Source organism: Pecten maximus, chromosome 13 (assembly GCF_902652985.1).
Source record: "Pecten maximus chromosome 13, xPecMax1.1, whole genome shotgun sequence".
NCBI classification, from domain to species: domain Eukaryota; kingdom Metazoa; phylum Mollusca; class Bivalvia; order Pectinida; family Pectinidae; genus Pecten; species Pecten maximus.
In genome coordinates, this window is record NC_047027.1 from 29,236,040 (window position 1) to 29,362,895 (window position 126,856).

The 126,856-nt window shown below is 39.3% G+C and overlaps 3 protein-coding genes across 3 annotated transcripts; all 3 read right to left on the reverse strand.

The window, feature by feature from the left end:
- Window positions 1–11,609: 11,609 nt before the first annotated feature.
- LOC117340632 (twitchin-like) lies at window positions 11,610–21,343 on the reverse strand. The gene is made up of 12 exons (XM_033902396.1): window positions 21,322–21,343; window positions 19,824–20,105; window positions 18,686–19,012; window positions 17,719–18,021; window positions 16,786–16,890; window positions 16,619–16,640; window positions 14,174–14,229; window positions 13,959–13,986; window positions 13,777–13,853; window positions 12,949–12,985; window positions 12,718–12,785; window positions 11,610–12,397 (listed from the first exon to the last, which is right to left on the reverse strand). Exons 1-12 carry the CDS (start codon window positions 21,341–21,343, stop codon window positions 12,345–12,347), a joined length of 1,380 nt encoding a protein of 459 aa, XP_033758287.1. The 3' UTR covers window positions 11,610–12,344.
- A 36,199-nt stretch (window positions 21,344–57,542) lies between these two features.
- On the reverse strand, window positions 57,543–90,992 carry LOC117340633 (hemicentin-2-like). Its single transcript, XM_033902397.1, has 15 exons — window positions 90,827–90,992; window positions 81,463–81,825; window positions 76,135–76,395; window positions 75,494–75,757; window positions 74,774–75,037; window positions 74,005–74,268; window positions 73,083–73,409; window positions 71,995–72,294; window positions 71,582–71,686; window positions 71,409–71,430; window positions 70,205–70,260; window positions 69,766–69,842; window positions 69,038–69,074; window positions 68,842–68,909; window positions 57,543–57,711 (listed from the first exon to the last, which is right to left on the reverse strand). Exons 1-15 carry the CDS (start codon window positions 90,990–90,992, stop codon window positions 57,559–57,561), a joined length of 2,727 nt encoding a protein of 908 aa, XP_033758288.1. The 3' UTR covers window positions 57,543–57,558.
- A 2,771-nt stretch (window positions 90,993–93,763) lies between these two features.
- Window positions 93,764–96,453, reverse strand: LOC117340834. Its single transcript, XM_033902615.1, has 6 exons — window positions 95,918–96,453; window positions 95,703–95,730; window positions 95,526–95,602; window positions 94,800–94,836; window positions 94,632–94,699; window positions 93,764–94,310 (listed from the first exon to the last, which is right to left on the reverse strand). The coding sequence occupies exons 1-6, from the start codon at window positions 95,936–95,938 to the stop codon at window positions 94,188–94,190; spliced, it is 354 nt and encodes a 117-aa protein (XP_033758506.1). The 5' UTR covers window positions 95,939–96,453; the 3' UTR covers window positions 93,764–94,187.
- Window positions 96,454–126,856: the final 30,403 nt, after the last annotated feature.

The window sequence follows — 126,856 nt, forward strand, 5'->3', positions numbered from 1 at the left end:
CCTTTTTAAAAAAAAAATGAATCTAAAACTAACCTTGAATTACTGAGCTGTATTCGGGAAGAAAGCTGATTCCATATGTGATTGTGAAAGCAAATACATAATCCAGTACAGCAGTCCGATTGAAATGTGTGTGTTGGGCCCACGTGTGTTTGCAGAACAAAGAACCGGAAGTTAAAATTACCGCGCAAACATCAATACTTTTTTCTTCTCTCTGTCTATTTCTTTTCCCGAAAAAAATCGCAACGGTTTCAACAAAAACATGATAAGTTCATGCAGTTAAAAGAAAAATTAAGTCGTTTAAAAAATGTTATTGAAATGAATGTGAATGTTTGTATTGCCCCCTGGCGGATATATATTGCAACATCAAGTGAGTTAACACCGATTGTTATCGTAACCTCGTAAGTTCGAGTTTGATCACATTTATTGGTATAAAAGGAGGTCTAACAGCAAAATAGGACCAGGAAAGGATCAATGATCGATATATGTTATTAGGGCACATTATAGGCGACGTAGGTTGCTTTTTAAACTAATTTAAACAGATTCATTATTGACAAATAAAATTTCGAGCCAATTAGATAATTAAATTTATCATGAAATTTTATGTTTTTCGTCGGTATGTCTTTGGCATTTGTGTAAACTTGCAACCCGTTTAAAATTAACAACAAATAAACAAAGTTTGCATTAAAACCTTGTGACAACGTTGTTACAACGTCAAAAGCTAACGTTGTACTAACGTTTGACATGAAACGTTCTCACAACGTTGTAGGAAAGTCCCGGACGTTGTGACCTGAATAGGACGTTTTCCGGACGTTCTCCGAACGTTTTGTGTCCACTGGGTAGTTATCTTAGTTATAAGTTTATCAAGAGTCATGATTAGGTTAGGTTCTGATGACGTATAATTGTACGGTACCCTGGATATAAACAAAAAACATTCAATTTGAACTAAGCATACATTACCGTCATATGGATGTTTATTAATGATTAATAGTATTACTGTACCAATCTTGGGGACCCATAAATGTTATCGTCAGTTGAGGCCACGTCTCGTCCAAGTAGACGAAATAGTCAATCGATATTGTAAAACCCAATATTGATTAAACAAAAGCCAATCGCTCTCCTGGAAATGTGGCTATATATGCAGTTGGACGTTACACTTATATGGGAAAGAAACGTAACATCATCTACGTGATTCTGATTACAACATGTATGAAGACATCAATCAATGTAAACAATGTTTTGAAACTCGTAATATATATATATTCATAGATTTTCATGTACGGGCTCATGTGAATTTCGTCTGTGAAAAAAAACTGGTAGGTGATTATAATAGAAACGACAAACAAGCGAATTCAACCCACATTTAGGTGAACTCGATGTTATCTACATGTAGCTAATAGCTGCACGTGCACATCTGGTAAGCGTGAGGCAAGTTGCAAACAAAAATACAAGGCCGTGTTTGTACCACGCGATCGAGGACCTCAATATATTTGAAAAAAGAGGAAGACATTATATAATTGTATAAACGATATGTTTTGAAAAAGCTTACCTTATGACACGTAGCCTGGTGTCATTTTATCGGATTTATTATTTAAAACTCTCACAAAAAGACGTAAGCCATAGTAAATATACATTATAATAAATCGGACTGATTACATACGATATCTTCTGAAGTATATGCATAAAAGAAATTATATATATTTGTTCAGTACGAGATCAAACTGTTTCTCCGTCAATAAATGACAACTTGGCTACAAGTAGCTTCAATTCATCCTGGCTGCTTAATTGTGACATTCACATGTACTTGCGTTTTATCTTTGAAATAGCAGGGGAAAGAAACACTCGTTTAATGTTAAGGACAACACCGTCTGTAGTGAATATACTCACAAAGATGATTATAGTATAAAAACCTAAATGAACTGTTAAGATATGTTATGGTAGTGCTGTACAGTGTGTTAGACCAGTTAGTTGTTGTACATTATATTTCGAACAGCTACATAATCATGGTGTTTTTATATATTTATTTTCTGAATACTTGCCACAACTAGTTTTGTTAATTGACAATTGTCTTTATTTTGAAAATGACAAAGCTTCCACACTCGAGATATTATCGTGCTAATTACACTCGTTTTAATTTGCTAACCGCAACAATGCGTGTCTATAAAACATGAAACAGAGACATAGATATATATATATTTAAAGTAGCATGTAACATACCAGCATGTCCCTAGAGGAATATAAATGTGTTCCAGAATTATATCCTTAGTACGGGTTCTTTCACCAATGACGTAGCCCGAGAGGAAATAACCCTTACCAGGGATATAATTCTGGATAACTACCATGCTTCAGCTCAATAATCCGTGAAAACATCGCCGAATTCCTCGCTCTGAACGCCATTTTTCAAACGGCTCCCTCAGCCTGCCCAGATTCTTCATTTACATACGGGGTTGAAAGGTTATGCGATTATATAATCGTCAGTCGTATGGTGAACTTTTGGGGGTCATCTCCGCATGCGTTATTTTACATCTGCATGTACAGGAGGTCGTTTGCGAGATCACGGACTAATAAGGTAGCATATTTTAATACCAGTGATGAGATCGTCCTTTTCTTTTCTTTAACTGCATCATTTCGTTAGTTCTTGAACTTCGTTTTGAAATCGAAAGATTTCATGTAACGGTGCTCAGTAACTTGTTCAAGACAGGACCACGAATTAGCAGTATCAGTTGAAATTTTTCTAACTTGAAATTTGGATGGGGTAATAGCTGATAGTTGTTTGATATTTTGTTTTTAATTGAACTTGCCATCTATTTAGGGTTATCTTCAATTAAAAAAAATGGACCACTACATGACTAGTTTAAAATATATAGACCACACACAATACATGTATCGGTAAGAATAAGAGGTTGTTCTGGGTGTTCTGGCATTAGCCCTTAATACTATAAAATTATGGCGTAGACACAAAATAACTATACTACTACCCCTCAAGTATTCCGTTTTCTTTCTCTTTCTTTTTCTTATTCTTTAAGCACTTCAGCCAGTGTGAACATCATTATTAGAGTAGCGTTGGATGTTTACACACTCAATTAATCAGATAATTCACCAATAACTTAAATATTATATATGCGATTTAAAGTGGAATTACATAGATAACCAGTATTACGAAGAATACTTTACAGTGCGTTAAACCCTTTGACATTGTTACCCCCCCCCCCCCCCCCCCCCCCCCATACCCCCAACTCCACCCCCTAAAGTAAGGGTATCTCAAAAAACGAATTCCCGTATCAATCAGCGAAATGATAGTATGAAATCATTAGAAAAATATTTCTCATATACTTGTTTTTATAAAACACTAGAATGCTGGATTTTGCATTTACCTGCTAAAATGTTTTAGGGGGATTACCCCCCCCCCCCCCCCCCCCCCCCCCCCCCCCACACACACACACACACACACACACACACACACACACACATCCCTTCACTCCCCCTATAATTTCGCACGCACCCTAATTGAAAATCCTGTGTCCGCCCCTGATTGTTGACACTAAGCGGCCAAATGTTATCAAGTTTATTTATTAAAATCGAAATCAAATAAGTAAGTAATACTGTTTCGAAAATTTGAATAAAAAGGGGCTAAAATAAAATGAAATTCCTCATTATCTCGATTATCATACAGTGATAGATCAATAGGTAAGTCCCGAGTCTTGCATGTAATTTTGATTGAACTCGAAGAATTTCTGGCAAACATTAAATCTAACATTGTGGGAAATGAAAATAAATTAAAGATATATCATCGATCACAACGTACAAATCGTTTTGCAGGTCTGAAGTATGATCCTCGTATTTGACGACGACATGCTATTTGTAAAATGTGAAGAAAGAAATGAACAGGTCTGAAGTAAGTAATGTTGGTACACATGTATACGTTCCAGTAACCTGATGGCAGTCTTATTCGTGATTCACTTTTCTGTTCGTCTAGATTTCAGTAAACTGACAAAAGTAAATCTATAAATAAGCATTTTGTTCTACCTTTGTAACAAAAGTATGCGAATCCATTTCCCATTTTTTTTTTTTTTCAATTTTCAAGTATAAAATGTCTAGGCCTACTACGTGAATGTGATTGCAGAATAGGCATTCTTGACTTCGTTTGCTTGTCATATACGTGGCATGGTACAAAATGAATAATAATTTATCATTATAAATCATCATTCATTGACGAAAATTTTTAAATAATCGTAAATTAGACGAAACACTTCAGTGATCCGAAGCATTTTCCGGACAAAATGCACCCGGCGACTGACGATTATATAATCGCATAACCTTTCAACCCCGTATGTAAATGAAGAATCCGGACAGGCTGAGGGAACCGTTTGAAAAATGGCGTTCAGAGCGAGAAATTCGACGATGTTTTCACGGATTGTTGTGTTTTGGATGTAACAATTCGTATTGAGTGACACGGTAGGTTAAAGATGAATGTTTCCTGATGACGATAGTATATAGTATGCACTGTGTCAGTTCGAATAAATGTGGTTTTTTAGTCGATTGAAGTGAGATGGGGTGCCGTTTCGCTTGTTGCGGAGTTACCAACCTTGAGCTTAACAGATTACACATACCACTGTCAAATAAAAAAAAAATAATGAAAATCACATTTTCTATGCAAGCGCATGTGCTAGCTAAAGGTCCTTTGCCATTGTTTGGTTCCAAATGTTCATATCTGGTCAAATTAAAAGACTTTCTTCTTTACTTCGATCTTTCAACAATACCATAAGGACATTGATTTATTTTGGGTTTGAATAATACATAAAATGAATACGTTAGTGTCACGCACGAATGATATCCAGCATTTTCTATATTAACATGAAGCTGAGCCACACTTTGGTATGTACCATACACTTATCAAACCAAGTTTAATTATAAATTACATGAATAAAGTAAGAAAAATGCATATGTCATTGTTTTAACAATGTATCCTGCGATAATAAATATCAGATCGAAGCTTAAACACGTGTCACTTTGTTGTAAGTTTAAAAACTCGTTCCGTTCGTGTGTTAGTTGGAGAAGCATTGTAAGCTTGATGGTGTATTTATTCTTACTTTTGCTATTTGTTACAGAGTATGTTTGTTAAAACAGTTGAGTAACTCGAGCCGAACCACGTACTGTTGTTTATCAAGCAAGTTACCTACAGTGCTATTACATAGCATCTTCCTATTTCCATTACTCTGTCAAGGTATAAATACTGGATATGGAGTATCTGTAGGATAAATAGCATACATGGTAGAGAGGTAATACTATAGTAGATACGTACCTGACGATGATGTGACTGTCAGAAGTAATAAGATGAACCAGATGAGCTTTATATCACTGTGAGATACAAATGAATGTTGATTTTGTAGGTACATACTTGACGTACATCTGTATACGTACATGTTGTATGTAAACTTCCTGGTCGGTACGGTCCTATATAAAGCTATAAATAGTAATACCCCGTGTCGTAAAATATACCGTCAATCACTTGGTTATAATTACAGCAATCATCAGTATAGACTTGCGCTACTAGGTATACAAACTGTCGACAGAAATGTTCCGTGATTGTAAGTTAAATGTTATTTAAGTTCCTAGTAACAATCGATTGCAGGTTAGAGATTCACCATAGCGATGACTGCATTGTTCTCGAGGTTGAGTTTACATTGCCCTGTAATAGTGATTCCTATGCATTGCCTTGTTATCACACTTATCCCACTGACCCATCTAATAATGACGGAATTGTAAGATAATCTCGATGTGTATTGTTGATATCATTTTCTATACAAAAGATCCGGCTTGACCTAGATATCCAATTAATATACATGGATACCCGTATATCACTTTTTTTAAGTTTCAATTTGACCTGAGATATACCATCAGGTGTCATGACCTATACAATAAAGTATTTCTTTTTAAATAATAGTAATTATTGATATAGATATAAAATAACACGACGTTAATTAGAAAACCGATAAGCATGGCGAGATCAATTATATACAACATTGACATGTGAATCTCGTCAAACGCTAACTGCTAACCTGTGGTTAAAACAGACAGCACAATACCGCTATATGTTTACATTTAAAATAAACTCATTTCATTCAATGCAATTACCTTATTGGACAGCTTTACGTAACTTAGACAGCTTTACGTAACTTATTGGACAGCTTTACGTTACTTAGACAGCTTTACGTAACTTAGACAGTTTTACGTAAACTATTTGACAGCTTTACGTAACTTATTGGACAGCTTTACGTAACTTATTGGACAGCTTTACGTAACTTATTGGACAGCTTTACGTAACTTATTGGTCACCTTTACGTTAATTATTGGACACCTTTACGTAACTTATTGGACAGCTTTACGTAACTTATTGGACGGTTTAACGTAACTTATTGGACAGCTTAACGTAACTTATTGGACAGCTTTACGTAACTTATTGGTCACCTTTACGTTAATTATTGGACACCTTTACGTAACTTATTGGACAGCTTTACGTAACTTATTGGACGGTTTAACGTAACTTATTGGACAACTTTACGTAACTTATTTGACAGCTTAACGTAACTTATTGGTCACCTTTACGTTAATTATTGGACAGCTTTATGTACATTATTCGGCAGGTCCACGTAACTTATTGGACAGCTTTACGTAACTTAGACAGCTTTACGTAACTTATTGGACAGTTTTACGTAACTTATTTGACAGTTTAAAGTAACTTATTGGACGGTTTAACGTAACTTATTGGACAGCTTTACGTAACTTATTGGACAGCTTTATGTACATTATTCGGCAGGTCCACGTAACTTATTGGACAGCTCCACGTAAAATATTTGACAGCTTTAAGTAACTTATTGGACAGCTTTACGTAACTTATTGGACAGCTTTACGTAACTTATTGGTCACCTTTACGTTAATTATTGGACACCTTTACGTAACTTATTGGACAGCTTTACGTAACTTATTGGACGGTTTAACGTAACTTATTGGACAGCTTAACGTAACTTATTATACAGCTTTACGTAACTTATTGGTCACCTTTACGTTAATTATTGGACACCTTTACGTAACTTATTGGACGGTTTAACGTAACTTATTGGACAGCTTAACGTAACTTATTATACAACTTTACGTAACTTATTTGACAGCTTAACGTAACTTATTGGTCACCTTTACGTTAATTATTGGACAGCTTTATGTACATTATTCGGCAGGTCCACGTAACTTATTGGACAGCTTTACGTAACTTAGACAGCTTTACGTAACTTATTGGACAGTTTTACGTAACTTATTTGACAGTTTAAAGTAACTTATTGGACAGCTTTACGTAACTTATTGGACACCGTTACGTTACTTATTTGACAGTTTTACGTAACTTATTGGACAGATTTACGTAAAGTATTGGACCTCTTTACGTCACTTATTGGACAGTTTTACTTAACTTAGACAGTTTTACGTAAATTATTGGACACCTTTACTTAACTTATTGGACAGCTCCACGTTACTTATTTGACAGCTTTACGTAACTTATTGGACGGTTAACGTAACTTATTGGACACCTTTACGTAACTTATTGGACGGTTAACGTAACTTATTGGACACCTTTACGGACCTTATTGAACAGCTTTACGTAACTTATTGGATAACTATACGTAACTTAGAAAGCTTTACGTAACTTATTGGACAGCTTTACGTAACTTATTTGACAGCTTTACGTAACTTATTGGACAGCTTTACGTTACTTTTTGGACAACTTTACGTCACTTATTGGACCGTTTTATTAACTTATTGGACATATTTACGTCAAATATTGGACAATTTTACGTATATTATTGGACACCTTTACGTAACTTATTGGACAGTTTTACGTTACTTATTGGACAACTTTACGTCACTTATTGGACCGTTTTATTAACTTATTGGACAGATTTACGTAAAGTATTGGACAGCTCCGCGTAACTTATTTGACAGCTTTACGTCACTTATTGGAGAGTTTTACCTCACTTATTGGACAACTTGATGTAAATTATTTGAAAGCTTCATGTGACTTATTGGACAGCTTTACGTCAATTATTGGACAGTAATACTTAAATTATTTGACACCTTTACGTAACTTATTGGACAGCTCCACGTAACTTATTTGACAGCTTTACGTAACATATTGGACAGCTTTTCGTAACATATTGGACAGCTTTACGTAACTTATTGGACAGCTCCACGTAACTTATTGGACACCTTTACTTAACTTATTGGACAGCTCCACGTTACTTATTTGACAGCTTTACGTAACTTATTGGACGGTTAACGTAACTTATTGGACACCTTTACGTAACTTATTGGACGGTTTAACGTAACTTAATGGACACCTTTACGGACCTTATTGAACAGCTTTACGTTACTTATTGGACAGTTTATGTAACTTATTGGACATCTTTACGTAACTTTTTGGACAGTTTTACGTTACTTATTGGACAGCATAATATAACTTATTGGACAGCTTTACGTAACTAATTGACAGTTTAACGTAACTTATTGAACGGTTTTAAGTAACTTATTGACAGCTTATGTAACCTATTGGCAGCTTTACGTTACTTATTGGACATCTTTACGTTACTTATTGACAGCTTTACGTAACATATTGACAGTTTTACGTTACTTATTGGACAGCTTCACGTAACTGATCGGACAGCTTTACGTAACTTATTGACAGCTTTACGGAACTTATTGGACAGTTTAAGTAACTTATTGACAGCTTATGTAAGTCATTGATACTTTCACGTAACTTATTAGACAGCTTTACGGAACTTATTGGACAGTTTTAGGATACTTATTGGACAGCTGTACGTAACTTATTGGCCAGTTTACGTAACTTATTGGACAGTTTAAGTAACTTATTGGACAGCTTTACGTTACTTATTGGAGAGTTTACGTAACTTATTGGACAGCTTTGCGTCACTTATCTGACAGCATTACGTAACTTATTGGACGGCTTAATATTATCTATTAGACAGCTTTACGTTACTTATTGGACAGTTGACGTAACTTATTGGACAGCTTTACGTTACTTATTAGGCAGATTTACATCACCTATTGGACAGCTTTACCTAACCTATTGGACAGTTTACGTAACTCATTGGACAGCTGAATATAACTTATTAGACACTGTACGTAACTTATTAGGCAGCTTTACTTCACTCATTGGACAGCTTTACCTAACCTATTGGACAGTTTACGTAACTTATTGGACAGCTTAATAGAACTTATTGGACAGCTTTACGTTACTTATTGAATTGTTTTAAGTAACTTATTGACAGCTTATGCAACCTATTGACAGCTTTATGCTACTTATTGACAGCTTTACGTAACGTATTGACAGTTTTACGTAACATATTGGACAGCTTCACGTAACTGATTGGACAGCTTTACGTAACTTATTGACAGCTTTACGTAACTTATTGGACAGCGTTACGTAACTTATTGAACAGTTAACGTAACTTATTGACAGCTTATGTAAGTTATTGATACCTTAACGTAACTTATTAGACAGCTGTACGTTACTTATTGAACAGCTTTACGGAACTTATTGGACAGTTTTACGATACTTATTTGACAGCTTTACGTAGCTTATTGGACAGTTTACGTAACTTATTGGACAGTTTACGTAACTTATTGGACAGCTTTACGTTACTTATTGGACTGTTTACGTAACTTATTGGACAGCTTTACGTCACTTATCTGACAGCATTACGTAACTTATTGGACAGCTTAATATTATCTATTAGACAGTTTACGTAACTTATTGGTCAGTTTACGTAACTTTTTGGACAGCTTTACGTTACTTATTAGGCAGCTTTACATCACTTATTGGACAGCTTTACCTAATCTATTGGACAGTTTACGTAACTTATTGGACAGCTGAATATATAACTTATTAGACACTTCACGTAACTTATTGGACAGCTTGACGTCACTTTTCTGACAGCGTTACGTCACTTAATGGGCAGCTGTATTATATAAGTGTCATATGCTAATATACTCCGGATGAACATTTACTAGATACGGTGTACGTAAAAAAACATAAGAGGCTATGTTTTGTCTGAAAGCGTCTAGTTTATTTTCAAACGCGTGATTCAACGTTTCAAACTATATTGCATCACAAAGATGACCCAGGGGTGATCCTTCATGTTGTTGCATACGTGTGCGTACAGATGCAGCCTAGAGGTGGGCCATAATGTTGGACTTAATTGAACAATTTGTGGTATACAATGTACAAACATATGACAATCACCAACGTATGATGGCATTTAATGTGTCTGGAAATAAGTAAATGTATCTGGTAAATACATTCACTGCATCAAAATGCTTATCGTCATGCTTGTCGATGTCGGCTTACCTGATATGTGTTATGTTTATTTTCATTTATTTATTTATTTATTTATTTTGCGATAATCACATTTACATCACCATTTTTACCGATGATGCTTGTTATCTTTAAAAAGATACTCCAGATCAAGAGTTATTTACTCGGGTATTTTGTTTTCCTGGGTCTTTGTCATTTATTACTGAGACACCTAGAATGGTCACTGTAGGAGTTTGATGAATGCATTTGTCCATTATCTTAGAGGTTAATTGATAACTGAAGTTATCGTTAAGTCAACACTTTCTCTACATTGATGTGTTTGGTAGGTTTCTACTGAATAAAACCAGTGTACAGCATGGCAGACGTGTATTATTCTAGTCGTTCCACACAACACGTCATACATGATGTCCATTTGGAAATAGTGGCTACATTAATAGAAAGTATCAAAGGAGGAACGTGAAGACCACGAAGAAGCACTCGTCGTTATAGACCTTGGAAAGAAAATGGAATCATCCCCCCCCCCCCCCCCCCCCCAAAAAAAAAAATAAAAAAAAAAATAGGATAAAATAAGAAAAACAAAAACAAAAAAACTCTACCGCAAATCACATCAGTACTGCATATATTTATGTAGGTAACGACCTCCGTCTAATCTTTTTTGATGTGTTACTTCTTTGTTTCTCAGAATTTTGCTTAACGATTTCTAAAGATTGGACTAATACGACCTGTAGCGTGGGAAAGATTGTGTTTGGAATAACTTTGTGGCTCTTCATCCCATCAGCCTACTTGTAAAAGTCAATGGTACTATCGGTTTTGTTACTGTAGCAAAAAGCAGATGATTTGATCGAATGTTTCCCCTTGTTATCTAGAAATGTGGTTTGTTATTGTACCGATTAACAAAGTGTATTGAACACAACGATGATGAGTTGATATTGGAGATTACCGAAATCATAAATTGAGGTCACTTGTTTGAATTTGCTGAATGTATGCATTTTAAATGTCTTCCAAACTGCCAACTGACTACTGACGATTTTCGTCAAATTTTTAATTTAACACCAAACTTGGAATGTTCTGATTTGAGACTTTATTGAAAAGTATTCAACGTCAATTAAACAAAGCAGTAATAAAACTTAAAATAAAACATAACAAATACGAATGTAAAAATCTCCTATGGTGACTTTAATGAAAAAGTACTACAATAATAACTATATTTTATTTTTGATAAGTTAACAATGAAATGCACTTACCACATTTCTCTATGTACTATTGGTGCTAAAAGCTGTATGTTTGTCTTGAAATGTGTTTTTCAATTTGATGGCTTTTCTACTACGAATTTTCTACCGTTGTTTTTTAATGCCATTCTTCAAATGTTTACAATGTCACTATTGCACTTGATAAACCCGTTTCTTTTAGAATGCCAGCTTTTCATACTTTAGTTATACAGTCTTGGAATAGGCACAAGTTCAGAAAAGAAGGGAACTTTAGCTTGATACGGAAAATCAGTAAAACCAAGTTGAATGGTTATCTAACAGTAGTGAATCTTTAACTGGCCGCAAAATGTAACAACTTGTCGAATGTAAAACATCAAATAGTTATTGAGGTATTCCCGATATAGTTTCCTGTTAATGGAAAGACACCGGATACATTGACGGGGTGACTGGGTAAGTACCACCTTCCCACAGCGCGGTTTTGTTCTATGATATACAGTTGACAAGTCAGCGGCTACAAAGGTATAACGTTTTTGTAACAAAACAACATTCATATCCCTTTCTTTTATACTTGTTATGATCTTTATCTGTCGACGTACTTATTTTGCCTGATTAGAAGCTGGCAATAGTTATTCTATTCAAATCCAGGACATTTCATACTCTGTCCTTAGCAGATTACAAATATTTGTGTTTAATTTACATACAATTCAGTATGCCATACGACATGTTGTATATCTTCTGTACACGTTTTCTCGTCCGTATCAGTATTTCCTGTTTCCGCCGATGACGGTATTGACATATGTTCCTTTATCGCCTGTAAAACAGAAATCACAAATAACCTCAAAGAAAAGCAAGAACATTAAAAACAATCAAAATGGTGATAATGCAACGTGATCAATTTGTCATTCAATTATGTGGTTCCATAAAATTCATTTTGTGATTATTAAATACTCAATAAACTCAAAAATAATGTGTGAATCCTATTTAATGAAGATAACACTGAAACAAAATTTGAAACCTAGTCAGTATCTGAAAAAAAAATTCTTCATTTACTAAATATTTTACAGTAAAACATATATGTATTATATTTCTTTACATTTCTGGTATTAAGCTACAATGTGTACTGCCACTTACCGGATGCTGAACTGTGAAGTTCATCATAGACGTTCGGATCGGAGCGTCCCTCCAAAGACTGGTACTGTCTGTTATTACAAATAGATAATAGACAAATTGATATAATTTCGAGTATGATAACATCAATATCAATATAATTTTAAGAGTAAAGAAAGTGTATTACAAACCAAAAAGGGAAACAAATTATACTTCTTAAATATCTGCAGAGAAAAACTGATAAGCATCACCTACCTGCCCTCTCCATCACCGACTGTATCGTTTTGGTAAACTGTAAGTATAAAGAATAATGTGGAAACATTAATTCACTTAAGTAAAACAGTGAAGTACATTGATGCTAATTTGTAATGTTTCCGAAGCAAGATAATAATATTAACGTTCAGGTAAATGCACATTTTGGTTATTAATATACTGCATGAGTATTCATGAATAATTACATCAAGGTACTTAAGCTCAATCCCTTATTATTACGCCCGTTCATTTCAAAACAACAAAGCATTATCATTTTGTTGATTTGCATTATGTTGGATATTTTCAACGTTAATACTTCGACAAAAATCAATATCAAGACAACAATACTATGAACACTTCATTAGATTCATAGAGAAAAATACAGTAGATTCTGTCTACATCGAACTCTGTCCAATCTGGATAGTAGTCAAACAAAATCCTACTACATCTTTAGTAGATTAACTACTTTGTCTACTCTGTAATTAGGCCTATTTTAAATTCGAGTTCGTTCTTTACACTAAAATATCTACTCTCTTTAAACCATGGTCAATTTCGTTCTGGTCCAGTGGGCAACGATGACTTTGTAAGCCGCCAGCTAGTGTTTATACAGTGATAAACAGGTGAATTATCAATTGATCCTGGACCGTTATTTTCAAGGCAAACAACGGCAGCCAAACACTTAAACTATTGACGAATACAAAAAATTGTCTTTTAAACTATAACATATTACAATGTACGTAACTGTCAAATATAATCACAAACTGCTTAGATATGAAAGCAGCGAGACTTCCTCGTTACGAATGTAAACATTTATATGCAAAACTGTCTTACTGTGCTGAATCCCTCCAAGTTCAGAATATACGGACGGCTTAGCAATGTCATTTGGATCAAGTTGTTGATATGGAGATCTGTGTAAAAAATATAAACATGAATTATGACGGTCACGTGATTTTTTTTTTTTTTTTTTACAAATGTAGCATTATTCAATATTTTTTTTCTGAATGCAGTCTTACCTTTCATTATTTCTATCAGGGTTTCCGTCTGTAAATAAGATAAAAGTATTAAGCTCGTTTGAAAATGCAAAGGTATTTATCAAAGCAGAATCTTTGTTTTATGCCCGTTAAGTTTTAAAATTGATAGAAAAAAATAAATAAAAACATCAAAACAATATACACCTTTTAGGTAACGTATTTTCTATGGTAACGGTGCGTACAATAGCTGATAATACCTCTTTCTGAAAGTTGAACATTCTGCAATTCCGTCTGCTTTGGAAGTTGACAATTTCTGAAACATACGAAATTTTGCCATGATCAAGAGAAAGCGTTTGTTTCAAAGCTACATCGTTTCAATAATGCTGCTGCTTTAATTACTTTACATAAATGCTAACCAGATAAGCATATTTACGTTTTTGATCCTATGACGCTTGGTGTTTCTGTCAAGGTAATCCTACATTTTAAACCGACATATACGCATTTACAAACAAAAATCATCTGTCATCACAATTAAAAGGTATGCTGACGTATCAAAATAATAATAAGTATACCTACATGTATCAACAAATCATTTACATACTTATGACATAATATACTGAAACGAAAAAGAAACGCAACATGGAAAATTGTGATTAATTTTGTATTAAATATACATATCTGTATAAAAATCGCGGAAATAAACATGCACCCTGCCTAACACCCATACCAATCTTCAAAATCACCCAAGTGTGACTAGAGACCTATGCACTTCCGGCGCGGTAAAAACATCAAAAACCGTGCCTGTACAAACATATGCGTTCTTTTTTCATTCAAACCAGTATCAATTCATCACTAACATTGAGCCACATCATCGCCAATACTTTTGCAAACAATAATTCCTTTTACAATTATGCCACGGTTATCAAAGGTTGATAGAGGACGTGCTATAGCGATGCTTCTGGCAGGGAACACGCAACTTCACGTCGCTCGACAATTCAGAGTTCACAAATCGACTATTAGTCGATTAGTTTCACGTCTTAACGCAACAGGAAGAGTCGATGACCAGCCGAGATCAGGACGTCCACGCGTAACGTCGCGACGTCAAGACCGGGTTCTTAGGTTGGCACACCTGCGTAACAGGAGATTAACGGCCGCTGAAACGGCAAGGAATACGATTGGTAATCATAACCGTCGAATTCATCCCCAAACAGTGATCAACAGACTGCGTGAGGCTAATTTGCGTGCAAGGCGACAGTACGTTGGTTTACCACTAACACCGCAACGTCGAGCACGTCGTATGCAATGGGCAACGGCACATATGCCCAGACGTTTTCCTATGAGACGTTGGAGGTCTATGCTCTTCACCGATGAATCTCGATTCACGTTATTTCGAGCAGATGGCCGTCAACGTGTGTACCGGCGTCGAGGCGAACGTTTTGCTGACGCCTGTGTTTTGGAACACGACCGATTTGGGGGTGGATCAGTTATGGTTTGGGCGGGAATCTCCCATGGTTTGAAGACGCCTTTGGTGATAGTCAATGGGAATTTAACGGCCGTACGCTATCGGGATGAGATCCTTAGGCCCCATGTTGTGCCGTTTGTTAGGCAGCATCATCTAACCTTTCAGCAAGATAACGCGAGACCACACGTTGCAAGAGTCTGTAGAGACTTTCTTGCGACACAGAACATTGTTCCTATAGATTGGCCTCCATATAGCCCCGACCTGTCCCCAATCGAGCATTTGTGGGATGAATTAGACAGAAGAATTCGAAATCGCCGTAACCCCCCAAATACCCTCCCTCAGTTAGCAAATGCACTCGTCCAAGAATGGAATAACATTCCAATACGGAAAGTCAATGCCCTGATGAACTCAATGCAACAAAGAATTAGAGATGTGATAACTGTTCGAGGAGGACACACACGATATTAGGGCACGGTTTCAAAACTGCTGCCATTTCAACTTGGATTCACGTAGGGTACTACCAATCATGACCTTCTAGCAAAGTGACCTGTTCTTAAAAATCTCTAAACATTTAAAGGATGTTACATCAATATTCAATATTAACTATTACATATGAAATTTAAACATAATGCTCACAAGTATTATTTTATTAAACCTACAATTTGAAGTTGCGTTTCTTTTTCGTTTCAGTATATCATACCTAGAGCAAATGTGCATACCTATAGCACATTTACATACATGCAAGAAATGTTCATGCCTACTGCACATTTTAAGAACATACAACACATTTACCGACCTACAGGACATTTGCAAAGCTACATCACATTTACATACCTACAGCACATTTGCATACTTAGAACACATTTACATACATACCCCACATTTACTTACAAAACAAATGTACATACCTACATTGCATTTGCGAACATAAACCACATTTGCATAACTACAGCAAATTTACATACCAACAGCACATTTACATACATATAGCACATTTATTTAGCTAAAACACGTGTACATACCAACAGCACATTTATATACAGAGCATTTACTTACCTACAATATATTCACTTACCTACACCACAGTTACATACCTACATCACATTAACTTATCTACAACATCTTACTAACAGAACATTTACTTACGTACACCACATTTACTTACATACAGCACATGCAGTAGCGTCAGCATTTCCAATTACGTGCAGCACAATTTCTTATTTAAAGTACATATACTTACCTACAGCACAGTTGTCGGTTTCCTGCAAAACAACATTCAACACCTTATTTTTGTATTATGAAAATCATTTATAATTACTTTTGGTGTGACGATCTTCTCACACTACATTTCTAAGATATGTTAAAAACGTGATAACGACATTGTTTGTTCTCAGTATATGTACTTACGTCTGACAAAAATCACGACACCAGCTGTCAACAGCAGTATAAGAACACCAGTGACTGGCAACACAACTGCTGCTACATTTGTACTTTCGGCTAGAGATGGACGTGCTGAATAAGAAAGCAAGTTTTATTTGTTATCAACAAACATTACATTTTTTAAGAGTTTTTTTTTTTACTGAAACATTTCTTAAAATTTCATTTTATCCTAAAGTTTATGGTCACTGCAAGTTATTTGACACATGTAACCAAGTTTTGGGTTGTCGCATGCTTCCATTTCTTAAAATTAAAGTGCTAGTATGATCATGGTATATATGACAACTGAAGCCGAAATAATCAACCATTTGTACTGAAGAAGTCGTCTAATGTCAAATCTATCTGTTTTATTAGCATTTACCTCTCTATATAACTCTACTACGGCCATATACACACTTATCTCTGCATATGTGTGGAGTAGAACTATAGGAAGTATGTTATCTTATTGTTTTATGTGTGGGGACATGCATAAAAGGAAGATTCAGTCTATTAATGGATTTCCATTGACACATATACAAATAAGAAACTCATTTACGTATAAATCTGGAGCATAATACGAGATCTGTTTATCCCTTTTAACATTTTTTTTTTATTTTTCAATTTAATTTATTAATCTGTTGTTTCAACTTTCATATTTCATATATGTTTGATTTGTTCTTAGACTGGTTCTTTACTTAAGTAATACGTTGGATCATCATTTAGATTTAATGAAATATCAGAAAAATGAACTATACACTGTGATCTGTTCTTTTAGCCGACTTTAATGAGAAATCATTTTATCAGAGAACAATTATTCTCAAAACTATAAGTGTATAAGCACTGACGATCGACAAATCAAAGTCAAAATGACTGGGATAACCTACAATCCACTACGTTATAATGGTTTATTGAAAAATCGATCACCTTTTGTTGTACAGTTAACTTCCTGGATCAAAGATGAGTTCCCAAATTCATTAACAGCATATACAGTGAAGAAATGCTTTGTGTCAGCTGCCAGACCTGTAACTGTTGTAGTAACACTTTGGCCACGTCCTGGGTCAGACTGGCTAATATTTCTGTCGATTGTTATGCTGTTCTGCGTATCTGTCCGTATACCAACTATAAATGTTTGACTAGACCCGCCATTGAAGCCGGATGTCCAACTCAGCGTGGCTCGATCTTCAAAAGGGCACATAGCTAAACCCCCATACGGAGAGTCTGGTTTTCCTACAGAAGAAATTTGAAAATAGAGACAAAGTGACCTTAACTGTCAGCGAGGAATGCATATATACTAACTTTTTGCCAAACATTGTTGTTTTTAATAATATAATCCCAATGTTATACACAAAACAACTGACTAATCTAATATTTAGCATGCGAATATCAGACATGAGAGTCAGGGTAACACAAGGAAAATACACCTAAACTGACACTTTTTGACCCCGTACCAAACCGTTAGAATATACATCCAAAATGTTTTTGGTTTTCAACTGATAATGATATTGACCACATATACCAGAAAGAATATGTTTTTGTTTTCTAAATATGCATGAACTAGTAAACTTCAACCGCTGTCTGTCAGTTTGAGCCGTTATGGCCCCGCCCACGATGACTAATTCTAGTCAAATACTTTGCAATGAAAATCTTTATAAAAAGTAAAAAGGGTGTCGTAATACTGTAATTGTTTTCCAATAGAATCCTCGCTTCGTTTGATTAATTTGTAATGCAGTTAGCTTTTCCGTGTCGTCTGTGGAAATGGTGAAGCAATCGCGTCATGTTGTCTAGATTGTTAGAGGTGCAACATTTAGGAAACAGCGCGGTAAAAGGAGAGTTCGGCGCAATCTTTAACTATTCTACAATAAATCCCAACAATAATATTATATGTATTCACCTTTCGCTGCAGCAGTAAAACTGAGTGTATCACTGCCCTGACTGTTCGTCGCCGTTACATTGTAGACACCAAACCACGACGCTTGTATATTCTTTCGTGTCCCGACTGATACGGCTGACAGATTTGTCACTGTGAACATATCTTGAATATCAAAATTGTCTCTGCCATTGGCAAGATTTGTAACACCTGTGCCTGGTGATGTGTCGAAAGACCAAGAAAACGTTGGTTGTGGGTTCGAGAGGAATATGGCATTCATCACTAAAGTCTCAGTCCTTGCTAATCCAAAATCGTTATTAAGTTTAACTCTTGGGTCCTGACGTGGTTTACCTATAATATACACGGTAAATGAAAAACATATAGATAGAAAACAAAACATTTTAATAAATTCATGAACATTTTATGAATAAAAACCTGCCTGTAGCCATACTGCATACGAAACATGATCCTTAATTAATCTCAATAAATGTTAAAATCAAACAGCTTGAATTCACCATGGACATCTGGTTAACCTTAACATATGATTTGGACACTTTTAACTGTACTGAAGATTAAACATTATGAAGCCTCATCGACCTGTTCTATAGCCTATAAAGAGAAAATTCGATTTCAAAAATAATCATGCGATACATGCAAAAACGATCTACATCACAGTCACTGAACATGTGAATTTTGAAATTGGCACCATTTCCTTTAAGTAATAATCAAATGTAGAATACTTTGTAGCTTTGCAATTACTACACTAAAGGCGTACGGATATTCTTGTAACACCTTGAACTCAAGCTTGATCTACAATTACTGCCTTGTCTTATCCAACACATCGTCGGTACCCATTCGATCTGTCCTCACTAGCTCCAGTCAATCCGTAGGGATACTTACACACGAAATAACTTTGAAAGTATATGTAATATATTGTCCAGACCATCCTCTTAACATTTTTTGTTAGAAAGATGTGACGCTGAAAGACAAACTTAACATATACAATGCGTACTGGCTCATCAATCGCCATGTACAGCTTCAACAAAGTCTTCTAACACGTAAGTGGGACGGACAATATTACTGAACATTGTAAATGTTATATACGTAACTTGTTAGTGATTGGTTCTGTTGTGATTTACATATTTGCTTTATATAAACTTACACAGAACGTTGATGTGTATATCCCTGGTGACCGCTGTGGTAGAGACACTGTTTCTGACAGAACAGGTGTAGAGTCCGGTGTCCAGACAGTCAGCGTTAGTCAGGGTGTAGGTACTCTCCAGGACGTCTGGGGTGGTCAGTAGAACTGTGTTGTTGGCTTTATAGAACCACTGTATTGTGGACGAAGGGAAACTCTCCACCGAACACACCAGCGACTTGGGTCCATTTTCAGTCACGTCAGAATCACCGTCAGTGTAATCAAGACTGAAAATTCGTGGTGGAACTGAAATACAGACACATCCTATAATCAAATCATTTTGATATGAATGGAATTAAAAACATCTCATATTTATAAGTAAAAAATACTTTCTGATTCAAAAAAAGATCTGCACAAAGTTGTATATCTCGCTACTACAATGTATGAACGCAGTTATGTGAGATATACATTAAAAAAATCATACCAAATAATACAAAACGTAAGTGTTAAAGTAGATATATAGACATGATGCCGGTAAATCAGGTATGACTTCTTATACAAAACAAGTACAACGCAAAATAGGAAGCAACTAATCACATGTCTTCTATTATTTTACGTCTGTTCCTCATATACAGTAAGCACGCATGTCCTAAAATTCAGATTAAAAAAAGTTGCCTAGCCAGGAAAAGTATACATGATGATTATTTCATTTGTTATGCCTTTTTCAAAATCAATATTAAGGTCTGTGTAGTGAGCAACAGTTTACTAAAATACATTACTCTGTTCTCTAATAAAACAAACAGAATATACCTACACTTTACGATAACATTAGTTATTATAGTCGACTTTCCGACAACATTCCCAGTTACTTACACTTTACGATAACACTAGTTATTATAGTTGACTCCCCGACTACATTCCCAGTTACTTACACTTTACGATAACATTAGTTATTATAGTTGACTCCCCGACTACATTCCTAGTTACTTACACTTTACGATAACACTAGTTATTATAGTTGACTCCCCGACAACATTCCCAGTTACTTACACTTTACGATAACATTAGTTATTATAGTTGACTCCCCGACTACATTCCTAGTTACTTACACTTTACGATAACACTAGTTATTATAGTTGACTCCCCGACAACATTCCCAGTTACTTACACTTTACGATAACACTAGTTATTATAGTTGACTCCCCGACAACATTCCCAGTTACTTACACTTTACGATAACACTAGTTATTATAGTTGACTCCCCGACAACATTCCCAGTTACTTACACTTTACGATAACACTAGTTATTATAGTCGACTCCCCGACAACATTCCTAGTTACTTACACTTTACGATAACATTAGTTATTATAGTCGACTTTCCGACAACATTCCCAGTTACTACCACTATACAGTAACACTGATTATTATAGTCGACTCCCAGACAACATTCCCAGTTACTAACACTGTACAGTAACACTGGTTATTATAGTCGACTCCCCGACAACATTCCTAGTTACTTACACTGTGCAGTAACACTGGTCATTATAATCGACTCCCAGACAACATTCCTAGCAGTACACCTGTACGTCCCGTGTTCTGATCTGTCCAGTTGTCCCAGTGACAACACAGGTGAGACAGTAAAGTTGGTGTTGTCCGGTCGTGTCCAGACAAAGGTACAGCCAGGTCTACAGTCCGCTGTACAGGTGATGTCCGGTAACGTGTCCCCCTCTGTCCTGGTGTAGGTAGTGTCTGGCGGTGATAGAGCTATAGAGGAACCGGGGCCGTCTTAAAGTTTAAATGCACATTTTATGCTTTGAAAATGTACTATATGAACATTATGTATTTTCTTTGTGAATGACTTATAAATGGGAGAAATTGAACTTCATTTTTACGAGCGCATGTACAGTGGAACCTCTATAGACCGAACATACATAGGACGAGGATATTTAGCCAGTTCACAGAGGGTTCTGTTAGGAGAAGGGGATCGACATTACCGGTCGAGTTGATATGATCAGTCGGACGATGTTTTGTTAGATTGTACCCGATTACAAACCGGCACTAGGCCTACTGTACGTACGTTGACAATTTGGTTTGTCTCAAGAATATGAATATCATGAAAGTAAATCAATGCATAAGCTGCAGATTATATCAGATATCACAATTACTATAATTGAAGTTTTATTTAATACATTTAAGTTACTGCACTTTATGATCGACATATATACTTTTAAATCCGGACGAAGCTTCGTTATGCGGTGGAGCTCCATACGGGATATTAAATTATTTTACAAAAAATGGAAATCGAATGATAAGACAGTGTATGGAGATGTGCTGTATGGAGATGTGCTGTATGGAGATTTGCTGATTCAACACTAATTACAACTGATCAGTTGATACCGGTCGAATTCCCGACATCGGTATTGTCTTAAAAAATAAACATCCAACACTCGCATCATTTAAGTGTGTATATTTATGCCAGAAAACCCCTGTATATATATATATATATAATCCTGTTAATCCATTTAGGAAAAAAAGCACATGGAACCCTCCACCCAGTAAAGTCCCAGCACTCGAGGCATTCATAGATGCTGTAAAACAGGAGATATCCGATCACACCACCATGACTCACACCCAAAGAGACAACCTAGGGATGGGTGAGCGCAAGGCACTTCAGGCTCTGAAACGCAACACTGACATTGTCATCAAACCAGCCGATAAAGGCTCTGCAGTAGTTGTCATGAACAGAGAGGACTACATCCAGGATGCCAATCGCCAATTGTCGAATGAGACTTTCTACCGTAAAGTCTATAAGGATCTAACGGTGGAGCATGCTAATAAGGTCAATGCCGCCATCAGCAGGATACAACTTAAAGGAGATATTGACAAGGATACAGCTGAATTCTTGCGCTGCGATTCCCCACGAGCAGGGAATTTCTATCTCCTTCCAAAAATCCACAAGGTTGGTAACCCCGGTCGACCCATCATCAATTCGATTGGCCACCCCACAGAAAAAATCTCAAAGTTCATCGACTTCCACTTGAGATCTCATGTCGAGAGCTTGCCTTCTTACTTGAAAGACACCACGGACTACCTTAAAAAGACGCCATGTAGTAATCTACCTGATGACACACTCCCTGGTCACCATGTGTGTGGTTTCCCTCTACACCAACATCCCACATGAGGACGGAATCATAGCCTGCCGTTCTGCTTGGGACACTCGGGGGAATAAGCACCCTTCAACAGATAGTTTAGAGGAACTTCTGAAGTTAGTACTCACGCTGAACAACTTTACATTCAACGGAGAGCACTATCTTCAAGTTAGTGGTACGGCAATGGGCACCAAAATGGCACCATCTTACGCGAATGTGTTTATGGGCCATCTCGAGACAAGGCTACTAATAGCGGCCCCAACGAAACCACTCAGCTGGTTTAGATTCATTGACGACATCGAGATCAAGTGGACATCCGGTAGAGAGTCCCTCGAGGAATTCGTTCGTTTCGCGAATTAAGTTTACTGCCGACATCTCCGACGAGAAAAATACTTTTTTGGACACCTGTTCCACACTCGTCAACGGAGAAATACACACGGATTTATACAGTAAACCCACGGACACTCACCAGTACCTTCGCCCGTCCAGTTGTCACCCACCCCACACTACAAGGAGCATTCCATACTCCCAGATTTTGAGAATCAGGCGTATCGTCTCCGACGACGATGACTTCAGACGTCGTTGTGTAGAGCTTAGATCCCATCTTCTCAATAGAGGATATGGCGCAGCCCTAATAGATCGTGAAATTGATAGGGTGAAAGACTTGGACAGGGCGAGTACATTGGAATACAAAGACAGGCCGAAAACTGGAAGAGTACCTTGTGTGGTAACCTTTCATCCGGGCATGCCCGCATTGTCAACAATCTTCCAGAAACACTGGCACATCGTGTTGTCGTCCAGCAAACTCCAGGGTATTTTCCCGGAACCCCCCATACTAGCTTAACGCAGACCAAAAAACATCAAAGATTTGGTAGTCAGTGGTAATCTACCTTCACCATCTAATGCTTCAGCCAATGGCTGTTTCGAGACGTGTAGCAGTAAGAGGTGTAAACTATGTCCGTACACTCACAACACCAATTCATTCAATTGTGAGACTAATGGACAGAAATACCGCATCCTTCAGTCAGTCTCCTGCACATCGGCCAATGTAATATACCTTATTACGTGTGCCAAGTGTAGCATGCAGTATGTAGGGGAGACCAAAACACCACTGAATCTGAGGATAAATAACCACCGTTGTTCTATCAAACAGAAACGCCAGGACTTGCCAGTAGCGAGACATTTCAACATGCCGAGCCACACATGGCACGACATGCAGGTTGTCCCCATTGACCACTGCAGGGGTTGGAATGACCAGCAACGCCTGAATAGGGAACGACATTGGATCAACCAACTACAAACCGGCTACCCACTTGGCATGAATGAGAGATAATCCTCCACATGTTACGTAGTTGAGGGACTCTCACAATAGAAACTCCTCACTATATGTCAAAACTGCAGATTTATTCGCCTCTATCATTCACTTGGAGTTAAAATGACGGAATAAATATCTATTCTCGCCACACACAACAAATATTGTGTACAGATTCATAGCATATAGGAGCACATGTGTTATCAAAGGACCTTACAACGGACGGGGAAACCCCCATCTGGGGAATTCCCGCCTTTGTTCCACCTGTAGTCCTACGCCATCCTATTTTTAGTATGTTCTTCAAACCTTATTCCTATAATCTCTATTCTCGCTTATAGGAAGTACCCAATCCATATTTTAATTGATCAGACCAACCCCTACAGGCCCCACAGACACACCTTCCTTAGGGACTTGGTTTACATAAAAACAGCAGCTGATTGGCTGAATAAGTTGGGCGAGTACATGTTGTCGGTTTGTGACGAGTCGTCCTGACATTCGGTTTTCGTCACGATAATAGGATCTTTCGACCACCTTTTTGTTTGGTTTCTAATGTCTAAATTTTACCTTTCTACACAATTACATCTATATGTTTTGAATACTTGTTCCATTTCATTTAAACGAACTAATTTTAATATGGGATTGGCCACCCGATATTGTCACTGCAACCCGCTGTTGGGGCCGAGTTTTGCGGGACGAAATGTACATATCGAGGGAGGGGAAAAAACAATAACAAAAACATTCATGACATAACACGCGCTGCCATCACATCGAATCGACCCGCGATGCTTTTCTGTTAAACCTTTAAGTTATATTATTTATCTATTTACTTATTTATTTGTTCATTCATTCATTTACTTTTAGCATCTGTACACCACCAAAGATGTTTCCTTATTAATCATAATAGGCCCTCGGCGAATTTAGTATCGGCCGAGGGGGATCATTTTTACAACATTATGATACTTTTTGTTGTTTATACCTACTATATTTGTGTAACTCTTCCATGTTCTATGTCTATATGTGATCGTATGTAATTTACCTGTGTCTTGATAAAGGGGCGGATTGCCTCGAAAATTTGACAATTTACTTGTCTGTACTGTCGTTATTACTACTTGACATATATATATATATATATATATATATATATATTGGGAGATAAGTTTTAATATTTTGTGCCTTATCCATTGTTAAAGACAAATTACGGTCAATACGTTTATATCAGACATTTTATGTTGTATTTTTTTGGGGCAATTGGGTTTCCTAGCTAGGTAAGTTGATGTTCTTTTTTTCAATATTCTTTGGAATAATTCTATAGCGAAACGTCTGAGTCTCCTAATTTTGAATAAAGGTAAGTAATAACGGTGAAATAAGGCATCTTTCTTCGCTTCTGTCATCACTTAATTTGAGTGACCTTCCCTGCATTGTTTTCACTAGTTATACTCTTTCAAAAATGATTTGAAGGTCTTTTAAGTGAATGATAGTTGACTAAAACACACAATGGCTCAAACAATATATATGTTTAGATTCTATTATAATCTAATAAAACAAGCAAAATATACCTACACTGTACAGTAACACTGGTTATTATAGTCGACTCCCCGACAACATTCCTAGCAGTACACCTGTACTTCCCGTGTTCTGATCTGTCCAGTTGTCCCAGTGACAACACAGGTGAGACAGTAAAGTTGGTGTTGTCCGGTCGTGTCCAGATAAAAGTACAGCCAGGTCTACAGTCCGCTGTACAGGTGATGTCTGGTAACGTGTCCCCCTCTGTCCTGATGTAGGTAGTGTCGGACGGGGACAGAGCTATGGAGGTACCGGGGCCGTCTACAAATTTGAGGTATAACAGATGTGATAAGCATTTTTCACATCGACTGTTGACAAGGTGTTGATATATAACCATGACGTATAACTGTACGTACCGTCGCTACAAAATCGTACGGATGGAGGACGATACCTTCTAATGATCCTGGCCAATTCTATAAGACACCATATCAAGTATTCATCAGACGCATACTTATTACTTGATAAGCAAATAAGCACTACCGAAACTAAAACTCTCGGATAAATTCATATTTTCGTAAACTAGGATTCCCGGTTATCAAATCACAGATATATTATGAAAAATTGTTAAAGAATATCAAACGTTTAAACTAAGCTGAACTGAGCAATATATATAGTCCTCCATGTCGTGTTGAAACATGTAATCATAATCATTGAGGTAGTCTGAACTTGTTTCCATTTGACTAACGAGGTAGACGATCAGCTACATATGTTAACCCAACAATTCAGATATTTTTTTGTAACCGTTAGGTATTTGTTTTTTGTCCAAACTTTCTTTCATCTCTACAAACTTCTGGTTTTATCAATTCTTGACCATCCAAAACCGGACCATGCCAGTGATAAAATTCATATTAATATTAAAAAAAAAATAAACACTGATTTTTAAGTTGGTTCTGAATATTTTCATTTATCCTAATAATATACAAAACTAAATAAAATACTGTTAAAAAAGAATATTTTGAATTGATACACAGCTAATAGTGTGATTGCATCTGTTAACAGTCATATTACACCTACCTCCCACGTTGAGAGTATAATCATCACTGTCCAGTTGTTGGTTCACCGTTAGGTAGGTTAAGGTTGGTACGTCTACAGAACCACACAGATCCATGGTCTCCCGTCTGTGGCTGTATGATCCACCGGAACACTGTACCAAGGCCTCCAGACGTTACACAGGAACAGACATCCGGTGTACAGGGGACGGCGGGGCTGACTTTGGTGTTGTAACATTGGTCACCACCTACTTGTATAGCACCCACTGGAGTAGTGACGACAGGACGGCGGTAAAACTGGACAATATTGGCCTCCTCTGGTTCATCACACGTCAGTGTAAACTCAGTCCCGGGGACAGCGTACTCAGACGACCCGGTCAGGGTTACAGCATCTGAATATGAAATTGGATGATACGTTTAATGTGAATGTACCGCTGCTTCATTTAAGGAAATGGCTAAGTATTGAACTGTTACCAAATGGGAGTTTACAGTCGACATGAATACATGTCGGGTGACAGATATATAGAATGTCGCAGGGTAACAAAAATCATTAATCTGTCACCCAAATTATATCGACTGTTTAATAACAACAGTTCAATGCGTATGTATACATTCATTAAGATTTTTTTATTATTTATTTACTGTAGCTTTAGACGTTTTTAAATATGCCGCTTACCCTGTCAATGACGTCATCAAGTTCAAATATCGGAACAGACGAAATTTCAAGAAGAAAACATATAGACCCTCATATCATTATCAATAGCATGATTTACGTTATTTACTGTAGAATATCAGCTCTTAAATTCTAAATAAAAGTCGTCCTGATAGAAGTTGAAAATGATTCTAAGGATATTTCGTTCGAAACAGATTCCAGTCTAACCGGTCATATCAGTGTCGCTAATTTATCAGTCGATGATTTGATTCACAGGGGCTCGATTTTAGAGTAAGGTAGGCATTTGACATAACAAAAATCAAATCAAATCAAATCTAGTAGGCCTATACATATACAACCGGAAACAATGTTCATAATCCCGATTTTTCACTAATTTATATAAATTCTTGACTGTTATGTTGTGTCTAGCATTTCTGAAAATTCGAAAACAAGCCCCTGTGAGTGTGACGACATTGACAGTTTGATAATTTCGTATAGATAAAAAAAATAGCGCTTATAACCAGTGTCGAACTCATTTTTTTCATTATAAAATCTAACTTCCATAACTTGTGCATTCGAAAGTAACTGGCGGTCATCATTTTAACCTGCAACACCTGGAGCTGTAGTATTGTAGTGTACAGTCTCATGAATACAATTTGGTTTACTAACGACATATCGACAAATGTATAACAGAATGTAAATATTATACAATAAACTATGATCCGGTCTAGTCTTATTGGTCTGATGTGGTCTGGTCAAACTTTTCATACTAAATATAAACGCAGGTAATGTTCTCTCACCAACACATTGAGCCATAGGTATCTAAAAGTTGTAATGCTGTTATGAGTAGCTATTGCCTTATGGTCTTAAGACGGTGGTTGTCCTCTTTCGGTCCTAAGACAGTTGCCCGCGCCTTACAGTTATAGGGCGGTGGCTCTCGACTTACGGTTCTGGGGCGGTGGCTCTTGCCTTACGATTATAGGGCGGTGGCTCTTGCCTTACGGTTAAAGAGCAATGGCTCTCGCCTTACGGTTATAGGGCGGTGGCTCTCGCCTTACGATCCTAGGGCGGCGCCTCTCGCCTTACGATTATAGGGCGGTGGCTCTCGCCTTGCTATTATAGGGCAGTGGTTATCTCCTTATAGTTATAGGGCGGTGGCTCTCGCCTTACGGTTAAAGGGCGGTGGCTCTCGCCTTACATATATAGGGCAGTGTCTCTCGCCTTATAGTTATAGGGCAGTGGCTCTCGCCTTACGATTATAGGGCGGTGGCTCTCGCCTAACGATCCTTGGGCAGTGGCTCTCGCCTTACGATTATAGGGCGGTGGCTCTCGCCTTACAGTTATAGGGCGGTGGCTCTAGCCTAACGGTTATAGGGCAGTGGCTCTCGCCTAACGATCCTAGGGCGGTGGCTCTCGCCTTACGGTTATAGGGCGGTGGCTCTCGCATTGCAGATATAGGGCAGTGGCTCTCGCCTTATAGTTATAGGGCGGTGGCTCTCGCCTTACGATTATAGGGCGGGTGGCTCTCGCCTTACGATTATAGGCGGTGGCTCTCGCCTTACAGTTATAGGGCGGTGGCTCTAGCCTAACAGTTATAGGACAGTGGCTCTCGCCTTACGGTCCTAGGGCGGTGACTCTCGCCTTACGGTTATACGGCGGTGACTCTCGCCTTACAGTTATAGAGCAGTGGCTCTCGCCTTACAATTATAGGGCTGTGGTTCTCTCCTTATAGTTCTAGGGCAGTGGCTCTCGCCTTATAGTTATAGGGCGGTGGCTCTCGCCTTACGATTATACGGCGGTGGCTCTCGCTTAACGATCCTTGGGCGGTGGCTCTCGCCTTACGTTATAGGGCGGTGGCTCTCGCCTTACAGTTATAGGGCGGTGGCTCTCGCCTTACAGTTATAGGTCAGTGGCCTTCGCCTTATAGTTATAGGGCGGTGGCTCTCGCCTTACGATTATAGGGCGGTAGCTCTTGCCTTACGATTATAGAGCGGTGACTCTCGCCTAACGGTTATAGGGCAGCGGCTCTCGCCTAACGATTATAGGGCGGTGGTTCTCGCCTTACGGTTAAAGAGCAATGGCTCTCGCCTTACAGTTATAGGGCGGTGGCTCTCGCCTTACCATTATAGGGCGGTGGCTCTCGCTTTACAGTTATAGGGCGGTGGCTCTCGCCTTACGGTTATAGGGCAATGGCTCTCGCCTAACGATCCTAGGGCGGCGCCTCTCGCCTTACGATTATAGGGCGGTGGCTCTCGCCTTACAGTTATAGGGCAGTGGCTGGCGCCTAACGATCCAAGGGCGGTGGCTCTCGCCTTACGATTATAGGGCGGTGGCTCTCGCCTTACAGTTATAGGTCAGTGGCCCTCGCCTTATAGTTATAGGGCGGTAGCTCTTGCCTTACGATTATAGAGTGGTGACTCTCGCCTAACGGTTATAGGGCAGCGGCTCTCGCCTAACGATTATAGTCCGGTGGCTTTCGCCTTACGGTTAAATGCAATGGCTCTCGCCTTACAGTAATAGGGCGGTGGCTCTCGCCTTTCGATTATAGGGCGATGGCTCTCGCTTTACAGTTATAGGGCGGTGGCTCTCGCCTTACGGTTATAGGACAGTGGCTCTCGCCTAACGATCCTAGGGCGGCGCCTCTCGCCTTACGATTATAGGGCGGTGGATCTCGCCTTACAGTTATAGGGCAGTGGCTCTAGCCTAACGGTTATAGGGCAGTGGCTCTCGCCTTACGATTATAGGGCTGTGGTTCTCTCCTTATAGTTATAGGGCAGTGGCTCTCGCCTTACGATTATATGGCGGTGGCTTTCGCCTTACAGTTATAGGGCGGTGGCTCTCGCCTTACAGTTATAGCGCAGTGGCCCTCGCCTTATAGTTATAGGGCGGTGGCTCTCGCCTAACGGTTAAAGAGCAATGGCTGTCGCCTTACGATTATAGGGCGGTGGCTCTCACCTTACAGTTATAGGGCGGTGGCTCTCGCCTTACAATTATATGGCGGTGGCTCTCGCCTTACGGTTAAAGAGCAATGGCTGTCGCCGTACGAATATAGGGCGGTGGCTCTCGCCTTACAGTTATAGGGCGGTGGCTCTCACCTTACAGTTATAGGGCGGTGGCTCTCGCCTTACAATTATATGGCGGTGGCTCTCGCCTTACATTTATAGGGCGGTGGCTCTCGCCTTACAGTTATAGGGTGATGGCTGTCACCTAACGGTTATAGGTCAGTGGCTCTCGCCTAACGATCCTAGGGCGGTGGCTCTCGCCTTACGGTTATAGGGCGGTGGCTCTCGCCTTACTGTTATAGAACAGTGGCTCTCGCCTAACGAACCTAGGGCGGCGCCTCTCGCCTTACTGTTATAGGGCGGTGGCTCTCGCCTAACGATTATAGGGCGGTGGCTCTCGCCTTACGGTTAAAGAGCAATGGCTCTCGCCTTACGGTTATAGGGCGGTGGCTCTCGCCTAACGATCCTTGGGCGGTGGCTCTCGCCTTACGATTATATGGCGGTGGCTTTCGCCTTACAGTTATAGGGCAGTGGCTCTCGCCTTACAGTTATAGGGCAGTGGTCCTCGCCTTATAGTTATAGGGCGGTGGCTCTTGCCTTACGGTTAAAGAGCAATGGCTTTCGCCTGACGATTATAGGGCGGTGACTTTCGCCTGACAGTTATAGGGCGGTGGCTATCACCTTACAGTTATAGGGCGGTGGCTATCACCTTACAGTTATAGGGCGGTGGCTCTCGCCTTACAGTTATAGGGCGATGGCTGTCGCCTAACGGTTATAGGGCAGTGGCTCTCGCCTAACGATCCTAGGGCGGTGGCTCTCGCCTTACGGTTAACAGGGCGGTGGCTCTCGCCTTACGGTTATAGAGCAGTGGCTCTCGCCTTACAATTATAGGGCAGTGGTTCTCTCCTTATAGTTATTGGGCAATGGCTCTCGCCTTATAGTTATAGGGCGGTGGCTCTCGCCTTACGATTATAGGGCGGTGGCTCTCGCCTAACGATCCTTGGGCGGTGGCTCTCGCCTTACGATTGTAGGGCGGTTGCTCTCGCCTTACAGTTATAGGGCGGTGGCTCTCGCCTTACAGTTATAGGGCGGTGGCTCTCGCCTTACAGTTATAGGGCAGTGGCCCTCGCCTTATAGTAATAGGGCGGTGGCTCTCGCCTTACGATTATAGGGCGGTAGCTCTCGCCTTACGATTATAGAGCGGTGACTCTCGCCTAACGGTTATAGGGCAGCGGCTCTCGCCTAACGATCCTTGGGCGGTGGCTCTCGCCTTACGATTATAGGGCGGTGGCTCTCGCCTTACAGTTATAGGGCGGTGGCTCTCGCCTTACAGTTATAGGGCGGTGGCTCTCGCCTTACAGTTATAGGGCGGTGGCTCTCGCCTTACAGTTATAGGGCGGTGGCTCTCGCCTTACGATTATAGGACGGTGGTTCTCGCCTAACGATTATAGGGCGGTAGCTCTCGCCTTACGATTATAGAGCGGTGACTCTCGCCTAACGGTAATAGGGCGGTGGCTCTCGCCTAACGATTATAGGGCGGTGGCTCTCGTCTTAAGGTTAAAGAGCAATGGCTCTCGCCTTACGATTATAGAGCGGTGACTCTCGCCTTACGATTATAGGGCGGTGACTCTCACCTTACGATTATAGAGCGGTGGCTCTCGTCTTACGGTTATAGAGCGGTGGCTCTCACCTTACGATTATAGAGCGGTGACTCTCACCTTACGATTATAGGGCGGTGGCTCTCGCCTTACGGTTAAAGAGCAATGGCTCTCGCCTTACGGTTAAAGAGCAATGGCTCTCGCCTTACAGTTATAGGGCGGTGGCTCTCACCTTACAGTTATAGGGCGGTGGATCTCTCGCCCTACAATTATATGGCGGTGGCTCTTGCCTTACGATTATAGGGCGGTGGCTATCGCCTTACAGTTATAGGGCGGTGGCTCTCGCCTTACATTTATAGGGCGGTGGCTCTCGCCTTACAGTTATAGGGTGATGGCTGTCACCTAACGGTTATAGGTCAGTGGCTCTCGCCTAACGATCCTAGGGCGGTGGCTCTCGCCTTACGGTTATAGGGCGGTGGCTCTCGCCTTACGGTTAAAGAGCAATGGCTGTCGCCTTACGATTATAGGGCGGTGGCTCTCGCCTTACAGTTATAGGGCGGTGGCTCTCACCTTACAGTTATAGGGCGGTGGCTCTCGCCTTACAGTTATAGGGCGGTGGCTCTCGCCTTACAGTTATAGGGCGATGGCTGTCGCCTAACGGTTATAGGGCAGTGGCTCTCGCCTAACGATCCTAGGGCGGTGGCTCTCGCCTTACGATTATAGAGCGGTGACTCTCGCCTAACGGTTATAGGGCGGTGGCTCTCGCCTAACGATTATAGGGCGGTGGCTCCCGCCTTACGGTTAAAGAGCAATGGCTGTCGCCTTACGATTATAGGGCGTTGGCTCTCACCTTACAGTTATAGAGCAGTGGCTCTCGCCTTACAATTATAGGGCTGTGCTTCTGTCCTTACAGTTATAGGGCAGTGGCTCTCGCCTTATAGTTATAGGGCGGTGGCTCTCGCGTTACGATTATAGGACGGTGGTTCTCGCCTAACGATCCTTGGGCGGTGGCTCTCGCCTTACGAGTATATGGCGGTGGTTTTCGCCTTACAGTTATATGGGCGGTGGCTCTCGCCTTACAGTTATAGGGCGGTGGCTCTCGCCTTACAGTTATAGGGCGGTGGCTCTCGCCTTACAGTTATAGGGCGGTGGCTCTCGCCTTACAGTTATAGGGCGGTGGCTCTCGCCTTACGATTATGAACGGTGGTTCTCGCCTAACGATTATAGGGCGGTAGCTCTCGCCTTACGATTATAGAGCGGTGACTCTCGCCTAACGGTAATAGGGCGATGGCTCTCGCCTAACGATTATAGGGCGGTGGCTCTCGTCTTAAGGTTAAAGAGCAATGGCTCTCGCCTTACGATTATAGAGCGGTGACTCTCGCCTTACGATTATAGGGCGGTGACTCTCACCTTACGATTATAGAGCGGTGGCTCTCGTCTTACGGTTATAGAGCGGTGGCTCTCACCTTACGATTATAGAGCGGTGACTCTCACCTTACGATTATAGGGCGGTGGCTCTCGCCTTACGGTTAAAGAGCAATGGCTCTCGCCTTACGGTTAAAGAGCAATGGCTCTCACCTTACAGTTATAGGGCGGTGGCTCTCACCTTACAGTTATAGGGCGGTGGATCTCTCGCCCTACAATTATATGGCGGTGGCTCTCGCCTTACGATTATAGGGCGGTGGCTATCGCCTTACAGTTATAGGGCGGTGGCTCTCGCCTTACATTTATAGGGCGGTGGCTCTCGCCTTACAGTTATAGGGTGATGGCTGTCACCTAACGGTTATAGGTCAGTGGCTCTCGCCTAACGATCCTAGGGCGGTGGCTCTCGCCTTACGGTTATAGGGCGGTGGCTCTCGCCTTACGGTTAAAGAGCAATGGCTCTCGCCTTACGATTATAGGGCGGTGGCTCTCGCCTTACAGTTATAGGGCGGTGGCTCTCACCTTACAGTTATAGGGCGGTGGCTCTCGCCTTACAGTTATAGGGCGGTGGCTCTCGCCTTACAGTTATAGGGCGATGGCTGTCGCCTAACGGTTATAGGGCAGTGGCTCTCGCCTAACGATCCTAGGGCGGTGGCTCTCGCCTTACGATTATAGAGCGGTGGCTCTCGCCTAACGGTTATAGGGCGGTGGCTCTCGCCTAACGATTATAGGGCGGTGGCTCTCGCCTTACGGTTAAAGAGCAATGGCTCTCGCCTTACGATTATAGGGCGTTGGCTCTCACCTTACAGTTATAGAGCAGTGGCTCTCGCCTTACAATTATAGGGCTGTGCTTCTGTCCTTACAGTTATAGGGCAGTGGCTCTCGCCTTATAGTTATAGGGCGGTGGCTCTCGCGTTACAATTATAGGACGGTGGTTCTCGCCTAACGATCCTTGGGCGGTGGCTCTCGCCTTACGAGTATATGGCGGTGGTTTTGGCCTTACAGTTATATGGGCGGTGGCTCTCGCCTTACAGTTATAGGGCAGTGGGCATCGCCTCATAGTTATAGGGCGGTGGCTCTCGCCATACGATTATAGAGCGGAGACTCTCGCCTAACGGTTTATAGGGCGGTGGCTCTCGCCTTACGGTTAAAGAGCAATGGCTCTCGCCTTACAGTTATAGGGCGATGGCTGTCGCCTAACGGTTATAGGGCAGTGGTTCTCTCCTGATAGTTATAGGGCAATGGCTCTCGCCTTATAGTTATAGGGCGGTGGCTCTCGCCTTACGATTATAGGGCGGTGGCTCTCGCCTTACGATTATAGGGCGGTGGCTCTCGCCTTACAGTTATAGGGCGGTGGCTCTCGCCTTACAGTTATAGGGCGGTAGCTCTCGCCTTACGATTATAGGACGGTGGTTCTCGCCTTACGATTATAGGGCGGTAGCTCTCGCCTTACGATTATAGAGCGGTGACTCTCGCCTAACGGTTATAGGGCGGTGGCTCTCGCCTAACGATTATAGAGCGGTGACTCTCGCTTAACGGTTAAAGAGCAATGGCTGTCGCCTTACGATTATAGGGCGGTGGCTCTCGCCTTATAGTTATAGGGCGGTGGCTCTCACCTCACAGTTATAGGGCGGTGGCTCTCGCCTTACAATTATATGGCGGTGGCTCTGCCTTACGGTTATAGGGCGGTGGCTTTTGTCTTACGAATATAGGGCGGTGGCTCTCGCCTTACAGTTATAGGGCGGTGGCTCTCGCCTTACAGTTATAGGGCGGTGGCTCTCGCCTTACAGTTATAGGGCAGTGGCTCTCGCCTTACGATCCTTGGGCGGTGGCTCTCGCCTTACGATTATAGGGCAGTAGTACTCTCCTTATAGTTATAGGGCGGTGGCTCTCGCCTTACGATTATAGGTCGGTGACTCTCGCTTTACAGTTATAGGGCGGTGGCTCTCGCCTTAGGGTTATAGGACAGTGGCTCTCGCCTAACGATCCTAGGGCGGCGCCTATCGCCTTACGATTATAGGGCGGTGGATCTCGCCTTACAGTTATAGGGCGATGGCTCTAGCCTAACGGTTATAGGGCTGTGGCTCTCGCCTTACGGTTATAGGGCGGTGGCTCTCGCCTTACAATTATATGGCGGTGGCTCTCGCCTTACAGTGGTTTTTGCCTTACGATTATAAGGTTGTGGTTCTCGCCTTACGATTATATAGCGGTGGCTCTTGCCTTGCGGTTCTATGGCGTTGGCTCTCGCCTCGATTAAAGGGCGGTGACTGTCGCTTTACGGTTCTAGGGCGGTGGCTCTCGCCTTACGATTATAGGGCGGTGGCTCTCGCCTTACGGTTCTAGGGCGGTGGCTCTCGCCTTACAATTATAGTGTGGTGGCTCTCGCCTTACGTTTATAGGGCGGTGGCTCTCGTCTTACGGTCCTATGGCGATGGCTCTCGTCTTACGATTCTAGGACGGTGACTCTCGCCTTACGGTCCTAGGGCATGGCTCTCGTCTTACGGTCTTACGGCGGTGGCTCCCACCTTACGGTTATAGGGTGGTGGCTCTCGCCTAACGATTCTAGGGCGATGGATTTCGTCCTATGGTCCTTGGGCGGACGCTCTCGTCTTACGGTTCAAGGGTTGTGGCTTTCGCCTTATTGTACTATGGCGTTGATTTTGCCTTATGATTCTAGGGCGTCGGATCTCGCCTTATGATTATAGAGCGGTGGCTCTCGCCTTACGATTATAGGGTAGTGGCTCTCGCCTTACGGTTGTAGGGCGGTGGCTCTCGTCTTACGGTCATGTGGCGGTGGCTCTCGCCTTACGATTGTAGGGTTGTGGCTCTCGCCCAACGATTCTAGGGCGGTGGCTCTCGTTTTACGGTCATGTGGCGGTGGCTCTCGTCCTACGGTTCTAGGGCGGTGGCTATCGTCTTACGATTATTGGGCGGTGGCTCTCGCCTTGCGGTTCTAGGGTGGTGGCACTCGCCTCGATTATAGAGCGGTAGCTCTCGCCTTACGATTATAGGGCGGTGACTCTAGCCTTTCGGTTGTAGGGCGGTGGCTCTCGCCTTACAATTATAGTGTGGTGGCTCTCGCCTTACGTTTATAGGGCGGTTGCTCTCGCCCTACGGTTCTAGGGCGGTGGCTCTCTCCTTACGGTTTTAGGGCAGTGGCTCTCGTCCTACGGTTCTAGGGTGGTGGCTCTCGCCTTACAATTATAGGACAGCGATTCTTGCCCTACGATTATAGGGCGGTGGCTCTCGCCTTACGATTATAGGGCGGTGGCTCTCCTGTTACGGCCTTGTGGGGGTGGTTCTTACCTTACGGTTCTAGGGCGTTGGCTGTCGTCTTACGGTTCTAGGGCAGTGGCTCTCGCCTTACTGTTATATGGCGGTGGCTCCCAACTTATTGTTCCAGGGCGAGGGCTCACCTTACGATTATAAGGTGGTGGTTCTCGCCTTACGATTATAGAGCGGTGGCTCTCTCCTTGCGGTTCTAGGACGGTGGCTCTCGCCTTACGATTATAGGACGGTGACTCTTGCCCTACGATTATAGGGCGGTGGCTCTCGCTTTACGATTATAGGGCGGTGGCTCTCCTATTACGGTCTTGTGGCGGTGGCTCTTACCTTACGGTTTTAGGGCGTTGGCTGTCGTTCTACGGTTATAGGGCGGTGGTTCTCGCCTGACGATTATAGGGCGGCGACTCTTGCCCTACGATTATAGGGCGGTGGCTCCCCTGTTACGGTGTTGCGGAGGTGGCTCTTACCTTACGGTTCTAGGGCAGTGGCTCTCGCCTTACTGTTATATGGCGGTGGCTCCCAACTTATTGTTCCAGGGCGAGGGCTCACCTTACGATTATAGAGCGGTGGCTCTCTCCTTGCGGTTCTAGGACGGTGGCTCTCGCCCTACAGTTCTAGGGCGGTGGCTCTCGCCTTACGATTATAGGACGGCGACTCTTGCCCTACGATTATAGGGCGGTGGATCTCGCTTGACGATTATAGGGCGGTGGCTCTCGTTATACGGTCATGTGGCGGTGGCTCTGGCCATACGGTTCTAGGGCGGTGGCTCTCATCTTACGGTTTTGAGGGCGGTGGCTCTCGCCTTACGGTTATAGGGTGGTGGCTCCCACCTCACGGGTCTAGGGCGGGGGCTCTCAGCAAACGATTATAGGGCGGTTGCTCTCCTGTTACGGCCTTGTGGAGGTGGCTCTTACCTTACGGTTCTAGGGCGTTGGCTGTCGTCCTACGGTTCTAGGGCAGTGGCTCTCGCCTTACGGTTATAGGTCGGTGGCTCCAACCTTACGGTTCTAGGGCGAGGGTTCACCTTACGATTATAAGGTGGTGGTTCTCGCCTTACGATTATATAGAGGTGACTCTCGCCTTGCGGTTCTAGGGCGGTGGCTATCGCCTCGATTATAGGGCGGTGACTGTCGCCTTACGGTTCTAGGGCGGTGGCTCTCGCCTTACGATTATAGGGCGGTGACTGTCGCCTTACGGTTCTAGGGCGGTGGCTCTCGCCTTACGATTATAGGGCGGTGGCTCTCGCCTTACGGTTCTAGGGCGGTGGCTCTCGCCTTACAATTATAGTGTGGTGGCTCTCGCCTTACGTTTATAGGGCGGTGGCTCTCGTCTTACGGTCCTATGGCGATGGCTCTCGTCTTACGATTCTAGGACGGTGACTCTCGGCTTACGGTTCTAGGGAGATGGCTCTCGCCTTACGGTCCTAGGGCATGGCTCTCGTCTTACCGTCTTACGGCGGTGGCTCCAACCTTACGCCTTACGCTCTCGCCTTACGATTATAGGGTAGTGGCTCTCGTCTTACGGTCATGTGGCGGTGGCTGTCGCCTTATGATTATAGGTATGTGGCTCTCGCCTTACGATTGTAGGGTTGTGGCTCTCGCCCAACGATTCTAGGGCGGTGGCTCTCGTTTTACGGTCATGTGGCGGTGGCTCTCGTCTTACGGTTCTAGGGCGGTGGCCATCGTCTTACGATTATAGGGCGGTGGCTCTCGCCTTGCGGTTCTAGGGTGGTGGCACTCGCCTCGATTATAGAGCGGTAGCTCTCGCCTTACGATTATAGGGCGGTGACTCTAGCCTTTCGGTTGTAGGGCGGTGGCTCTCGCCTTACAATTATAGTGTGGTGGCTCTCGCCTTACGTTTATAGGGCGGTTGCTCTCGCCCTACGGTTCTATGGCGTTAGCTGTCGTCCTACGATTATAGGGAGGTGACTCTTGCCTTACGATTATAGCGCGATTGTTCTCGCCTTACGGTTCTAGGGCGGTGGCTCTCTCCTTACGGTTCTAGGGCAGTGGCTCTCGTCCTACGGTTATAGGGCGGTGGCTCTCGCCTTACGATTATAGGACAGCGATTCTTGCCCTACGATTATAGGGCGGTGGCTCTCGCTTTACGATTATAGGGCGGTGGCTCTCCTGTTACGGCCTTGTGGGGGTGGTTCTTACCTTACGGTTCTAGGGCGTTGGCTGTCGTCCTACGGTTATAGGGCGGTGGTTCTCGCCTTACGATTATAGGGCGGCGACTCTTGCCCTACGATTATAGGGCGGTGGCTCTCCTGTTACGGTCTTGCGGTGGTGGCTCTTACCTTACGGTTCTAGGGCGTTGGCTGTCGTCCTACGGTTCTATGGCAGTGGCTCTCGCCTTACTGTTATATGGCGGTGGCTCCCAACTTACGGTTCCAGGGCGAGGGCTGACCTGACGATTATAAGGTGGTGGTTCTCGCCTTACGATTATAGAGCGGTGGCTCTCTCCTTGCGGTTCTAGGACGGTGGCTCTCGCCTTACGATTATAGGACGGTGACTCTTGCCCTATGATTATAGGGCGGTGGCTCTCGCTTTACGATTATAGAGCGGTTGCTCTCGTTATACGTTCATGTGGCGGTGGCTCTGGCCATACGGTTCTAGGGCGGTGGCTCTCATCTTACGGTTTTAGGGCGGTGTCTCTCGCCTAACGGTTATAGGGTGGTGGCTCCCACCTTACGGGTCTAGGGTGGGGGCTCTCACCAAACTATTATAAAGCGGTTGCTCTCCTGTTACGGTCTTGTGGGGGTGGTTCTTACCTTACGGTTCTAGGGCGTTGGCTGTCGTCCTACGGTTCTAGGGCAGTGACACTCGCCTTACTGTTATATGGCGGTGGCTCTTGCCTTGCAGTTCTAGGGCGGTGGCTCTCGCCTCGATTATAGGGCGGTGACTGTCGCCTTACGGTTCTAGGGCGGTGGCTCTCGCCTTACGATTATAGGGCGGTGGCTCTCGCCTTACGGTTCTAGGGCGGTGGCTCTCGCCTTACAATTATAGTGTGGTGGCTCTCGCCTTACGTTTATAGGGCGGTGGCTCTCGTCTTACGGTCCTATGGCGATGGCTCTCGTCTTACGATTCTAGGACGGTGACTCTCGCCTTACGATTCTAGGACGGTGACTCTCGCCTTACGGTCCTAGGGCATGGCTCTCGTCTTACCGTCTTACGGCGGTGGCTCCCACCTTACGGTTCTAGGGCGGTGGCCCTCACCCTAACGATTATAGGGCGATGGCTTTCGTCCTATGGTCCTTGGGCGGAAGCTCTCGTCTTACGGTTCAAGGGTGGTGGCTTTCGCCTTATTGTACTATGGCGTTGATTTTGCCTTACGATTCTAGGGCGTTGGATCTCGCCTTATGATTATAGAGCGGTGGCTCTCGCCTTACGATTATAGGGAAGTGGCTCTCGTCTTACGGTCATGTGGCGGTGGTTCTCGCCTGATGATTATAGGGCTGTGGCTCTCGCCTTACGATTGTAGGGTTGTGGCTCTCGCCCAACGATTCTAGGGCGGTAGCTCTCGTTTTACGGTCATTTGGCGGTGGCTCTCGTCCTACGGTTCTAGGGCGGTGGCTATCGTCTTACGATTATAGGGCGGTGGCTCTCGCCTTGCGGTTCTAGGGTGGTGGCACTCGCCTCGATTATAGAGCGGTAGCTCTCGCCTAACGATTATAGGGCGGTGACTCTAGCCTTTCGGTCTAGGGCGATGGCTCTCGCCTTACAATTATAGTGTGGTGGCTCTCGAATTACGTTTATAGGGCGGTGGCTCTCGCCATACGGTTCTAGGGTGGTGGCTCTTGTCTTACGGTCATGTGGCGGTAGCCCTCGCCTTACGATTTATAAGGCGGTGGCTCTCGCCCTACGGTTCTAGGGCGTTAGCTGTCGTCCTACGATATAGGGAGGTGACTCCTTGCCTTACGCATTATAGCGCGGTTGTTCTCGCCTTACGGTTCTCAGGGCGGTTGGCTCTCTCCTTACGGTTCAGAAGGCAGTGGGCTCTCGTCACTACGGGCTAGGGCGGTGGCTCTCGCCTTACGATTATAGGACAGCGATTCTTGCCCTACGATTATAGGGCGGTGGCTCTCGCTTGACGATTATAGGGCGGTGGCTCTCCTATTACGGTATTGTGGCGGTGGCTCTTACCTTACGGTTCTAGGGCGTTGGCTGTCGTCTTACGGTTCTATGGCAGTGGCTCTCGCCTTACCTGTTATATGGCGGTGGCTCCAACTTACGGTTCCAGGGCGAGGGCTCACCTAACGATTATAGGTGGTGGGTCTCGCCTTACGATTATAGAGCGGTGGCTCTCTCCTTGCGGTTCTAGGACGGTGGCTCTCGCCTTACGATTATAGGACGGTGACTCTTGCCCTACGATTATAGGGCGGTGGCTCTCGCTTTACGATTATAGGGCGGTGGCTCTCCTATTACGGTCTTGTGGCGGTGGCTCTGACCTTACTGTTTTAGGGCGTTGGCTGTCGTTCTACGGTTATAGGGCGGTGGTTCTCGCCTGAAGATTATAGGGCGGCGACTCTTGCCCTACGATTATTGGGCGGTGGCTCCCCTGTTACAGTCTTGCGGAGGTGGCTCTTACCTTACGGTTCTAGGGCGTTGGCTGTCGTCTTACGGTTCTAGGGCAGTGGCTCTCGCCTTACTGTTATATGGCGGTGGCTCCCAACTTATTGTTCCAGGGCGAGGGCTCACCTTACGATTATAAGGTGGTGGTTCTCGCCTTACGATTATAGAGCGGTGGCTCTCTCCTTGCGGTTCTAGGACGGTGGCTCTCGCCCTACAGTTCTAGGGCGGTGGCTCTCGCCTTACGATTATAGGACGGCGACTCTTGCCCTACGATTATAGGGCGGTGGCTCTCGCTTTACGATTATAGGGCGGTGGCTCTCGTTATACGGTCATGTGGCGGTGGCTCTCACCAAACGATTATAGGGCGGTTGCTCTCCTGTTACGGCCTTGTGGAGGTGGCTCTTACCTTACGGTTCTAGGGCGTTGGCTGTCGTCCTACGGTTCTAGGGCAGTGGCTCTCGCCTTACTGTTATAGGTCGGTGGCTCCAACCTTACGGTTCTAGGGCGAGGGTTCACCTTACGATTATAAGGTGGTGGTTCTCGCCTTACGATTATATAGAGGTGGCTCTCGCCTTGCGGTTCAAGGGCGGTGGCATTCGCCTCGATTATAGGGCGGTGACTGTCGCCTTACGGTTCTAGGGCGGTGGCTCTCGCCTTACGATTATAGGGCGGTGGCTCTCGCCTTACGGTTCTAGGGCGGTGGCTCTCGCCTTACAATTATAGTGTGGTGGCTCTCGCCTCACGTTTATAGGGCGGTGGCTCTCGTCTTACGGTCCTATGGCGATGGCTCTTGTCTTACGATTCTAGGACGGTGACTCTCGGCTTACGGTTCTAGGGAGATGGCTCCAACCTTACGGTTCTAGGGCGGTGGCTCTCACCCTAACGACTCTAGGGCGATGGCTTTCGTCCTATGGTCCTTGGGCGGACGCTCTCGTCTTACGGTTCAAGGGTGGTGGCTTTCGCCTTATTGTACTATGGCGTTGATTTTGCCTTATGATTCTAGGGCGTTGGATCTCGCCTTATGATTATAGAGCGGTGGCTCTCGCCTTACGATTATAGGGTAGTGGCTCTCGCCTCATGGTTATAGGGCGGTGGCTCTCGCCTTACGGTCATGTGGCGGTGGCTCTCGCCTTATGATTATAGGGATGTGGCTCTCGCCTTACGATTGTAGGGTTGTGGCTCTCGCCCAACGATTCTAGGGCGGTGGTTCTCGTTTTACGGTCATTTGGCGGTGGCTCTCGTCCTACGGTTCTAGGACGGTGGCTCTCGCCTTACAATTATAGTGTGGTGGCTCTCGCCTTGCGTTTATAGGGCGGTGGCTCTCGCCTTACAATTATAGTGTGGTGGCTCTCGCCTTACGTTTATAGGGCGATGGCACTCGCCATACGGCTCTAGGGTGGTGGCACTCGCCTCGATTATAGAGCGGTGGCTCTCGCCTTACGATTATAGGGCGGTGACTCTCGCCTTTCGGTTCTAGGGCGGTGGCTCTCGCCTTACAATTATAGTGTGGTGGCTCTCGCCTTACGTTTATAGGGCGATGGCTCTCGCCATACGGTTCTAGGGTGGTGGCTCTTGTCTTACGGTCATGTGGCGGTAGCCCTCGCCTTACGATTATAAGGCGGTGGCTCTCGCCTTACGATCATAGTTCGGTGGCTCTCGCCTGACGATTATAGGGCGGTGGCTCTCGTTATACGGTCATGTGGCGGTGGCTCTGGCCATACTGTTCTAGGGCGGTGGCTCTCATCTTACGGTTCTAGGGCTGGGGCTCTCACCTAACGATTATAAGGCGTTGGATCGCGTCTTACGATTATAGGGTGGTGGCTCTCGTCTTACGGTCATAGGGTGGTGGCTCTCCTCTTACGGTCTTTGGGCGGTGGCTCTCGTCGTACGATTCTAGGACGGTGGCTCTCGCCTTACGGTCCTATGGTGATGGCTCTCGCCTTAGGGTTCTAGGGCGGTGGCTCCCACCTTACGGTTATAGGGCGGGGGCTCTCACCTAACGATTATAAGGCGTTGGCTCGCGTCTTACGATTATAGGGTGGTGGCTCTCGTCTTACGGTCATAGGGTGGTGGCTCTCGCCTTACGATTATAGGGCGGTGGCTCTCGCCTTACGGTTCTAGGGCGGTGGCTCTCGCCTTACAATTATAGTGTGGTGGCTCTCGCCTTACGTTTATAGGGCGGTGGCTCTCGTCTTACGGTCCTATGGCGATGGCTCTCGTCTTACGATTCTAGGACGGTGACTCTCGTCTTACGACTCTAGGGAGAGGGCTCTCGCCTTACGGTTCTAGGGCATGGCTCTCGTCTTACGGTCTTACGGCGGTGGCTCCCACCTTACGGTTCTAGGGCGGTGGCTCTCACCCTAACGATTATAGGGCGATGGCTTTCGTCCTATGGTCCTTGGGCGGACGCTCTCGTCTTACGGTTCAAGGTTGGTGGCTTTCGCCTTATTGTACTATGGCGTTGATTTTGCCTTATGATTCTAGGGCGTTGGATCTCGCCTCATGATTATAGAGCGGTGGCTCTCGCCTTACGATTATAGGGTAGTGGCTCTCGCCTTACGGTTATAGGGCGGTGGCTCTCGCCTTACGGTCATGTGGCGGTGGCTCTCGCCTTATGATTATAGGTCTGTGGCTCTCGCCTTACGATTGTAGGGTTGTGGCTCTCGCCCAACGATTCTAGGGCGGTGGCTCTCGTTTTACGGTCATTTGGCGGTGGCTCTCGTCCTACGGTTCTAGGGTGGTGGCTCTCGCCTTACAATTATAGTGTGGTGGGTTTCGCCTTGCGTTTATAGGGCGGTGGCTCTCGCCATACAGTTCTAGGGTGGTGGCACTCGCCTCGATTATAGAGCGGTGGCTCTCGCCTTACAATTATAGTGTGGTGGCTCTCGCCTTACGTTTATAGGGCGGTGGCTCTCGCCATACGGTTCTAGGGTGGTGGCTCTTGTCTTACGGTCATGTGGCGGTAGCTCTCGCCTTACGATTATAGGGCGGTGACTCTCGCCTTTCGGTTCTAGGGCGGTGGCTCTCGCCTTACAATTATAGTGTGGTGGCTCTCGCCTTACGTTTATAGGGCGGTGGCTCTCGCCATACGGTTCTAGGGTGGTGGCTCTTGTCTTACGGTCATGTGGCGGTAGCTCTCGCCTTACGATTATAGGGCGGTGACTTTAGCCTTTCGGTCTAGGGCGGTGGCTCTCGCCTTACAATTATAGTGTGGTGGCTCTCGAATTACGTTTATAGGGCGGTGGCTTTCGCCATACGGTTCTAGGGTGGTGGCTCTTGTCTTACGGTCATGTGGCGATAGCCCTCGCCTTACGATTATAAGGCGGTGGCTCTCGCTTTACGATAATAGGGCGGTTGCTCTCGCCCTACGGTTCTAGGGCGTTAGCTGTCGTCCTACGATTATAGGAAGGTGACTCTTGCCTTACGATTATAGCGCGGTTGTTCTCGTCTTACGGTTCTAGGGCGGTGGCTCTCGCCTTACGATTATAGGACAGCGATTCTTGCCCTACGATTATAGGGCGGTGGCTCTCCTATTACGGTATTGTGGCGATGGCTCTTACCATACGGTTCTAGGGCGTTGGCTGTCGTCCTACGGTTATAGGGCGGTGGTTCTCGCCTTACGATTATAGGGCGGCGACTCTTGCCCTACGATTATAGGGCGGTGGCTCTTACCTTACGGTTCTAGGGCGTTGGCTGTCGTCCTACGGTTCTATGGCAGTGGCTCTCGCCTTACTGTTATATGGCGGTGGCTCCCAACTTACGGTTCCAGGGCGAGGGCTCACCTAACGATTATAAGGTGGTGGTTCTCGCCTTACGATTATAGAGCGGTGGCTCTCTCCTTGCGGTTCTAGGACGGTGGCTCTCGCCTTACGATTATAGGACGGTGACTCTTGCCCTACGATTATAGGGCGGTGGCTCTCGCTTTACGATTATAGGGCGGTGGCTCTCCTATTACGGTCTTGTGGCGGTGGCTCTTACCTTACGGTTCTAGGGCGTTGGCTGTCGTTCTACGGTTATAGGGCGGTGGTTCTCGCCTTACGATTATAGGGCGGCGACTCTTGCCCTACGATTATAGGGCGGTGGCTCCCCTGTTACGGTCTTGCGGAGGTGACTCTTACCTTACGGTTCTAGGGCGTTGGCTGTCGTCCTACGGTTCTAGGGCAGTGGCTCTCGCCTTACTGTTATATGGCGGTGGCTCCCAACTTATTTTTCCAGGGCGAGGGCTCACCTTACGATTATAAGGTGGTGGTTCTCGCCTTACGATTATAGAGCGGTGGCTCTCTCCTTGCGGTTCTAGGACGGTGGCTCTCGCCCTACGGTTCTAGGGCGGTGGCTCTCGCCTTACGATTATAGGACGGCGACTCTTGCCCTACGATTATAGGGCGGTGGCTCTCGCTTTACGATTATAGGGCGGTGGCTCTCGTTATACGGTCATGTGGCGGTGGCTCTGGCCATACGGTTCTAGGGCGGTGGCTCTCATCTTACGGTTTTAGGGCGGTGGCTCTCGCCTTACGGTTATAGGGTGGTGGCTCCCACCTTACGATTATAGGGCGGGGACTCTTACCAAACGATTATAGGGCGGTTGCTCTCCTGTTACGGCCTTGTGTAGGTGGCTCTTACCTTACGGTTCTAGGGCGTTGGCTGTCGTCCTACGGTTCTAGGGCAGTGGCTCTCGCCTTACGGTTATAAGGTGGTGGTTATCGCCTTACGATTATATAGAGGTGGCTCTCGCCTTGCGGTTCTAGGGCGGTGGCTCTCGCCTCGATTATAGGGCGGTGACTGTCGCCTTAGGGTTCTAGGGTGGTGGCTCTCGCCTCGATTATAGGGCGGTGGCTCTCGCCTTACGGTTCTAGGCCGGTGGCTCTCGCCTTACAATTATAGTGTGGTGGCTCTCGCCTTACGTTTATAGGGCGGTGGCTCTCGTCTTACGGTCCTATGGTAATGGCTCTCGTCTTACGATTCTATGACGGTGACTCTCGTCTTACGGTTTTAGGGAGATGGCTCTCGCCTTACGGTCCTAGGGCATGGCTCTCGTCTTACGGTCTTACGGCGGTGGCTCCAACCTTACGGTTCTAGGGCGGTGGCTCTCACGCTAACGATTCTAGGGCGATGGCTTTCGTCCTATGGCCCTTGGGCGGACGCTCTCGTCTTACGGTTCAAGGGTGGTGGCTTTCGCCTTATTGTACTATGGCGTTGATTTTGCCTTATGATTCTAGGGCGTTGGATCTCGCCTTATGATTTTAGAGCGATGGCTCTCGCCTTACGATTATAGGGTAATGGCTCTCGCCTTACGGTTATAGGGCGGTGGCTCTCGCCTTACGGTCATGTGGCGGTGGCTCTCGCCTTATGATTATAGGGCTGTGGCTCTCGCCTTACGATTGTAGGGTTGTGGCTCTCACCCAACGATTCTAGGGCGGTGGCTCTCGTTTTACGGTCATTTGGCGGTGGCTCTCGTCCTACGGTTCTAGGGCGGTGGCTCTCGCCTTACAATTATAGTGTGGTGGCTCTCCCCTTGCGTTTATAGGGCGGTGGCTCTCGCCATACGGTTCTAGGGTGGTGGCACTCGTCTCGATTATAGAGCGGTGGCTCTCGCCTTACGATTATAGGGCGGTGACTCTCGCCTTTCGGTTCTAGGGCGGTGGCTCTCGCCTTACAATTAAAGTGTGGTGGCTCTCGCCTTACGTTTATAGGGCGGTGGCTCTCGCCATACGGTTCGAGGGTGGTGGCTCTTGTCTTACGGTCATGTGGCGGTAGCTCTCGCCTTACGATTATAGGGCGGTGGCTCTCGCCTTACGATTATAGTTCGGTGGCTCTCGCCTGACGATTATAGGGCGGTGGCTCTCGTTATACGGTCATGTGGCGGTGGCTCTGGCCATACGGTTCTAGGGCGGTGGCTCTCATCTTACGGTTCTAGGGCTGGGGCTCTCACCTAACGATTATAAGGCGTTGGATCGCGTCTTACGATTATAGGGTGGTGGCTCTCGTCTTACGGTCATAGGGTGGTGGCTCTCCTCTTACGGTCTTTGGGCGGTGGCTCTCGTCGTACGATTCTAGGACGGTGGCTCTCGCCTTACGGTCCTATGGTGATGGCTCTCGCCTTAAGGTTCTAGGGCGGTGGCTCCCACCTTACGGTTATAGGGCGGGGGCTCTCACCTAACGATTATAAGGCGTTGGCTCGCGTCTTACGATTATAGGGTGGTGGCTCTCGTCTTACGGTTATAGGGTGGTGGTATCGCCTTACGGTTCTTGGGTGGTGGCTCTCCTCCTACGGTCCTATGGCGGTGACTCTCGTCTTACGATTCTAGGACGGTGACTCTCGCCTTACGGTTCTAGGGACATGGCTCTCGTCTAACGGTCCTAGGATGATGGCTCTCGCCTTACGGTTCTGAGGCGTTGGCTCTCGTCTTACGGTCCAGGGCGGTGGCTCCCACCTTACGGTTCTAGGGCGGTGGCTCTCACCTTACGATTATAGGATGGTGGCTTTCGTCCTATGGCACTTGGACGGTAGCTCTCGTCTTACGGTTCAAGGATGGTGGTTTTCGCCTTATGGTACTATGGCGTTGCTTTCGCCTTACGATTCTAGGGCGTTGGATCTCGCCTTACGATTATAGAGCGGTGTCTCTCGCCTTACGATTATAGGGCGGTGGCTCTCGTCTCGATTATAGGGCGGTGGCTCTCGTCTTACGGTCATTTGGCTTTGGATCTCGCCTTACGATTATAGAGCGGTGGCTCTCGCATTACGGTCATGTGGCGGTGGCTCTCGCCTTATGATTATAGGGCGGTGGCTCTCGCATTACGATTGTAGGGCGGTGGCTCTCGCCCAACGATTGTATGGCGGTGGCTCTCGTCTTACGGTCATTTGGCTTTGGCTCTCGACTTACGATTATAAGGCGGTGGCTCTCCCCTTACGATTATAGGGCGGTGGCTCTCGCCTTACGATTCTATGGCGGTGGCTCTCGTACTGCGGTTCTAAGGCGGTAGCTCTAGCCTTACGGTTATAGGGCGGTTGCTCCCACCTTATGGTTCTACGGCGGTGGCTCTCGTCTTACGGTCATAGGGCGGTGGCTATCGCCTTAAGTTTCTTGGGTGGTGGCTCTCCTCTTACGGTCTTTGGGCGTTGGCTCTGGCCTTAATGTTCTAGTGCGGTGGCTCTCGTCCTACGGCTCTAGGGTGGTGGTTCTCTCCTTACGGTCCTGTGGCGGTGGCTCTCGTCTTACGGTCCTAAGGCGGTGGCTCTCGCCCTACGGTCCTATGACGCTGGCTCTTGTCTTACGATTCTAGGGCGGTGACTGTCGCCTTACGGTTCTAGGGAGATGGCTCTCGCCTTATGTCCCAAGGTTGGTGGCTCTCGCCTTACGATTATAGGGTGGTGGCTCTCGCCTTACGGACCTTGGGCGGTGGCTCTCGTCTTACGGTCATGTGGCGCTGGCTCTCGCCTTATGATTATAGGGCTGTGGCTCTCGCCTTACGATTGTAGGGCGGTGGCTCTCGCCCAACGATTCTAGGGCGGTGGCTCTCGTTTTACGGTCATGTGGCGGTGGCTCTGGCCATACGGTTATAGGTTGTTAGCTCTCGTCCTACGGTTCTAGGGCGGTGATTCCTGCCTAACGGATCTAGGGTGGTGGCTCTCACCTTACGATTAGAGGGCGGTGTCTCTCGCCATAAGGTTATATGGCGGTGGCTCCCGCTTAACGATTCTAGGGCGGTTGCTCTCGTCTTACGGTCATGTGGCGGTGGCTCTGGTCATACGGTCCTAGGGCGTGGCTCTCACCTTACGATTATAGGGAGGTGGCTCTCGCTTTACGATAATAGGGCGTTGGCTGTCGTCCTACGATTATATGGAGGTGACTCTTGCCTAACGTTCTAGGGTGGTGGCTCTCGCCTTACGATTATAGGGGGGCGACTCTCGCCCTACGATTATAGGGCGATGGCTCTTCCCTAACGGTTATAGGGCGTTGGCTGTCGTCCTACGGTTATAGGGTGGTGGCTCTCGACTTACTGTTATAGGGCGGTGGCTCCAACCTTACGGTTCTAGGGCGAGGGCTCACCTTACGATTATAAGGTGGTGGTTCTCGCCTAACGGTTCTATGGCGGTGGCTCTCGCCTTACAATTATAGGGTGGTGACTCTCACCTTACGTTTATAGGCGGTGGCTCTCGTGTGACGGTCATGTGGCGGTGGCTCTCGCCTTACGATTATAAGGCGGTGGCTATTGCCTTACGATTATAGGGCGGTGGCTCTCGTTATACGGTCATTTGGCGGTGGCTCTGGCCATACGGTTCTATGGTGGTGGCTCCCACCTTTCGGTTCTAGGGCGGGGGCTCTAACCAAACGATTATAAGGCGGTGGCTTTCCTGTTACGGTCTTGTGTAGGTGGCTCTCGCCTTAATGTTCTAGGGCGGTGGCTCTCGTCCTACGGCTCTAGGGTGATGACTCTCATCTTACGGTCCTAGGGCGGTGGCTCTCGACTTTCGGTTCTAGGGCGGTAGCAATCGCCTTATGGTCCTAGAGAGTAGTTATCGCCTCATGGTGCTATGGCGTGCCTATTGCCTTACGATTCTAAGGCGGTGGTTCTCGCATTACGGTCCTGTGGCGGTGGCTCTCGTCTCACGGTCCTAGGGCGGTGGCTCTCGTCCTACGGTCCTATGGCGGTGGCTCTCGTCTTACGATTCTTGGACGTGGACTGTCGCCTTACGGTTCTAGGGAGATGGCTCTCGCCTTACGGTCCAAGGGTGATGGCTCTCACCTTACGGTTTTAGGGCGATGGCTTTCGTCCTACGGTCCTTGGGCGGTAGCTCTCGTCTTACGGTTCAAGGGTGGTGGCTCTTGTCTTACGGTTCTAGGGCATTTGCTCTCGTCTTACGGTCCTAGAGCGGTGGCTCCCACCTTACGGTTCTAGGGCGGGGGCTCTTACCTTACGATTATAGGGCGTTGGCTTTCGTCCTACGGTCCTTGGGCGGCAGCTCTCGTCTTACGGTCATGTGGCGGTGGCTCTGGCCATACGGTTCTAGGGCGGTAGCTCTCGCCTTACGGTTATAGGGCGGTGGCTTTCGTCTTACGGTCATAGGGTGGTGGCTATCGCCTTACGGTTCTTGGGCGGTGACTCCCGCTTTACGGTTCTAGGGCGGTGGCTCTCACTTTACGATTATAGGGCGATTGCTCTCGTCTTACGGTTCATAGGTGATGGCTCTGGTCTTGCGGTTCTAGGGTGGTGGCTCTCGTCTTACGGTCTTTGGGCAGTGGCTCTCGCCTTAATGTTCTAGGGCGGTGGCTCTCGTCCTACGGCTCTAGGGTGGTGACTCTCATCTTACGGTCCTAGGGCGGTTGCTCTCGACTTTCGGTTCTAGGGCGTTGGCAATCGCCTTATGGTCCTAGGGAATAGCTCTCGCCTTATGGTCCTATGGCGTGGCTTTTCCCTTACGATTCTAGGGCGGTGGTTCTCGCCTTACGGTGCTGTGGCCATGGCTCTCGTCTCACGGTCCTAGGACGGTGGCTCTCGTCTTACGATTCTAGGGCGGTGACTCTCGCCTTACGGTCCTATGGCGGCAGCTCTCGTCTTACGATTCTAGGGCGGTGACTCTCGCCTTACGGTCCTAGGGTGATGGCTCTCGTCTTACGGTCCTAGGGCGGTGGCTCTCGCCTTACGGTCCTAGGGTGATGGCTCTCGTCTTACGGTCCTAGGGCGGTGACTCTCGCCTTACGGTCCTAGGGTGATGGCTCTCGTCCTACGGTCCTATGGCGGTGGCTCTCGTCTTACGATTCTAGGGCGGTGGCTCTCGCCTGACGGTTCTAGGGCGGTGGCTCTCGTCTTACGGTCTATATAAACAGTCGGTGTAGTATGGTTGGCTCGCCAGAATACTTTGTACGCAGTAATTGGTTACCTGCTATTTGTGATGTCACCATTGATAGTAACATTAGTAAAATGCAAAAAAAAAAAAATTTGCAATCCGAATGTAATTGATGAAATCAGATTGATCCGCATATTTAAACAGGATTATTAGACATTGTACTGCTATTTCTTGCCCAGTTGCTATTTTATTTGGTTGTGGTCGGAATTCGATAAAATCAGAGAGACATGCGTATGAACAACAGGTTCATAATTGTCCGCTCGTAGACGCACTTAACACATAATTATATATCTCATAAACAATTTATCTCATAAACAATTTATCTCCATGATTACTCGAGCTTCAGCATACCCATCTTTTTTCAAACTTTCCTATAATTTTTAACTAATATATTACAATGTAATTGTTTATAACCATTAGTTATGCATGGCTTATGGTTTGATATGAGTTATACAATTATAAACTTTGGAGTGCTAAAGTCATGAAACATTCATTATCATATTATTAGTCTTAGATTTCTATGAAATATCAAATATGAGTACAATTCAAATGGACAGTAAAACATAAAACACATTTCTGAAATGGCAAATATGTGTAAACATTCGTGTCAAAACGAGAAACATAACTTTGCCTTACCTAAATAAAGACTTCATATAATGTTGAGGCTTCAGTGGTTCTTTGAGAAGTCTTAGATACAGTTAATACATTGATTCCATGAATTTACAACTGTACTGTCGGTGGCGGTCAGTTAATCGATATGTTTGTTTGTTTGCTTGCTGAGTTTATCGTTCCATGAATAGTCAGTCTCTCCTTGTAGTAGTTGATGACTACCTCATTAAAAAAAACACGGAAGGCCAATCGTATGCCATCATGCGCCGTTAGGGTAAAGTGCCTTCCCGAGGGACACGACTACGACAGCACACGTCGGTCCGTTTCTCAACTTATCGATAGCTTAATGGTAACATTACAAATATCCTATGTATGGTGGCATTCTTAACGTCAGTCGTTGCATACGCGACCAGCAATGTCTGCCTGAATTTAAACTAATATTCCGGTTTACTTCGAAATGTTTCATATACATATTGATTTTAATATATCACGATTAACATTTAACTTTAAAGTCATGAAAATGCTATATTTTGATAATTTCAGGGTTCATTAATAAATGACATATATTTGCAACAACAATCCAACAACATATATGTTTTCTTATACATGTACCATAATAGAGGTTTAAATATCATTCTCCAAGTTATGTACTTTGTTTTTAGCTCTTGTATTCATGCTAACATATGGGCTGTAAGGCTTTTGGAATAACATTCGAACAGTCCACTAGGTGACTCGCACACACTCTATGCTGCGAGCTCGGTTATCTAGTCATTGTTGAGTCAGTTATATAAGTGTGTGTTATCTGAGAAATGTGATGATAGTGTTTGCTGTTCTGTAATCGTAGTTAGAAAGCGACACATTTCAACTCATTTCCGTGCCCACAATATGTAATGGAGCTAATTTATTGAGATTTGTGAGGGTTTCACGTGACGTAAAATGTTAATATCCTCAGCATCACAAAACATATCATAACCTGACATAAATGAGTTGTTTAATTCATACAAAAATATATAGCACCCATTTATATGAGTAATATATACAACTACACCACGCAGCGGTTCGTTCTGTTAGGATTCGTAACAATCACAAGGTGTTATCTTTGAAAAAAAAAATTAGTGAAAAAACTACATATCTATTATCGTATAAATACATGTATATACCAACCGAACATATAATTTCATTGAAATGGATTTGATGGAGGGAGGGATGGACGAATGACGGGCAAACGGCCGACTGGACGGACCGACCGACAGACAGACAAAGGGACACACATGTAGCTTTGGTACTGTATATCTATAATACAGGCGCTAGGTAAACAGCCAATTGACAATGATTGCATTGCATTATCTTTTGCATAGTGAAAGAGCAAATGAAAATATTATGATACATTTGAGGATCACGTCACCATCTATATATCTAAACTGTATTAAGGGTATCGTAACCACACCAACAAACAGTCTAATGACGTCACTCGGCTCGATTTAAAAAGACTCGCTCAATTTATAATGTGGCAGTTACTTGTTTTGATATCATGACAGGGTTGACCCGAGCAAGGGTACATTGTATACTTACCTGACGGTGATGAGAGTAAGGGTACATTCTATACGTACCTAACGATGATGAGACTGCCAATAGTAGTAAGATGACCCAGTGGATTTTTATGTCACTTTTGGATACAGATACGTGTTGATTCTGTATGTACATTTTGGACGTATATCTGTATACGTACATGTTGTATATAAACTTCCTGGTCGGTATACTACTAAATACAACTATAAATAGAATACCCCGTGTCGTAGTGTAGGTCTGCTGTCAATAAAAAAAAAATAAATAAATCACATAATATCCCGAAAATACCAGTAGCCGGAACTATTACCCGTTGTAAGATGAATTTTGATAAAATCTTACTTGTTTTGTTACGTTGAACAAAGGCCTGTTTACAAGGAATGTCACGTCGACAATATATTTCCATCCTTCATATCTGTGGTTAGACTAAACGTTTATCATGCTTCCTTTTTACAACATATTTGAATAACCTCATTCGGTAATCAACATATATAAAGTAACAATTCACTCCATGTAGCGAAAATACATGACTGTTGATTAAAGATTTTTTTTGTTTTTTTTTAATATACCCATTTCTTAATGAGGTGCTATTTATGAGAACTTAAGCGTTAATGAGTTTCCTTCATTGATCAAGGTGGTATAACACGTTGTAATCATCTATGAAGAACAATTCTAAAGCTATGATTAATCAGTGGTTTCATAATTCTTTATCTAATGGGCTGCATTCTCTAAAAGATGCTACACCTCCGGCAGAGTGTAATAAATTATTAGTATTTTGACAATAAATGACATTTATTCCATATATATATATGCCTATTTAAGACATACAAATAAAAAGATAATTATGTAACGCCAAAAATTATTGGAATGAAGCCAACAAGATTCGAACTTTTGAACATTATAAACTTCTTTGCATACACTTGACCTTGATCGCAGTGGATTCTGGGAAGAGATTTACATACGAAAGAAAAGAAATATGGTGGACTTATTTATCAGCGGGGAAAACTATATATATTGTTTGTTGCTAAACTTAACTACAACTTTTAATTGCGAGGTTTTAATGAAACTAGAAAATAAAATCTAAATAAACATTTCAATAGTATTCGTTGCGAAAAATCACGATTCTGTGCCTGTTGTCGCCAACGAACCGAGACGCTTTCTTAGCTAGTGTCATTCCCGCATGAGTTCCGATTCCATTGTCGTTTATAATGTCAATGGTCTGTGCAGTCTCCGATTGAAATCCTTCCCTTTCTTCGATCTTTTTTTCATAATCTAATTTATGCTTCCTTCTTTTTGAAGATGTTAAGCTAACACATGTTGCCTTCCTCGCTTCGACATGTGGTTCCAACTTTCTGTTTTCAGCGCATGCGCAATCAGATTTCATTCAATATGGAGGCGGAGCGAAATGGAATTTCTTCGGGACGCAATTAATTATTTATTTATTATAGATTTAAAAGTTAAATAAGAAGATGAAACTTTCCGAGGGTGGTAGTAATGGCAAGTGTGTACATTGTTACTTTTATTCCAGAAGAAAAATATATGCGAGTCTATTTGTGTTTTAAATTGATAAAACATACTATCTGTCGAAGGTCTAGCACTTCTAGCGTTTATATTCAAAATGAAAGGTTGTAATGATTGTGAATTATTATGGAGATTATTCCAGATCAAAGTCACGGTGGAATGTTGGCGCGATGAATAGAGATGTGATTCAAATATCACAACATTTGTTATTTGTTAAGAATTAAGATTCAAATCTGACATACATATGAAATGAATTACTCTTAAATTTCCATTTCCTCTATTCATCATCGAAACTTTCTAGACAAAATAATTTCCCTACGAAAGGTTTTCATGACAGCAGAAAACAGCGAAGAGAACAGAACAGATATAGAACAGAAAGAAGGAAATAACAGAAAACAAAAGTTTTAAAAGGTTCTGGCATAAGAAACGAAAAAAATGTCGAGTAAAAAGTATACCACAACACTGTACAGCGTTTTAAGCAAACTGAAACTGCCGGGAGTAAATATTTAAACTAGTACATTCGCAAACAAATAAACGGATTGCCGGGGTGATTTATCCTAAAAAAGAAGCTTGATACCGCTAGAGTAATACAAGGAAGTAACAGCTTGAATGACGGGCATTTATTTACATTTGTATTTCAAGATATACATGTATACATATATATAGAATGTCCCATGGTACAATCCATATCATATGCCATATCAGTTTGGGGACCCAATATCAAACACAAGGCTTCGTCATTTTTAATAAAACACCAAATGTTGGTGATAAAAATTTAATATGTATACCAAATAAATTTACAGCAACTAATGTAAACTGATTTTCTGTTTATTTTGCACGTTATTTGTTCACACAGATGTTTTGTTAAACAGAAAAAAAGTAATATTCAATTACTCCAGTCTTCAAAAAAAAAAGAAAAAAAAGAATTAACAACAATTATAGTTGATATCTGACTCATTATATAAATGGATATTAACCAAATTTGACTGTTTTCATATAAAAAATGCTAACCATGAACTGTTCCCCGGTCACATGATTTACCGTGAATGCTACCGATGAACTGTTGCCCGATCACGCGCTGCCCAATCGAACGCGCCTTATTACAACGTACAGATGACAGTGACTACACTACTTGTCGTCGACAGGATTGTAAACATCGGTCGACTGTAAACATGACTTCTAGGTTTGAAGACATAAACGATGACGAGCTTATAAATCTCATAGAGAACAGAGACTCAGCTAATACCAGGAATATCATCAAGGGTTCTGTGAGTTATTAAATTTTGGATTTCAGACTTTTATTTTTTAATCTATTCACCTCAGTGGTCAGATAACAAAACAGTTGTTTAATGCCTCATCAATCAACACAATCAACGCAGTTTTCACTCGGTGTTGGTACTGACCAGGTGAACTGTTTTCATTCGGCCTTCGGCCTAGGAGAAACAGTTTACATGGTCAGTACCAACACCTCGTGAAATCTGTTTTGACTGTTGACTGATGCAGCTGTAAACTGTTCCCTCGCATATTACGTCGTTTCATTATCATTTGATGCTTTCTTCAAATAACGTTGAATACAATTTTGATAAAACATAAATAAGACGGACAATCATAATAACTATATTTTCTTTAATAGAAAAAAGTTCAACAAATGAAAACCAACAGCTAATGCGACTAACTGGTCTCTATGGCTGCATTCTCATCCCACCGGTCGGATATGGTGATATGCATTTTCATCCCACCGGTCGGATATGGTGATATGCATTTTCATCCCATCGGTCGGATATGGTGATATGCATTTTCATCCCACCGGTCGGATATAGTGATATACATTTTCATCCCAACGGTCGGATATGGTGATATTCATTTTCATCCCAGTGGTCGGATATGGTGATATGCATTTTCATCCCATCGGTCGGATATGGTGATATGCATTTATATTACCTTGTTCGGAATTAGTTTAATAAAAACTCATTAAAAACAAAATAAAACAAAACAGAAAAACAATGAAATTAGAAATATAAGATTTTGCATATACAAAATTCAAATAATGTTATATTATAGGAATAAATGTAGTATTGTGCTTAAAAAACGAGATACGTAGGAAAATGTACTGGTTTAACATATGTCCATGTAGTTAAATGAATGCTGCATAGTTTGTATTTTAACCCGAGATACATAACTTAGGCATCGCTAACTAATTGTATTTTGTATCACACAAAACAGTTAAGGCGGCCAATAAGTATGTCAAGAATGCTAACAGGAAACATCAATTCACTTGCACACACATGTTCGAAACAGCAATTGCATGATTATGCTTTAAGATCAGCTCAAAACACTTTAGCAGGATTTTAATTATGCAGAAAAACACATTCTAAATCAACTAGATATTTCAAAACAGGCTTAAATGGAGTTGACAGCGGTTAACTGGCTAACTTTCGAAAACATACCGATGGTGCTTTAATCGTTAGGAGAGATAACCGATGAATTTATAATTAATTCAGTTAATAAGTTCTGTGTTAACATTTTACTGTGTGAGGATAAATCGATATGGTAGCTCGTGTCACGTTTATGATACAGATTGGTGATTTATATATTTACTCTATATGGATTGATGCTATGCATGCGTTTATGCATTTGGAAACGACAATGAAAGTAAAACAGTCAAGGTTTCATTTCACAAATATAACAACTGGACAATGTCTCCCTTGATCTCCTGTCTCCAACCAGACCTTGATGAGACATCGCCTCACTGAGTTCCATGATGTTGTATAAACACTAATCTCTACAAGCGATGGTAGTATTGATATATGTCCCTCTGTTACCTGACAAAGAAAGAACTGAATATGAGTGACGCTTTACTGAATATATATGAGCATGCAAAGATAGATGTGCTTAAGATAGTAAGAAAGCATAACCTATATAAATATATATAGTATACAGATATGTATAGCACATAAAACAGAAATTATATATTAGCAGTACGGTCCTGCATTATCGATGATAATTTGTAAATACTGATTATTTTATTGATCGATTTCATCGTTGTTCAATAAGCATGGCATTATTCTTTTATACAGTTAAACAGAGGGATTTAAAAGAAAGGTTTCTTAGCATTCTCGTAAGCTTTCCTAAACGAATGAAAGCACACCTACCAGACGTTGAAGTATGACGTTCTTCATAAACGTTTGGATTCGAACGGCCCTCCAACGACTTGTACTTTCTGTTATTAGAAGGAAGCAGTTGTTAATTTGAAGTTACATGGTTTATCCGCAACATCAATGTTTTAAAAAATGATACAATATTTCTTACAAATCACATCGAATCACAAGCGTTGATAATCTACCTACCCACCATCTCCTTGATTGTCAGGATCAATTTGGTTAACTGAAAATACAAATTTAAAAAAATCAAAAATTAATTTAGTGAGCAATCATGAAGCAGTTACATTGTAGTACATTTAAATGCAAAATGTATAGATATATACAAATACAAACAAAATAGTACAAATTATCTTCGCATATGCTACCCGATTACATGTTGATAACGTAAAAGCGTTGTCATAAAAGTTCCTAAAAACGCTACACTAAGGTAAAAAATTAAATAATGGGATTGTTAACCGGACAAAATATACGAAACCCCTAGTAGCAGCTATACAATATGAGAACTATGATAACGGCGTAGCAACCTCAGAAAATAATCTTGAGGATTAGATTTTATAAATTTTAGAACTATGATTACATTGAACAAATCTGAAAACGGGACGCTACCGAATTTGAGTCTTAAAGAGCAGCTAAACTCAAATTTGGTTGCCTCCCGCCGTCAGAATTTCCTGAGATTGCTACGCTGTTATCATAATTCTTATATTCATAATATAAAGACTCAAGCTAAGTCGCCCGATGTCATCGGCAATATTCCTGACATCACATAGCTGAACTCCGAGACTTAAATTTTGTCCTCTTCCTATTGTCAGCTTTATCGGAGGTTGCTACTTTATATCATTTTGGGACGAAACGTCTGTTAAGATTCAACATTTTCAATCACGGGAAACATTTCTTTTTGACTTAGCGTTCAATCATAGAACATTGATTCTGTACATGTCATTCTAACATCTGCCTTCGGCCCACGAAAGCTTCAGGTTTTTATTTTTTTTAACTGCCATATAGATTACTCTTGCTGTATCTTATTGTATTTCTAGTACTGTTCATATATCGTGTGATTGTGTTTGTTTTCATTGTGTCTTCATCAAGGGGCGAATTACCTCGAAAATTTGCCACACCGTTGGAATTACCATAAATATACCCATATATATATGATATGCATTAAACACCGACTGCGTGTGATTCTTAATCTATATGACACTATGCCTTACCATGATGATGTCCTCCGATTTCAGAGTACACGGACGGCTTGGCAACCTCATTGGTATCAAGTTGTTGATATGGAGATCTGTATTACATATAGATAAAAACAAATGTATAAAATACAGTTGTTAGCGTGATACACTTATTCGAAAGATACACAAATACGTATATTTAAAGCTGATATGGTCTAAGGATGTGGGTTTACCTTTCATTTCCGCTTTGAGGTCTGCCACCTGTAAGAAAAATTGGTAATAAACACTTAACTCTAAAATACATTTTCGATTAGTAAGAACCGAACAGAAGAAACCGTTTGGTTTTTGCTTAGTTGTGCAATATATACTAAAACATTAGGACTCAAAGAATCATTAACTGTTACAAATAATTGATAGAAACATTGTGCTAAATGTAAATATATGATGGAATGGAGAATTGGCCACCCTATACGTGAGTACAAGTGGTCAATTACCGTGTGTGGATTTGGGCCCTCGCGACTTTATATACATATAGGCCATGTTTACTTGTTGATGACTGGAACGTTTTTACAATATCATGGCCTCGTGTCGCGTTAGTGACTCGCGCGCGATCATGCTTACCATTACGCGGAAGATTGATTCCTAGCATGAACTCTGTACTTTTACTTGTGTCCTACAGTTTACCTTTTCAAATGTACTTGTGTACATTACATTAAGTGCCCAGAATGTTCGGTCATTTGATTTTTACATATAATATATATGTATTATACTATATGTATGTACTATGTATATGTTGAAATGTATTTTGTAAATTAAACATTGTTGAATGTGTTATCAGCCTTTGATCTGATTGGTTTACACGTGTGTGTACTCTATGTAGTGTCTCTAAGTTAGTACGTAAATTTACCCTTTCACTAACTGGCAGTTTCCGGCCATAACAATGCATACAACAAAACATCGATACAATCTTAGATCGGTGAAGTTGACAATGTTTAAAAGCTAACCAACAATCAAATACACGTCCGGAAAAATCGGAATTCGAGTCTATTCCTTTTCCTTAGGAAATACTCGAGTTTTGCCGATTCCACACACTTTTGCTTTTTTTTTTTGTTTTTTGTTTGTTTTTGTAGACTTTGTCTTCGTTTTTGCAGTTCCACGCTTGCGGCGTTCCTCCATTTCGTATGGACTGTAAAACCCGCAGTTGCATTGTCGGACTAATTTCAGAGAAACTTGGTCCGGGAGCCACAATTAATATTTTGGGGAATTCCCCGTGTAATTTTACAAATACATATTTTCTTTCAGTTTCTGATTCACGATAATCTGCTTGGTATGTATCAAGTCCAAAAACTGTAAAAAGCTCAAAATGTAAACATTGATATGTGTATGTTTCTTCGTGAGTATGTGGCTTTAACATCAGTCGTTACATACGCGACCGACACGGTCTCCCTTAATGCAAACTAATAATTTCGAGATGTTTCATATACATATTGATTCTAATATATCACGATTTACATTTAACGTCAAGGTCATGAAAATGTTCTATTTTGATAATTTAAATCAATGAAATGTATTTGCAACAACAATCCAACAAAATAGATTTACATGTTTCGTTATCTTATACCATAATAGAGGTTTAAATATCAAAGTATTTATTTTGTTTTCCGCTTTTGTATTCATGTTAACATATAGGCTGTAAGGCTTTTGGAATATCATTCGAATAGTCCACTAGGTGACCCGCACACACTCTATGCTACGAGCTCGGCTATCTAGCCACTGTTCCTGAAGTTGGTTCCGAGTTCCGAGTTCCGTTTAAGTAAAACGGAACTGGGAACCAGTTCCGAGTTCCGTTTAAGAAAAACTGAAATACTATGAATTAGCTTTATTGATTAAGGTCCCAGTTCCGAGTTCCGTTTAAGAAAAACTAAAATACTTTGAATTAGCTTTATTGATTAAGGTCCCAGTTCCGAGTTCTGTTTAAGAAAAACTGAAATACTATGAATTAGCTTTATTTATTAAGGTCCCAGTTCCGAGTTCTGTTTAAGAAAAACTGAAATACTATGTATTTGCTTTATTGATTAAGGTCCCAGTTCCGAGTTCCGTTTAAGAAAAACGGAACTGGGAACCAGTTCCGAGTTCCGTTTAAGAAAAACTGAAATACTATGAATTAGCTTTATTGATTAAGGTCCCAGTTCCGAGTTCCGTTTAATAAAAACTGAAATACTATGAATTGGCTTTATTGATTAAGGTCCCAGTTTCGAGTTCCGTTTAAGAAAAACGGAACTGGGAACCAGTTCCGAGTTCCGTTTTACCAGTTCCGAGTTCCGTTTAAGAAAAACGGAACTCGGAACCAGTTCCGTTTAAGTTAAACTGAAATACTATGAATTAGCTTTATTGATTAAGGTCCCAGTTCCGAGTTCCGTTTAAGAAAAACTGATATACTATGTATTAGCTTTATTGATGAAGGTCCCAGTTCCGAGTTCCGTTTAACCAGTTCCGAGTTCCGTTTAAGAAAAATGGAACTAGGAACCAGTTCCAGTTCCGTTTAAGAAAAACTGAAATACTATGAATTAGCTTTATTGATTAAGGTCCCAGTTCCGAGTCCCGTTTAAGAAAAACTGAAATACGATGAACTAGCTTTATTGATTAAGGTCCCAGTTCCGAGTTCCGTTTAAGAAAAACTGAAATACTATGAATTAGCTTTATTGATTAAGGTCCCAGTTCCGAGTTCCGTTGAAGAAAAACTGATATACTATGTATTAGCTTTATTGATGAAGGTCCCAGTTCCGAGTTCCGTTTAACCAGTTCCGAGTTCCGTTTAAGAAAAATGGAACTAGGAACCAGTTCTGAGTTCCGTTTAAGTAAAACGGAACTGGGAACCAGTTCGAGTTCCGTTTAAGAAAAACTGAAATACTATGAATTAGCTTTATTGATTAAGGTCCCAGTTCCGAGTTCCGTTTAAGAAAAACTGAAATACGATGAATTAGCTTTATTGATTAAGGTCCCAGTTCCGAGTTCCGTTTAAGAAAAACGGAACTGGGAACCAGTTCCGAGTTCCGTTTAACCAGTTCCGAGTTCCGTTTAAGTAAAAACGGAACTCGTAACCAGTTCCGAGTTCCGTTTAACAAGTTCCGAGTTCCGTTTAAGGTAATGTTGGTATTTATAAGCTTTACGGGTTTTGGTCCCAGTTCCGAGTTCCGTTAAAGAAAAACGGTACTAGGAACCAGCTCCTAGTTCCGTTTAAGAAAAATGTTGCATGCGTTGTAACTTCTAGGAAAAAGGATAACAACACGACTGGTGTTGTAAAATTACGAGACATTGTTGTGTTGTAACTTCCAAGAGAGAATGTTACAACGCAGTTTTCGCTCATGGTACCTTTTTTTTTTTTTTTTTTACACTTTCCTAAATTACAAGTAGCTTGTTAAAGCAGCTTTCTAGATATCGCGAAATATAGGTCCATGGAGGGAGATATGAATTTTTATTTTTAGTTAATGTATCTATATGTGTGAAGTTAAAGTACACAAACAAAGCAATAACTGCAAAGTATATTTCATACACCAGTTTGTTTTTCAATATGGCTTCTACTCTTGAGGTGAAATGTCTATATGACGACTGGGAAAAAATCTTTAATTGGTATTACTGAAGTTTTATTCAACACAAATAAAAAAAATACAATTTTATTGAATAATATCGAACAGTTCTTTCATTGGTACCTGAAAAAAATAAAAATACGCGGGGTAGCAGGAAACTTCTAATGAGCTGTTGCCAAATGCCTTCCTTGTTATTCGCTGTCAATGATTAGACTAAATGATTAGATTAAATCTACAATTTATGATATCACTTATTCGAATATATGGTATCATTAAATGATTTAATGATATCATGAATTCTAATTTATGATATCATTTAATGAATAAATTATATCAACAATTCGTATTGATATCACTTTATTCCTTGAATTAATGATATCAGTAGTGGAATTATTCATATCAATAAATCGAATAAATGATAACCATTAATTATGTCTCCCCCGTAAGTTTCGGAGAGACATATTGCTTTGTTCCCGCGAGGAGGGGATGCTTGGGATTGCATTTGAGTTTTGTAAGTCAGAGCTCACATGATCTGCTACTGAAAATATTAAATTTATTCATACGTTTGTTTCCGTGCGATAACTTGTATTCTTGTTAACAAATCGTCTCCATTTTTTTTTTCTTTTTTTTTTTTTTGTATTTATTTTATTTTTCAAGTTTTTCAGCATAGTAAAATACAAAAAGATAAGCCTTATACGTTTATCTTAAACGGAACTCGGAACTGGGACCAAAACCCGTAAAGCTTATACATAGTTGTCCCGTTTTTCTTAAACGGAACTTGGAACTGGTTAAACGGAACTCGGAACTACTTAAACGGAACTTGGAACGGGTTAAACGGAACTCGGAACTACTTAAACGGAACTCGGAACTGGTTAAACGGAACTCGGAACTGTTCCGAGTTCCGTTTTACTTAAACGGAACTCGGAACTGGGACAAAGTCCCATAAAGTTTATGCATAGTAGTTCGTTTGTCTTTAACGGAACTCGGAACTGGGACCAAAACCCGTAATTCTTCTACATACCTACATTACCTTAAACTGGTTAAACGGAACTCGGAACTACTTAAACGGAACTCGGAACTGGTTAAACGGAACTCGGAACTGTTCCGAGTTCCGTTTTACTTAAACGGAACTCGGAACTGGGACCAAGTCCCGTAAAGTTTATGCATAGTAGTTCGTTTGTCTTAAACGGAACTCGGAACTGGGACCAAAACCCGTAATTCTTCTACATACCTACATTACCTTAAACTGGTTAAACGGAACTCGGAACTACTTAAACGGAACTCGGAACTGGTTAAACGGAACTCGGAACTGGGACCAAGTCCCGTAAAGTTTATGCATAGTAGTTCGTTTGTCTTAAACGGAACTCGGAACTGGGACCAAAACCCGTAATTCTTCTACATACCTACATTACCTTCATCGTATTTCAGTTTTTCTTAAAAAAGATTTTTTTTTAATTTATTCATTTCTTAATAAGGTTCTTTTTATGAGAACTTAAGCGTGAACGAGTTTCCCTCAATGATCAAGGTGTACAACACGTTGTAATCATCTATGAAGAACAATTCTAAAGCTATGATTAATCAATGGTTTCATAATTCTTTATCGTATGGGCTTCATTCTCTCAAAGATGCTACACCTCCGACAGAATGTAATAAATTGTTAGTATTTTGACAATAAATGACATTTATTCCATATATATATGCCTATTTAAGACATAAAAATAAAAAGTAATTATATAACGTCAAAATTTATCGGAATGAAGCCAAAAAGATTCGAACTTTTGAACATTATAAACTTTTTTGCATACACTTGACCTTGATCGCAGCGGATTCTGGGAAGAGATTTACATACAAAAGAAAACAAATATGGTGGACTTATTTATCAGCGGGGAAAACTATATATTTTGCATGTTGCTTAACTTAACTACAACGTTTAATTGCTAGGTTTTAATGAAACTAGAAAATAAAAACTAAATAAACTTTTCAATATTATCCGTTGCGAAAAATCACGATTCTGTGCCTGTTGTCGCCAACGATCCGAAACGCTTTCTTAGCTTAACCCCTTCGGCCCCATTTCGCTGGATTCATACAGGTGTGATTTATTAAGAAGCTTAAGCTGGTGAACTATAAATAGTGAATATGCAGTCACTACATATCACAAAAGAAATCCTAACCATTGATTAAATCGCATCATATGCTTAGAGTTTTCAGTAAAGATGAGAACAGACCGAACGTTACACTACGTATGTGAGTACGTTACACACTTGCCTCTCCAATAAACACTCAACTGTGTCATTTCCGCATGAGTTCCGATTCCATTGTCGTGTATAATGTCAATAGTCTGTGCAGTCTCCGATTGAAACCTTCCCTTTCTTCGATCTCTTTTCATAATCTAATTTATGCTTCCTTCTTTCTGGAGATTTTAGGCTAACACATGTTGCCTTCCTCGCTTCGCCATGTGGTTCCTACTTTCTGTTTTCAGCGCATGCGCAATCAGATAATTTCATTCAATATGGAGGCGGAGCGAAATGGAATTTCTTCGGGACGCAATTAATTATTTATCTAGTTTAGATTTTAAAGGTAAATAAGAAGATGGAACTTATCAAGGGTGGTAATAATGTCAAGTGTGCAACGTTTATTACTGAAGAAAAATACATGCGAGTCTATTTGTGTTTTAAATTGATAATAATACCCTCTGTCGAAGGTCTAGTACCTTTAACGTTTAATACAAAATGAAAGGTTGTAATGATTGTGAATTATTATGGTGATTATTCCAGATCAAAGTCACGGTGGAATGTTGGCTCGATGAATAGAGATGTGATTCAAATATCACAACATATGTTATGTGTTAGGAATTAAGATTCAAATTTGACATACATATCAAATGAATTACTCTTAAATTTCCATTTCCTCTATTCATTATCGAAACTTTCTAGACAAAATAATTTCCCTACGAAAAGTTATCATGACAGCAGAAAACAGCGAAGAGAACATAACAGATATAGAATAGAAAGAAGGAAATAACAGAAAAGAAAAGTTTTAAAAGGTTTTGGGATAAGAAAAGAAAATAATTCGAGTAAAAAGTATACCACAACACTGTACAGCGGTTTAATCAATGAGAAACTGCCGGGAGTGAACATTTAAACTGGTACATTCGCAAACAAATAAACGGATTGCCGGGGTGATTTATACTAAAAAAGAAGCGTGATACCGCTGGAATAGTACAAGGAAGTAACAGCTTGAATGACGGCCATTTATTTACATTTCTATTTCAAGATATATTTGTACATGTATATATATATATAGAATGTCACATGGTAGAATCCATATCACATGCCCTATCAGTTTGGGGACCCAATATCAAACACAAGGCTTCGTCACACAAAAGGCTTCATTACACAAAAGGCTTCATTACACAAAAGGTTTCAACCATGTTTTACCAACATGATGTTTCACCACATATCATTGTATTTATCATAAACATTTTAGACACTCAATGTTTGATTCAAAATTTTAATAAAACAACAACACCAAATGTTGGTGATAAAAATTTAATATGTTTACCAAATAAATTTACTGCAACTAATGTCAACTACTTTTCTGTTTATTTTGCACGTTATTTGTTCACACAGATATTTTGTTAAACAGAAAAAAGGAATATTCCATTACTTCAGTCTTAAAAAAATTAACAACAGCTATAACTGTTCCCTCTCATATTACGTCGTTTCATTATCATTTGATGCTTTCTTCAAATAACGTTGAATACAATTTAGATTAAACAGAAAAAAGACGGACAATCATAATAACTATATTTATTTCAATAGAAAAAAGTTCAACAAATAAAAACCAACAGCTACTGCGACTAACCGGTCTGTATGGCTACATACGTATCGGTTACTCTTCCTTTTAGATTGATAACTTTCAATCACTATGAGAATAACTGCATATCACACGTAAGATGTTTTTCCTTTTGTTGCTTGGATGTTCATGATTTAATACTGATGAATTCAATACACATTCAACCTCTGACATTCTTACCGGCGATAACAAAGGAAGTGGTCGTCTGCTGAGATGTGAATCGGAACACCTCGGACGATTTCTTCATGTTCATCTAATCGAACACCCAGAAGAAGATTTGATATGCATTTCCATCGCAGTGGTCGGATATGGTGATATGTATTTATATCGCAGTGGTCGGATATGGTGATATGCATTTCCATCGCAGTGTTGGATATGGTGATATGTATTTCTATCGCAGTAGTCGGATATGGTGATATGTATTTCTATCGCAGTGGTCGGATATGGTGATATGCATTTCCATCCCAGTGGTCGGATATGGTGATATGCATTTCCATCCCAGTGGTCGGATATGGTGATATGCATTTCCATCCCAGTGGTCGGATATGGTGATATGCATTTCCATCGCAGTGGTCGGATATGGTGATATGCATTTCCATCCCAGTGGTCGGATATGGTGATATGCATTTCCATCTCAGTGGTCGGATATGGTGATATGCATTTCTATCGCAGTGGTCGGATATGGTGATATGCATTTCCATCGCAGTGGTCGGATATGGTGATATGCATTTCCATCCCAGTGGTCGGATATGGTGATATGTATTTCCATCGCAGTGGTCGGATATGGTGATATGCATTTCCATCGCAGTGGTCGGATATGGTGATATGTATTTCTATCGCAGTGGTCGGATATGGTGATATGTATTTATATCGCAGTGGTCGGATATGGTGATATGCATTTCTATCGCAGTGGTCGGATATGGTGATATTTATTTTCCCACGGAACTTTTCGTCTCGAAGTTATAATACCTTGTTCTGAATTAGTTTTATAAAATCTCATTTAAAAAGAAAATACAACAAAACAAAAACCAATGAAATAAGAAAATATAAGAGTTTGAATATACAAAATTCAAATAATGTTAAATTATAGGAATAAATGTAGTGTTGTGCTTAAAAAATGAGATACGTAGGGAAATTTACTGGTTTATAATATGTCCATGTAGTTTAATGAATGCTGCGTAGGTTGTACTTTTTACCCGAGATACATCACTCAGGCATCGCTAACTAATTGTATTTTGTATCACACAGAACAATTAAGGCGGCCAATAAGTATGTCATGAATGCTATCAGGAAATATCAATTCACTTGCACACAAATGTTCGAAACAGCAATGGCATTATTATGCTTTAAGATCAGCTCAAAACACTTTAGCCGAATTTTAATTATGCAGAAAAACACATTCTAAATCAACCAGATATTTCAAAACAGGATAAAATAGAGTAAACAGTGGTTAACTGGTGCTTTAATTGTTTAGAGAGATAACCGATGGATTTACAATTAATTCAGTTAATGAGTTCTGTGTTAACATTTTACTATGCGAGGAGAAATTCATAGGGTGTCTCGTGTCACGTTTATGATACTGATTGGTGATTGATATATTTACTCTATATGTATTGATGCTAGGTATGTGTTTATGCATTTGAAAACGACAATGAAAGTAAAGCAGTCAAGGTTTCATTTCACAAAAATAGCAACTGGACAATGTCTTCCTTGATCTCCTGTCTCCAAGCAGACATTGATGAAACATCACTTCCTTGAGTTTCATGATGTTGTATAAACACTAATCTCTACAAGCGATGGTAGTATTGATGTATGTCCCTCTGTTACCTGACAAAAAATGAACTCAGTATGAGTGACGCTTTACTAAATATATATGAGCATGGAAAAATAGATCTGCTTAAGATAGTAAGAAAGCATAACCTATCTATATATCACAAAATACATATCATCATATATATATATAGTATACAGATATGTATAGCACAAACAAATTATATATTAGCAGTACGGTCCTGCATTATCGATGATAATTTGTAAATACAGATAATTTTATTGATCGATTTCATCGTTGTTCAATTAGTATGGCATTATTCTTTTATACAGTTAAAGAGGGGCATTTAAAAGAAAGGTTTCCTATCCTTCTCGGAATCTTCCTAAAAAGAAATCAAATCACGTACCAGACGTTGCAGTATGAAGTTCTTCATAAACGTTTGGATTCGAACGTCCCTCCAACGACTCGTACTTTCTGTTATTACAAGGACATAGTTGTTAATTTATGGTTACATAGTTTATCCGCAACATCAATGTTTAAAAAGAATGATATAAGATATCGTACAAATCACAGTGAATCAAAAGCATTGATAATCTACCTACCCACCATCTCCTTCATTGTCAGGAACAATTGGGTTAACTGAAAGTACAAATAAAAAATCCGTTAATTCGTTTAATGAATAAAAATGAAGCGGTTAGTACATTTAAACGCAAAATTTATAGATATATGAAAATACACACAAAATAGTACAAATCCTCTTCGTATATGCTACCTTATTACATGTTGGTATATATATAACGTAAAAGAATGACCATAGAAAAAAAACACTACAATGGGGTGAAATCAGAATAATGGGACTGTTTACCGGACAAAAAAAAACCTTGGTAGCAGCTATACAATATGATTACAGAGTTGCAACCTCTGAAATATCTGACGAGGGAAGGCGACCAAATTTGAATCTTGATAAGCAGCTCAACTATAATTTGGGACGAAACGTCTCTTAAGATTCTGCATCTACATAGTGGTTAATCATAGAACATAGGTTCTCTACATGTCATTCTAGCATTTGCCTTCCGCTCACGAAAAGGTTATCTTTTTTCCACTACTATATATATTACTTTTGTTGTATCTTATTGTATTTGTAGTACTGTTGATATAGCATGTGATTGTGTTCGTGTTCTTTATGTCTTGGTGAAGAGGCGGATCGAACATTCCGAAAAGTATTAGAATTACTTTTTTGTTTCATATATATATATATATATATATATATATAATATGCATTAAAAACCGAATGCGTGTGATTCTTAATCGATGTTACACTATGTCTTACCATGATGGTGTCCTCCGATTTCAGAATACACGGACGCCTTGGCAACCTCATTGGTATCAAGTTCCTGATATGGAGATCTGGATTGTATATAAATAGAAAAAAAATATAGAATACAGTTGTCACCGCGATACACTCATTCGAAATATATACAAATAATTTAGTTGAAAGTTGTAGTCTTACCTTTCATTTCCGCTTTGGGATCTGCCTCCTGTAAGAAAATTTGGTAATATACGTTTAACACAAAAATAACTCTCCGCTTAAAATTAAAAAAAAAATAAATAGCGTAGAGAAAAAAAAACCGTTTGGCAACATCTGCTTAACAATTAAGACTAACAAATATTAACTGTTACAAACAATGAACAGAAGCGTTTTGTTAAAATGCGAATATATGATGATATTATAAACATACTACATAATGTATTCATTATCAGAATAATACCTCGATCTGAAAGTTGTACATCCTGGTATTCCTTCTGTTTTGGAAGCTGACGTGTTCTGCAACAAAAAGGGAGACAAAACAATGTGTATCTTATCTCATCAGGCACTCGCCTGACTGTTTTTTGAAGCATGATGTTATGCATAAGGAAGCAGTTAGGAAAACATATAACCGACGACCAGCCTGATTATTTAAGAAATAATTAACAATGATTTGTGTATTGTTGCAGGATATACAACGAGGACGAGGATATTTTGCAATTAAATTAATAACGAAGGCCGCAGGCCTGATTTATTAATCAAAATTACAAAATATCCGAGTCAAAGTTGATTATTTCTATTCTACCATGTACTGTTTAGTTCTGAGATCGACCTCTTTCTAATAGAAAAACAAAGAAAAGCAAAGAAACCCCGAGAAAACCTTGTAATTGATTGCTTGGGTATTGCATTATTTGTTTGTGAACTAAACATTTATTTACAGGCACTACAGTACTACGATCAAGAGCATCTATCATATGGCATTGATTTTGAAAAAATAAAAAAAGGATAAAAAGAAAAAAAAATTAAAAAAAGTTGGGCCTCCGTAGGATTTGAACTCGCGTCGTTTATAAAAAAAATTAAAGAAGACTAACCCATTAGCCCATTCGGCTATAGTTATCTTATCTTAAATATGTGAATATTAGATATATAAAATGGTAACAGCCGTGACTCATAAGCGTGTATTATTGGCACGAGCGTGTATTATTGGCACGAGCGTGTATTATTAGAAAATAGCAAACGTGGTAGAATATATATTTTTTAATGTTAATGTTTCCTTCATGAATCAAAGTAAGCAGACTTGTATATAGGTAGGTGAATTGGAAGATGAGGTCCCGAATAAACATGCTGATCTCTAAAATTCGATAACGAACTAATTTGTACAGATGATTGAGGAGTTGATGGGGAAACGGTATTACTATTTATGCATTTGATGGATTAAAAAGAAGTGATATGACCAATGAGTGGTTATCCCATTTTACTTCTGTTTCGTCAGCACTGAAAACGTAATATGTACGGTTAAAAGGGATGCTCTAAATATTTGGGCAAAAATTGTTCATGGGGGGTATTATTTCTTTTTATAATTATGTGATAAGATGGGGAAAAAAATCAAACATCAAAATTGAAATACAGAATACTCGTCTAAATCTATATCAATTGCATCTGCTTACCTATGACATAGTCTTCCATTTCCTGAAAAATAATATATTCAGTAAACTGTTTCATACATCTTAATATTCCATTATTTTAACGACTGTTTTGTAACTATTGTATTACATTAGTTCTGTGTAGATAAGTTACAGGTAGTTGAAACGACGATGCAGTTCACTTCATGAATACTTACGTCTGAAATAAATCTCGATTCCAACTGTGAACAATAGCGTGAGTACGCTAGTGACCGTCAGTACAACTCCAGTGACATACATACTGTCAGTTCCACTAGAACATGCTGTATCAAACAAAAGATTATATTTTCTTTCGATCAACATGCATTCACTCCTCTTTCAGGTTATCTCAAGAACAACTCAGGACGATACGCGCACGAAGTTTTCGTCCCCGTTAAAAACACTTAGAAGCTAAGAAATGAAATTATCGAAATATACTTTGTTCAGTCAGTGATCTATTTGATATAATATACAAAAACGTACTAAGAAAACTGTGACCGTTTACAATATGTGATATAGTTACACATTTGTTTTAGTGTTTAGAACGTACTATAAAATGGAGAATCTGCTGTGGTATCTGCCAAATACTTACGCTCATGAACAGTACAGCCGACAGCATCTGCCGATGTTGTGTTTCCGTACTTATTGTACGCTACAACCTTAAAGAAATAAACATGGCCTCCATCCAGATTGTCTATATTTTGACTATACACGTCACTTCCGTCTGTGTGTTTTGTAATCGACACTGGATAAACCTCTTGTGAGAGAAGAAACCTATCTGTGCTGAAAATAACATGGTAATACTGAGAGTCGCCTCCGTCGCTCCACGATACCTCAGCAGAACTGGCCTTAGTACAGCCAATTAACAGACTGTTTGGGATTCCTGGGTTCACTGTAATATCGAACAGAATGAAGAGGTGATATACATGTTACCATATTACCCATGTCATTTGCATTAAGTTACATGAATATGAAATGAATATTATCTGTATAAAATTGTTTACGCCATACATTATTCTATTAAGATGATGTCGAATCATCTAACGTAATAACTTCAAATCAGGAAAAAATATACTTTTGAATCCCGTATCTAAACTATAGCATACTAACAAGAACATACTGCGTTATGAGACATCAACACATGTCGTATTTAAAAAATAGATTTTGAAGAACTTGTTACATATCATGCGATATCTCTCCTTAAACACATCGTTTTCCTGCAGACTTTTGCTTTCCAAATTAGGAAACGACGTTACAAATACATTCCGCTAAAACATTGTACAAAAGATAAACAAAATAATTCATTTTACTGTATAAAATGCTTAATGTCAATAGAAGGCGGGTAAACGCTCCGAGATAAGCATACTTAAAACATGTTCTTAACATTATGTAAACAGGTTAAACAGACTAAACTACCGTATAATACCGGTTTGTAATTTTGAGATTTGCTTTGCGTTTTTCGTCAACTATCGAAAAGATCAATAAAATAAGTGAACATAACAAGTCACGATATGAACCTTCGAAGCATTATATTATAGAACTGTTATTCAGATAGAAGTCATTAACATATTCAGCTATTGATATCGATTTCACTTGATATTTCCCTGACTTTTCATTAATATTGAGAAACCGGATATGTTTTCCGTAGAACTTTATAGCCGTTAGGAGTAAAATACTTACGTTTTTCACGAACTGTGAAGCTAAGCATGGCACTGCCTTGGTTGTTTGTTGCTGTGACGTTATATAATCCAAACCAGCTCTCCTGTATACTGGTCCGAGTCAAAACTGAAATAGCAGTTAAATTCCTCCCCTCAAACGTATTTTGTATAATAACGCCATCCGTTCCGTTTCTAAGATCAGTTGCATCAAAAGATTTGTAGGGTTGGAAGGTCCAGATGAAAGATGGCGCCGGGTTGGAGATGAATGTAGAAGACAAAATAATGGTGTCTGACTGGGATATATAAAACGTCTGGTTTTGGTCGAGCATTTGATACGGATGTGGTTCATCTAAAAAGAAAATAATGTATGATTGGTCAAATATGGTAACTGCATCAACTAATGGAATGTACCGATAAAGTAATACCTGAATCATGAAATAACACACAGGGTAACTTTTTGCGAAGTTTTCATAGTATTGTAACCTCAATAAACATACCAATGCTCACATTTGTATTAAGCGATAGCACTCATGTGTTATCTACATTATTTGGTATTAGATCCAAATTTTTATGATAATATTGAAAACGAAATGTGACGAGTTTCGTTTTAAATGTTCGAAAATGTCTTAAATGACTGATAACACCTTAACCGTTTTCTTGAATTTACTGTTTTAATCACAAGTTCTACACGTCGAATAACAAAATGAAAATTGAAGACAGAACATGATATTAAATGGTATTTGTTTGATCAGCATTCAACTTGACTAATGATACCATTCATGATATTTAGTGTTTCGTCTGTCATCTAAATTGAAAAAAAAGAGATGATACGAAACCACTACTGGTAGTTGCTACTATATAACTATATAAAGGTTTCAATAACTAAGGGCCAAGCTCCCCTTATTTTACTAATCGGATATTTCAACTACAGTCTGAAAACTAACATTTCACAATAACATTGATCACTTTAGTCGACTCCCCGCCAACATTCCTAGCAGTACATCTGTATGTCCCGTGTTCTGATCTGTCCAGTTGTCCCAGTGACAACACAGGTGAGACAGTAAAGTTGGTGTTATCCGGTCGTGTCCAGACAAAGGTACAGCCAGGTCTACAGTCCGCTGTACAGGTGATGTCCGGTAACGTGTCACCCTTTATCCTCGTATACTTGGTCTCCTGTGGTGATAAAATTAGCGAAGAACCAGGACCATCTGTATAGATACATAGTTTTAGCATTGATATTTTCTTAAAAAATGTTTTTTGCAGTTATTTGTTTATCGTTTGCTCGATTTTATTTATTACCTATAACAATTTGACAAACGTGATATCACTTTGGTATGGTCAACTTATTATTTTCAATTGCTGCAATAAAACAAATACATGCTTTCTTCTGCAATTTAAATGAAGTGGTAGCATGGTACATATGTATACATTCACATACACTACTATATGTAGAGATACCGTGATAAATGCTCGGATTTAGAATGCGATAGTAGTATTGGCATGATATGTATTTGATGATTCATTGAAGTGAAACTGTTATCATTTTGAATTAAATCAATTTTATCGAACTGCTGTATTCTACATTTGTTGTCAATTCACATGTTTCCGTCATAATACTTGAAATCACATGTTTATAATAGACAGATGATACTCATCATACATCATATTCATGTGAAACTAATCATGTTCAATATAATAGGACATTTTACTTACATTGTAATGTAACAATGATTGTTGAAATGGACTCCCCGACAGCATTCCTAGCAGTACACCTGTACGTCCCGTGTTCTGATCTGTCCAGTTGTCCCAGTGACAACACAGGTGAGACAGTAAAGTTGGTGTTGTCCGGTCGTGTCCAGACAAAGGTACAGCCAGGTCTACAGTCCGCTGTACAGGTGATGTCCGGTAACGGGTCCCCCTCTGTCCTCGTGTAGATAGTGTCCGGTGGTGACAAAATTATGGAGGTACCGGGACCATCTACCGTGTATTAATGTTAAAATGTAGATGTTGTTTTGTACAGTAGTGTATGCTCTTTTAAGTACCTGGTTTTATATTAAATAGAAATAGTTAACGTCAACATGTATCAATATAACATGATCATGATGTGCATACGCCATAGATTATATCAGTTTTCTATTTCTGAACTAATGTTCTGAACAACAACAACAACACAAACCACAGACGGAAAAACATCATTATACCATAACTACTATCGCTGTATGTTCATGATGTAATATATATCACAAAGGCGTATTATATCGTAAATTATGCACATTGGTGCACATACAGCTTGACACATCTGAAATAGACATGATCTACGTCATCAGAATTATTCCGCCAAATCAGTAATCATGTTATCTATTGTTGTGATTAACGTCTTTGTATCTGACTCAATTACACCGTATTGTAATACTGGTTATTATAGATACTTACACTGTACGGTAACACTGGTCATTATAGTCGACTCCCCGACAACATTCCTAGCAGTACACCTGTACGTCCCGTGATCTGATCTGTCCAGTTGTCCCAGTGACAACACAGGTGAGACAGTAAAGTTGGTGTTGTCCGGTTGTGTCCAGACAAAGGTACAGCCAGGTCTACAGTCCGCTGTACAGGTGATGTCCGGTAATGTGTCCCCCTCTGTTCTGGTGTAGGTAGTGTTGGGCGGGGACAGAGCTATGGAGGTACCGGGGCCGTCTGTAATGATTATATATAACCCCTATCAAAATATAACTTATGTCAGACCCTTCTCTCTGTATAAACCTTGCAATGAGAACCATTTACATATCCTTGTTTAGTCAGTGTCTAGCGAGACAGATGTATGGTGGTACATCAATATGGAATGTATATGTTAATTATATATATTCAAAACAATGAAACATATCAAAATGTGATAATATGATAATATCGATACTTACCTACAATTTATACCAATTAGGAATTGTGAAGGATGTAAAATCCCATAATCCATTATTGATTAGTATCTGTATTAGGTTAATATTTGTTTTCCACTGTTTACTTGATGACCTAGTAATTTGAGTTGAAACATTTCCAATGAAAAAGTAAATACGTACAATCTACAATGACGTTGACATTGATGCTGGCGTCACTCCCGTACCCATTACCGGCCGTACACCTGTATACGCCCCCCTGGTCACGCTGTATGTTGGTGAGTTGGAGACCTGACCCTGTTGTAATGGACTGTCCATCCTTTGTCCAACTGTAGGTACAAGCCGGGTTACAGTCAGCAGAACACGTGATGGTGGGGAGAGTCTGTCCCTCGGTAGAAGTGTAGGTCACGGTTGGTGGAGTCAGACGTACGGTGGAAGGTCCGTCTGGAATTGATTTAAAAGGTTAATGCATAGAACTCTTCATTTGTTCTTCCCCTATTGTATAAGATATTAGTTTCAAAATTTTCCCGAAATAGTTTGCTTCAAACTCATTGAACATGTATTATCATACGTTGTTAAAATTAAATGACTCTATTGTTAAGAAAATTATACAGCAATTATCTCATTGCAAAAGCTGTGTTTTGCCCTCCTAACTCTCTTTCTGTTGGTATATTATAAGACTATCGCATATAGGTGTATGCAAGACTTTCTATCCTACATGCACAAACATATATAATAAAACAGTCTTTTTCTTTCATATCACAGCCAGATGTTTGGCAGAAAATTTGCCTCCACCATCCATTTTCTTACTTTTGCTATTTTTATTTTATTTGGGTTTTCATTAATAATACTTAAAACATTTTGAAAGATCATAACCTGTTTTGACACGCATATAAGTTTGCACACAATCTCCATTCTTTTTATGATTCAATGATGAAGGAAACAGCATTCGCCGATGAAAATTGCCGTAACTCGATCGATTTTAACGTGTCCGTGATCAAATTGACAACGTTAGAGAAAGGTTATATCAACCATCCTTTCAGGAATCAACTAGAAAACAAGTTTTCCTCCTGTTTTGCATAGACTTTGGTTAACACTTGACACATTCAAAGATTTTATGGAAGATTTTGTACTGTTTAAAGGCATGTCATAATTGTTTTCATAAAATACCAGGTCACTTCATGTCTTCACGCGTACGACTGTCATTGGAATTTCATTGCTATTTGCAAGGTTTAAGTGGGGTGATGTCTAGCTCGTTGCTGCCTGTGCAGTAAATGAAAGTGAATGTTTTGCTGAAATGAAATGTCTTATCCTATTACCACGTGACCCGTTCGGCTAATTGCTGGTACGATAATGGGTCAACTGAATACATCTATTTTGTTTAGTTAAGTCCAAGTTTTTAAACTTAACAATGGCGATGACGGCTGATGGATTTGAACACAAGCAGAAGACGTTATAAGCGTTTGTTTTTGTCCGGGCGCGTGAAATGTTATGTAAGATAGAAATTATCTTACATAGCTATCTTACTCGGATATAATACATTAAACATTTCAAGAAATGAGAGAACATAATGTTGTCTTTGCCTTCGTCCAGTCGTTCATATAAGAGCCATCACCAATTAAATGTTTTTACATATTCGTTGTTATAGTTGATGGACCTCACTTTTTCTAATACATTTTCTGAACTAACGTGACCATCATAAAGTTATGTAAAACTGAATTATTAAAAATAAAGCATTTAATAACTTCACCCGTATCTGCAGAATATCTTCCTTGCAAATTGAACCAATCTTTTGCGTGATTTCAAAGGAAGCCCTACCTACAGCTCCAATTTGCCTAAAGACGAAATAACGGCTATATGTTTCTTCTGAATTTCATTTAGTGTCAGTGTAACGTTCAAAATGGACCCTCATTGAAACCTGTTCCTAGGCCAGTTTTCGACGTTGAATATTGACCCTGGCTCTGTTTAGTTTCAAAGTTAGTCGGTTTAAAATTGACCGCTGAAAATTGACTGTTCAACGCAAGCTTCACCAATCTACTACATTTGACATAAAATACTTTGGTTTAAGTTTGATCACCTCTCTCCCTTCCCTGTAAGTAGGCTCCTAATTCATCGTAATCTTGGAATTATTAAAGATTACTCTCAGTCCTAGACTTATTAACATTATGACGATTTTCGATTCATCAACTGTAACCTAGTCTACATAGATAGCGACGATCACTGGCACAAAACATTTTTTTAAAATAAAAATGGAATAATTTTTTTTCCGTACGCTAAGCATGCATTATATTTCTCTATACATAAGACCCTATCTACTAGTTTCCTCACCTGAAGTCACTATTCTTCGTCCCTTTTCAAGGATTATATGACCTACTGGAGATAATCTTTAAGATGATTTTTAATTACAAGAGCTTCACTCTTTGCACGGGTATTGGATGCTCTTTCTTTTTATTTTTTTGTTATGAAAACTCGAACTTAGTTGGGTGTATCAAAACCCTATTTTTGTTTAGTTTTTTCCTGTTTTGTCGCACCGCAGTACATAATCAAGTACAGACATCCCTATGTATAATGTATACAAGTGTGCCAGTGTGCATGCTGCAAATTATGACATCAAGGGCTTTCATCCGATGCATTCCCAATAGAGAAGGAAAGGAGATAAATTTGGAGATATTGAAAAAAAGTAGGCTTAGAACTAGGTCAAGGTCAGAATATAGGTTACTGTATTTTAAAATACTGAAATGGACAAACAAATACCAGGCATGATGAAGGTATACAGTGAATATTAATATTGGCCTATCGAACATCGCTATCGCTTATTGCCAAATATGGCGTATCCTTTATTGGGGTGTGTGTAACCCCGGTGATTACTTGCGGTAATACACCGCTCGGTCAGAGAAATCTTTTCTTTATGTTGATTTGCTGGACGTAAGACTAGTTACACGGAGGTCATGGGTTCGATTTCTAGTGGATATATTGATTTAAATATAATAAATCATATGCTCTGTTATGCAATTATCAGTCAAGCCATTATTTTGCAAATGATTTATAATTTATTTTCCCGAATAAGTTAGAAGTACTCTATTAAGTACAAAATTAATAATAATATTTGAAAAAAGGTAGGTATGGTACATGGCTCTTGGGCCACTCAGTTGGTTAGGGCACCAGCCACGTAGCCTCAGGTGAGGATCAAAGGTGCGTGTTTCTTGGGAAGCTGAGAAACAGACGACTGGTCTGTGCTGTTGTGGTTGTCTCCTTGAGCAGTACACTTTACCCGTATTGCTGTGAATGGCATGTGGCTGGCCTTCATTGTGTTGTTCAGTAAGGAAGTCACCACTTATTACGATTTTATTTTTTGCTAAGTTACAAAAGTCACGCTGTATCTGGATCTAAGAGGATGAATGCATGAGATCTCAACACAATAATGAAGGTAAAATTATATCGGAGAATGATCTATCCCTGAATTCTCTACAGCTGTGAAGACTGATACCAATTGACCATTCGGACATCAAATATATTCGACAGTTTAAACACCATTTAGTGAAATACATACTAAACGTCCGTAAATCTACACACTCAGATATGTTCTTACAAGAATCGATGTTGAAATTTTCAAAAAAAAAAATATTTTTCACATATTTATATCATATGACAACCAAAAGCTTCAGAATTAAACCACGAAAAATGATTTTATTTCCGATATTGTTACTCTTCTGAACACATACGGACTTAATAGCCATCTTGACAACTATTTCAGGTTTCCCACAAATAAGGAATATATAAGACTGGTCTATGGAGAGGTTTTTGTGGTCCAAAAATAACTTTTCCGGAGAGAGAATAAATAGCGAGCTGGATTTCAGTCGGCTTCAACCTATTCATGATAGTTACCACATCCTTGAAATTATCAAGTAATAGTCTAAAAGTAAAGTGGACATATTGTGTCATCAATGTCTTCGTGTCAGGACATGTTATGATGACACGTCACATTATACAGCTACAAATGTACCTGTAAATTAATAGCAGAGATTCGGACGGAATTGAGCGGTGCATTGGCAGCATATGACGCTGGCTAATATGGGTAATGATGAATTCTAACAAACTAACCATGGAGCGATACCACCCCTTTTTATACAAGACCTGTTAATTTGTGATTACTTGTAACGCGACGCGTTGTGAATTTTCTTTTTATTTCTGTGATAAAACTAAAAATTAATTCATATGCAAAATAGAGTATATGAAATAGTCTACCAGCATGCAGACTATTTTTTATTTTCTGATTTTTTCCACCATTGATAGGTCTTGTTGGATAATTCTACACCTGAACATAAACTGTACTGAACACCAACGTTTGTAATACTAAACAGATATGTGTTGATTGTAATTTTGATGTGTAGACTTATGTCAGCAATCATATACTAGTCTGATGTTACATATATATGAAATAAATGACAATAAATTACTACACAGTACTATTATAGATACATGCATGTACTTACACTGTACAGTAACACTAGTTATTATAGTCGACTCCCCGACAACATTCCTAGATACTTACACTGTACAGTAACACTAGTTATTATAGTCGACTCCCCGACAACATTCCAAGTTACTTACACTGTACAGTAACACTGGTTATTATAGTCGACTCCCCGACAACATTCCAGCAGTACACCTGTACGTCCCGTGTTCTGATCTGTCCAGTTGTCCCAGTGACAACACAGGTGAGACAGTAAAGTTGATGTTGTCCGGTCGTGTCCAGACAAAGGTACAGCCAGGTCTACAGACCGCTGTACAGGTGATGTCCGGTAACGTGTCCCCCTCTGTCCTGGTGTAGAAAGTGTCGGATGGGGACAGAGCTATGGAGGTACCGGGGCTATCTGTAATGTTACATATACACCCTATCAATCCATTACTTATATCAGATCCCTTTATGTTTATACAACCTTACAATTAGGACAATACACCAACTCTTCAGTTTAATATTGCAACATTATTTAAAGTGTTGTAATAGACAGAGCTGATGTACTAGCTACAGTTGTTTTACTCTATTATATAGGACTACAGGCTAAAACGGTAATCATGTGAGCAGTGTCAAGTAAACATAACTGTTCTTTTAAAAGCAAATGTTTAGTTATTAAGGAAAAAATAACCTCTTTATATTTGTTCTGTCCACCTACGGGATCTTTTGATAACTGCATCGGATATTTTAAATCGGGACATATGTCGCTTTATTATCCTGAATCTGTAACCCGTTAAAATGGTAGATTTATTAAATTAAATCAAACTTCAAATTTATACAATCAGTGTGTGCGTGGTACTTTTATCAATTATTTGCTACCAAAATAAATGTAGGAATTTAACACACGTTGTTGGAATACTTTACACTCTCATACCACGTCCAGTGTATAGTCCTGACTGTCCAGTATTTTTTTTTTTTTTTAATCTTATTTATCCGGTAAATATTTTGCAAAACTTAATGCATTGTAAATAGGGAAACTCATATTTAATACCCACCTGCCACATTAAGTGTATAATCATCACTGTCCAGTGTTTGATCAGGTAGGTTAAGGTTGGTACGTCTACAGTACCACACAGATCCATGATCTCCCGTCTGTGGCTGTATGATCCACCGGAACACTGTACCAAGCCTTACTCCAGACGTTACACAGGAACAGACATCCGGTGTACAGGGGACGGCGGGGCTGACTTTAACGTTGTAACATTGGTCACCAGCTACTTGTATAGCACCTACTGTAGTAGTGACGTCAGGACGGCGGTACAACTGGACAGCATAGGCCTCCTCTGGTACATCACATGTCAGTGTAAACTCAGTCCCAGGGACAGCGTACTCAGACGACCCCGTCAGTGTAACAGCATCTAAAAATGTTTGAATTATTTAATTTAGAAAAAAATAATTGATGCAATATATATTGATGGTTTCAACGGAAGTATATGTGACCCCAGTTCAGATATTTAGTTGTCTAAGTTAAAAGTTTATCAAGAGTCCTGATAATGTTAGGTTCTGATGACGTATAATTTTACGGTATCCTGGATATAAAAAAAAAACATTCAAGTTGAACTAAGCATACATTACCGTCATATGGATGCTTATTAATGATTAATAGTATTACTGTACCAATCTTGGGGACCCATAAATGTTATCGTCAGTTGAGGCCACGTCTCGTCCAAGTAGACGAAATAGTCAATCGATATTGTAAAACCCAATATTGATTAAACAAAATGCATACACTCTCCTGGAAATATGGCTATATATGCAGTTGGACCTCACACTTATATGGGAAAGAAACGTAACATCATCTACGTGATTCTGATAACAACATGTCTACAGACATCAATCGATGTAAACAATGTTTTGAAACTTGTAAAATATATATATTCATATATTTTTATGTACGGGCTCATGTGAATTTCGTCTGTGAAAAAAAAACTGGTAGGTGATTATAATAGAAACGACATACAAGCGAATTCAACCCGCATTTAGGTGAACTCGATTTTACCTACATGTAGCTAATAGCTGCACGTGCACATCTGGTAAGCGTGAGGCAAGGTGCAAACAAAAACCACAAGGTCGTGTTTGTACCACGCGATCGAGGACCTCAATATATTTGAAAAAAGAGGAAGAAATTATATAATTGTATAAACGATATCTAGCTTCCCTTATGACACGTAGCCTGGTCTCATTTTATCGGATTTACTATTTTAAACTCTCATAAAAAGACGTAAGCCATAGTAAATATACATTATAATAAATCGGACTGATTAAATACGATATCTTCTGAAGTATATGCATAAAAGAAATTATATATATTTGTTCAGTACGAGATCAAACTGTTTCTCCGTCAATAAATGACAACTTGGCTACAAGTAGCTTAAATTCATTCTGGCTGCTTAATTGTGACATTCACATGTACTTGAGTTTTATCTTTGAAATAGCAGGCGAAAGAAACACTCGTTTAATGTTAAGGACAACACCGTCTGTAGCGAATACCCAAATAAACTGTTAAGATATGTTATGGTAGTGCTGTACAATGTGTTAGTTCAGTTAGTTGTTGTACATTATATTTCGAACAGCTACATAATCATGGTGTTTTTATATATTTATTTTCTGAATACTTGCCACAACTAGTTTTGTTAATTGACAATTGTCTTTATTTTGAAAATGACAAAGCTTCCACACTCGAAATATTATCATGCTAATTATACTCGTTTTAATTTGCTAACCGCAACAATGCGTGTCCATAAAACATGAAACATAGACATAGATATATATATATTTAAAGTAGCATGTAACATACCAGCATGGCCCTAGAGGAATATAAATGTGTATCCAGAATTATATCCTTAGTACGGGTTCTTTCCCCAATGACGTAGCCCGAGAGGAAATAGCCCTTACCAGGGACATAATTCTGGATAACTACCATGCTTCAGCTCAATAATCCGTGAAAACATCGCCGAATTCCTCGCTCTGAACGCCATTTTTCAAACGGCTCTCTCAGCCTGCCCAGATTCTTCATTTACATACGGGGTTGAAAGGTTATGCGATTATATAATCGTCAGTCGTCGGGTGAACTTTTGGGGGTCATCTCCGCATACTTTATTTTACATCTGCATGTACAGGACGTCGTTTGCGAGATCACGGATTAATAATTATATAAGGTTGCATGTTTTAATACAAGTGATGAGATCGTCCTTTTCTTTTCTTTAACTGCATCATTTCGTTAGTTGTTAAACTTCGTTTTGAAATCGAAAGATTGCATGTAACGGTGCTCAGTAACTTGTTCAAGACAGGAACATGAATTATCATTATCAGTTGAAATTTTTCGAACTTGAAATTTGGATGGGGTAATAGCTGATAGTTGTTTGATATTTTGTTTTTTATTGAACTTGCCATCTATTTAGGGTTATCTTCAATTAAAAAAATGGACCACTACATGACTAGATCTAGTTAAAAATATATAGACCACACACAATACATGTATCGGTAAGAATAAGAGGTTATTCTGGGTGTTCTGGCATTAGCCCTAAATACTATAAAATTATGGCGTAGACACAAAATAACTATACTACTACCCCTCAAGTATTCCGTTTTCTTTCTCATTTATATTCAGTTTCTTTATTCTGTAAGCACTTCAGCCAGTGTGATCATCATTATTAGAGTAGCGTTGGATGTTTACACACTCAATTACTCAGATAATTCACCAATAACTTAAATATCATATATGCGATGTAAAGTGGAATTACATAGATAACCAGTATTACGAAGAATACTTTACAATGCGTTAAACCCTTTGACATTGTTACCCCCCCCCCCCACCCCCCCCCCCCCCCCCCCCCCCCCCCCCCCCCCCATACCCCCAACCCTACAGTAAGTGTATCTTAAAAAACGAATTCCCGTATCAATCAGCGAAATGATAGTATGAAATCATTAAAAAAATATTTCTCATATACTTTTTTATATAAAACACTAGAATGCTGGATTTTGCATTTACCTTCTAATTTTTTAGGGGGATTACCCCTCCCCCCTCCACCCCCCATCCCTTCCCCTCCCCCTATAATTTCGCACGCACCCTAATTGAAAGTTTATTAAAATCGAAATCAAATAAGTAAGTAATACTGTTTCGAAAATTTGAATAAAAAGGGGTTTAAAATAAAATGAAATTCCTCAATATCTCGATAATCATACAGTGATAGATCTATAGGTAAGTCCCGAGTCTTGCATGAAATTTTGATTGAACTCGAAGAATTTCTGGCAAACATTAAATCTAACATTGTGGGAAATGAAAATAAATTGAAGATAGAGCATCGATCATAACGTACAAATCGTTTTGCAGGTCTGAAGTATGATCCTCGTATTTGACGACGACATGCTATTTGTAAAATGTGAAGAAAGAAATGAACAGGTCTGAAGTAAGTAATGTTGGTACATACGTATACGTTCCGGTAACCTGATGACAGTCTTATTCGTGATTCACTTTTCTTTTGTTCGTCTAGATTTCAGTAAACTGACAAAAGTAAATCTATAAATAAGGATTTTGTTCTACCTTTGTAACAAAAGTATGCGAATCCATTTCCCATTTTTTTTTTTTTTTTTTTCTCTCTCAATTTTCAAGTATAAAATGTCTAGGCCTACTACGTGAATGTGATTGCAGAATAGGCATTCTTGACTTCGTTTGCTTGTCATATACGTGGCATGGTACACTCACGTTCAAAATGAATAATAATTTATGATTATAAATCATCATTCATTGACGAAAATTTTTAAATAATCGTAAATTAGACGAAACTCTTCAGCGATCAGAAGCGTTTTCCGGACAAAATGCACCCGACGACTGACGATTATATAATCGCATAACCTTTCAACCCCGTATGTAAATGAAGAATCTGGACAGGCTGAGGGAACCGTTTGAAAAATGGCGTTAGCGAGGAATTCGGCGATGTTTTCACGGATTATTGTGTTTTAGATGTAACAATTCGTATTGAGTGACACGGTAGGTTAAAGATGAATGTTTCCTGATGACGATAGTATATAGTATGCACTGTGTCAGTTCGAATAAATATGTTTTTTAGTCGATTGAAGTGAGATTGGGTGCCGTTTCGCTTGTGGCGGAGTTACCAACCTTGAGCTTAACAGATTTGACGCTGTCGAATAAAAAAAAAAAATGATGAAAATCACATGTTCTATGCAAGCGCCTGTGCTAGCTAAAAGGTCCTTTGCTATTGTTTGGTTCCAAATGTTCATATCTGTCAAATTAAACGACTTCCTTCTTTACTTCAATCTTTCAACAATACCATAAGGACATTGATTTATTTTGTGTTTGAATAATACATAAAATGAATACGTTAGTGTCACGCACGAATGATATCCAGCATTTTCTATATTAACATGAAGCTCAGCCACACTTTGGTATGTACCATACACTTATCAAACCAAGTTTAATTATAAATTACATGAATAAAGTAAGAAAAATGCATATGTCATTGTTTTAACAATGTATCCTGCGATAATAAATATCAGATCGAAGCTTAAACACGTGTCACTTTGTTGTAAGTTTAAAAACTCGTTCCGTTCGTGTGTTAGTTGGAGAAGCATTGTAAGCTTGATGGTGTATTTATTCTTACTTTTGCTATTTGTTACAGAGTGTGTTTGTTAAAACAGTTGAGTAACTCGAGCCGAACCACGTACTGTTGTTTATCAAGCAAGTTACCTACAGTGCTATTACATAGCATCTTCCTATTTCCATTACTCTGTCAAGGTAAAATACTGGATATGGAGTATCTGTAGGATAAATATTATACATGGTAGAGAGGTAAGAATATAGTAGATACGTACCTGACGATGATGAGACTGTCAGAAGTAACAAGATGAACCGGATGAGTTTTATATCACAGTGAGATACAAATAAATGCCGATTTTTTAGGTAAATATTGGACGTATATCTGTATACGTACATGTTGTATGTAAACTTCCTGGTCGGTACGGTCCTATTTAAAGCTATAAATAGATATATCCCTGTCGTAATGTATACCGTTAAACACCGGGTTACAATTACAACAATGCGCTACTAGGTGTACAGATTGTTGACTGAGAAATGTTTCCGTGAGTGTGAGTTAAGTGTTTTTTTTTAGTTCCTAGTAACAATGTATTGCATGAATTGAGGTTCGCTTTAGCGTTGACTGCATCTTCGTCGAAGTTGAATGAACATTGTGTATACTTTAACATGTTTAGTCTGACTTGACCTGTATTAGAGTTTCCTCTGCAGTGTCTTTCTATCAAACTTTACCCACTGGTTCCTCTCTGTAACACAATCTCGATGTGAATTGTTGATATCATTTTCTACACAAAACATTGGTATAAATGTTAAATTATTTATATAATTTAGTATTGACGGCTTCATCAGGCCGAATGACAACAACTTGAGAAAATTCCTTAATGTTGGATTCTAGAAAGGGATTCGACTTTAACATTGTTGAAAATATTACACGAAGGATTTTAAAGGGTCTGCGTTTTTTCGTTTTCTTACTTTTTATTTTCATTTATATATGCCTCATATATACCACAGGGTATCACGACCTGTACAATGAAGTGATACTTCCAAATTGATAGTAATTAATGATATCAATATGAAAAAACACACTATCAATTAGAAAACAGATCAAATAATACTTGGTTTATTTTGTTTAACGTCCTATCAAAAGCAAGTGTAATTTAAGGACATGCCGGTTTTGAAGGTGGAGGAGAGCCAAAGTACATTTACCAGGAGAAAACCCGCCGGCCTACGGACAGTACCTGGCAACTGCCCCACGTAGGCTTCGAACTATCAACCTAGAGATGGAGGGCTGGTGATAATATGTTTTGACACCTTTACCAATCAGCCACCGCGGCCCCTCAATTAATACATACACTCAAAGACATATAACCGAATTGTACTATTTATTCTAGCCATAAGTTAGCGATTGACTTCGAATGAGATTGACATGCCATTGTTGTCTCTCAATTAATACATACACCCAGAGACAGGTGTCAATCCTGTTCGAAGTTAATCGCTAGGTATACATTGAAACATATCATTTAATTCATTTGTGTTAAATATGAAGTAGAAATCATAGAATTAAATCACATGTCGCTCTCAAAAAAGTAAACTGTATCAGTCCATTAGGAACACTAAATAATAAACTTATTGGACAGCTTTACATAACTTATTGAACAGTTTTACGTAACTTATTGGACAGCTTTACGTAACATATTGTACAGCTTTACGTCACTTATTGGACAGCTTTACGTAACTTATTGGACAGTTTTACCTAACTTATTGGACAGCTTTACGTAACATATTGTACAGCTTTACGTCACTTATTTGACAGCTTTATGTAACTTATTGCACAGTTTTACCTAACTTATTGGACAGCTTTACGTAAATTATTGGACAGCTTTACGTAACTTAATGGACAGTTTTACCTAACTTATTGGACAGCTTTACGTAACTTGTATGACAGCTTCACCTAACTTATTCGACAGCTTTACATAACTTATTGGACAGTTTTAAGTTACTTATTGGACAGTTTTACGTAACTTATTGGACAGGTTTACGGAACCTATTGGACATATTTACGTAACTTATTGGACAGATTCAAGTCACTTATTGGACAGTTTTACGTCACTTATTGGGCAGTTTTACGTAACTTATCGGACAGCTTTACGTAACGGATTGGACAGTTAACGTAACTTATTGGACAGCTTTACGTTACTTATTGGACAGTTTTACGTAAGCTATTGGACAGTTTTACACAACCTATTGGACAGTTCAACGTAATTTTTTGACAGCTTTACGTTACTTATTGGACAGCTTTACGTAACTTATTGGACAGCTTTACGTAACTTATTGGACAGCTTAATATAACTTATTGGACAGCTGAATATAATTTATTAAACATTTTACGTTAATTATTTAACAGCTTGAAATACAACGTATTGGACAGCTTTACGTAACTTATTTGACAGCTTTACGTAAGTTATTGGACAGCTTCACGTAACTTATTGGCAGTTTTAGGTAATCTCTTGGACAGCTTTACGAAACTTATTGGACAGCTTCACGTAACTTATTGACAGTTTGACGTAAATTATTGGACAGCTTTACGTCACTTATTGACAGTTTTACGTAACGTATTGACAGCTTTACGTAACATATTGGACAGTTTTACGTAACGTATTGACAGTTTTACGTAACTTATTGACAGCTTTACGTAGCTTATTGACAGCTTATGTACCTTATTAACAGCTTTACCTCACTTATTGGACAGTTTTACCTAACTTATTAGACAGTTTTACCTAACTTATTTGACAGTTTACGCAACTTATTTGACAGCTTTAAGTAACTGATTGGACAGTTTTACGTAACTTATTGGACAGCTTTACGTTACTTATTGATCAGCTTTAAGTAACTTATTGGACAGCTTCATGGAACTTATTTGACAGTTTTGTGTAACTAATTAGATAGCTTTGCGTAACTGATTGGACAGCTTTACGTAACTTATTGGACAGCTTTACGTCACTTATTGACAGTTTAACGTAACCTATTGGAAAAATTTACGTAACTTATTGGACAGCTTCATGTATCGTATTGACAGTTTTACGTAACATATTGGACAGTTTACGTAACGTATTGACAGTTTTACGTAACATATTGACAGTTTAACGTAACCTATTGGAAAAATTTACGTAACTTATTAGACAGCTTTACCTAACTTATTGGACAGTCTATGTAACTAATTAGACAGCTTAATATAACTTATTAGATAGTTTACGTAACTTATTGGACAGCTTTACGTAACTTATTGGACAGCTTAACGTTACTTATTGGACAGCTTTAAGTAACTTATTGGATAGCTTTACGTAACTGATTGGACAGCTTTACGTAAGCTATTGGACAGTTTTACGTAACTTATAGGACAGCTTAACGTAATTTATTTGACAGTTTTACGTAACTAATTGGACAGCTTGATGCAAATTATTGGACAGCTTTGTATAACTTATTGGACAGTTTTACGTAACTTATTGGACAGCTTAACGTAACTTATTGGGCAGCTTAATATAACTTATTGGACAGCTTAATATAATTTATTGGACAGTTTTAGGTTACTTATTTAACAGCTGGAAATACAACTTATTGACAGTTTTAGGTAACTTATTGGACAGCTCTACGTCACTTACTTACAGCTTTACCTAACGTATTGACAGCTTTACGTAACATATTGGACAGCTTTACATAACGTATTGACAGTTTGACCTAACTTATTGACAGTTTTACGTAGCTTATCGAACAGTTTTAAGTAACTTATTGACAGCTTATTTACCTTATTGAGAGCTTTACGTCACTTATTGGACGGCTTTACATAACTTATTGACAGCTTTACGTAACTTATTGAACAGTTTTAAGTAACTTGTTGATATATTATGTACTTTATTGGCAGCTTTACGTCACTTATTGGACAGCTTTACGTCACTTATTGGACAGCTTTACCTAACTTATTGGACAGTTTATTTAACTAATTTGACAGCTTAATATATAGAGAATACATGGTCAGTATCTTACAATACAAGGTTTATTTTGGCGAGGGTTAGGAAAGACGAGATGGCGAGCCTTTGGCGAGCCATCTCGTCTTTCCGTTCCGAGCCAAAATAAACCTTGTATTGTAAGATACTTACCATGTATTCTGTTTATCCTGCAACTATTTCACAGTAGCTGACATTCAAGTTAAATGGAAAAAACGTCATTTGTTTACCTTTTTGAACTGAAGCGATGCGTCCGCATTGTGGCGCAGGAATATTTCCATTCATAAGAACTATATTTACTTCCGCCTGTAATGTCACTGCGCTGTTACAATATAGTTCCGATCATTTTTGCTACCTCAAAGTGTAATTTCACACATATGTGTATGAAAATATCACGCAAATACATTTTATTTCTGATAACGAATTGTTTAATACCTTTATAATGACATAATTCATTCAAGTTAAAGTTTTACAATTCGCACTAGAAAATGTTAAGCTTAGTCAGTAAGCTAACAGGGTACGTACCATGTACACACGTGTGTCACTGTTGTAATCGTTACATAACATTGGATTTTACGGAAACATGCATCGACATCAAGGCTATAGCCTTACATTGGATTACTGGTATAGATATTCAGGTTGTTGATATGAAGTGTTGCACCATAAAATATGGAGTTTAATTGAGAATTCGCCTGTGTAATAGAGCTAGTGCTGCTGGCATTGTGCACGGATGGAACATGTGTAAAATTCATTTCGCTGGACGGATTTAAATTAACGGGATTTCCTGTTTCACGGTGAGTGGCTAACATGTTTGAGTAACTTCTTTGTTGTGTTTCGGAAATGGAATTTCAACTAATCGTACGGGTCTAGGCACATGAGAATTTTCATCGTACACAGGAAGGGGCACAGGGGCTTGAGACGGGGCTGGTTCTGGGTTCAGTACAATTTCAGAGTTTTCATCATTTACCGTCATTTCTAGATCAATACAAGTAGACAAAATGTCAAAGTTAATATCAAAATTGCAATCCACCATTCCTGTTACACTGTTGTCAATTTCGTCATCGGATGAAGATTGTTGTGACATTTTTCTGGATTCTCGTACAATGTAACAGACGCTGACAGCTGACGATTGTTGACAAACAATATGACGTCATCATTATCAGGTCAAAGTTTGTGCGCGTGATCATGAGGTCAACTTGAAAGTAGTTCCGTCAGAGTTGGAAAAAGTTCACGTGAATCCTATTGACGGATAAAGCACTTCGTATTGACGGATAAAGCACAAGTTTATCCGACAGTAGTTATCGGTCAGTGAGTGTGGCAGTTGCAGGATAAAACTTATTAGATAGTTTACGTAACTTATTGGACAGCTTTACGTAACTTATTGGACAGCTTTACGTAACTTATTGGACAGCTTTACGTTACTTATTGGACAGCTATACGTCACTTGGTGGAAAGCTTTACCTAACTTATTTCTCAGTGTACGTAACTTATTGGACAGCTTTACGTCACTTATTGGACAGCTTTACCTAACCTATTGGACAGTTTTCGTTACTTATTGGACAGCTTGATATTATCTATTAGACAGTTTACGTAACTTATTGGACACCTTTACGTCACTTGTTGGACAGCTTTACGTTACTTATTGGACAGTTTACGTAACTTACTGGACAGCATTACGTTACTTATTAGGCAGCTTGATATCACTTATTGGACAACTTTACGTTACTTATTGGACAGTTTTACGTAACTTATTGAGCAGCTTTACGTTACTTATCTGACAGCTTCACGTCACTTATCTGACAGCTTTACTTCACTTTTTTGACAGCTTTACGTTACTTATTGGGCAGCTGTACGTAACTTCTTGGACAGTTTCACAATGTGTGCATTATATAAGTGTCATATGCTAAGATACTCCAGACGAAAATTTATTAGATACGGTGTACGTAAAAAACATAGAGGCTATGTTTTTTTGAAAGCTTCTAGTTTATTGTCAAACGCGTGATTCAACGTATTCAACGATATTGCATCACACAGATGACCCAGGGGTGATCCTTCATGTTGTTACATACGTGTGCGTACAGATGCAGCCTAGAGGTGGGCCATAATGTTGGACTAAATTGAATAATTTGTGGTATACAATGTACAAACATGTGGCAATGATGCAGTGTATATCACCAACGAATGATGGCATTTAATGTGTCTGGAAATAAGTAAATGTATCAGGTAACTACATCCACTGCATCAAAATGCTTATTGTCATGCTTGTCTAGGTCGGCTCACCTGATATGTGTTATGTTTATTTTTTCTATTTTTTTTATTTTTTTTTTGCGATAATCACATGTACATCACCATTTTAACCGATAACGCTTGTTATCTTTGAAAAAAGATATTCCAGATCAAGAGTTATACACTCGGGTATTTTTTTTTTCCTGGGTCTTTGTCATTTATTACTGAGACACCTAGAATGGTCACTGTAGGAGTTTGATGAATGCTCATTATCTTAGAGGTTAACTGATAACTGAAGTTATCGTTTAGTCAACACTTTCTCTACATTGATGTGTTTGGTAGGTTTAGACTGAATAAAAACAGTGTACAGCATGGCAGACGTGTATTATTCTAGTCGTTCCACACAACGAAACGTCATACATGATGTCCATTTCGAAGATAGTGGCTACATTAATAGACAGTATCAAAGGAACGTGAAGACCGTGAAGAAGCACGCGTCGTTATAGACATTAGAAAGAAAATAGAAGCCCCCCCCCAAAAAAAAAAATAAAAAATAAAAAAATAAATAAGATAAAATAAATAAAAAGATAACAAAAACAAAACAAAAAAACTCTACTGCAAGTCACATCAGTACTGCATATATTTATGTAGGTAACGACCTCCGTGTTATCTTTTTTGATGTGTTACTTCTTTGTTTCTGAGAAGTTTGCTTAACGATTTTTAAAGATCGGAATAATGCTACCTGTAGCGTGGGAAAGATTGTGTTTAGAATAACTGTGTGGCTCTTCATCCCAGCAGCCTACTTGTAAAAGTCAATGGCACTATCGGTTTGGTTAATGCAGCAAATAGGCAGAAGATTCGATCATATATGTTTCCCCTTGTTATGTAGGAATGTGGTTTATTATTGTACTGATTAACAAAGTGTATGGATCACAATGATGGTCAGTTGGTTGATATTGGAGATTACCGAAATCATAAATTGAGGTCACTTGTTTGAATTTGCTGAATGTATGCATTTTAAATGTCTTCCAAAGCTGCCAACTGACTACTGACGATTTTCGTCAAATGTCCATTTTTAATTTAACACCAAACTTGGAATGTTCTGATTTGAGACTTTATTGAAAAGTATTCAACGTCAATTAAACAAAGCAGTAATAAAACTTAAAATAAAGCATAACAAATACGAATGTAAAAATCTCCGATGGTGACTTTAATGAAAAAGTACTACAATAATAACTATATTTTATTTTTGATAAGCAAACAATGAAATGCATAAGGAAATCACTTCTCACATTTCTCTATGTAACATCGGTGCTTAAAAGCTGTATGTATGTCTTGAAATGTGTTTCCCAATGTGATTGCTTTTCTACTACGAATTCTCTACCGTTGTATTTGAATGCCGGTCAACATTCTTAAAATGTTGACAATGTCACTATTGGACTTGATCAATTCGTTTCTTTAAGAATGGCAGCATTCACATTTTAGTATACAGTCTTGGAAAGGCAAAGTTAGAAAGAAGGGAACTTTAGCATGATACGGAAAATCAGTAAAACCAAGTTGAATTGTTATTTAACAGTAGTGAATCTTTAACTGGCTGCAAAATGTAACAACTTGTAGAATGTAAAACATCAAATAGTTATTGAGGTATTCCCGATATAGTTTCCTGTTAATGTACAGACACTGAATACATTGACGGGATGACTGGGTAAGTACCACCTTCCAAAAGTGCTGTTTTGTTTAATGATATACAGTTGACAAGTCAGCGGCTACAAAGGTATAACGTTTTGTAACAAAACAACATCCGTATCCTGTTCTTTTATACTGGTTATGATCTTCATCTGTCGACGTACTTGTTTAGCCTGGTTAGGAGCTGGCAATATTTATTCTATTCAAATCCAGGACATTTCAGACGCGGTTCTCAGCAGATTACAAATATTTCTGTTTAATTTACATACAATTCAGTATGCCATACGATATGTTGTATATCTTCTGTAAACGTTTTCTCGTCCGTATCAGTATTTCCTGTTTCCACCAATGACGGTATTGACATATGTTCCTTTATCGCCTGTAAAACAGAAATCACAAATAACCTCAACGAAAAGCAAGAACATCAAACACAATCAAATGGTGACAATGATAATGTGATAATGCAACCTGATTAATTTGTCATTCAATTATGTGGTTCCATTAAATTCATTTTGTGATTATTAAAATCCTGGAATCAACTCAAACATACTGTGTGAATCCTAATTAATGAACATTTTACGAATCCTAGTCAGTATTTGAATTTTTTTTAATTATTTACTAAATATTTTACAGTAAAACATACATGTATTATATTTCTTCAAATTTCCGGTATTAAGGTACAATGTGTACTACGACTTACCGGATGCTGAACTGTGAAGTTCATCATAGACGTTCGAATCGGAGCGTTCCTCCAAAGACTGGTACTGTCTGTTATTACAAATAAAGTGTATTACAAACCGAAAAAAGGAAACAATGATACTTCTTAAATATCTACCAGGGAAAACTAATACATGTAAGCATTACCTACCCGCCCTCTCCATCACCGACTGTATCGTTTTGGTAAACTGTAAGTACAAAGAATAGTGTGGAAACATTCATTCACTTAAGTGAAAATGTAAAGTGCATTAATGCTAATGGTTCCGAAGCATGATGTTAATATTAACGTTCAGGTAAAGGTACATTTTGTTCATACTGCATGAATATTCATGAACATTTACATCAAGGTACTTAAACTCAATTCCTTATTATTAAGCATTATTATTTTGTTGATTTGCATTATGTTGGATATTTTTCAACGTTAATACTTCGACAAAAATCAATATCAAGACAACAATACTATGAACACTTCATTAGATTTATAGAGAAAAATACAGTAGACTCTGTCGAAATAGAATTCTGTCCAATCTGGATAGTAGTCAAACAAAATCCTACTACATCTTTAGTAGTTTAACTACTTTGTCTACTCTGTAATTCGGCCTATTTTAGCGATGACTTTGTGAGCCGCCAGGGGGTGTTTATACAGTGTTAAACAGGTGAATTATCAATTGATCCTGGACTGTTATTTTATTTTCAAGACAAACAACGGCAGCCAAACACTTAAACTATTGACGAATTATAAAAAAAATTCTGTCTTTTAAACTATAACAAATTAGAATGTACGTAACTGTCAAGTATAATCACAAACTGCTTAGATATGCAAACAACGAGAGTTCCTCGTTACGAATATAAACATTTATATGTAAAACTGTCTTACTGTGCTGAATCCCTCCAAGTTCAGAATATACGGACGGCTTAGTAATGTCATTTGGATCAAGTTGTTGATATTGAGATCTGCGTAAAAAATATAAACATATATTATGACGGTCACGTGATTTAAAAAAAATACAAATGTAGCATTATTCAATAAAACTTTTTCTAAATACAGTCTTACCTTTCATTATTTCTATCAGGTTGTCCGTCTGTAAATAAGATAAAAGTATTAAGTTCGTTTGAAAATGCAAAGGTATTTATCAAGGCAGAATCTTTGTTTTATGCCCGTTAAGTTTTAAAATTGATAGGAAAAAATAAATGAAAACATCAAAACAATATACACATTTTAGGTAACGTATTTTCTATGGTAACGGTGATTACAATAGCTGATAATACCTCTCTCTGAAAGTTGAACATTATGCAAGTCCGTCTGTTTTGGAAGTTGACAATTTCTGAAACATAAGAAATGTGTCCATGATCAAGAGAAAGCGTTTGTTTCGAAGCTACACCGTTTCAATAATGCTTTTGCTTTAATAACGTAACATCAATGTTGCGCTAACCTGATAAGCATATTTATGTTTCTGATCCTATGACGCTTAGCGTTTCCGTCAAGGTAATTCTGTATTCTAAAGCGACAAATACGCATTTACAAACAAAAGTCATCTGTCATCACACAAGGTATACTGACGTATCAAAATAATAATAAGTATATATACATGCATCAACAAATCATTCACATACGTATAACATAGTATCATAACTACAGCAAATGTACATACCTACAGCACATTTACATACCTACAAGAAATATCCATGCCTACTGTACATTTAAGTACATACAACACATTTACCTACCTACAGCACATTTACATACCCACATCACATTTGCATACCTACAGCATTTATACATTTACACATTTGCATAGCTACCACACATTTACTTACCCACAGCACATTTGCATACCTACAGCATTTATACATTTACACATTTGCATAGCTACCGCACATTTACTTACCCCCAGCACATTTGCATACCTACAGCATTTATACATTTACACATTTGCATAGTTACCACACATTTTTTTACCCACATCACATTTGCATACCTACAGCATTTATACATTTACACATTTGCATAGCTACCACACATTTACTTACCCACAACACATTTGCATACATATAACACATATATTTAGCTAAAACACGTGTACATACCAACAGCACATTTATATACATATCATTTACTTATCTACACTATATTCACTCACCTACAGTACAATTTTTTACATACAGCACATTCACTTACCTACACCACAGTTACATACCTACACCACAGTTACATACCTACACCACAGTTACATACCTACATCACAGTTACATACCTACATCACAGTTACATACCTACACCACAGTTACATACCTACACCACAGTTACATACCTACACCACAGTTACATACCTACATCACAGTTACATACCTACACCACAGTTACATACCTACACCACAGTTACATACCTACATCACAGTTACATACCTACACCACAGTTACATACCTACACCACAGTTACATACCTACACCACAGTTACATACCTACACCACAGTTACATACCTACACCACAGTTACTTACCTACATCACATTCACTAACCTGCACAACAGTTACATACCTACATCACATTCACTTACCTGCACCACAGTTACATACCTACATCACATTCACTTACCTGCACCACATTTACATACCTACATCACATTCACTTACCTGCACCACAGTTACATACCTACATCACTTTAACGTATCTACAACATAGTTACTTACCTACATAACCTTAACTTACTAACAGAACATTTACTTACGTACACCACATTTACTTACATACAGCACATGCAGTAGGTTCAGCATTTCCAATTACGTGCAGCACAATTTCCTATCTACAGTACATATACTTACCTACAGTACAGTTGTCGCTTTCCTGCAAAACAACATCCAACAAGTTATCTTTTATCGTGAAAATCATAGCTAGTTACTTTTCGTGTGACGATCTCATCACACTACATTTCTAAGATATGTTAAAAACGTTATAACGACATTGTAGGTTCTTATTAAATGTACTTACGTCGGACAAAAATCACGACACCAGCTGCCAACAGCAGTATAAGAACACCAGTGACCGGCAAGACAACTGCTGCTACATTTGTACTTTCGGCTAGAGATGGACGTGCTAAATAAGAAAGCATTTTTTTTTATTTTTAATCACAAACATTACCTTTTTTAAGAGGAGTTTTTTACCGAAACATTTCTTAAAATTTCATTTTATCCTAAACTGAAGTTTATGGTCACTGCGAGCAATTATCAATAGAATATCATCAAAATAAAGTTATTTGACACATGTAATCAAGTTTTAGGTTGTCGTATGCTTCCATTTCTTAAAATTAAACGACTAGTATGATCAGGTTATATATGACAACTGAAGCCGAAATAATCAACTATTTGTACTGAAGAAGTCGTCTAATGTCAAATTTATCTCTTGTATTAGCCTTTACCTCTCTATATAACTACTACCGCCATATACACAATTATCTCTGCATATGTGTGGAGTAGAACTATAGGAATTATGCTATCTGATTGCTCTATATGTGGGGACAGACACGCAAAAAGGAAGATCCAGTCTATTAATGGATTTCCAATGACACATATACAAATAAGAAACTCATTTACGTATAAATCTGGAGGATAATACTAGATCTGTTTATCCCTTTGCACAGATTTTTATATTTCAATTTAATTTATTAATCTGTTGTTTCCACTTTCATATTTCATATATGTTTGAAGCGTTCTTAGTCTGGTTCTTTACTTACGTAATAAGTTAAATCATCATTTAGATTTAATGAAATATCAGGAAATGAACTATACACAGTGATCTGTTCTTTAAAGCCGACCTTAGTGAGAAATCGTTTTATCAGAGAACAATTATTCTCAAAACTATAAAAGTGTTTAAGCACTGACGATCGACAAATCAAAGACAAAATGATTGGGATAACCTACAATCCACTATTTTATAATGGTTTACTGAAAAATCTATCACCTTGTGTTGTACAGTTAACTTCCTTGACCAAAGACGAGTTCCCAAATTCATTAACACCATATACAGTGAAGAAATGCTTTGTGTCAGCTGTCAGACCTGTAACTGTTGTAGTAACACTTTGGCCATGTCCTGGGTCAGACTGGTTAATATTTCTGTCGATTGCTATGCTGTTCTGCGTATCTGTCCGTATACCAACTATAAATGTTTGACTAGACCCGCCATTGAATCCTGATGTCCAACTCAGCATGGCTCGATCTTCAAAAGGGCACATAGCTAAACCCCCATACGGAGGGTCTGGTTTTCCTACAGAAGAAATTTTAAAACAGAGACCAAGTGACCTTAACTGAATTCAAATGTTACAAACAATACATCTGACTGATATTTAGCATCCGGATACAAGACATGAGAATCAGGGTAAACACAAGGAAACTGTCCATCTAAACTGATACCTTTTGGCCCCGTACCAAACCCTTAGAATGTATATCCAACAAGTGTATGATTTTAATGTGTTAATGAAATTGAACACATATACCAGAAGGGAAAAAATCCTAAATATGCATGAACTAGTAAACTTCAGCCATTCCGCGATGGCGGATGTGACGCCTAGTGATAGCTAAATTCACAATTATGAAATATGTATCCGATCTTTTTAACAATTGATGACTTTCCTTGCTAAAACTTTTCCCTTGGAATGGACTGGGGTCTTATTGTGAAACTTCCATCTCTGGTTTGAACTTATTTTAAACTGACAAAGAAAAAAAAAAGACTCCAGAGTAAAACGTAATGCCATCAACACTATCATAAACTTTAATGCAGCAGATGAAAGCATCGGGGTAAAAAAATAACAAAAAAAACAAAAAAAACAAAACAAAAAAAACAACAAAAATAAAAACAAAAAACAACAGCATAAGACTTGTACAACAATGCAAAGCATTATCTATCACCAAGGCTTTGTCTGCAGAAGAACACTGTTTACATGTTGGTCAGTTTGATCAGTAAGCCTATCCGTGTCGCCTATGGAAACGGTGCAACATTCAGGAAACAGTAAGGTAAAATAAGAGTGAGACGCAAGTTTCTAATATAAATATTCTACAATAAATCACAATAATAGTATCAGCTGAATTCACCTTTTGCTGCAGCAGTAAAACTGAACGTATCACTGCCCTGACTGTTCGTCGCCGTTACGTTGTAGACACCAAACCAGGACTCTTGTATATTCTTCCGTGTCCCGACTGATACGGCAGACAGATTTGTCGCTATGAACATATTTTGAATATCAAAATTGTCGCTGCCATTGACAAGCTTTGTAACACCCGTGCCTGGTGATGTTTCGAACGACCAACTAAAAGTTGGCTGCGGATTCGAGAGGAACATGGCATTCATGATTAGAGTCTCAGCTGTTGCTAATCCAAAATCGTTATTAAGTTTAACTCTTGGGTCCTCACGTGGTTCACCTATAATGAATACAGTACATGAAAAAAAGAAAAAGAAAGAATACAAAAAACATTTTAATAAATTCGTGAAATCTTCACAAAAAAAACTGCCGTTGGTCCAACTGCGTATTTAACATGTCACTTAAACCCTGTTCCTTAAATCATCCCGTCAAATATTAAAAGCAAACTTATTGGCGTTCACCTATACATCTGATTAACCGCAATGTGACATGGAAACCATGTACTACTGTACATATCGCTGAAGATTCAAAAGCATGCGGCCTCATTGACCTGTTCTATGTCTAATAACGAAATTTTCCGATTGTAAAAACCATGTATTACATGAGAATATAATCTAGATTACATGCGCTTGCATAGAAAATGTGGATTTAAAAAAAATGATATGGCAATGGTAACGTGTACTGTGGAAACCACAAGGTTGGCAACTCTGTCGCGATCGAGACGGCGTTTCGGAGATCACGGAGTAATTACATATAAATAGCATGTTTTAATGCCAGTGAAGTCCTTAACTAGAAATACTGAAATAATCTTGTTTTAACTTTCTTTATTATATAATCTCTTCAGCCAGCTTAATCTTTATCAGCGTTGAATATTTACACACTCAATTACACTTAACTTAATTAGGTAATTAATCAATAACTTACATATCATGCAATGTACACTAGAGGGAAATCATCTAGATTATGAGTATTACGAAGAATACTTAACAATGCATTAAACTCTTTGACATTGTTGACGCTAAGCGGCAAAATGACATCAAGTTTATACACATCGAAATCAAGTAAGCAAATAATACGGTTTCAAAATTCGAACAAAAAAAATGGTCAAAATAAATCAATATTTCGATAATCACACAGTGATAAATCTATGCAAATCCCAATTACTGTATGTACTTATAGAATTTTGAGAATTTGTTAGAAATATTAAAGCTGTCATTTTGGGACTCATGAAAGTAAATTGTAGATCGATCACTGATCGCATCAATTACAAATCGTTTTGTAGGTAAAAAATTTGGAAATAAATCAACAGATCTGAAGCGAGCAATGTTGATGACAATCTTACTCATGATATACTTTTCTTTTTGTTCATCCTGATTTCAACAAACTGACAAACGTTAATCATATAAATATGCATTTTGTTCTGCCTTTGTGACAAAAGTATGCTAATTCGTTTCATTAAATGTATGATTATAAAGTATCGTTCATTGCGCGAAATTCTTCAACTAATCGTAAATTAGATGAAACTCTTCAACGAGCCGAAGAGTTTTTCGGAAAAAAATGCATGCTGAGATGCACCTGGTGACAGTCGATTGTATAAACGCATAACCTTTCAACTTCGTATATAAATGAGGAATATGGACAGGCTGAGAGACGGAGTTTCCGGCCTTCACGTTTACACAGTAGACATACTACTGATATCATCTTTGTCAAATTTCTCATTTTCTATGCAGGTTTATTAGTCTCGACGTCAAGTAGACGTGTGTAAGAAATACATATCTAGGAGGTTTAGAAGCTTTCTAAAGATCCTGATTTTATAATAGGTGGCGCTAGTTTCCACTTTCGCGAAACTATAAAAGGCGGCAGTCGAAGCTTGTTACGGTTCACTTCTTTTTCAGACGCAGACGCGATAACGCCGGACAAAAAGGAAATAATACAGATATAGACGTGCCTGAACAAGGCTTCCCTACATCAAAGTACTGTCTAGTATTTGATAAATTACGGTAGATGACGGAGGCAGATGTGCCTGAGTAAGGCTTCCCTTCTCTGCGGGGACTCTAGCTCCAGTCGATCCGCAGGGACACTTGCACAAAATGTCTCGTTAAAAATGGCTTTTGAATAATCATACTAAATAATACCTTGTTTTGAAATATGTAATATGTTGTCCTGATAATCATATATACATTAAACGCAGAAACTAAACTAAACATATACAAAATTCGTATTTGATAATCAGCCATCATGTACGGCTTGTAGATTCAACAAGGTCCACTAACACGTAAGTGGAACGGACAATGCTACTAAGCATTGTAAATACTGTATACGTAACATGTTAGTGATTGGTTGCGTAGTAATTTACTTTTACTTACACAGAACGTTGACCGGTATATCTCTGGTGACCGCTGTGTTAGAGACACTGTTTCTGACAGAACAGGTGTAGAGTCCGGTGTCCAGACAGTCAGCGTTAGTCAGGGTGTAGGTACTCTCCAGGACGTCTGGGGTGGTCAGTAGAACTGTGTTGTTGGCTTTATAGAACCACTGTATTGTGGACGGAGGGAAACTCTCCATTGTACACACTAGCGACTTAGGTCCATTCTCAGCCACGTCAGAATCACCGTCAGTGTAATCAAGACTGAGAATTCGTGGTGGAACTGAAATACAGAAATAATGTTAGAATTAAATAATTTTGACATGGATTTTATGAAATCAACATCATCTCAAATTTTAAAAACAAAAACTACTTTTCAATACAAAACATGATTTGCGAAAATGTATTTATCCCATAACTATGCTTGTTTCACAACTGATATGGAACGTGATACAATTCGTAGCAGTGTGTTATTGTTTTTGTTTACACACCGCAGTGTGTAACCACTTTCTACGCCTCCGATTGGTCATTTGTGACCTCCAACGAATCTGATTGGCTAGCCTCTGGCCTTTGACCACGGACTATTTTTACTACTCTTACTTATCTTCTCTATTTGTTTTGCCGTCTGTCTTCAAAAGATCAGCATGGACACGTTTTGTTGATTTTTTGGGGCTCAACATAAGCATCTTAAACTGGATGAGAGGGGTCCCCGGGGGTCCTCATGGAAATGTCGATTAATCTGGGATTTGAGATATTGCATCGATTATAGGCCTAGTAGCGAATTAAAACTGACACCCCTACCCCCTTGATTTTAGATATGCAGTGGATCCCGATAGCAATGAATGAATTATCAAGACAATGAACAAATGTAATACAAAATGGTTAAATCGCTGCCTCTAAATCGTAGTCCTTTGAATAAAACGGTCGCACTATCTAACGTAACTGTTAGGCAGCTTCCCTTTTATTTGGGTGCCATTCGGTACGGAACAGAGGAAAAAATCGAAATAAAAAACGAATAAACACAAGTTTTCTTATCATTCCACTTACCTTTATTACGAATAAATTTATCCCAAACACAAAAATTAAAAATCATCTTGGAACATTTGTCTCATGTTAGTAAACTGACGAGATTTCGTGTAAACACACTGACGAACGTAAACTAGGTCTACATAACTGTTAGGCCTATATATTGCTCAACACTTCAGCCCGGTTTCCGAAATATTTGTTGAAATGCACGATTTCTTGAATGAATTAATCTCAGAATGAACATTTAACATCATAATAACCAGTAATAGCATACCTACGAAATCCAGGAAAGGACCGATAATTGAATCTGACAATGATTAACTAGTCTAATATTCAGCGGTGACATTCAACCTCGCGATGACGGTGTCGTCTTCGAATATTTCGAGCGGAGTTATTTAAACAAGTTAACTTTTAATAAACTACACAAATACAAGGACTTTCAAACTTATATTTCATTTTGTAAAATAATATCGTTTACAAATATAGTACAGAAGATATGAGTCGTGCATCTAAAATAGATGATAAGCTTTCGTTCATACGACCTATATTTTGCCCCGTAGTGATTTGGTTCACGGAATTTAGTTGCTACGTTGGGAGCATTTGAACTTGACATGCTTACATTTGTAAGTAAAGAAGTTATGGGATAAACAAGTTCCCCAACGAGTGGAGATTAAAGCTCGTGTCTTTTCAAAATTAGAAAATTAACTAACGAGAGTTGGATAAAAATGATAAACAATCTCCACTCGTTGGAGAACCTCTATATCTCTCGCTGCTATAATGAATGCATACGGGTCTGTGAGTTTAAAATCATACCAAAGAATACAAAACAAGTATAAAAGTAAATAAATACGTGTGGGGCCGGTAAATCATATTTGACTTTTGATACTAAACAAGAACAACATAAAATACTTCTCGTCGTTTCTAGTTTGAATCTCAAACGTTATAGAGTCTGTTAACACTGAACGAGTAGGCTGGTTTATATATAAAAGAATTGATACAATGTACGTATACAAAAAACAAAAGAATAGTTGACATACTTCTTGAGATTGTCACTCACATAAACATCAGAAATATTTTTGACGTAATAGAATTCAAAATATCACGGTGAATGCGTAAGTGGTGTGTGATGAGCCTATACTGGGATTCGGTTATTTTTTAACAAAAAAGCAACTTATCACATGGCTTCTATAATAATGTACACCTGTTCTTTATAGATAATGAGCAAGCATTTCCTTGAATTCAGATGAAAAAAAAAACAAGTTGCCTGGTCAGGAAAAGTATAAAACAAGCATAATATACAGACCCGTGTACGTTCGCAGTTCCGATTTAAGCGTAGCGTTTCCGTAGCATTACCGTACCATTTCCGTAGCATTACCGTAGCATAACCGTACCATTTCCGTAGCATTTCCGTAGCATAACCGTACCATTTCCGTACCATTTCCGTACCGTTTGCGTCCACTCACCGTAGTATTACCGTAGCATTTGCGTTTACCTATTTTCACTCACAGACCGTCTCATAACCGTTCGGTAGAAAATTTTGCGGAATATATTTTTTTTATCGAAACGAAATTTAGTTAAATATACTTACCGAACGTCAAAAAAGAAATGTAGCAAATAATTTTATACATGTAAGGAGGTGAGAATTACATAGATACGGCTATAAATCTGTCTGTATCTTTGTATAGAAAAAATAACACTCTCACAAAAAACAAGTCAAGTCACATGGTCCATCGATCTTAGTGTAATAAAAAATGGCGGATCCTAGTAATAGTCGACGCATTACGATGGAAACCAAGATGAAGATCGTGTTAAATAAACAATATTACCTTTACTGTGCTATAGTCTAACCTTTAAAACAGTTTCATATAATATGCACTGGTCAGGCTACATGTATAGGGTACAAATACTCCAGACAGTATCACACAGGTAAACTAGGGTAGTTAGACTTAATTGTCAGCAATGATACAAACAACACAGCATGTTGTATACAGGTAAACTAAAGGTAAGGTATTTTGTGGACCAAGTGATATAGGTGTGAAAGGTAGCACAATAAGAGATAATTATAGCCTACAGGTAAGGCTATAGACTGATTCATAAAACGTACAACTTTAATGAGAATGTCATCGTGATCTTTGGAGTTATTCATTATTTATTTCAATTTTAAAACCCAAAGGTCTAATCACAGAATTGATAACAAATTGATAAAATCAGAGACGTATATATATATGTCTCTGATAAAGTATAACAAGAGTAAATTAATTACATAGTAAGAGAAAATACGGTATATAAAGTGCATACACATGTGAAATAGAACTGATGTCCAAAATAGAAATCATCCAGACAATCAAGTAAGTCTTGTTATGAACAGTAAACAAGAGACCTAATTCTGAAAACAAATCTTCGTTCGACATAAATCTCTCAAGTGAAACGTTAAAAAACTGTCGGGAACATGACGAAGGTAGTTAAAATTAATTAGGACTCTTTTAAGAACATTACAATTTCTTACAATAATCCAGCATTTACAGGGATAAAGCAAGGTTGAGATACTCGACCTAGTCAAAAAAAAGATGTGGAACTAAAAAGTAGTATCTTGTAAAAGTTCGATCAAGCAGATTGTACAGATTTGAATAAAAATATATGTATTAATGCCTTCATACCAGACTAGGTAAGTTGAATTGTGTACAAATTTACATGTAATATAGACTATTATCGTTTAATTTTGATTTAAAACATAGAAATAAAAAACTAATAAAAGAAAAAATAAAACCTGTACAACTTCAATCTGGTGTACGAGTGTTTCTTGCTATGGTGACCATATTTCAGAGCAGTAATTTAACTGACTGCACTAATGTACAGAGAGCGAATAACATTTTGAAAATCCAAATATGTAGATTGGCATGACCTTACCAACCACTTATCTAACATGAAATAAAAAGTTAAGATTCGGAGTGACCCATACACCCAAGTCTTTAGCATGTGTTTCTTTCTTTAGAGATTCCTCACCCAAGCTGTCGGGATACTCAGTTGTATATCTTTTGTTGCTAAACGTTATATAACAATATTTTTTTTATATATAACGTACATTTTAAAGTTTTACACCCGTCGTAGACTCTGTCAATATCGGATAGGAGTCTTAAATATAACGTGCTGCTTTACAAAATTTACCATCATCGGCAAAAAGGAAAGTTTTGAAAAAGAAAAATGTAAAAGAGAGGGTGAATCAGTTGAGTCATCATTTTATAAGTCATATTCAATTTGACATTTTTATATTTTCTCTCATGAAAGTAAGAACAGGCTACTGCTATAGTTTAAACTCACTCAGGTGTAAAATTTGACATGTTGGCCTGGTAACACAGGTAAATTTCTATATGTTGGCTCAGTGAGAATGAGCCATAATAGGACCCCGGGGGTTAATTGGGGACAGGTCACCTGGCCAGGTATACCATGTGCCAGACACAAAAGAGCTAGACTGATCAGCATCTTACAGGTAAGGTGTGATAGGATGCATGTCCTCAAGGCTGTAGGGTTGCATATTGCGCCCAGTTGGCCATTGGCAACAGGCCTTTCCCAGATGTTTGGCTTCAATGTAATGTACATGTAGCCTTGACATGTACATTTATTTGTACATGTCTCAAGATCTGTCGACAGAACATACAATGTATAAATCATATAGATGACATGTAATGTAAAAGAAACTTTCAAGTTTCGAATAACAATGTAAAAGCCAAAACTTTAGTGAATTAACATTCAATAAAAATTTAAAATATTAATATTTTGTCCGACAAAATATTTACATGAAGTACATGTACACCTGAGTCAGCCATTATTAGGCCTCTGACACAAACTGATGTGTTTTAATAGACGCATGTAAATGATTAAAATGATCGCATACAACATCAAGCTTAATTTCAAAGGTAGATTCTTCACTCTACACTGTTGAAGTCTTTATATATTGAAACAATGTATTACCTGGTCATGTCCTTTGTGACAATAAGTTAAAAAAAAAAAAAAAAACAGTTGTGAACTAATTATCGTGCACTCCTCACTTCTCCTTGGGTGCAAAGGTTTACTGATTGTCACTCAACTGAAGGTTAGATCACAACACAAGTCCATTAATAAAGATTTTCAGAGTGTTATCCATTATCAAGTAAACACACAGAGTCCGCTCCATTGCAGACGTGTGATATACACGTATCTGATTGCACATGTACATTGTATATTCTTAAGTATATAATTATTGATGTCTTGTTTTTAGTTTTTATCCCTCCCCTGCCAGAGTTTCCTCTGATCCGACATCAGACTTTTAAACAAATCGTCAATGCATACACACCAGTAATATGTACCAGTGATTGTTATGTACTTGACTTAATTGTCCCCCTAACCTGTTGCCATGGGTACTAACCCCTCCCCACCACCGTCAACTTCACCTGATGGCCATGGATATACACTTGATTAGGAGTCATCGGGCTCAGGTGTATAAGTCATCACCACACCTGGTCAGTTTCTCCTTTTTACAATTAGCCCTATAGGGGGTCTATTCATAGACTGGTCAATCTGTGTTCAGAAATCTTTATCTGTTTACCTGTACCTAAATTAACACTTTAATACAAGTTTTTCAATTCAATTAGTTGATTTCTTAAACCTTACGGTTTATCAGTACAAATGCAGTGAAAATATAGATAAATACATAAAAACAAAACAATAAAGTTCGGACACACAGAGACAACACATACGCGACCGCAGCGCTAGTGTAGAGAGTGATTTTATTTTAAAATTAAACGCTATCGTCTTTTGTTGTCGAGAATAATAAATTTTCCTAAATTTGAAAGATCCTTATATGACCTTAATATTTCCGGTTTCTAAAAGTTGTACAGTTTTTTGCATACGGAGGTTTTCTATAGTAGTACAATTTGATAAAACGTTCTTCCACTTCCCGATACAACATTCACTCCATCAAACACCATTGCACTGTCGTTTCTACGTGTTCGCTTCGTCTAGGATCCGCTTTTTATAAGAACCAGATAATTTATTCAGAAACGGTCGATTATTTGTGAGCGTCAACCGTAGCATTTCCGTAGTATTACCGTAGCATTTCCGTAGCACTTCCGTAGCATTACCGTACCATTTCCGTACCATTTCCGTAGCATTACCGTACCATTTCCGTAGCACTTCCGTAGCATTACCGTACCATTTCCGTAGCACTTCCGTAGCGTTTGCGTTTAAGACGGAACAGCGAACGTACACGGGTCTGTACCTACACTGTACAGTAACACTGGTTATTATAGTCGACTCCCCGACAACGTTCCTAGCAGTACACATGTACGTCCCGTGTTCTGATCTGTCCAGTTGTCCCAGTGACAACACAGGTGAGACAGTAAAGTTGGTGTTGTCCAGTCGTATCCAGACAAAGGTACAGCCAGGTCTACAGTCCGCTGTACAGGTGATGTCCGGTAACGTGTCCCCCTCTGTCCTGATATAGGTAGTGATGTGGCCAGATACCCCGACATGATTGTTTATAAGATGAAATGAATACTTAAATACAATGCATTGATATACACCTGTTACATATATCGCCTATCGCGAACTGATGTATTTTCTTTTAATGTATTAAATGTATACACCCCTATATGTATGGTTGTCTAGGTGGTGGTAGGTTTCAATGAGGTTGGATATATATACGGAGTGTAGCGAGGCGGTATTTTTCGCGGATTCTATACCATGGTTCCGGGGCTCACAGACTTTATTGTGAATTTGTTTTACATATTTTTTATGTTTTTGCTTAAAAGTGATAGTTTTTTTAAAGTTAAGTTCGATTGTTTTTGTCAATGGTACTTTTATATATGCATGCCTAGTCTATGTCTAGTATATTTCGTACATTTTTGCAATATTAAACGAACACTGTTCGCGATGCCTTGGGATAGACGGAAAATGGACACAATGTATTTGTTGTTTGTGGTGTAATGTTTTAGTGTTTTCACATGAGTAGAGAAAATACCACTATGCTCTGGTTCTAACATATAAGGAAGTTGAAAACATATAAGTTTATGCTCTGCTTGGAGACGCATACCAGGATCCGACCCCGTATATAAAGGCCGAGGAGTTGTAAAACAAGCAATTGATCAGGTAATTTTCAGAAAATGGTTGCAATCGATTGAAAATATTAACAATCAAGATTAAATGTAAATATCAAATGACTAGTATGACAAAGCTCCAACCTTGGATGTTTCATCACAGTATTTTGTCCTTATACGCATCAATTTGTAAAAAAAACAGTAACAAGTACAGTTACAATGTTTATCCAAGATAAAATTGCCGACAGATAGCCTGGCGGTGGCTTCGCACGTGTTTTACCAGGTAAGAGAAAAACACGATGCATATCCACCGGGTGATACCGCAAGTTACGAATCCGACGGGGAGTATATACAAATCCGACGGGGAGTATCTACCCGAAGGGCGTAAGGACATGGCTGGGGTATGTTTTTATGTGATACGTGGCATTTCAACACACTATCGGAAATATGATGATACCCCCGGAATTCTACGCTATTTCCTATATACATATCAGTACTTCGTTAATCTCATAAACTTGCCGTGTTTGATTGATGCTCAATATTATCCGGCTGCCCTACTCTCAAATGACGAATTTGCTATGATTTTTGTCAAAAATCCCCAATTGCCGTGATCAAAACACGATGGACAGACTTCTGGCATTAAACATTGACTACACTAAACTATTTGTAATCAACAGTTTGTTTGTATTGTTGCTATAAAGTACCTTAATTGGCCAATTTTAATGACACCAAAAAATTCCGACGGGGAAAATCTCTCTACAAGATCAGAATCCGACGGGGAGTATCAGTACACAGGCTTTCATTTGATTTTCATTCAGATATCAAATATTTGTAATCAATATGACACATGGTTTCATTTATTTCCAGATAATTCTAGATTTACCTAGTTATCGGAAAATTCTGGTGTTTTACATTTGATCCAGGGACTTCTTACCCGTTGACGTGTATGCGTATTTTTGTAGGCGTAATAAAACGTAATAAAAAGTTTTGGAGTTAACAAAATTGGATTTAATCCTTTTTTGGGCGCGTGAAGCCACAACGAACTCCTTTTACGTGTTGGATTTATCCTGAAAATTAAAGGAAATAAGTGTTGACGTTATTAAAGTATCTACTTCAAAATTCATTGGTAAGGGATTACATAAATTGATTTCTATATTTAATCAACAATAGCTCGAAAACGAGCACACCGACATATGATTTTTTACCATTTTCTGCTATGGCATGACATCCGATTTCCAAACATTGATACAAGAAAACAAGTTTAATACAGGAAAATTCTGGCTTCTGAGAAGTGGACAATTCCTGTTGTCATTTATATGATATTTATCAGTTGGACATTTTCATGTGTACATACAACATATTAGTAAAATTCGTTATACAGGATTGAATCAAAGTTTCACAGAATATCTAACGGTGAATTGTTTTGCACTTGAATCCATAATGCAGCATTTAAGCGTCCGAGAGAGGCAGTAACCCCTGGGATGGAGTAATTGACGGGTACAAATGCAGGTTTAAATTATTTCACTTAGCTTACGGGGAGGGGGGGGGGGGGGGGGGGGGGGGGGGGGTACAAACGTTTTCTGTTAGATGCGCATTCTCCATGAACAATATCATAAGTGGAATTGAGCTTCATAAGATCGAAAGCAACTGGACCCATACAGTTTTCAGTTAGACTTATTTCATTTTGATAACTGAGCCCTGAACACGCTTGTAGCGCAATACACACATTGAATGCTGCTTGGCATACTTGTACATGTCTATATTTATATTTACTATGGTGGCATGGATCTGCCATCACATAACGAGATAATTTTGTCAACATAGCGAGATAAATGTACCTTAAAGCGAGATAATAAAACGACATAGCGCGATAAAACAACCGACATATCGAGATAATTTAATGCGTTTACGAAGTCGCTATCTCGACATCTCGCCGCATAAGACGCTACTACTGACATGGCTTTCTTTTCTTGTCAACGTCACGTGACCCCCATTGGAAGTTCAGCGCGCCAGTTCACACGAGGCTTCGAAAGGGAAGCTGAACGGCCCAACACCTACAACAAACAGGTAAACTAAGCATGTTAGATCCCTATGGCAAATGTTAGGATTACCCCTGTCCAAGCCTCGTGTGCACTGGCGCGCTGAACTTCCGAATAGAGGTCACTTGACGTTGACAAGAAAAAAACAACATGTCAGTAGTAGCATTTAATGCGGCGATAGATGTTGAGATAGCGACTTCATAAATGCATTAAATTATATCTTTGATATATGAAACAGTGGGACTGTCAGAATGGATTTCAAGACACATGATTGGGGTCGACACGAACTAGATTTGACAAGAAATTTGAGTTGTTTAATGTTTTCATTTTCGAGTAATCGTCAATTTACGATGTCATTTTGGACATACTCGGTGTCACAGGGACATACCGAACGTTATTCTGAGGAGTTATGAGGCAAAGTTCCTATATCAACCCACTGTAATGTGTATATACCGTATATCGGGTTTTTTTTAGCGAGTGTCTAATTTTCGCTATTTTCGCGACCAGACTCGGTCGCGAAAAATAAGTTATCGCTAAAATTGGTCGCATTTTACAGTTAGAGCTAGCTCCCTTGTAGGAGTGTTGTCATTGTCCGGTCACCTGTTTACACATACCGTATACAGGTGTGCTTAATTGGCCGTGACTCGACTGAACTGTTTTATTCAATAAAAATGTACTCACAGTTGATCTTATGTTTTGTCCTTTGTATACAATGTAGATCGTTTTGAAATCATAACGAGAGTAGCATTGCCAAGTGAAACATGGCCATGCTACGATTTGTAACCGTTACACGGAAGAACAAAGAAAAGCCGGCCAGGGACAGACCTGAGTTTGCTGAAGCAAACAAACGTGTAAATAAATTATTATTACGGTACTTCTTCGTTTTTGTTGTATATGAAACTTATGTACGCTAAAATTTGAATTATACGTTGTGAAAACGCTAAAAAGGAAATACGCTAAAAATAAAACGTGTCATTTTGTACAGAAAACGCGAAATTTGGCATACGCCAAAAAAAACCGATATACGGTAATAATGTGCTGAAACACGTTTCCCTGTGCCGCTGCAAAAAAATGCTGCTATGCGTGTTACTATAGGGAACAACCAACTAATTGAAAAAATATATTTTTGAAACAGCCCCTGTGTATAGAACGTTGAGCCAAGGATAAAATGTCTGGCAGCCACTGATTGGCCAGTATGTTATGAAGTGAGAAAATAGATATGTAGCCTGATAGGTAACTATCAATAAGAAATGTTGATATAAATTTCTTAAGTCCGATTGGTTTTTTTCCCAAAAGTTCACGTAATAATAGTAAACAGGTAAACATTTAAGATTTTTGAGAATTTTTACTGCGAAATTCACCTATTTTCAAAATGGCTACCCTGGAGAAAATTTGAGCTGAAGGACCCAACTTTTTTTTTTGATTAGGTGTTATATCAGACCCTAAACTTTTGTTATAAACCATAATCGTCATATTCAATTCAAGAATTTGAATGAAATAATCCAAAACGTTAACACTAAGGTCTATGGGAAAACAATTGGTTGGTTGATCTCTACATATAGCTACCGCATATGACATTTTGTGCCATCTAGCGTCCCTGGAAACCAGATGACGGGACCGACTAGGACATTTTCGGACGGGATTCTCATCTTGGTGGCATTGTAGCAGAATTTAGAGAGAAATTGAGATTCAGGGGGGATTGATGATGAAAATATGACACATGTAGTGTTACAAGGTGGACCATAGACCGGACAGATACGGACATACATTCTATATTTCAATTGTAGCGGTATATATTGTGGCTCGGGGTATGGTGGTATGCTGGTTGTACTGCTGGCACTACCCCGGTTCAATGTGTGGGTGTGTGTCTAGTTGTTCTGTTGTCACTACCCCGATTCGGTATTCGGTGATATGTTTGGTTGTTCTGTTGTCACTACCCCAGTTCAGTGTTTGGTGATATATCTGGTTATTTTTTGTTGTCACTTACCCCAGTTCCGTGTTCTGTGTCTGTGTTTCGACTCTTTTATCTAAATAATGGCTCCACTCCTAATTTTTTTTCTCGTTCGGCCTTTTTTTCTTCATTTTTTGTAAAAAGACCAGAAATTAGGGGGTGGAGGAGATAACATTGAGTTATCTCCCCCTGATCTTTATTCTATATCTTATTTGTTTATATTTCTGAGTAGCACGATTTCTATACTTGGCTATTAACCAAAAGCCATCACTTTAAATTCAAAGCTTATCAAGATATTAAAATTTACATTTCAAAATTAACTCAATTTTAATGTGGTTTTCTCTTAAGAATTTCATATCCGGTACCAATAGAAGAATCAACCTACCAGCCTAAGACTTGCAGTCAGGCACTGCATATTTTGATAGCATATCCTATGGTTCTATCCTGTTCCAGAAAAGTTATCTTTGAAAAATGTGAAAGATGCTATAGGGAACAACCAACCAATTGAAAAAATATATTTTTGAAACAGCCCCTGTGTATAGAACGTTGAGCCAAGGATAAAATGTCTGGCAGCCACTGATTGGCCAGTATGTTATGAAGTGAGAAAATAGATATGTAGCCTGATAGGTAACTATCAATAAGAAATGTTGATATAAATTTCTTAAGTCCGATTGGTTTTTTTCCCAAAAGTTCACGTAATAATAGTAAACAGGTAAACATTTAAGATTTTTGAGAATTTTTACTGCGAAATTCACCTATTTTCAAAATGGCTACCCTGGAGAAAATTTGAGCTGAAGGACCCAACTTTTTTTTTTGATTAGGTGTTATATCAGACCCTAAACTTTTGTTATAAACCATAATCGTCATATTCAATTCAAGAATTTGAATGAAATAATCCAAAACGTTAACACTAAGGTCTATGGGAAAACAATTGGTTGGTTGGTCTCTACATATAGCTACCGCATATGACATTTTGTGCCATCTAGCGTCCCTGGAAACCAGATGATGGGACCGACTAGCACATTTTCGGACGGGATTCTCATCTTGGAGGCATTGTAGCAGAATTTAGAGAGAAATTGAGATTCAGGGGGGATTGATGATGAAAATATGACACATGTAGTGTTACAAGGAGGACCATAGACCGGACAGATACGGACATACATTCTATATTTCAATTGTAGCGGTATATATCGTGGCTCGGGGTATGGTGGTATGCTGGTTGTACTGCTGGCACTACCCCGGTTCAATGTGTGGGTGTGTGTCTGGTTGTTCTGTTGTCACTACCCCGATTCGGTATTCGGTGATATGTTTGGTTGTTCTGTTGTCACTACCCCAGTTCAGTGTTTGGTGATATATCTGGTTATTTTTTGTTGTCACTTGCCCGGTTCCGTGTTCTGTGTCTGTGTTTCGACTCTTTTATCTAAATAATGGCTCCACTCCTAATTTTTTTTCTCGTTCGGCCTTTTTTTCTTCATTTTTTATAAAAAGACCAGAAATTAGGGGGTGGAGGAGATAACATTGAGTTATCTCCCCCTGATCTTTATTCTATATCTTATTTGTTTATATTTCTGAGTAGCACGATTTCTATACTTGGCTATTAACCAAAAGCCATCACTTTGAATTCAAAGCTTATCAAGACATTAAAATTTACATTTCAAAATTAACTCAATTTTAATGTGGTTTTCTCTTAAGAATTTCATATCCGGTACAATAGAAGAATCAACCTACCAGCCTAAGACTTGCCGTCAGGCACTGCATATTTTGATAGCATATCCTATGGTTCTATCCTGTTCCAGAAAAGTTATCTTTGAAAAATGTGAAAGATGCTATAGGGAACAACCAACCAATTGAAAAAATATATTTTTGAAACAGCCCCTGTGTATAGAACGTTGAGCCAAGGATAAAATGTCTGGCAGCCACTGATTGGCCAGTATGTTATGAAGTGAGAAAATAGATATGTAGCCTGATAGGTAACTATCAATAAGAAATGTTGATATAAATTTCTTAAGTCCGATTGGTTTTTTTCCCAAAAGTTCACGTAATAATAGTAAACAGGTAAACATTTAAGATTTTTGAGAATTTTTACTGCGAAATTCACCTATTTTCAAAATGGCTACCCTGGAGAAAATTTGAGCTGAAGGACCCAACTTTTTTTTTTGATTAGGTGTTATATCAGACCCTAAACTTTTGTTATAAACCATAATCGTCATATTCAATTCAAGAATTTGAATGAAATAATCCAAAACGTTAACACTAAGGTCTATGGGAAAACAATTGGTTGGTTGGTCTCTACATATAGCTACCGCATATGACATTTTGTGCCATCTAGCGTCCCTGGAAACCAGATGATGGGACCGACTAGCACATTTTCGGACGGGATTCTCATCTTGGATGGCATTGTAGCAGAATTTAGAGAGAAATTGAGATTCAGGGGGGATTGATGATGAAAATATGACACATGTAGTGTTACAAGGAGGACCATAGACCGGACAGATACGGACATACATTCTATATTTCAATTGTAGCGGTATATATCGTGGCTCGGGGTATGGTGGTATGCTGGTTGTACTGCTGGCACTACCCCGGTTCAATGTGTGGGTGTGTGTCTAGGTTGTTCTGTTGTCACTACCCCGATTCGGTATTCGGTGATATGTTTGGTTGTTCTGTTGTCACTACCCCAGTTCAGTGTTTGGTGATATATCTGGTTATTTTTTGTTGTCACTTGCCCCGGTTCCGTGTTCTGTGTCTGTGTTTCGACTCTTTTATCTAAATAATGGCTCCACTCCTAATTTTTTTTCTCGTTCGGCCTTTTTTTCTTCATTTTTTACAAAAAGACCAGAAATTAGGGGGTGGAGGAGATAACATTGAGTTATCTCCCCCTGATCTTTATTCTATATCTTATTTGTTTATATTTCTGAGTAGCACGATTTCTATACTTGGCTATTAACCAAAAGCCATCACTTTAAATCAAAGCTTATCAAGATATTAAAATTTACATTTCAAAATTAACTCAATTTTAATGTGGTTTTCTCTTAAGAATTTCATATCCGGTACCAATAGAAGAATCAACCTACCAGCCTAAGACTTGCAGTCAGGCACTGCATATTTTGATAGCATATCCTATGGTTCTATCCTGTTCCAGAAAAGTTATCTTTGGAAAATGTGAAAGATGCTATAGGGAACAACCAACCAATTGAAAAAATATATTTTTGAAACAGCCCCTGTGTATAGAACGTTGAGCCAAGGATAAAATGTGTGGCAGCCACTGATTGGCCAGTATGTTATGAAGTGAGAAAATAGATATGTAGCCTGATAGGTAACTATCAATAAGAAATGTTGATATAAATTTCTTAAGTCCGATTGGTTTTTTTCCCAAAAGCTCACGTAATAATAGTAAACAGGTAAACATTTAAGATTTTTGAGAATTTTTACTGCGAAATTCACCTATTTTCAAAATGGCTACCCTGGAGAAAATTTGAGCTGAAGGACCCAACTTTTTTTTTTGATTAGGTGTTATATCAGACCCTAAACTTTTGTTATAAACCATAATCGTCATATTCAATTCAAGAATTTGAATGAAATAATCCAAAACGTTAACACTAAGGTCTATGGGAAAACAATTGGTTGGTTGGTCTCTACATATAGCTACCGCATATGACATTTTGTGCCATCTAGCGTCCCTGGAAACCAGATGATGGGACCGACTAGCACATTTTCGGACGGGATTCTCATCTTGGATGGCATTGTAGCAGAATTTAGAGAGAAATTGAGATTCAGGGGGGATTGATGATGAAAATATGACACATGTAGTGTTACAAGGAGGACCATAGACCGGACAGATACGGACATACATTCTATATTTCAATTGTAGCGGTATATATCGTGGCTCGGGGTATGGTGGTATGCTGGTTGTACTGCTGGCACTACCCCGGTTCAATGTGTGGGTGTGTGTCTGGTTGTTCTGTTGTCACTACCCCGATTCGGTATTCGGTGATATGTTTGGTTGTTCTGTTGTCACTACCCCAGTTCAGTGTTTGGTGATATATCTGGTTATTTTTTGTTGTCACTTGCCCCGGTTCCGTGTTCTGTGTCTGTGTTTCGACTCTTTTATCTAAATAATGGCTCCACTCCTAATTTTTTTTCTCGTTCGGCCTTTTTTTCTTCATTTTTTACAAAAAGACCAGAAATTAGGGGGTGGAGGAGATAACATTGAGTTATCTCCCCCTGATCTTTATTCTATATCTTATTTGTTTATATTTCTGAGTAGCACGATTTCTATACTTGGCTATTAACCAAAAGCCATCACTTAAAATTCAAAGCTGATCAAGATATTAAAATTTACATTTCAAAATTAACTCAATTTTAATGTGGTTTTCTCTTAAGAATTTCATATTCGGTACCAATAGAAGAATCAACCTACCAGACTAAGACTTGCAGTCAGGCACAGCATATTTTGATAGCATATCCTATGGTTCTATCCTGTTCCAGACAAGTTATCTTTGAAAAATGTGAAAGATGCTATAGGGAACAACCAACCAATTGAAAAAATATATTTTTGAAACAGCCCCTGTGTATAGAACGTTGAGCCAAGGATAAAATGTCTGGCAGCCACTGATTGGCCAGTATGTTATGAAGTGAGAAAATAGATATGTAGCCTGATAGGTAACTATCAATAAGAAATGTTGATATAAATTGCTTAAGTCCGATTGGTTTTTTTCCCAAAAGTTCACGTAATAATAGTAAACAGGTAAACATTTAAGATTTTTCAAAATTTTTACTGCGAAATTCACCTATTTTCAAAATGGCTACCCTGGAGAAAATTTGAGCTGAAGGACCCAACTTTTTTTTTTGGATTAGGTGTTATATCAGACCCTAAACGTTTGTTATAAACCATAATCGTCATATTCAATTCAAGAATTTGAATGAAATAATCCAAAACGTTAACACTAAGGTCTATGGGAAAACAATTGGTTGGTTGGTCTCTACATATAGCTACCGCATATGACATTTTGTGCCATCTAGCGTCCCTGGAAACCAGATGATGGGACCGACTAGCACATTTTCGGACGGGATTCTCATCTTGGATGGCATTGTAGCAGAATTTAGAGAGAAATTGAGATTCAGGGGGGATTGATGATGAAAATATGACACATGTAGTGTTACAAGGAGGACCATAGACCGGACAGATACGGACATACATTCTATATTTCAATTGTAGCGGTATATATCGTGGCTCGGGGTATGGTGGTATGCTGGTTGTACTGCTGGCACTACCCCGGTTCAATGTGTGGGTGTGTGTCTAGTTGTTCTGTTGTCACTACCCCGATTCGGTATTCGGTGATATGTTTGGTTGTTCTGTTGTCACTACCCCAGTTCAGTGTTTGGTGATATATCTGGTTATTTTTTGTTGTCACTTACCCCAGTTCCGTGTTCTGTGTCTGTGTTTCGACTCTTTTATCTAAATAATGGCTCCACTCCTAATTTTTTTTCTCGTTCGGCCTTTTTTTCTTCATTTTTTATAAAAAGACCAGAAATTAGGGGGTGGAGGAGATAACATTGAGTTATCTCCCCCTGATCTTTATTCTATATCTTATTTGTTTATATTTCTGAGTAGCACGATTTCTATACTTGGCTATTAACCAAAAGCCATCACTTTAAATTCAAAGCTTATCAAGATATTAAAATTTACATTTCAAAATTAACTCAATTTTAATGTGGTTTTCTCTTAAGAATTTCATATCCGGTACCAATAGAAGAATCAACCTACCAGCCTAAGACTTGCAGTCAGGCACTGCATATTTTGATAGCATATCTTATGGTTCTATCCTGTTCCAGAAAAGTTATCTTTGGAAAATGTGAAAGATGCTATAGGGAACAACCAACCAATTGAAAAAATATATTTTTGAAACAGCCCCTGTGTATAGAACGTTGAGCCAAGGATAAAATGTGTGGCAGCCACTGATTGGCCAGTATGTTATGAAGTGAGAAAATAGATATGTAGCCTGATAGGTAACTATCAATAAGAAATGTTGATATAAATTTCTTAAGTCCGATTGGTTTTTTTCCCAAAAGTTCACGTAATAATAGTAAACAGGTAAACATTTAAGATTTTTGAGAATTTTTACTGCGAAATTCACCTATTTTCAAAATGGCTACCCTGGAGAAAATTTGAGCTGAAGGACCCAACTTTTTTTTTTGATTAGGTGTTATATCAGACCCTAAACTTTTGTTATAAACCATAATCGTCATATTCAATTCAAGAATTTGAATGAAATAATCCAAAACGTTAACACTAAGGTCTATGGGAAAACAATTGGTAGGTTGGTCTCTACATATAGCTACCGCATATGACATTTTGTGCCATCTAGCGTCCCTGGAAACCAGATGATGGGACCGACAAGCACATTTTCGGACGGGATTCTCATCTTGGATGGCATTGTAGCAGAATTTAGAGAGAAATTGAGATTCAGGGGGGATTGATGATGAAAATATGACACATGTAGTGTTACAAGGAGGACCATAGACCGGACAGATACGGACATACATTCTATATTTCAATTGTAGCGGTATATATCGTGGCTCGGGGTATGGTGGTATGCTGGTTTTACTGCTGGCACTACCCCGGTTCAATGTGTGGGTGTGTGTCTGGTTGTTCTGTTGTCACTACCCCGATTCGGTATTCGGTGATATGTTTGGTTGTTCTGTTGTCACTACCTCAGTTCAGTGTTTGGTGATATATCTGGTTATTTTTTGTTGTCACTTACCCGGTTCCGTGTTCTGTGCCTGTGTTTCGACTCTTTTATCTAAATAATGGCTCCACTCCTATTTTTGTTTCTCGTTCGGCATTTTTTTCTTCATTTTTTACAAAAAGACCAGAAATTAGGGGGTGGAGGAGATAACATTGAGTTATCTCCCCCTGATCTTTATTCTATATCTTATTTGTTTATATTTCTGAGTAGCACGATTTCTATACTTGGCTATTAACCAAAAGTCATCACTTTAAATTCAAAGCTTATCAAGATATTAAAATTTACAATTCAAAATTAACTCAATTTTAATGTGGTTTTCTCTTAAGAATTTCATATCCGGTACCAATAGAAGAATCAACCTACCAGCCTAAGACTTGCAGTCAGGCACTGCATATTTTGATAGCATATCCTATGGTTCTATCCTGTTCCAGAAAAGTTATCTTTGAAAAATGTGAAAGATGCTATAGGGAACAACCAACCAATTGAAAAAATATATTTTTGAAACAGCCCCTGTGTATAGAACGTTGAGCCAAGGATAAAATGTCTGGCAGCCACTGATTGGCCAGTATGTTATGAAGTGAGAAAATAGATATGTAGCCTGATAGGTAACTATCAATAAGAAATGTTGATATAAATTTCTTAAGTCCGATTGGTTTTTTTCCCAAAAGTTCACGTAATAATAGTAAACAGGTAAACATTTAAGATTTTTGAGAATTTTTACTGCGAAATTCACCTATTTTCAAAATGGCTACCCTGGAGAAAATTTGAGCTGAAGGACCCAACTTTTGTTTTTGATTAGGTGTTATATCAGACCCTAAACTTTTGTTATAAACCATAATCGTCATATTCAATTCAAGAATTTGAATGAAATAATCCAAAACGTTAACACTAAGGTCTATTGGAAAACAATTGGTTGATTGGTCTCTACATATAGCTACCGCATATGACATTTTGTGCCATCTAGCGTCCCTGGAAACCAGATGATGGGACCGACTAGCACATTTTCGGACGGGATTCTCATCTTGGATGGCATTGTAGCAGAATTTAGAGAGAAATTGAGATTCAGGGGGGATTGATGATGAAAATATGACACATGTAGTGTTACAAGGAGGACCATAGACCGGACAGATACGGACATACATTCTATATTTCAATTGTAGCGGTATATATCGTGGCTCGGGGTATGGTGGTATGCTGGTTGTACTGCTGGCACTACCCCGGTTCAATGTGTGGGTGTGTGTCTGGTTGTTCTGTTGTCACTACCCCGATTCGGTATTCGGTGATATGTTTGGTTGTTCTGTTGTCACTACCCCAGTTCAGTGTTTGGTGATATATCTGGTTATTTTTTGTTGTCACTTGCCCGGTTCCGTGTTCTGTGTCTGTGTTTCGACTCTTTTATCTAAATAATGGCTCCACTCCTAATTTTTTTTCTCGTTCGGCCTTTTTTTCTTCATTTTTTACAAAAAGACCAGAAATTAGGGGGTGGAGGAGATAACATTGAGTTATCTCCCCCTGATCTTTATTCTATATCTTATTTGTTTATATTTCTGAGTAGCACGATTTCTATACTTGGCTATTAACCAAAAGCCATCACTTTAATTCAAAGCTTATCAAGATATTAAAATTTACATTTCAAAATTAACTCAATTTTAATGTGGTTTTCTCTTAAGAATTTCATATCCGGTACCAATAGAAGAATCAACCTACCAGCCTAAGACTTGCAGTCAGGCACTGCATATTTTGATAGCATATCCTATGGTTCTATCCTGTTCCAGAAAAGTTATCTTTGAAAAATGTGAAAGATGCTATAGGGAACAACCAACCAATTGAAAAAATATATTTTTGAAACAGCCCCTGTGTATAGAACGTTGAGCCAAGGATAAAATGTCTGGCAGCCACTGATTGGCCAGTATGTTATGAAGTGAGAAAATAGATATGTAGCCTGATAGGTAACTATCAATAAGAAATGTTGATATAAATTTCTTAAGTCCGATTGGTTTTTTTCCCAAAAGTTCACGTAATAATAGTAAACAGGTAAACATTTAAGATTTTTGAGAATTTTTACTGCGAAATTCACCTATTTTCAAAATGGCTACCCTGGAGAAAATTTGAGCTGAAGGACCCAACTTTTTTTTTGATTAGGTGTTATATCAGACCCTAAACTTTTGTTATAAACCATAATCGTCATATTCAATTCAAGAATTTGAATGAAATAATCCAAAACGTTAACACTAAGGTCTATGGGAAAACAATTGGTTGGTTGATCTCTACATATAGCTACCGCATATGACATTTTGTGCCATCTAGCGTCCCTGGAAACCAGATGACGGGACCGACTAGGACATTTTCGGACGGGATTCTCATCTTGGTGGCATTGTAGCAGAATTTAGAGAGAAATTGAGATTCAGGGGGGATTGATGATGAAAATATGACACATGTAGTGTTACAAGGTGGACCATAGGCCGGACAGATACGGACATGCATTCTATATTTCAATTGTAGCGGTATATATTGTGGCTCGGGGTATGGTGGTATGCTGGTTGTACTGCTGGCACTACCCCGGTTCAATGTGTGGGTGTGTGTCTAGTTGTTCTGTTGTCACTACCCCGATTCGGTATTCGGTGATATGTTTGGTTGTTCTGTTGTCACTACCCCAGTTCAGTGTTTGGTGATATATCTGGTTATTTTTTGTTGTCACTACCCCAGTTCCGTGTTCTGTGTCTGTGTTTCGACTCTTTTATCTAAATAATGGCTCCACTCCTAATTTTTTTTCTCGTTCGGCCTTTTTTTCTTCATTTTTTATAAAAAGACCAGAAATTAGGGGGTGGAGGAGATAACATTGAGTTATCTCCCCCTGATCTTTATTCTATATCTTATTTGTTTATATTTCTGAGTAGCACGATTTCTATACTTGGCTATTAACCAAAAGCCATCACTTTGAATTCAAAGCTTATCAAGACATTAAAATTTACATTTCAAAATTAACTCAATTTTAATGTGGTTTTCTCTTAAGAATTTCATATCCGGTACAATAGAAGAATCAACCTACCAGCCTAAGACTTGCCGTCAGGCACTGCATATTTTGATAGCATATCCTATGGTTCTATCCTGTTCCAGAAAAGTTATCTTTGAAAAATGTGAAAGATGCTATAGGGAACAACCAACCAATTGAAAAAATATATTTTTGAAACAGCCCCTGTGTATAGAACGTTGAGCCAAGGATAAAATGTCTGGCAGCCACTGATTGGCCAGTATGTTATGAAGTGAGAAAATAGATATGTAGCCTGATAGGTAACTATCAATAAGAAATGTTGATATAAATTTCTTAAGTCCGATTGGTTTTTTTCCCAAAAGTTCACGTAATAATAGTAAACAGGTAAACATTTAAGATTTTTGAGAATTTTTACTGCGAAATTCACCTATTTTCAAAATGGCTACCCTGGAGAAAATTTGAGCTGAAGGACCCAACTTTTTTTTTTGATTAGGTGTTATATCAGACCCTAAACTTTTGTTATAAACCATAATCGTCATATTCAATTCAAGAATTTGAATGAAATAATCCAAAACGTTAACACTAAGGTCTATGGGAAAACAATTGGTTGGTTGGTCTCTACATATAGCTACCGCATATGACATTTTGTGTCATCTAGCGTCCCTGGAAACCAGATGATGGGACCGACTAGCACATTTTCGGACGGGATTCTCATCTTGGATGGCATTGTAGCAGAATTTAGAGAGAAATTGAGATTCAGGGGGGATTGATGATGAAAATATGACACATGTAGTGTTACAAGGAGGACCATAGACCGGACAGATACGGACATACATTCTATATTTCAATTGTAGCGGTATATATCGTGGCTCGGGGTATGGTGGTATGCTGGTTGTACTGCTGGCACTACCCCGGTTCAATGTGTGGGTGTGTGTCTAGTTGTTCTGTTGTCACTACCCCGATTCGGTATTCGGTGATATGTTTGGTTGTTCTGTTGTCACTACCCCAGTTCAGTGTTTGGTGATATATCTGGTTATTTTTTGTTGTCACTACCCCAGTTCCGTGTTCTGTGTCTGTGTTTCGACTCTTTTATCTAAATAATGGCTCCACTCCTAATTTTTTTTCTCGTTCGGCCTTTTTTTCTTCATTTTTTATAAAAAGACCAGAAATTAGGGGGTGGAGGAGATAACATTGAGTTATCTCCCCCTGATCTTTATTCTATATCTTATTTGTTTATATTTCTGAGTAGCACGATTTCTATACTTGGCTATTAACCAAAAGCCATCACTTTGAATTCAAAGCTTATCAAGATATTAAAATTTACATTTCAAAATTAACTCAATTTTAATGTGGTTTTCTCTTAAGAATTTCATATCCGGTACAATAGAAGAATCAACCTACCAGCCTAAGACTTGCAGTCAGGCACTGCATATTTTGATAGCATATCCTATGGTTCTATCCTGTTCCAGAAAAGTTATCTTTGAAAAATGTGAAAGATGCTATAGGGAACAACCAACCAATTGAAAAAATATATTTTTGAAACAGCCCCTGTGTATAGAACGTTGAGCCAAGGATAAAATGTCTGGCAGCCACTGATTGGCCAGTATGTTATGAAGTGAGAAAATAGATATGTAGCCTGATAGGTAACTATCAATAAGAAATGTTGATATAAATTTCTTAAGTCCGATTGGTTTTTTTCCCAAAAGTTCACGTAATAATAGTAAACAGGTAAACATTTAAGATTTTTGAGAATTTTTACTGCGAAATTCACCTATTTTCAAAATGGCTACCCTGGAGAAAATTTGAGCTGAAGGACCCAACTTTTTTTTTTGATTAGGTGTTATATCAGACCCTAAACTTTTGTTATAAACCATAATCGTCATATTCAATTCAAGAATTTGAATGAAATAATCCAAAACGTTAACACTAAGGTCTATGGGAAAACAATTGGTTGGTTGATCTCTACATATAGCTACCGCATATGACATTTTGTGCCATCTAGCGTCCCTGGAAACCAGATGACGGGACCGACTAGGACATTTTCGGACGGGATTCTCATCTTGGTGGCATTGTAGCAGAATTTAGAGAGAAATTGAGATTCAGGGGGGATTGATGATGAAAATATGACACATGTAGTGTTACAAGGTGGACCATAGGCCGGACAGATACGGACATGCATTCTATATTTCAATTGTAGCGGTATATATTGTGGCTCGGGGTATGGTGGTATGCTGGTTGTACTGCTGGCACTACCCCGGTTCAATGTGTGGGTGTGTGTCTAGTTGTTCTGTTGTCACTACCCCGATTCGGTATTCGGTGATATGTTTGGTTGTTCTGTTGTCACTACCCCAGTTCAGTGTTTGGTGATATATCTGGTTATTTTTTGTTGTCACTACCCCAGTTCCGTGTTCTGTGTCTGTGTTTCGACTCTTTTATCTAAATAATGGCTCCACTCCTAATTTTTTTTCTCGTTCGGCCTTTTTTTCTTCATTTTTTATAAAAAGACCAGAAATTAGGGGGTGGAGGAGATAACATTGAGTTATCTCCCCCTGATCTTTATTCTATATCTTATTTGTTTATATTTCTGAGTAGCACGATTTCTATACTTGGCTATTAACCAAAAGCCATCACTTTGAATTTAAAGCTTATCAAGATATTAAAATTTACATTTCAAAATTAACTCAATTTTAATGTGGTTTTCTCTTAAGAATTTCATATCCGGTACCAATAGAAGAATCAACCTACCAGCCTAAGACTTGCAGTCAGGCACTGCATATTTTGATAGCATATCCTATGGTTCTATCCTGTTCCAGAAAAGTTATCTTTGAAAAATGTGAAAGATGCTATAGGGAACAACCAACCAATTGAAAAAATATATTTTTGAAACAGCCCCTGTGTATAGAACGTTGAGCCAAGGATAAAATGTCTGGCAGCCACTGATTGGCCAGTATGTTATGAAGTGAGAAAATAGATATGTAGCCTGATAGGTAACTATCAATAAGAAATGTTGATATAAATTTCTTAAGTCCGATTGGTTTTTTTCCCAAAAGTTCACGTAATAATAGTAAACAGGTAAACATTTAAGATTTTTGAGAATTTTTACTGCGAAATTCACCTATTTTCAAAATGGCTACCCTGGAGAAAATTTGAGCTGAAGGACCCAACTTTTTTTTTTGATTAGGTGTTATATCAGACCCTAAACTTTTGTTATAAACCATAATCGTCATATTCAATTCAAGAATTTGAATGAAATAATCCAAAACGTTAACACTAAGGTCTATGGGAAAACAATTGGTTGGTTGATCTCTTTAGTGTACAGAGTGTCTTGCGAGGTATACGTATACGTCCTTGGCAAACACTGATATGAAACATTACTATGTATTCTTAGTATTTCCAATTGTTTATGAATGGATTTTGACAAAATCTGTCCATATGAGTAAATTTCTACCTGAGTCTTTCCAGTGGTTAATGCTGCAAGAATAACTTTACAACTGTTACAGTATTATATCAATAGTTTCCATCGAAATATTTTCCGTGTCTTCGTATCATTTGTGCACGTGTCATAACGCAATTAAAGCGTGGTGAAACTGCACTACTGCACCACAACAGCCCTAGTGTAGTGTATACAATGGGAATACATCCGAGGAGTTCCTAATGCTAGTGTAGACGCGAGTATCCGTATCCGTATCATAAAGGCTGCACCCATGAAAAACGTGAGAAAATGGGCGTAGGTGATACAGGTGTGTCACCGTAATGATATATTTTTATGTCAAAGCGTGTATCACTATGTAAGGATGTAAACCTGAGTGTGAACGAATTTTATTTTCTTTCTATGTTGTATTTTGTGTTATTTCTATTGCTCTTCAAATTTGGAGGAAATGA

What these genes read in the sequence shown, in the direction of transcription:
- LOC117340632 (XM_033902396.1), bottom strand. Translation starts at nt 21,343, where the DNA reads ATGACCAGTGTTACTGCACAGT. An exon ending in GACCAGTGTTACTGCACAGT is followed by an intron (nt 20,106 to 21,321) that starts GTAAGTAACTAG and finishes TCTGTATTTCAG; the next exon opens with TTCCACCACGAATTTTCAGT. An exon ending in ACTTGGAGGGATTCAGCACA is followed by an intron (nt 12,986 to 13,776) that starts GTAAGACAGTTT and finishes TTATACTTACAG; the next exon opens with TTTACCAAAACGATACAGTC.
- LOC117340633 (XM_033902397.1), bottom strand. Translation starts at nt 90,992, where the DNA reads ATGACGGTAAATGATGAAAACTCTGAAATTGTACTGAACCCAGAACCA. An exon ending in CGGCTGTACTGTTCATGAGC is followed by an intron (nt 71,687 to 71,994) that starts GTAAGTATTTGG and finishes TGTTTGATACAG; the next exon opens with CATGTTCTAGTGGAACTGAC. An exon ending in AATCGGAGGACACCATCATG is followed by an intron (nt 69,075 to 69,765) that starts GTAAGACATAGT and finishes TTGTACTTTCAG; the next exon opens with TTAACCCAATTGTTCCTGAC.
- LOC117340834 (XM_033902615.1), bottom strand. Translation starts at nt 95,938, where the DNA reads ATGTTCAACTTTCAGAGAGAG. An exon ending in TGTTCAACTTTCAGAGAGAG is followed by an intron (nt 95,731 to 95,917) that starts GTATTATCAGCT and finishes TCTTATTTACAG; the next exon opens with ACGGACAACCTGATAGAAAT. An exon ending in GTCGGTGATGGAGAGGGCGG is followed by an intron (nt 94,700 to 94,799) that starts GTAGGTAATGCT and finishes TTGTAATAACAG; the next exon opens with ACAGTACCAGTCTTTGGAGG.